The 140145-nt window shown below is 49.7% G+C and overlaps 6 protein-coding genes across 12 annotated transcripts in view; 4 read left to right on the plus strand and 2 right to left on the minus strand.

Moving 5' to 3' along the window:
* Positions 1-2309: 2309 nt before the first annotated feature.
* On the minus strand, positions 2310-18045 carry PES1 (pescadillo ribosomal biogenesis factor 1). 2 transcript variants are annotated; one of them, XM_024768010.1, is made up of 15 exons: positions 17943-18045; positions 15260-15339; positions 12590-12743; positions 11328-11437; positions 9745-9916; positions 9571-9660; positions 6973-7089; positions 6780-6854; positions 6490-6579; positions 6210-6337; positions 5693-5818; positions 5377-5561; positions 4694-4857; positions 4392-4553; positions 2310-2837 (listed from the first exon to the last, which is right to left on the minus strand). In XM_024768010.1, the coding sequence occupies exons 1-15, from the start codon at positions 17964-17966 to the stop codon at positions 2754-2756; spliced, it is 1761 nt and encodes a 586-aa protein (XP_024623778.1). In that variant the 5' UTR covers positions 17967-18045; the 3' UTR covers positions 2310-2753. The 2 variants fall into 2 exon arrangements, with proteins under 2 accessions (XP_024623778.1, XP_024623777.1); XM_024768009.1 differs by having other exon boundaries at positions 6210-6340.
* Positions 18046-18326: 281 nt separating this feature from the next.
* TCN2 (transcobalamin 2) lies at positions 18327-55631 on the plus strand. 4 transcript variants are annotated; one of them, XM_024767941.1, is made up of 13 exons: positions 18327-18411; positions 28429-28537; positions 36318-36440; positions 38038-38254; positions 38614-38768; positions 45468-45660; positions 46400-46557; positions 47553-47714; positions 48948-49120; positions 49246-49432; positions 50268-50439; positions 52818-52933; positions 55059-55631. In XM_024767941.1, exons 5-13 carry the CDS (start codon positions 38705-38707, stop codon positions 55118-55120), a joined length of 1287 nt encoding a protein of 428 aa, XP_024623709.1. In that variant the 5' UTR covers positions 18327-18411; positions 28429-28537; positions 36318-36440; positions 38038-38254; positions 38614-38704; the 3' UTR covers positions 55121-55631. The 4 variants fall into 4 exon arrangements, with proteins under 4 accessions (XP_024623709.1, XP_024623711.1, XP_024623708.1 ...); XM_024767943.1 differs by lacking the exons at positions 36318-36440; positions 38038-38254; positions 38614-38768 and having other exon boundaries at positions 18335-18411; XM_024767940.1 differs by lacking the exons at positions 18327-18411; positions 28429-28537; positions 36318-36440; positions 38038-38254; positions 38614-38768 and adding exons at positions 41738-41944; positions 42304-42458.
* Positions 55632-59821: 4190 nt separating this feature from the next.
* SLC35E4 (solute carrier family 35 member E4) lies at positions 59822-67089 on the plus strand. Its single transcript, XM_024768020.1, has 2 exons — positions 59822-61534; positions 66088-67089. Exons 1-2 carry the CDS (start codon positions 60916-60918, stop codon positions 66519-66521), a joined length of 1053 nt encoding a protein of 350 aa, XP_024623788.1. The 5' UTR covers positions 59822-60915; the 3' UTR covers positions 66522-67089.
* An 11432-nt stretch (positions 67090-78521) lies between these two features.
* DUSP18 (dual specificity phosphatase 18) lies at positions 78522-83688 on the minus strand. 2 transcript variants are annotated; one of them, XR_003006278.1, is made up of 3 exons: positions 83377-83688; positions 79989-81516; positions 78522-79300 (listed from the first exon to the last, which is right to left on the minus strand). XR_003006278.1 is itself a non-coding variant. In XM_024767903.1 (2 exons), the coding sequence occupies exon 2, from the start codon at positions 81444-81446 to the stop codon at positions 80880-80882; it is 567 nt and encodes a 188-aa protein (XP_024623671.1). In that variant the 5' UTR covers positions 81447-81516; positions 83377-83688; the 3' UTR covers positions 78522-80879. The 2 variants fall into 2 exon arrangements, 1 of the variants encoding a protein (XP_024623671.1); XM_024767903.1 differs by having other exon boundaries at positions 78522-81516.
* Positions 83689-89340, plus strand: CUNH5orf52 (chromosome unknown C5orf52 homolog). The gene is given in 4 exon segments (XM_024767949.1): positions 83689-84161; positions 86266-86379; positions 89162-89252; positions 89254-89340. Coding segments are annotated over 4 exon segments (765 nt in total).
* Positions 89341-97550: 8210 nt separating this feature from the next.
* OSBP2 (oxysterol binding protein 2) overlaps positions 97551-140145 on the plus strand; it is a 145254-nt gene continuing 102659 nt past the window's right edge. For both annotated transcript variants that reach the window (XM_024767995.1, XM_024767994.1), the window contains exons 1-2: positions 97551-98206; positions 127676-127884. In XM_024767995.1, coding sequence (XP_024623763.1) covers positions 97551-98206; positions 127676-127884 — 865 coding nt within the window. The remainder of the gene's footprint in view (positions 98207-127675; positions 127885-140145) is intronic.

The following is a 140145-nucleotide window of genomic DNA, read 5'->3' on the forward strand; positions in this document are numbered from 1 at the left end:
GGGTTCCCCTGCTCGGCCGGGCCTGGACCATGTTCCCGCCCCCGCCGCCGCCGCAACCTCTCCGGCCAGGTGCTGCCGCCAGCCTGGCCCGGCCCTCCCGGCGCCGCGGCCAATGGGCGCCCCGGGCCCTGGCCCCCTCCCCTCCCCTCTGCGCCTGCCCGGGTCGCACAGAAGCCGCATTCAGCGCGCCGGGGCGCAACGTCGCGCCCCCGCCGCTGGCCCAACAAGGCGCGTTTGTCTCGGATGTGCCAACGGGGCCATTGTCCTGCCGCCGGACCCTGAGGCTCGGCTGAGCTCCCAGCTCCGTAGAGGATTCGAGGGTGCCTGGGAAACGGGGTGGCGTGGTGATGGTGAGGGCAGCCCAGCTCTGGGAAAAAGGAGGAGGCTACACTAGCTGCTTAACTTTATTCACTGGAAGATATGGCCTGTGGCTCTAAAGTCAGTGCAAACTGGGGACACATTTTTAGCATCTGAAATGTGGATGAGAGGAGTAGGGCTGGTCATACCACCGGGAGGTCTCAGCGGACGCCCCCCTCTCCAAGGTGCCCATCACTGAGCACAGCGCCATCAGGATGCAGGTGCTGCATTCAGGATCTCTTTCCAGTCCCAGGCTTCCCTCCTTCACCCCAGAGGAGCAGGCCCAAGGATGGGGATTAGTGCCTGCCTGGAGCTGAGAATGCTCAGCTCCAGCTGTGGGCAGTGCAAAACCAGCTGGCCACCCAGTGGGGCATAAGCCACGTCAGAGCCCCACTGCCCCTGCCATTACTGGGCGACTCCGGAATGGGGAAAATTCCACATTAGCATGACTGCCAGGGACTTTTCCATATCTTTTTTTTTTCCTATTTATTTTTGGCTGCGTTGGGTTTTCATTGCTGCGCGCAGGCTTTCTCTAGTTGCGGTGAGCAGGGGCTACTCTTCATTGCAGTGGGCGGACTTCTTATTGCGGTGGCTTCTAACGGAGCACGGGCTCTAGGCACGCGGGCTTCAGTAGTTGTGGTATGAGGGCTCAATAGTTGTGGCTCGTGGGCTCTAGAGCGCAGGCTCAGTAGTTGTGGCACACAGGCTCAGTTGCTCCACAGCATGTGGGATCTTACTGGACCAGGGCTCGAACCCGTGTCCCCTGCATTGGCAGGCAGATCCTTAACCACTGTGCCACCAGGGAAGTCCAGGATTTTTCCATATCTGATGGGCCCGCTCTCTGGCCTTGCCCTGGCACCCCTGCCGTGGCCCTGGGATGTACATGCACCCAGGCAGGACCAAGTTATCCCCTAGGGCTGCAGACTTTGGCTCCAGAGGCCCTGACCCTGTCCCTGACTCTAGAAGACCACCACCCCACACACACCATGAAGCATGTCAGAGTGGAACATAATCTCTCTCTGATACCCACAGCACACCCACGGCGAGGCCCAGTGAGACAGGAGCCCTAGGTTCTCCACTCCCTCAGCCAGAAAGGCTGCCCAAGCTCTTGCCTTCCCCCTGCACAGGCTGGGTCTGAAGACACTGCCCAAAAGAGTTCTATAGAGCCTGGGCACTTCTACAGAGTGAGGGGCAGAGGGCCAAGGCCCTCAAATGCCTAGATTTGGCAAAGGAGGAGCCCAGTTCCAAACCCATACTTCCCCATCCTGGGCCCTGCTCCTGAGAGCAGTCAGCCCACAGGAGCACCCTGGGGGGGCATTCAGAATCTCCCTGCCTGACCTGGGAGGGGTTGAGTGGCCCTGGCTCTGCCATGAGGCACCGGCAGTCCAGGCAAGGGCATGTCCCCTTGGGCCTCTGCAAGGGCACTGCCAGGGTCAAGTGGGAAGCTATAAGGATGGCCCAGCCAGGGTTACAAGTCCAGCTGCTGGCAAAGCCACATTGGGGGTCCTTGGCAGCTCTGCCCATAAGCCCACAAGGTAAAGTTAGGTACCCTCAACTCAGGCCCCATAGATCCTTCAGACACTGGCTTTTACCTCCCGAGCTGACTCCAGCAGGAAGTGATGACAATCACGGTTGGTGTTTGCTGAGTACTTTACCTACCAGACACCTGACACTAGTGACTCTCTGAAACATTATCACTGAACCCTTCACACATGCCTGGGAGGAAGGCTCCAGAATTTCTATGCTTAGCTTACTCGTGAGGAAGCAGGTTCACAGAGGAAAAGTCTCTGGGCTGGAATGTGCGCCTACCTTCTGGCACCTTTGGACCCCAAGGGATCCACAGGCAGCCAGAAAGCTCCGAGCAGTGACCGGCTCCTCTCAGAGAATACTGAGGGCTGGCCAACCTGGAGCACTAGGTGGCCCTTCTCCAACCCCAGAAAGGCTCATGAACACAGAATTCAACTGGCTGCAGAACTCCAGCCATTTAATAACAAATGCTTCCCCACCCTACCCCGCATCAGAGCACTGGGAAAATCGTGGGTACAACCGTACGTGTGGGGGAGGGGATGCAGAAAGCCAGGGTGAATGGGAACAGTCAGTGAGGGGCTGGTCGGGTCCCGCCCCCTGTGTCGCTTGACCCCCGGGAGCATCACGGGGTCAAGGAGAGGCAGAGGCCTCTCCTCTGCCCAGCCACCAGCAGGGAGCTCCATCCGAGCAAGGCTGGGGCTGTCCATGGGCCCAGCCAGAGATCTTGAGAGGAGGCCAGGGCCGGCAGAGGGAGGAGAAGGATGAAAACAGAAAAGACCCTGGTCTGTCACCAAGCCCAGGCCCTCTGGGTCCCTGTGCCAAGTCCAGCCTCCGGGAGCTGGCCTCACCCATGGCGAGGCTGCTGCCACTCACTCCGGCCTTGCCTTCTTGGCCTTCTTCTCAGACCTTACAGCCTCATCGTGGGCTTTCCGCTTCTCCACCAGTTTGTTGGCCTGTGAGGAAGAAGGGGAGGATTAAGCTGTGATGGGGAGAGGATGCTGGGGAAGGGGACTCCCCCTTCTGCCACTCAAGGCCACCCCTTAAAAGCAGAGCTTCCAGGAAAGCTAACAGGCAAATTACCAAGGGGAAAAAGCAAACCCCTCTGAAGAGCCTCAGGTGAGGAACCGTGCCTTCACCCCTGCCTTTATGACTCTGTGAAGTTATGGGCCCACAGCAAGTCAGGAGGATTGCAGGCTCCCAGGGCTGGAGGCAACTGCCCCACTGACCCCCTTCACCTGGGAAAGCTGGGGGCCATTCAAACCTTCACCAGGAGCTGCTAGGGTGGGGTCGACCTGGAACAGTCCTTCCCCGGGGCCATGTGGCACTATCTATTCCAAAACAGGTGGCCTTTCAACCTGGCAATTACACTCCTAAGAATTTACCCTGCAGAGATACTTGGAGGTAGGAAGAGAGGTGCTCAGGACTGTTCTCTGAGAATGACTATAAAAGGGAGACAACCTAATCCTGTCAGCAGGGAACAGGCCATGCGCTGTATGATGCCACGGACAGTTCATGCAGAACAACCTACAGGCAGACCTCGGAGATATTGTGGGTTGGATTCCACCCACCGCCCCAATAAAGCGAATACTGCAATAAAGGGAGTCACGTGAATTTTTTGGTTTCCCAGGGCATATAAAAGTTCTGTTTATGCTATGCTGTTGTCTGTTAAGTGGCAATAGCATTATGTCTAAAAACACCGTGCATATACGTTAATAAAAAATACGTTATTGCTAAAAAAACCTAACCATCGTTCTGAGCCTTCAGTGAATTATAGTCTTTTTGCAACAGTAACATCAAAGAACATTGATCACAAATCACCATGACAAATATAATAATAATGAAAAAGTCAGAAATATTGTGAGAATTACCATCACTGGTGACACAGAGACATGAAATGAGCAAATACTGGAAAAATGGTGCTAAACAGACTTGTTCAACAGAGTTGCCACAAACCTTCCATCTGTAACAAACTCGTTATCTGTGAAGTGCAATAAAGCTAAGTGCCATAAAACCAGCTCTGCCTGCATGTGTAGCACAATGCCCCCCAGATAACATCTGTGTTATTATATGCACGAAAGAAACCTGGGGGGCTATTCCTACAGATCACCCCAAGGGCAAGACTGTGAGCCACTTCTGCGTCCATTACAAAGTTCTGGTATGCACAGAACTCTCTTAAAATTTTTTTTCTTTTATATTGAGCATATGTGGCTCTGTGAATGAGAGGAAACAAAACAGAAGCTGAACCAAAACCTCCCACAGTCCCTCCAGCTTCATGCACTTCTGTGAAGTGCAGGCCCCGAGTCTGCTGCAGCAGCTCTGGCCCCCAATCCCAGCAGACTCAGAAACCACCAGATGCAGGAAGGAGACTGACACCAAGATGCCCAGGGCAGGCAGACAACGTCAGAAAAATGCTAGAAAAGGGCCCAGAGACTGCCCGGGAGAGCCAGCCGGCCTCGAAGCTCAGCTGTGCGGCCCCAGCTGGAGCCTCAGGCAGCGGGGAGACTCACCTCGCGGATTTTGCGCCTCTTGCCAAACATGATCTTGTTGTAAAGGTACTTCTCCCGCTTCTTCATCATCATGATGGCCAGGCGCTTGGCTTCACTGTCCTCCTCCTGGGCCAGCCGCTGCTTATCCTCCAGCTTCACTGTGCCCACCATCACCTTGGGCTTCTGGGGACACAGTGGGGACACTTGTGGATGCAGGTTGACCCCCACCCTCTACCTCCAGCCCCCTAGCTCCCATCCTTCTGGCACCAGGGTGGCCAGTGGGGCTGCTTCCCAGGCCGAGAACCCAATCAACTCCCTGGTACCTTCCCCTCCATCCTCGGCTCCTCCGGGGCCGTCAGTCGGGCTTCTTCCTCCCTTTCCGAACCAGCCTCCTTGTCTTCTTCCTCCTCCTCTTTTCCTCCCTCTTCATCACCATCACCTTCATCATCTTCCTCCTCATCCTCCTCTTCAGATTCATTCAAATTTCCTACAAACAGCCAAGGATTACGAACACCCGGGAGCCTGCTCTTCCCCTTGTGGCGAGAGAACTGGCGCCAGGCACCACCCTCTTTGGCACAGACGTTCCAAAGGCAGAGCAGGGCCATCCCGACCACAGGCCCTCTGGCACCTCCACCACAGGCCCAGCTGCCTTCAGAGCAAACTCCACGCCCCCAACCCCTCAGCTCTGCTGCCTCCCGTGGAACTTCCAGACCATACTCCACGCCCCCAACCCCTCAGCTCTGCTGCCTCCCGTGGAACTTCCAGACCATTCTGCTCAGTCACTCTGGACATCAAGTAACACTGGATTATAAGACACAAACGTTTCCTCCTCCTAAGCCACATTACTCCGATGAGAGTTTAAAGGGCTTTGTACCCCTGCTGCCCTGTTCTCTGGAGCTTGCCACCTTTGTAGCCAAGAAGGGAAACAGCCAGGTGAAGCCCCCGGAGCCGAGGCCAGCCTGGAGGAGCCTGCCCACCCCGCCCTGCCCAGCTCCCTTTCACTCACCTGGGTGCTCTCCCCGCTGCAGGGCCAGCAACTTCAGCTTCTCAGGGGGCACATAATCGCCTTCCTTCTCTGACACGAAGGGCGAGAGGTGTGGAGGCAGCTGCACCCCGGGAAAGTAGTCTGCCACAGGGAGGAGGAGCCGGGCGTTCACAGAGTCAAACACCCACTGGGGCTGCACGTAGTACCTGCGCAGGGTGAGGGCAGAGAAAGCCGTGGGGCCACCCGAGACCCCACTGCATCTGCAGGGGCCTGGAGACAGACCTCCGCCCCCAGAAACCCAAATAGGCGGAGGAAGACGAGGGCCTTGGGGGCCTACCTGCCGATGACGGGGGTCTGTTGCCCAGGCCGGTCGACAATCTGGTGGGTGATGCCAGAGTCTGTGACGTCGTATGTGGCCCCAATGCACAGAGATTTGTCCCAGGACACGTTCCCTCCAAAACTCCTACAGGCACAGGGGGAGCCCATGAGGGTACTGAGGCATGAGGTGCCCACCCTGGAACCCACTGGCCCACAAGCTCACGCTCCTAGGACACACCTGTCCCCTCCCCACCCCAGGAACCCCCCTTCCAATCGGCCGACGCCTCCAGTGCTGGCCCAGGGGAGACCTTCTGCCCTAAGCTGGTGAGGAAGTGATGCCAGCTGCCCTCTAATGGGTGCTTTCCACGTGCTTGGGGTGTGCTGAGTTTTCCACACCCATTTTGTTGAATCCTCACAACAGCCCTAAGCAGCAGATACTGACGCCAGCCCATTGTTACCGATGGGCGTCCAGGGCCGCGCTGTCTACGGCAGGACCCAGCCCAGTATGGCAGAGCCAGTGCTGTCAGGCTCCCCACCTGATGACAAAGGCCAGGGCCTCCCGGGGCACCTCACGGTTCAGGAAGAACTTCAGGCCCTCGAAGAGCTTCTTGTGCTTTTCCTGAGCCTCCAGCTCCTTCCTGCAGTCCTCCTGCGCCACCATCTCCTGCTGAGAAAAGGGGCTGCTCACACTATCAGGCCTGCTTGCACCCCACTGGAAGCAGAGGCTGGAGACGAACCTCTCCCCAGCTTCCTTCTAAACCCCTCAGTCCGCCCGCCTCCCCAACCCCCGCTTCCAGAGGGCAGCGCAGTCCTCACCCCATCAGCAGGAAACTCATCCACCTCAGCTTCCTCCTCCTCTGCAGGCACCACCACACGGGCCAGACTGGCACTGAGAGAGGCCAGTTTCTGTGGGAAAGTAGCAGGGTTTCAGGGATGCTGCTTGCGGGTGGGGAGGGGTAGCGCTGGCAGTTCTTGGCCGGGTATCAGTGGGTTTCAGTTCTGAGGCTAAGCCCTGAGACCACCTATCTAGCCATGACCGCCTCCACCCCCAGGCCAGGAACCACCCTTCTGGGGGATGCAGGGCCAACGCTGGAAGCCTCTCTCACCTCCATAGAGCTCTCGGAGTCCAAAGCATAGGTGTCCTCGCTGGCCTTCGCTTCTGCATGGGCCTGACCCTCAAGCTGGGAGGCAAGGGGAAGGTCAGAGGAAGAGGCTGCCCCAGCCCCCACCTCCACGTGGGGAGAGAGGCCGTGGCCTCTGCCCAGTGAGGAGAAGGGGCTGGGCTGGGCTGGGGCCTACCTTGGGAGGGTAGTGCAGGTTAAGCGACTGGTAGAGGCGGAAGTTGACGAACCCCAGCAGGGTAGTGTAGAACTCGGTGAAGGTGGCCATGACCCTGTAGTCCACGTCTGTTGGGTGCTGGGGACACAGAGATGCATCAGCAGTGTCAGTGCAAAGACGGCACTGACAACCCATGTGGGGTGGGGGCTCCGGGTGCCCAAGGACCAGGAGCTCCTCCAGGGTGGCCCCGCCTTCGGAGCTCTGCCCCAGGAGAAGAGGCTGTGTGGCATGGCCCTACCCAGGAGCATTCTGGGCACCAGTGAGGCTCTGGACAAGGGTCCCAAGGCTTGTCCTGGAGGCCAGTGCCAGATCCCCGTGCCATAAAGGGGATGCTAGGAGTGAGAAGAGGGAAGCCTTTGTCACGAGGTTCCCGGGACAGGCTGGTGCCCCCACTCCCTGCCCCAGCTCTCCCCTTCACCCTGCAAGGCAGACTTCTGTTCTTGCAGAGGCCGCCCACACCTGCTCCCTTAGCCATCCCGTAATTTCCATTTACCATCTTTTCTGGGGCCAGCCATGAGCACCTGGGGGCCTGGCTGGGAAAGGTGGCCCTGGATCAGCCCACCTGCCTGGGTGGGGGTAGTGGGCGGGCGGTACTCAGCACCTATGAGCCCTGGCAGGAGCCTTCGGACAGATACTCAGAATTCAGCAACCCTGCCTTGGGCCCGAGCCGGAGACAAAGGCACAACCCGAGGACCCAGGACAGGCTGGGCAGCTGCCTGGCGCAGCCCCAGGGAGCTCCTGAGAAATGCTGCCTGCTTGGGGCAAAAACACAGAGCAAGCGGAGGACACGGGAGGGCTCGTCTTAAACCTTGAGGAGTTGATAAAACAAAACAGGGCAAGGATCTGAGACCCAAACCAAAGTGTCGCGACCCTTGAGCAGCACTGCCTGGCATACCAGAGAGGCCAGGCCAGCCTGGCCAACTTCTGAGACCTGGACAGAGGGATATGCCAAGCAATGATGAAATCAGTAATGATCACAGCATCCCTTCTGTGCCTGTGTGCCTGTGACGCTGAGCTGTTTCTACATCCTGCCAACAGGCAGTGACTGGGCTGTGGGGGTAAAGGGGCCAAGAGGTGCCCCACCTGTCCCCCACTGATACCTCAGTCCTTCCATGAGCATCCACCAGGGCCTTCGACGTGCCTGGGAGCACGTGAGCAGTGACTGCCCCACAGCACAGCAGCCCCCTGGGCCCCGCTATCTGCCTGGGTCCTGCTGCCAGGAGCCCAGCACTGGCTGCACAGGTGCCCCAACTATGACCCAGGGCTGGTCCCCCATCCTCTTGCTGAGAGGAAGCAGCGGCAGTGACCTGGCCAGAGAGGAAGGAGGAAGGGGTGGCCCGTGCCCTCCCCCGTTCCTCCAGGGCCAGCTGTGTGGAGGCCGGCCTCTACAGGGCCCTATTCACCACTGGCAGTACAGACAAAGACCAGTCTGAGCAGTGAGGGGGTGGGACATCAGAGAGAAGGAAGGAGAGGGAGGGGCGGAGAGGAAGGAGGGAAGGCAGGGCAGAGAAGGCAGGAAGGACAGAGGAGAGGAAGGACAGAGAGGGGAAGAAGGAAGAGCACAGACTTGCACACACGCCTGCCCCCAGGGAGTGGGCACAGAGACTGCTGAGGGCCGAGCACCTCTCACCCACAAAGACCACAGGCTGCCACCAATTGTCACTGCTGCTCTGCACTCAGCGGGGGTTCCGGCCTGTGGTCCCCAGCCCAGAGTAATCAGCAGTGGCCCAGGGGACCCAGACCACCAGCTCATGCTGGAGCACCCGCTGCCTGGCCAGCAAACCTGCCATCCAGCTGAGTCTCCACTGAAGGCACCAGTTCTCACTCAAGGCACAAGCAGGAAGCAAGGCACCAGTTCTCACTCAAGGCACAAGCAGGAAGCAAGGCCAAATGCAGGTCCACAGCAGGATAAGTCAGGCGCCAAGCCTGAGACCCTGTGGGAGACTAGAGGCTAACAACCCCCATATGGAGGCCAAACCAAGATTTCTCTCAACGGATCCTGCCAAAAATTCTCACAGTCTTAAAAAGGAAGATGAGTAAGAAATAGTGCCAGTAATAAGTAGTACTCCTCTTGTGCTCATCCTCCCCAATCTCACCCAGTCCCCAGTTCTGGGTGGGGCACAGGAGTGGGGGTGGCAGAGCGGGGTGAGCACCCAGCAGGTTGGAGGGCAGGGCCGTGTATACAGGCAGTGCTCGGCCCCGGTGGCCGCTCACTGTTGGTTCTGCAACCCCCGAGGGCCAAGCACCAGTCACTTTTAAAGGTTTTTTCCCTCAAATCCTCACAACAAGGCTTAGAAGGTGGAAGCACGTTATTAACTGGGCACAGAGAGGTAAAGGAGCACGTCCAAGGTCAACCAGCTAGAAGGTACTGGAGTCAGGCTGGCTCGGGCTCTTGTTACAATTCTGTACCACACCCCCCCAACCACCCTGGCCGGCACTCAGGAACCCAGCTGGTTCTGCAGGACAGGAAGAGTCCCCCTTCACCCATACCATTATCTCTGTCTAGGAAGCAGAGAGGGAGCAACGGTCCCTGCACAACCCTTCCCTGTGGGCACTCACATCGTGGGAGAAGGTGTAGGGCGTGATCCACACGATGGGCTGGCCCAGCACCTCGGCCTGGTAGTAAATGCCTTTGATGGACAGGAAGACCTGCGGTGGAGAGGGGACAGCGTGGTGAGGACATGGGGGTGCGGGGCGGGGGGCTGGGCCCCAGTGGGTGGCCCCGGGGCTCACCTTGCGCAGGGCACGGGCGGCGATGACGTAGTGCATGAATTCCACGGCCAGCCGGTGGCACAGCTGGATGGTGTGCACGTGGCACTTGCCGGTCCGTGGGAAGGTGGAGAAGAGGAAGCACATGGAGAGGGCGTCGTCCAGGTCCCGCAGGGCATCTATGAACGTGGGGTACCTGCGTGGCCAGGAGGGTGGCGCTCACAGGGTCGCTCAGCCTGGGCTCTGAGGGGCCCCCGATCTCGTTGCCCCACCCCAGGCCCTGCCACTGCCACCTCCTGAACAGGGAGCTGGGCAACGCCCTGGGGCCTGCCAGCGCCAACCTCCCCACAGCTTCCGGAGAAACCACGGAACCAGGATGTGCCCACTTGGCTCTGAGGTCAGAGAAATCTGAGTCAGGAGGGGCCAGCCAGGTCTTCAGACACAGAGCAAAACAGAAGAAAGGTCCGCAGGGACCTCTCAGAACAAGAGAGGCACTTGGTTTCCTGGTTCAGAGGCCAAAGACTCAATCAGCCCCCTCTTGTGCCTCGAAGTTTCCTCGCTCTGCACCTCACAGACAAACCCAACAACCCGGGCCTTTCCTAGAAACAGCACTGGCCATTCTTTCTTAAGCAAGGGCTGAGGAGAAGGAGGTGACGCAGAATGGGAACGCCACCATACTGCCATCTAGCGTGCACATGAATCCAGACACTTGCTTTTTTCTTGCGCATTTTTTTTCCATTTGTTCCATAGGACAGCTGTGTCACACGCGTCGTCTCTCTGTTAGAGGAGGACCTGCTCGGAGCAGGAGCAGTTCGCGGACTGCCCAGCTCGTGGCCACGGGCTGGGGTGAGAACACCTGCTGTTGAGCTCCCAGGCCAAGGCTGTTGCCCTGCTAGCCCATGGCTGGCCCGACTCAACGAAGCAAAGTCATCCAGCCTGGAGCTAAGTGTTCCCAGGGCCAACAGCCACCAAGAGAAGGCAGACATTCAGTTAGCCCAGAGTTTCTGCACCTTACCACCACTGACATTGTGGGCCAGGTTGTCCCGTGTCGTGGGGGCTGTCCTGTGCACTACAGGGTGCTGAGCAGCATCCCTGGCCTCTACTAATTAAATACTAGTAGACCCCCTGCCATCCAAGTCAGGAGAAGCAGAAGTGCCTCCAGACATTGCCAAGTGTCCCCACTGATTTAGTCAACGAATGACGGGAACTGCTGAGAAGGATGGGCAAGAAACAGTTGAGATCAGAGGTGTCCAGTCACGGCTTCCAGGACTGACCATGCACCCCACGCATACCCCCAGGACTCTGGCTCTCTCTCACCACAGGGCATTTGCACATGCTGTTTGCTCTGCCTGAACCATGCCTCCCCTGGCTGGCTCAACTGTCTCCCCCGAGAGACCTCCTTTGACAAGCCTGTAACTAACGTGCGTCCTCCAGCTCCCTTCCTGGAGAGCATCCCTCGTGGCACTCGTGTGGACTTGCAACCATTAGAACAACTTGCCAGTTTGTTTTCTGGGCTGTCTCCTCCAACAGGACGCCAGCTCTGTGAGCAGGGTCTCGGCCCCGTTCCCCACCGTACCCCCAGCACCAGGTCAGAACCCCCGGCTCACCGCTCCTTGACGATGTGGTCGAGCTTGTAGTTGGGCTTGTTGTCCTTCAGCCGCTCCACCGTGTTCCACTCACTCTTCCCATAGGCCTTCCGCAGCTTCCGGACGAACACCTGGGAGAGAGGAGGAGACCGCTGATGTGGGGCCAACGGCTCCCGTACACCCCTTCCGTGGAGGAGGGATGCTCGGGGCAGGAGGGCTCTCTGACCACGGCTGTCTGCCGGCACGATCTGCCCCCTCAGCCCGGGGTTTGCACAACAGCCGCCTCCACGGAGCAGCGAACCTGACCCAGACTGACGACAGAGCCACCCCACTGCATCCCGCTGACAGATGAACAGGGATAAGCATTCAGACGGGCTGACTCCGCATGTTTACGTGAAAGTATAACGTTTTCAGCCCTATTTTCCAACTGAGAAGTGAGACAGACCAGGGCCAGGAGGCTGGGCCAGAAACACCAGTCCGCATGTGTGTGAAACGAGCCTTGGGCCTACGTGTGTGGCTGGGCCACACGAGAAAACGTAGTTGAGGCCAATGGTGGCCCCAGAAAGTCCTCTAAACTGACCAACTGCCTCCCCCAAGCACTTCTTCAGAGGGTCAGAGGCCACCTGCGCTGAGACTGTAAACAGCAGCTCTGAGACAGCCAGTCCCACAAGGGGCCCAGTTCCAGTGCAATGAGCTGAGGTGTCTGGAAAACCCAGCAGCAGGACAGGTCCAGCCACCCACCTCGGCCAGCTCTGGCGAGAGGGCTGCCAGCAGCTGTACCCCACAGCCTGGCCCTGCTGCTTGGCAAAGGCTACAGTAACAGCAGTCTACTTTCAATTATTTGCATTTGGTATAATTAAGTTTCTTCTTTCCCTGCAGTATTTAAGCATTTAATCGTTTCTATTTGAGGAATGAAAAGCTTGGTCTCCTGGGAACAATTCCAGAAAGAACCTGAATAGGAGTGGTTTATTTGGGCAGAAAACACACCAGAGAGCCCCTGAAAGACCACAATCTTTGCCTCAGAGGCAATACATTTACCCTTCTCCAAAAGAACCAGGGGAAAAGTATGACAGGTAACGCATTAATCATTGGTCAGGTTCTATGTAAATGATTTCCACACCTAAGATCTCAGTCAATCCCCCCGACACCCTTTTGAGGTAGAATTACCTCACCCTATGTACAGCCTTGCTCAGATAGATCAAACAATTTGCCCAAGGTCAGTGTTAGTGGGTCTGCATAGAGCTGGGAAGGGCCCCACCCAGTCCCTAGAGCCCAGGCCTCACCTTGTACTCCCGGAACTTGTTGACAATGGGTTCATGGAGGAGGAATCTGATGTCTTTGATAAGGTAAAAGGTTCGGGCTGCCGTGGAGCCCTTGTTGACCTTCTTCTTGTGTTTGGGTTCATGGGGATAAATGCCCTTCAGGATGCACAGCCGCCTGGAAGACAAAGGCCACTCCTTCTATCAGCAAACGTGCTGAGCACTGGGCACGCTGGGCCTGGAAAACTGCAGTGAACAGAGAACACAGGAGCCCTGCCCTTTGGAAAACTCACATTCTAGTGCAGGAGTCCGACAGTGACAAGTTCCCGACAAACATAGTGCAGACAGTCCCAAGCACCAGAAAGGAAACAATCAGGATACTGACAGGGGCCAACTGGTAGGTACCTCTTTTAGCAAGGAGAGTCAGGAAAGGCCTTGCTGACAAATCAACATTTCAGCCACACGGAGGTATACCTCATTTTATTGAATTTCACTTTATTGCACTTTGCAGGTAATTGCATTTTCTTTTTTTTTTTTTAAACAAATTGAAAGTTTGTGCAACCCTGCATTGAGCAAGTCTATCAGCGCCATTTTTCCAACATTTGCTCACCTTCATGTCTCTGTGTCACATTTTTGGAATTCTCTCAATATTTCCAAACTATTTCATCATTATTATATTTGTTATAGCGATCTGTGATCAGTGATCTTTGATGTTGCTATTGTAATCATTTTGGGGGCACCATGAATAGCACCCAGACAAGATGGTGAACTTCATCAATAAATGTTGTGTGTGTTCTGACTGCTCCACCCGATCTGCCATTCCCCAGTCTCTCTCCCTCTACTCAGGCCTCTCTACTCCCTGGGACACAATATTGATATGAGGTCAACAAATAACCCTACAGTGGCCTCTAAGTGTTCAAGTGAAAGGAAGAGTCCCACATCTCTCACTTTAAATCAAAAGCTAGAAATGATTAGGCTTAGTGAGGAAGGCATGGTGAAAGCCAAGACAGGTCGAAAACTAGGTTTCTTGCACTGCAGCCAGCCAAGTTGTGAATGCAAAGGAAAAGCCCTTGAAGGAAATTAAAAGAGCTATTCCCGTGAACACATAAACGATAAAAAAGCAAAACAGCCTTATTGTTGATATAAAGTTTTAGTGGTCTGGACAGAAGATCAAACCAGCCACAACATTCCCTTAAGCCAAAGCTTAATCCAGAGCAAGACTCTAACTCTCTTCAATTCTATGAAGGCTGACAGAAGTAAGGAAGCTGCAGGATGAAGTCTGAAGCTAGCAGAGGATGGTTCATGAGCTTTAAGGAAAGAAGCCATCTCCAGGACATGAAAGTACAAGGTGAGGCAGCAAGTGCTGATGTAGAAGCTGCAGCAAGTTATCCAGATCTAGCTAAGATAATTAACTAAACAACAGATTTTCAATGTTGATGAAACAGCCTTATATTAGAAGAAGATGCCTTCTAGGACTTTTCTAGCTAGAGAGAAGTCAATGCCTGGCTTCAAAATTTCAAAGGACAGGCTGACTCTCTTGTTATGGGATAACACAGCTGGTGACTTTAAGGTGAAGCCAATGCTCATTCACCATTCTGAAAATCCTGGGGCCCTTAAGAATTATGCTAAAATCTACTCTGCCTGTGCTCTATAAGTGGACAACAAAGCCTGGATAACAGCACATCTGTTTACAAAAAACAATGTCAGGGGCTTCCCTGGTGGTGCAGTGGTTAAGAATCCACCTGCCAATGCAGGGGACACGGGTTCGAGCCCTGGTCCAGGAAGATCCCACGTGCCGTGGAGTGGCTAGGCCCGTGAGCCATGGCTGCTGAGCCTGTGCATCTGGAGCCTGTGCTCCGCAATGGGAGGGGTCACAACAGTGAGAGGCCTGCGTAGCACAAAAAAAAAAAAAAAGAAAAGAAACTGTCACAGCCAGCCCAGCCTTCAGCAACCACCTCCTTTATCAGTCGGCAGCCATCAACATCGAGGCAAGACCCTCCACCAGCAAAAAGATTACCACTCACTGAATGCTCAGATAATGATTAGCATTTTTTAGCAATGAAGTATTTTAAATTAATGCATGTTCATTTCTTTTAGACATAAAACTACTGCACACTTAATAGACTACAGTATAGTGTAAATGTAACTTTTATATGCACTGGGAAACCGCTTCATTGTGATATTCATTTTATTGCAATGGTGTGAAACTGAATCCACAACATCTCCAAGGTCTGCCTATAAAGGGCAGAGGGAAAAGAATCTTAAGAAGGACAGCGGCTGTAAGAGTGGGAAGTGCTGGGTGCGTTTGGAAGATGAAAAGTGAGCCAGGCAGCAGGACGCAGGCTGTGGAAGAGTCTGGACTGGACTCTCCAAGGAGCTGAGAACCACAAGCTGCAGGATCAGGGGTCACTACTGCCAGAAGGGAGAGGATGGGTGACAAAGACCCAGATAAGAGAGCAGCAGTGCATTGCACCAGTGGGCCCATTTTGATGACTCAGGGTGACATGACCCAGTTCTCCAGCTTCCCCGTGGACCACACCTGGCAAAGCACAGCTCACTAAAGCAAAGCCAGGTAAGAAAGAAAAGGAATAGCAGAATCCCAGACAGAGTTTGCAGCAGTGCAGTTAAGAGAGGGATGTGGCTGAGTTTTCACTGGCCAGGCACCCGAAGTCCCCCTCTCCTCTCCAACCTCACCTGAAGTCGGCCAGGCTCAGCTGCAGCTTCTTCCGGGCTTTGTTTCGGGTGATGTAGTTGGTAGCAGAGCCTCGTTCATACTTGGGGAGGATAAAATCAATTCTCCATTAGCAATGATTACAATGACGGAGAGCAACCTCTGGACATTGCTCATGCAAGAGGTGACTATCACTCTGGATAAATGGCCAAGAGGCTGTGGGGACGGAGCGCTCCTGCACTGTCCCTGCAGTTGTCAGCACAGAGGAGGACACATACATCTGCACGATGCAGGACCATGAGGTTGCTGTGGATCAGGTGCTATGCCAAGCACTTAGTAGTGGCTGTAAGTACTGACCATTATGATTACTGATTTGCACACATTATTCATTTAATCCCCACAACACTGTGAGGTGGGTGCCATTAAAATTCTCATTTCACAAGGGAGGAAAACAGGCTAAGTAAAATAATCTGCCCAGGTCACATAGCTTTTTAAGAGCTGGGGCTGGATTCAGACCTAGGTCCAAGTCCAGAACCTGAGTGTCTCATCCACTAAGCCAGTGTTCTCAACTTCTTTTTCATTATAACCACCCCTCCACCACCAGAGGCCTTTTTAGACCTTTTCTCCCCTAAAATCACCCTCTCTCACAGCCCCATAAAATGTTAATACCACAGGTACACTGTAGATGTTTCTGTAATGTGGTCCTTCTGAGGCTACACATCATTGTAATGTCTAAGATGTCCCCCAACCAATTTCTGTTCCCTTCGGGATGACACCATCCAGTTGAAAATGCACACTCTAAGCCACACAGCCTCTCTCCTTCCTCATTCATTCAACAGACAATCACAAGACCTCTACTATGTTCCAAGTGTTTAGCTAGATGCTAGGAGGTAATAAAGACAAAAGGCCTGGTCTCTACCGGCACCCAAAGGGCATGTTGTGTTGTGCAACCATCTGGACATCTGTGGTGCTAAGACGCTGCCTCACACTCACACGTCTGTATCCCTGATAGAGCAGCAGTGCACTGTACCAGCTCCCTGCAATGCTAACCAAGCACGTCCTTCCCAAACGAGGTCTTCCTCTGGATTAAGACAGCATAGGCCTCAATGGCCAGGTCCAGCTCTAAAGGGACAAACCTGTAGCCTTCTGAGGGGTATGTTTATGAATAATCCCACAGTCACGAAACATGCCCATCATTCATTCTTCCCTTTAGACGTTTATTGTCTACTGGGGATCAGGCCCGCGCCAAGTTCTGAGGGTACAAAGATGACTTTCAGACTGCCTTAGGGAAGTTGCTTTCATTCTTTCATTAAAATTGTTTTCTATTGCCCTACACTGTCACCATTCTTATTCTTTCAAACATTAAAGGGATAATTAAAGTCAACTGGGGTGACTTTACTCCCTGGGTGTATGGCGGTGTATTCAGCATTTTGGGCTGTTAGACGCTATTGGCACCTAGGGGGTAAGAGGCCAGGAATGCTGCTAAACATCCCACAACACACAGGACAACCCTCCCCACAACAGTTATCTGGCTCAAAATGTCAAAACAGTTGTGAAACCCTGCTTTAAAAACTGTCATGATTTGTTGGGACTTCCCTGGTGGTCCAGTGGTTAGGACTCCGAGCTTCCATTGCATGGGGCCCGGGTTCCATCCCGCAAGACGCTGGGCGTGGCCAAAACAAAACAAACAAACAACAACGACAAAAACCGTCATGATTTGTTTACATATCTGCACCTGTACCTCAAAGTCAGGTTTTCAATGTTATATCTTTGTAGTTCCAATCACTAGCACTTAGCTCAATAGCTGGATTAAAAACAGATTGGCAGCAGGAACTTTCCAGCTGACAGAGACAATCGAGGCAACTACATCTTCCTCATCCTCATCCCCATCCCCTCTCTAATCTCTTCATGCCATCAAGGTGATTCTCCATACAGCAACAAAAACAACTCCTTGAAAAACGGATATTACTCTCCCTTCAGTTGATTCTTACTGCTTTTTGAATAAAATCAGTCTCACTGTGCCTGACAGGCCTTGCATGACCTGGTCCCTGTCCAACCGCAACTTCACCAGATGCCACTCTTCTCTTGGTTTACTATACCCCAGCCAAGCTGATATCCTTTAATTTCTTGCACACAGCCAGCCTTTTCCACCCGAAGGCCTTGGCACTTAGTTTCCGCTGCCAGGCTTGTTTGTGATCGTTTTATTTCGTTATTTACTTTAGTGTCCAACTTCCCCACTAGAAAGTGAGCTCCACGAATGCAGGGATCACAACTAGTTGTTTATGTCTCCCATCCCCAATGTCCAGGACAAGGCCTGATTCAGCAGAAAAGGGAGTCACAAGTTTTAGAGATGACGAGCTCGAAATAATGGTGAGCTCTACGTAATGTTCATCACTTTCAGTAAAGTTATCCTCCGGCTCGGCCTGTTTTGGGGTGCAGCTTTGCTTGGTAATCTCAACGCTCTTTCACAGCTCTACTCCAGGATTCTTTCCCCTATTTTACAGAACAAGTACTGCCGTCCTCGCCCATCCTCGAACCCCTTCTGCCTGCTGTCTCCTGTCGCGTTGATCCCAGCCGCTTCTGCACCCACGAGGATCCAAGGCCGGAGAAAGGCGCAGTCCCCGGGCCCCATCGCTCCCGTCTCCTATCCCCTGAGGCACCCCCGTCCCCCCTGCCCCAGACCCGCCCCGGCCTCTCGCCCATCACCTTCTTCTTCTCCAGGCCTCCCATGGCTCCACGCAGAAGGATCTACAAGCACCGCGTAGACACCACCAGTTCCTCTCGCACTTGCCCTGCCTAGGGCCCCGAGGCCCCCACGCCGCCGGCCTGCGCGTGCTGTCCAAGGAGGTGCCTGAGCGAGTCTACTGAAAGATGGAATTTTTATCCCAGAGATTAAAACTAAATCCTCTGAAAAAAAAATCGCTAAGACATATCTTTTGGGCTCTTTCTCATCGGTGAGCCTGTTACAGACATTTTTAATGTTTAAGCATGGGCGTGTATTCAGGCATTTCTATAATCATCCTGATGACGAGCGCTGGACGTTATAAGCCCCGTTGCCTGTTGGGATGGAAGGGGGCGGAAGACTTAGAGGTGACGCAGCGCCTTCTGGGATGCAGAGGGGAGAAGCACTCCGAGGTGAGGGAGTACGAGTCTCCCTTGAGAGGCCGCCTCGGCGGTAAGTGAAGCTGGGAGCGCTTCGCCGGTGGCTATTAGCTTTTGCTTTTGTCCATTCGCTGTTACCGGGATAAACAGAGCAAAAGCAGACTTTTTTCTTCACAGGGGTGGAGAGACTCGAGAGGCCACTTATATTTTCTGAGCCTTAGCGGAGGGTTGAAAAATGACGAAAGACCAAGCAGAATTACAGAACTCGTGGTATATTTAAAATAAACATTTAAGACGTTTTGAGCTTTTAATATGTATACACAAATTTCGTAGTGTGTTCCTCAAAGAATAATTACAAATTTATACAAATATTCACACCAAGTGGTGTGGTCTGGGAAGCAGGTACAATTTGTAAAATTTGGTGTTTTCTTCTTTCAGGCCTCTAAAGTCCATTTGGAGATTGCCTCAAATTTTTATTTATTTATTTATTATTTAAGTTATTTTTGACTGCTGCGGCACATGGGATCTTCACTGAGGCATGGGGGATCTTTCGTTGTAGCTCACAGGCTCCCGGTCGTGGTGCGTGGGCTTCTCGCTAGTTCCGGCATGAGGGTTTTTCTCTCTCTAGTTGTGGCGCTCTGGTTCCAGAGCGTGTAGGCTCTGTAGTTTGCGGTACTTGGGCTCTAGATGAGGCGCGAGAGCTCCGTAGTTGTGGCGCACTGGCTTAGTTGCCCCTCAGCGTGTGGGATCTTAGTTCCCTGACCAGGGATCGAACCTGTGTCCCCTGCATTGTAGGGTGGACTTTTTACCACTGGACCACCAGGGAAGTCACAAGTTTGCCTCATTTTTTTTTTTTGGTACGCGGGCCTCTCACATATGTGGCCTCTCCTATTGCTGAGCACAGGCTGCAGACGCGCAGGCTTAGCAGCCATGGCTCACGGGCCTAGCTGCTCCGTGGCACGTGGGATCTTCCCTGACCCGGGCACGAACCCGTGTCCCCTGCATTGGCAGGCGGACTCTCAACCACTGCGCCACCAGGGAAGCCCCTGCCTCAAAATTTTTAAATTGAGGCCCTGTGAATGTGACCTGACCCAAAGTTGTAGTGATAGAACTCACCCTTTAAAGGTAAATACAGACATTAAACACTGGCTAGTGCTTGTTTTGAACAATGTGCATTTTATTATGTACTTTCAATTAAAGCTAAAGTAAAGTAAAAACCGAGTGATTCTACAAACAGTGAAAAATGAAATGAAATGAAAACCAGCTAGGGGAAGGTGAGCTGGCAGAACATTGAATGAACTTGCCAGAGAGGTGTGAGGAAAACCAGGGTCATGTGGTGCTCCCAGCAGAAGACCAAGGAGTGTTCCAGAAGTGGGGCAGGAGAGAAGGAAGGATGGCAAAGATTGGTGCCACCATGAAAGTTATAAAAGGTGCAGAGGTGGTGGTCTCTATCACATCTCTGTTTAATTCATCAGTCTGGTACCTGTAGAAACTGGATTGATTCTGGAGAATGACTATAGATTACTGTGAACTCAAGCAAGTGATAGCCCTGATCACAATTGATGCGCTTGAAATTGTTTCATTGCTAGAGCAGATTAATAAGGCTTGAGGTATATGGTTTGTTTCCATTGATTTAGCAAGTTCATTCTTTTACATTCCACTTAGAAAAGAGGATCAGGACTTCCCTGGCGGTCCAGTGGTTAAGACTCCACGCTTCCAATGCAGGGGGCCTGGGTTCGATCCCTGGTCTGGTAACTAAGACCCCACATGCTGCGTGGTGTGGCCAAAAAATAAAGAGGATCAGAAACACTTCTCATTCTCATGGAACTGACAATAATATTCATTTAGTTTTACGTTGGGGCTATGTTAACTCTCCTGCCCTCTGTTATAATACTAGTCTGAAGAGATCTGGATCATTGGAACAGCCCACAGATGTGACACTGATCTGTTACACTGATATCATGCTGATCAGACAGGACATGTAGAGAGGGCTCTGAAGCAGGTCCTGGCTGCAGAGCAAACCGTGCCCCACTTGGACCATCGGATCCAGCAGACCCTATGGTGTTGGTGGAGTCAGCGGAGGGAAAGATTCAGTATAGAGCTTATGGCAAGCCCCAGTGGGAGAATCACAATGCAGAACTCTGGAATTCTTGGGCAAGGTCATGCCACCTACTGCAGAGAAGTGTACACCATTGAAGAAATACCTGCTGGCTTGTTACTGAGCCCTGGTATAAAACAGTTGGCCATTGGTCATCAAGTGACCAAGTTCAGAACTTCCAATTATGAGTTGGGTTATTTTGGACCCAGTGAGGAATAAAAGTAAATGGGCCCAGCAGAGGTCATTGTAAATATAATCAAGCCCTCCTGGGACCAGAGGACACAAGTAAGCTGCATGAGCGAGTAGCCTAGGACCCCTATTGCACACAACAGTTGCTCCAAAATCCCTTCCCTGTTTGCCCCTAAGCCTGTATGGAGGTCCCATATGACTAGCTGAAAACGAGGAGGAAAAGACTCAAGCTTGGTTTCTGGACAGTTTGGCTCAGTGCACAGGTGCAAAGCAAAAATAGACCACAGCTACATAGCAGCCACTTTCAGAGTTGGTCTTGAAAGACAGTGGAGATGGAAAATCTTCCCAATAGGTGGAGCTGCAAGCAGTCATCCGCTTTTTATGGAAGGAAAAGTGACCTAAGTGGAAAATACAGATAGGTTCCTGAGCAGTGGTCAGTGGTCTGGCTGTCTGGAAGGGGATCTGGAAGGAAAAGGACTAGAATGTAGAGATAAGGAGATCTGAGGTAGAGGCATATGGCTGGATGAGAGAAATAGAGAAAACACTGAGCTTCCAATATGCCACTATTCCTTGAGGAGACCAACTGGCCACTTGATAATTCAGCTACAGTGGGCCTTTCTGTCCTGGAAATGTCATCAGTTTGTCCTCAGAGAGAGATACCTAATCTGGGCAAGGGTCTGCCTTGTCTGCCTGCAGACTCAGCCAGAGCCACTATTCAGCAGCCTATGGAATGCCTGATCTACAAGCATGGAATCCCACGTATCATAGCCTTCAACCAGGGACCTGTTTTACATGCAGGGAGGTGTAGGAGTAGGCCCATGGCCTTGGGATCCCATGGATATACCACCTACTGCACCATCCAGAGACATCCAGCATCACAGAATGCTGGAACAGCCTTCTACAAGCATAGCTGAGGTACCAGCTTGGAGGAAATACTCTGTGATAAGCCAACCCGCTTACTCCCGATGACTCACTGGGAGAATATTGTGCTTCCCATTCCTGTAACTGAGCTCTGCAATGTTGGAGACCCTGATCCTCAAAGAGGACTTGCTTTTCCCAGGGGACACAGAAAGGGTTCCATTGAATTATAAGTTGTGGCTACCACATGAGTACTTTGACCTTGTGCACAGGGACCAGCAGGTTTGAAGAAGAGTCACTGTACTGGCAGGAGTAGTTGACCTTGAGCAACTGGAAGAGGTCACACTGCTCTACACAATGGGGATGGGACAACACATGCAGAACCCAGGTGAGCTGCTTGGGAGCCTCCTGGCACTCCATTGCCCACTGCAACTGAGAATGGACACATGAATTACCCCTGGCATGAAAAGAGTTAACATACCAAGGGTTCACGACCCTCAGCAATAAAGTTTGGATTATGCTATCAAGACCTGCTGAGGTAAGAGCTGAGACTCAGGTGAGTTTAGGATGGATGGTGGAAGAAGATGAATACCAGCTGCAGCCCTGAGTCACGGATCAACCAAAGCAATGGAGGTTATGGTTTATTCTAGTAGCATCCCTTTTCTTAGGTTCCACTCAGGAAGCGAGGCCCATGGAACTATCCCTGAACCTGTGTGGAGAAGTAAAGGTATGTGGTGCAAGGGGTAGACTGTAGTGGCTTCAAAACATGTCTCTCAGGCCTCCTACTGTGGGGAGCACAATTGCCCAATCGCCCCAGCTGTGCTCTGAAACCCATCGAGTGCTAGTGCAAAGGCTGTGCTTCCTATGGGCTCCCAGCCAATGACTGAGCACAGCAAGAATACTAAGGGAGGCCTGGTCCTTGGAGTCACAGAACTCCTCTGCTGGGTCACTGTTTTATGGCAGTCTCAGCCTATTATAGATAGTGATGCTATTGGCTAGGAGTGCCTGGGGGGCCTGTACTACCAGTGGGAGCCCCCCGCACCCCAGACATTTCCCCAACTGGAGCCAGCGTCATGGATGCACTAGTCCTTGTGGTTCTCACTGTGATTGCAAGATACACCTCAGCAACAACCATTAGGGAACTTTGGGGGGAAAAGAAAAGGTTTATTACAAGTCCTGGAGGGTACCTGGCACGTCTGGGGCCACACAGCAAGGTCACAGGTAGAGAGAGAGCATGCACCTGGGGTTTTGCCTTTATTGGGGTTGAGGATGAGGTGCCTAGGGTTTCACAGGTTCACTCTTTATTGGCAAATTTAAAACAGAAGAGCCAGAATTAGGACACAGGAAGGGAAAAGTGGGGTCACTCAAGCAGTCAGTTATGTAGGTTACCCAGGACTTTCTAAAAGGGGAATTTTGGGGAATTCCCTGGAGGTCTAGCAGTTAGGACTCTGCACTTTCACTGCCCAAGAGGCAGGTTCAATCCCTGGTCAGGGAACTAAGATCTCACAAGCCGCTGGGGTAAAAGAAAAAGGTGGGGGAGGGACGTCATGGGTGGGGGCAGCCTGTCTCCTTATCTATTTGTTTAACTAGTAACTGTGTCCCGCAAAATGTTTGAGGTGCGTGTCTTTGAAATGAATGCCTCAGCAATCGAAAGCTTAATGTCAGGCACTTAAAATTAAAAAAAAAAAAAGCTTACTGTCAGGCACTTACACTACAGTAACTTTTTTTTTTTTTATTTATTTTTATTTTTGGCTGCATTGGGTCTTTGTTGCTGCGCTCGGGCTTTTCTGTAGTTGCGGTGAGCAGGGGCTACTCTTCGTTGTGGTGTGCAGGCTTCTCATTGGGTGGCTTCTCTTGTTGCAGCGCACAGGCTCTAGGCACGTGGGCTCAGTAGTTGTGGCTCGCAGGCTCTAGACCGCAGGCTCAGTAGTTGTGGTGCACGGGCTTAGTTGCTCCGCGGCATGTGGGATCTTCCCAGACCAGGGCTCGAACGCATGTCCTCTGCATTGGCAGGCAGATTCTTAACCACTGAGCTGCCAGGGAAGCCCCACTACAGTAACTTTGATCCCAGGGCTTGCCGTAGGCCTTGCTGAAAGTTTCTTAAATCTCTACAGCATTAATTATTAGAGAAATGCAAATCAAAACTACAATGAGGTATCACCCTACACCGTTCAGAATGGCCATTATCAAAAAACCTAGAAACATAACTAATAAGAACCTGCTATATAAAAAATAAATACAAGAAAATTCAAAAACAAAAAAAATCTAGAAACAATAAATGCCGGAAAGGGTGTGGTGAAAAGGGAACCCTCCTGCACTGTTGGTGGGAATGTAAATTGATACAGCCACTGTGGAGAACAGTATGGAGTTTCCTTAAAAAACTAGAAATAGAACTACCATATGACCCAGCAATCCCACTACTGGGCATATACCCAGAGAAAACCATAATTCAAAAAGACACATGTGGGCTTCCCTGGTGGCGCAGTGGTTGAGAGTCCACCTGCTGATGCAGGGGACAGGGGTTCGTGCCCCGGTCTGGGAAGATCCCACATGATGCGGAGCGGCTGGGCCTGTGAGCCATGGCCGCTGAGCCTGTGCGTCTGGAGCCTGTGCTCCACAGCGGGAGAGGCCACAACAGTGAGAGGCCCGCGTACCACAACAACAACAACAAAAAGACACATGCACCCCAATGTTCATGCAGCACTATTTACAATAGCCAGGACATGGAAGCAACCTAAATGCCCATCAACAGACGAATGGATAAAGAAGATGTGGTACATATATACAATGGAATATTACTCAGCCATAAAAAGGAACGAAATTGGGTCATTTGTAGAGATGTGGATGGATCTAGAGACTGTCATACAGTGAAGTAAGTCAGAAATAGAAAGCAAATATCGTACATTAACGCATATATGTGGAACCTAGAAAAATGGTACAGATGAACCTGTTTGCAGGGCAGAAATAGAGACACAGATGTTGAGAACAAACGTATGGACACCAAGGGGGGAAGTGGCAGGGGTGGTGGTGGTGGTGTGATGAATTGGGAGATTGACATATATACACTAATATGTATAAAATAGATAAGTAATAAGAACCTTCTGTATAAAAAATAAATTCAAAAATTCAAAAAACAAAAAGACACGTACCACAATGTTCATTGCAGCACTATTTACAATAACCAGGACATGGAACCAACCTAAATGTCCATCAACAGATGAATGGATAAAGAAGATGTGGCACATATATACAGTGGAATATTACTCGCCGTAAAAAGAAACAAAATTGAGTTACTTGTAGTGAGGTGGATGGACCTAGAGTCTGTCATACAGAGTGAAGCAAGTCAGAAAGAGAAAAACAAACACCGTATGCTAACGCATATATGTGGAATCTAAAAACAAAAACAGAAAAAATGGTACTGATGAACCTATTTGCAGGGCAGGAATAAAGAGGTAGGCATAGAGAATGAACTTGAGGACATGGGGTGGGAGGGCGAAGCTGGGGTGAAGTGAGAGTAGCATCGACATATATACACTACCGAATGTAAAATAGCTAGTGGGAAGCAGCAACATAGCACAGGGAGATCGGCTTGGTGATTTGCGATGACCTAGAGAGCTGGGATAGGGAGGGTGTGAGGGAGGCTCAAGAGGGAGGGGATGTGGGGATATATGTATGCATATGGCTGATTCATTTTGTTGTACAACAGAAAGTAACACAGTATTGTGAAGCAATTATACTCCAGTAAAGATCTATTAAAAAAAAAAAATCTCTACAGCAGTCTCAGACCTCCCTTACCTATTTCCTTCCTTCCCTCTCTCCTTCACAGGGGTCAGACCTGCACCATAGTCTGACAGGTCCACTGGCTTCCTCTGGTTCCCTTTCCCTTTATACTCATAGAATTTTCCCCGATCAATCCTATGCACATCTAATACCATCTTGGCATCTGCTCTTGGAGGACCAGGACTAACACAACCAGTCATAGATTTATAGCTTGATTTTTCACAAACCAAATACACCCATATAAGCAGTACCCAGCTCAGGAAACAGAACATGACCAGCGCCCAGGAGCCCTCCCTGCAGTGCCCCCTTCCAGTTCCTATCCCTCAAAGAGAATCACTAATCAAATTCCCACATCATACCTTAGTTTTGCCTATTTTTCAACTCTCTGTGGACAAAAAAAAAGTCACCTGCTGTATCAGTAAATAAAAAAGGATGTTCCTGCCATCAGGCCATCAGCCACTGCAGCAGCCTCACTGGGCATCCTTGCTACGAAGTCCAAGCTCATACTACTCACTGCACGACAGGCCAATAAATTGAGAGATGAGTTGTTGGGGCAAGGAATAGCGACTTTATTCAGAAAGCCAGCAGACCGAGAAGATGGTGGACTCATGTCACAAAGAACCATCTTGCCTGAGTTAGAATTCAGGCTTCATTTATACTAAAAGGAGAGGGAGTAAAGTCAAACATTTCCTGGTTCCGGTCAGCCTCAGGAGGAGATGTGTTAGTTTCCTCCTTCCTGTAGTCATTCACAGGTGGGCCTGGTCAGGATGTGAGCTAAACAAAGGGAGTTTAGCTTAGTGCTCATCACCTGGGACGCAGGGGTCCCAGAGGTGGGTCATTATAATTCAAGCTTATAGGCAACATCCCTTTAGTGATTAACTTGTAATAGAATTCCCTATTACACCCTGAAGGGATTCAGATGGAGAAAAACAGGATACTAGCCCTAGATAGCTAAGGTGCATATCAAAGGAATGATTTCAATGAGCCCAGACTCTTGCATCTTCCCATACATAGAAAAGCACTAAATTCATTAACTTGAGATGTCTGTTTTCTCTTTAATTAACAGTAATCTTTTGATGTTCCAACTACCTGGGCTTTTTGTTGTTTTTCGTTTGTTTGTTGTTTCTTTGTGTGTTTTTTGTTTATTTTTTTGCAAAAACTCCTCTATGTATCCTGGCTCCTCCCTTACCTCTTCAGAACAGTCCCTTAGAGTTATCTGAGAGGCTGTATCCTGGGCTTAAGTCCTCAGCAAGTCTGCTGAATAAAACATAATTCTAGGGCTTCCCTGGTGGCGCAGTGGTTGAGAGTCCGCCTGCCGATGCAGGGTACACGGGGTCGTGCCCCGGTCTGGGAAGATCCCACATGGCGCAGAACGCCTAGGCCCGTGAGCCACAACAGTGAGAGGCCCGTGTACCGCAAAAAAAAAAAAAAAATTCTGCATGGGGGAATTCCCTGGCAGTCCAATGGTTAGGACCCTGTGCTTCCACTGCAGGGGGCACAGGTTCAATCCCTGGTCAGGGAACTAAGATCCCTGTGTGGCACAGCCATAAAATAAATAAATAAATAGAAATTGGGGATGGGGTCAGTTGACTGTTTCTGTCTATAAGTCTTGTTGAAATCATGAAAGCTGGAATAGTCTGAGGGCTGGAGAAGCTGGGGGCTGGCTGGACATGCTTCTGTCTCTTCAGGTAATCACAGGGCTTCTTCAGGTAATCATGTGGGTTATTTTCCTGGGCCAATTTAGGCTTCCACCCAGGATAGCAGCCTCAGGGTGGTTGGACTGTTTACACAACAGCTCTCAAGTGTTGCCAAGAGCAAGGTGGCAGTGCATTATCTTTTCTGACTTGAAGTCATATATTATCACTTCTTGTATATTCTGCGACTTACAAGCAAGTCACAAATCTGCCCAGATTCAAAGGAAGAGGACTTAGACTTTGTGAATGAATGACAAAATTATAGAAGACCACAGTGGGATGGGGTATTGTTGCAGCCATCTTTGCAAAATACAATCTGATATATGCTCTTTGTCTCTATTAATGCTTTTTGCCTAAGACTATTTGATCTGATAATAATATAGCTAAGTCAGCTTTATTTTGGTTGATATTTTTCTGGTATATCTTTTTCTAACCTTTCACTTTTATTCTTTTTGCATTTTTATGTTATAGGAATTTCTCTTGAAAACAGAATATAGCTGGGTATTTTAAAAACCAACCTGATAGTCTTCGCCCTTGAACTGTTTAGTTTAATCCATTTACATGGATTGTGATGGCTGATATATTTGGGTTTCTGTCTTCTTATTTTTGTTCTACCTATTCAGTTTTTCTGGGTTTCTTTTTTCTCCCCCTCCTTTTTGTTTTCTTTTAGATTAAATTCTCCCCACAATAATTCTGTTTGTCCTTCTACTAGTTTACATACTGTTTCTGTTCTTTAAATGATTATCCAAAATTTTTAACTTACACTTAAAATCAATAGACCCTCCAGAACATAGGATTATTTATTTAAGGACACCAGCAAAATACCTTCAGAGTCCACAGAAATGATGAGATGATGATTTTAAGGACTCCTCCTTTTTTTTTAAAAGAAGTAGACCTTATTTTGGGGACTTCCCTGGTGGTCCAGTGCTTAAGAATCTGCCTTCCAATGCAGGGGACGTGGCTTCGATCCCTGGTTGGGGAGCTAAGATCCCACATGCCACGGGGCAACTAAGCCCACGTGCCACAATTACTGAGCCCACGTGCCACAACTAGAGAGAAGCCTGCGAGCCGCAACTAAGACCCAATGCAGCCAAATACATAAATAGATAGATAGATTTTATTTTTAATTTTTCCCCCCCGCCACACCACACAGCATGTGGGATCTTAGTTCCCCGACAAGGAATCGAACCCACACTCCCTGCATTGGAAGCGTGGAGTCTTAACCACTGAACTGCCAGGAAAGTCGCCAGGACTTTATTTTTTAGAACAGCTTTAGCTTTACATAAAAATTGCATAGGTAGTGCAGAGAATTCCCATATATCCCACAGTCAGTTTTTCTTATTATTAACATCTAACATTAGTATGGTACATTTGTTACAGTTAATGAACCAGTATTGATACTTTGTTATTAATATACATTATTCAGATTTCCTTAGTTTTAAACCTAATATCTTTTTTTTTTCTGTTCCAGGACACCACGTTACATTTGTCATGTCTCCTTAGGCTCCTCTTGGCTGTGACAGTTTCTCAGACCTTCCTTATTTGTGATGACCTTGACGGTTTTGAGGAGTCCTGGTCAGGTATTTTGCAGGATGTTTGGAATTTGTTTTTTTACTCATGGTTAAACTGGGGGTTGGAGGGACTTCCCTGGTGGTCCAGTGGGTAAGACTCCGCACTCCCAATACAGGGGGCCCAGGTTGGGTCCCTTGTTGGAGAACTAGATCCCAGATGCATGCTGCAACTAAGACCCAGCATAGCCAAAATAAATAAATGAAATAAATAATAAATAAATTTTTTAAAAACTGTGGGTTGGAGGAAGAAGACCACAGAGGCGAAGTGCCATTTTCATCCCATCCTATCAAGGGTGTACGCTGTCGACATGATTGTTCACCTTGGCTTTGGTCATTTGGTTGATGAATTGCTTGTTGGGCTTCTCGATTATAAAGATGCTCTTCCTCCCACCCACTTTCCGTACTGTATTTTTTGGAAGGAAGTCACTCTGCACAGCCCACACTTAGGGAGTGGGGAGTTATGCTCCCCCTCCTTGAAGGCAGAGTATCTACATACATTATTGGGAATTTTTCTGCATGAGAGATTTGTCTCTTATCCATTTGTCTTAGTCTGTCTGGGCTGCTATAACAAAATACCATAGACTTGCTATAACAAAATACCATACCATAAGTATCTTGCAAAGAACAGAAATTTGTTTCTCACAATTCTGGAGGCTGGAAAGTCCACTACCAAGGCGCCGACAGATTGGGTGTCTGGTGAGGGCTTGCTTTCTGGTTCATAGACAGCCAAAATTTCACTGTGTCTTCACATGGCTGAAAGAGTGAGGGCTCTTTCCGGGGTCTCTCTTTTTTAAAAAATTTTATTGAAATATGGTTGTTTTACAGTGTGTTAGTTTCAGGTGTATAATAAAGTGATTCAGTTATTTTATTTATATAGATATATTTATATATATATTCTTTTTTTTAACATTCTCTTCCATTATAGGTTATTACAAGATATTAAGTAGTTCCCTGTGCTATACAGTAGGTCCTTGTTAGTTATCTACTGGGGTATCTTTTATAAGGAGTCTAATCCCATGCATGACGGCTCCTAATTACCTCCCAAAGGCCCCACCTCCAGAGAAAACATGGCATGGGGATTAGGTTTCAACACATGAATCTGGGGGGACACAAACATTCAGTGTATGTCAGTGTTTATTTATTTGTTGAATCATTTATTTATATCAGTATGTAAGCATGGATATTTATTTTTTATTTTGGGTTATAGTCTAATATCACTTTTGTTGCTCAAATCAGCTTTGGCCACTAGGGGCCCCCCTTCAGTTTGCTCATGTATCCCTTTGACATGATCAGTGTGGGTCCACGTGTGCATGTGTGTACTTCCTTACCTTCTGGACCTATAAGATGCTCCAGGCTCATCTTGCATATTTCTTGTCCCAGTCCTAGTATCAGTCATATTAGGGGAACCTGGTTCCTTTTATTGGAGAATGGTTATTATAAATCAAAATCTGGGCACTCAGTAATCTTATTGCTACTGTGCTGTCTTTGCTTCTAGACCCTCTCAGCTGACAGCAAAAAGTATGTTTGTGTATACTGTTCTGTTGTGTACACACATACCTATAACTATTTCTGGATGTAACCATCTTTGTCTGTATTTAGCTAAACATGAATTCATGCTGATGTCTCCACCACTACCGTCACCACACAGATCATTCTAGCCTCCTCCCCTTGCTTGTCTGTAAACCCTGACTCCAACAGTGAGAAACCTGACTTCTGTAACCTGCCATCCATTTGCTTAATTGTTCAATTCCAATACTCATGTCTGCTAGCATCAGAATTATTAACTCTCACCCTCATGATATAGTGCTTATGTGCAGATCTTCTTGCCTTTATTCTACAGACCCGACTCATCATCACAGTTTCTTAGGCCAGCCCTCTTTCCCCCACTCTTTTTTTTTTTTTTAACAAATTTATTTATTTTTGGCTGTGTTGGGTCTTCTTTGCTGTGTGCGGGCTTTTCTCTAGTTGCGGTGAGTGGGGGCTACTCTGTTGCGGTGTGCGGGCTTCTCGTCACGGTGGCTTCTCTTGTTGCAGAGCACGGACTCTAGGCGTGCGGCCTTCAGTAGTTGTGGCTCGTGGGCTCTAGAGCACAGGCTCAGTAGTTGTAGCACACAGGCTTAGTTGCTCCACAGCATGTGGGATCTTCCCGGACCAGGGCTCGAACCTGTGTCCCCTGCATTGGCAGGCGGATTCTTAACCACTGTGCCACCGGGGAAGTCCTCCCCCACTCTTTTGGTGAGGTTGCTTCATACATTTGTAATACAATTAGATTGTTTGTCACATTCTGCATTCTATCCTGGGATTCCGTCGTCTCCTGAATAATATTTTTTTAATTTGCATGTGTTAGGTTCACTGTATGTGCTGTAAAGTTCTATAGGTTTTGACAAATATGTAGTATTATATATCCACCATTATACTCTCATACAGTTTTGCCATACTTGCTTCACCTATTCAACCATCCCTTCCCCTACTCTTTCCCCCCAGCCTCTGGCAACTACTGATCTTCTTACTATTTACCATAGTTTTGCCTTTTCCACAATGCTGTGTAATAGGAATAATCGGAGACCTTTCAGTCTTGCCCCTTTCTTCCCTCGGCAATATGAATTTAAGTTTCACCCCTGTCTTTTTGTGGCTTAATAGCTCATTTATTTTACTTTTTTTACTTAAAAATTTTTTTTGGCTGTGCCACTCAGCATGTGGGATCTTAGTTCCCTGACCAGGGATCAAACCCGTGTGTCCCCTGCATTGGAAGTGTGGAGTCTTAACCACTGGACAGCCAAGGAAGTCCAATAGCTCATTTCTTTTAATTGCTATTTTCAGTTATATAATATTTCATAGTATATATGTACCAGAATATGTTTATGCATTCACCTATGGAAAGACACCTTGGTTGCTCCCAGTTTTTGGCAATTATGTATGAAGTTGTTATAAACTCTCACATGCAGATTTTTGTGTGGACATAAGTATTCATATCTGTTGGGTAAACAGCTAGGAGCACGATTGTGGAATCTGATAGTGAAACTATGTTTTGCTTTGTAAGTAACTGCCAACTGTCTTCCAAAGTGGCTGTACCATGTTGCATTCCCACCAGCAGTGAGTGACAATTCCTGTTGTTCCACATCCTTGCCAACATTTGGTGATGTCAGTGTTTTGGATTTGAGCTATTCTAATAGGTATATAGTGGTATCGTTGTTTTAATTTGCAGTTACCTGGTGACATATGAAATGGAGCATCTTTTCATATGCTTATTTGCCATCTATATATCATCTCTGGTGAGATGTCTGTTCAGGTCTTTGGTCTTTTTTTAAATTGGGTTGTTTGTTTTCTTATTGTTGAGTTTTAAGGGGTCTTTGGATAACCATCTTTTTTTTTTTTTGCGGTATGCGGGCCCCTCACTGTTGTGGCCTCTCCTGTTGAGAGCACAGGCACCGGACACACAGGCTGAGCAGCCATGGCTCACGGGCCTAGACGCTCCGCGGCATGTGGGATCTTCCCGGACCGGGACATGAACCTGTGTCCCCTGCATTGGCAGGCAGACTCTCAACCACTGCGCCACTAGGGAAGCCCCTGGATAACCATCTTTTATCAGATATATCATTTGCAAATATTTTCTCCCACACTGTGGCTTGTCTTCTCATTCTCTTGACAGTGTCCTTAGCAGAGCAGAAGTGTTTTTTTTTTTTAAATGAAGTCCAGCTTAGCAATCATTTCTTTTATAGACCATGCCTTTGATGTTATATCTTTTTTTTTTTTTTTTTTTTTGCGGTACGCGGGCCTCTCACTGTTGTGGCCTCTCCTGTTGCAGAGCACAGGCTCCGGACGCACAGGCTCAGTGGCCATGGCTCACGGGCCTAGCCTCTCCGCGGCACGTGGGATCTTCCCGGACCAGGGCACGAACCCGTGTCCCCTGCATCGGCACGCGGACTCTCAACCACTGCACCACCAGGGAAGCCCTGATGTTATATCTTAAAAGTCATCACCTCTTCCAGAAGTTTTTTAGTTTTGTCTCTTACATTTAGGTCCACTTTGAATTAGTTTTTTGTGAAAGGTAAAAGGTATATGCCTAGGATTAATTCTTTTTTTTTGATATATCTGATTGCTCCAGCACCTTTTGTTGAAATTACTGTCCTTTCTCTATTGTCAGTTGCCTTTGCTCCTTTGTCAAAATACTGGTTGACTATTTTTGAGGTAGTCTGTATATGGGCTCTCTATTCTGTTCTGTTGGTCAGTCTGTTGATTTTTTGACCAATAGTACACCATTTTGACTACTGCAGCTTTATTGTAAATCTGGAAATCAGGTAGTGTCAGTCCTCCAACTTTGTTCTTCTTCAGTGTTTTGCTGGTTATTCTGGTTTTTCTTTGCCTTTCCACATGACCTTTAGGATCAATTTGTCAATATACACAAAATACCTTACTCGGATTTTGATTGGGATTATTCAAAACTATAGATCATGTTGGGAAGAATTGACATTTAATAAAATTGAGTCTTCCAATCCATGAACACAGAATGCCTCTCCATTTATTTAGAACAGTTTTGATTTTTAAAAAAAATTTTTTTTCCAGGGTTCTTTTTTTATTAAAGGATAGTTGATTTACAATGTTGTGTCAGTTTCAGGCATACAGCACAGATTCAGTTATATATATATAACTGAATATATATATATATTCTTTCTCAAACTCTTTTCCCTTATAGGTTATTACAAAGTATTGAGTATAGTTCCCTGTGCTATACAGTAGTTTCTTGTTGGTTATCTATTTTATATATAATAGTGTGTATCTGTTAATCCCATACTCTTGATCTATCCCTCCCCTTCCTTTGGGATTCTTTGAGGTATAGGTTTGAAGTACATTATGAAAGAGATATCATTTTTTTCTGCCATGTACCAGGCTGATTTTTAAAATATTATTTATAATAATAATAATAAATCACTTTAGTCTTCATTATCATTTATTTATTTATTTATTTTCTTTTGCGGTACGCGGGCCTCTCACTCTTGTGGCCTCTCCCGTTGCAGAGCACAGGCCATGGCTTACGGGCCCAGCCACTCCGCGGCATGTGGGATCTTCCCGGACCGGGTCACGAACCCGTGTCCCCTGCATCGGCAGGCAGACTCTCAACCACTGCGCCACCAGGGAAGCCCATAGTCTTCATTATTATTGAAGGTCTTAACAGTGGGAATGGAAGCGCTCCCAGAAAGGCAGGAGCAACAGCAGAGGAAGGTCCCTTGGCCACTGCTTGCCATGACCTCAGTCAGTTGTCTCCTCAGAGCCTCAGTTTCTTCATTCACAAACTGGAGGATGATGGAGCTGTTCTGAGGGCTAATTGAAAAAGATGTATGTCCGCTGGTACAGGGGCCACTCAGTTTTTATATCTTGAGTCAGAATCTGTTTCATGAACACAGACTGCGGGCCAGTTTCTTGACCTACTTGAATCTTCATAAAAACTCTCCCACATGTGGGTATTGTTATGACCCCTTTAGAGATTAAAAAAACGGAGGCTGAGAAATTAACACGCCCAAGTCCACACAGAAGTAAAGGGCATATTCTGCATCTGAGCTCAGTTGGTCAGATGCCAGGTGTCCTTCTAGCTCAGCCATTGCTGGCCGCACCGTGCAGCATACGGAATCTTAGTTCCCGCGACTGGGAATCGAACCTTCGCCTCCTGCAATGGAAGCACGGAGTCCTAACCACTGGACCACCAGGGAAGTCCCTAGCTCTGCCATTTCTGATCACCAGGACCTGGAGGCATTGCCTCTTCCACTGTTTCCCTGCCGATCCTCTTTCCTCAGCTACCTCCAGCCTTTACACATGCTGTTCCCTCTGCCTGGAATACTCTCCTTGGCTGGATAAGTGGCCAAAGGAAAGGAAGATGAGCCCTATATTTACTTTGAAGCTGGACCCAGACCTCTGCAAGAGTCGCCTGTAAATTCAGAACAGTTCCAAGGATCTGTCTGAGCAGCTCTCCTGGGACCTGCAAGTAGGAATCCAGTGTGTCCCCTCCTGAGGTCCTGTCAAGACTGCTAGCCTTTGAAGAGGGAGGGGGAATGCAGGGGAAAGAGGGGAAGACTGTCGGACAGGATTACTCCAATCCTGCCACAGCATCATTTGATATTTCCCAGCCTTATGTTGGGGAGAAAGAATTTTCCTCTACCCTTCAAAGGTTCTTTTGGCTGGTCTGATTATCAAATTGACATGAGACAGAGTAACAGAAAATCACATTTAATTTTGTAAGTACGAGAACCCCACATACGTGAGAGGTTCAAAGATAGAAAGGTAAAATGAGGTATTTATGCCATCCTGAGCTAAGGAATGGGATAGGGACCTGGGGCTTCAACAGGAAGGAGGGCCATTCACAGGAACAAGAAGCAAAAGAGCAAACATTTGGTAATTAGATATTTGCCCTGCCACACAGATGGGTCACTCAGATAAGATTCATCTCTGGTAATAATTCTCATTTTGGGAGAGACTTCCAATGTAAGTGCTTCCAGGTAGTTAAGGGAGGGACAGATGTTTCTCTTGAGCCCACAGGGTCTTGATTTCCTTTAGCTCAAAAGAATCCATATGCCATGGCATGTTTGGGGGAGGCTGGAGCTGAACCTCTTCAGTTGCATGGCTTAAGATGGTCCAACAGTCTTGTGTTACATGCAAGGCTGTTTTCTCTTACTTAGCTGGAATCCAGATCCTTAGAATTTGGAAACTTGCTAAGTGGACACTGACTGTTCCCTGTAACATTCTTTCCTGGATTTTGACAGATAGTTATTGATAAGAGCTGAAAGTGTTATGAGCTCGAACCACACACTACGCACCGGTGGTAAGCATTTTATAAGCGTTCTCATTTGATCCTCATGAGAAACCTGTGAGCACAGTGCCACACGCCCATTTTATAAGAAACAGGCTTAGAAAGGGTGTCTCTTGCCAAAGGTCACAGAGGCAAAACTAGAGTCCAGGTCTGTGGGATGACCCCTTTTTTGGTGTTGCTGTTGAGATTTAATAATTTTTTTTTTGCCTTATCAAGGACATTCTTAAGTGAAACCAGCTTTTCCCCACCCTGGAGTGCACGGGGGTAAAGAATACAGTAACTACTAGTACAGTTTGGTGTCACTGCCTTGATTCCTGCTAAGACACTAGCAGTTTTAGATGCCACTGCTTTATACCATGAGTGCAGATACCCAAAAAGCAAACAAGACAGATAATGTTTTAGTATTTTCTAAAGTAATTTTGAACTCACAGACCCCCTAAAAGGGTCTTGGAGGCCTCCAGGGATCCACAGACCACACTTTGAGAACAATCCTCTGGGATATGGGACTATCAGTGATTTTCTGGTTTTTCTTTCCCTCTTCTTCCTCTACCTCCTTCTTCTCCCTTAACACATTTTCTGATTTTTCATGCAATCCACATATCTTACTTATATAATTTTTAAAATTTAAGATTAATTATGAACATCTTTCCACATTAAATGGACTCTAAAATTTTAATATATTTACATTTTTAATTAAGAAAATGGATATTCCATATGTAACGATACAGCCATGTATTTATTATATTCTTCTCATGCCACCTTCACACATACAATTTTTTTTCACTTCACCTTTTTTTTTTTTAAAAATTGAAGTATGCTTGATGTACAATGTTATATAAGTTTCAGGTGTACAACATAGGGGTTCAAATATTTTCAAGGTTATACTCCATTTATAGTTCTTATAAAATATTGGCTATATTCCCTGTTTTGTACGATATATCCTTGTTCATGCATAAAATTTAATTTTTTTCCTGTTGGATTCTTTCTTAGGCTGTATCCTAGTCCAGTCGTCCTGAGACCACCAAGCACAAACCTTTAGTCTGACAGTCAGCTCAGTTGATCCACTGCAATGAGGGAGAGGAACTGAGGGCATCTGACTACACAGAAGGCAAGGTGATTACAGGATTTGGGTGAAGAGTGGGGTTAGGTTAGGTGAAATGTAAACCAAGCAGTGCTTTTCTTTTTTTTTTTGGCCGTGGCACGTAGCATGTGGGATCTTAGTTCCCTGACCAGGGATCGAAACTGTGCCCCCTGCAGTGGAAATGTGGAGTCTTAACCACTGGACTGCCAGGGAAGTCCCAACCAAGCAGTATTTTGATAGACTCAACACAGCACAGGGCTGTGTGAGAAGTGTCAGCTTCAGGTTTGGACAGCAAAGTATCCTGTGTAAGTGGAAACTACAAAGTTGAGACAGGCATGGAACGTTGAGTCCAGGAATTCCATACTGGGGCAACTTCTCTGTGTCAAAGTGACTTGGCGCCTCTGGGGTTGTTTCTTTCTTACTAACATAATTTCAGACAGCAAATTCCTGATAGTTTGTGATTGTAGGGGAAAAAAGAAATCCCAGTAAAAAAGTACAAGTAATAGTCACTCACACAGCATGGTTATCGGGACACTTTACAGTTGTTGTAACGTGACCTTGGGAGAAATAATGTTTCCTTTTTACATTGCAGCTGGCTTTGTCCGTGCCTGTCTGGACAGGCAAACTTTTACCTGCTCATTCCAAGCTAATCTTTACTTTCTAGCTATAGACCCCCAAACAGAAGTCCTGAACCAAATGATTTAGTCGTTTTTCTTTTTCACTTCCCCTGACTGCATTACCTGAAACAGTCCAGTTCCACCCCCAATCAGTCACTCTGTTTCTGATAGCTATGGAAATGCACCTCGTCCCCACTGGTCACTGTGGTACATTCGAGTCCTCAGGGATCAGAGGTGACTCTCCCAAGGAAGCTGCTTCTCACCAGAGGCTGCTGTCCTGGAGATGGCAGGAAACAGAATCATTGCCACTGGCCACAGGCAGAGGGTTGGGGAGCGGGGCAGTCCCATCCCAAACCAAGGCAGCTCCATTGCCCACAAATTTCCAAGGCCCCCGTGGAAGTCTGAACCCAAGAACCTGCAGAAGTTGGGCCTCTAGCTGGCATCCCTCCTTCTCTGGAACTTCACCCTGATGGGCCATGCCCAGCCTCCTTGCACTAGACGATCTAATTTTATATTTATAAGGTACTTCCGTAAACAGATGCAGTCTCTATTTATTTATGTCTGTATTTATTGGCTTGTGATAAGTCAGGCACAAAACTGGATTATCTTGAAAGACTGAACTGTGGCAATTTGCCATAAAATTATTTCAATAAAAATTTTATTTAGAAGTGATTAGAGATGTTTTAAGGTCATAACATCTTCACAAGTTGAGCTGGAAGGGAGCTTAATTAGAATGATCTTCTCCAACCCTTTCAGCTCACACAGGAGAAACTCTTTCAAACTCAGAGAGGTTAAGTCACCTGGCCAAGGTAACACAGCACCTCCAGAGCTAACTCTTGGACATAGATTCTCCTGTGGGCCTAGGCAGGTGGGGAATCCTTTGTTCTCTCTCCTCCTTGAAGAGAGTTTTTTTAGGTTACTTTCCTAGTCCTGACAAGTGGCCCTGCTAACCATGGCTTTGTGTCTCAGATGATTAAGTCTTGTTTGTTAAATGGCTTTGTTTTGTCTCCAGGAGGCTCCCAGCTTTCTGGTCGGCTGAGAAAACTGGCCTGTCTGGTCCGGTTTGGCTGCACTCCACACACCCCCACCCCCACCCCACCGCCGGGGCGGGCCGGCAGAGAACAGCTGACTCCAGCCGCTGCTCATGTGACCGTCACAGCTCCCTGTCCTGCTCCCTGTCCCAGGCCAGGGTGGACACTTTCAGGGGCTCCTTCTGGGAGGGGTACCAGGTAGGCACCCCAGCCCTGCCCGTCCACCGCTGGAACAGCCAAGGGGATACAGGACAGGAGTGGTCGGACAGACTTGGGCAGATCAGAAGTCAGACCTCCTGCACGGGTCCAGGGCTCTTTGGGCAGCAGGGACAGAATGTGGTTGGCTTCGCAATGTCGCACACCACCGCTGCTTGCCCTCCCCCTCCCCCTGTCCCCGACCTCCAGGAAGGCCTGCTCTGCCCTGCCCTTGCTTCCTCTGTTCTTTGGCCTTCCTTTCCCCTCAGCTACAGACCTCTTCCCCTTTCTCTCTGCTGACGTAGCAGCGTGCCGCCAGGGCGTGGAGGGATTAATCAGTGACAGGAGGCTGCCTCTTTCAGAGCAGTGACTGCTGTGGTCAGGAGAGCCTCTGCCAGGCCAGCCCTAGGAATCTGTCCTGCTCCCCGCCTGCTGCTTACCCCTGCTCCTGCCATGGGGTGCCTTGGGGCCCTCCTCTTCCTGCTTGGGGGCCTGGGAGCTCTCGCCCAGATCTGCGGTGAGTACCTGGATCTACGTGCCTCTTGCCTGCTGGGTCCTTAGGAGAGAGGACCATCTTGTCCAAGCCCCTCATTATATAGCTGGAGAAACAGGCTCAGATGTGTGTGTGTGGCAGGGATGACTTAGCTGCCCCTCTGGGCTCCCACAGCAGTTTGGACTTAGCTGGACCTCAGTGTTGTAGCACATTGTATTGAGATGAATTGTATGTCTGACTCTCCGCCAGACAAGATCACTTCCATTAATTCAGTCATTTGTTCATTTATTCATTCAATACACATTGCTTGAGCCTTCTCTGTGCCAGGCACCATGTTAGGCTTTGGGGAAAGAACAAAGAGCAAGACAGGTCTCCCCCGCTCCCTCCTAGAGCTTCCATTCTAGTGAAGGGGATGGTGGTCAAGAGGCAAGTCAGTGCTGTGTTGGGGGCTGTGATGAGTGCCAAAGGAAGCCCAAGGCCTGGAGAGGGTGGGGGAATGCCAATTCAGGGAGAAGGGGTGGGAAGGATTTCCAAGGACCAGGGAGTGATGCAGGAACTAAGACCTAAAAGAGGAAAAGGAGCTGGCAAGGAAAGGAGTGAGGGGCGGGCACCCTGGCAGAGGGAAAGCTAGCGTGTGGAGACCCTGGCGGGTCACGGTGGCGGCAAGGCGTTTGCTTTACATTCCATACAGGGGCCTGCCTGCTCCGGTGCTCCTGGGAGTATCTCGGGAACTCTTGGGACCTGTCTGGGAGTTGGAGCGCATAGGCTCAGGGCTGCTTGTGCCCCGGAGCCCCACGGGAAGCAGAGGCAGGAAGGGAAGGTGGGCCGCCCGCCTCTCTTCATTCCTGGTCGTTCTCTGCCCACAGCGTTTTGCTCTGCCTACACCAGCAGGGTCTCCTGTGACCCTTGCAGAAACCGAGAGGCAGGTTCAGTCGTGTGTAGATGACTCATGAAGCAGTCAAGGGTTGAAGGGGCCAGGTGACCTGCCCAAGGCGCCCCAGCTTTCCAGGACTTTGCTGGACTCAGTTCTCAGAACTCCAGGTCACGGTCTTCCCTGGGCACCAGGAGCCTCCCGCCTGGCGTGTTCCACAAGTGCCACCAGACCACTCAGCGCTTGGCTCTTGGTTCCTGTCCAGGCAGTCCCCAGGGGAGACCCAGCACCCTCAGCGGGTATGAACCTTTCAACAATTGGTCCATAGGCCTGACCCCAAAAGAGCCCTGGACTGGGTTCGGGGGTGCAGCCCACTGCTGCTGGGCCATTTAGTCACTCCCAGTCTCATTCACTCACTTGTAAAATGGGCTAAGAATGCTCCCCTGCCTTCCTCCTTGGTGTGATGCAAGGATCCCACCACCTGCTTTACCAGGTTTAAGCCCTGTGTGGCTGTGAAACTGACACAGATCTGCACTAGTGCCCATGCAGGGTGAGCTTCCGTGCTTCCTCTTGTCAAAGCCAGTCCTCAGCTGGCAGAGCTGGGCGGCCCTGTGAGCTGGAGACCCTGAGGGGAGGGAGCTCGCCCAGGCTCAATTTTATTACCCCGGGTGAATCTTAGCAGCTCCTTCCTGCTAAGGAAGCCGAACTGTGTTTACCTACCTCTCTTTACAGCACCAGCTCCTCTTCCTATCCTGCTAATCCCAGGGCTGACTCACCTGCTGGAGGTCAGAGCCCAAGGTGGGAGCGGGGCTCCCTCTCCAGTTTGAAGAAAAGGGAGAGGAAAAGAGAACTGTGGAGGGAGAGATAAGGAGAGAGACAGGCTGAGAGATGGAGAGAATAAGATAGATCCAGAGAGAGAGAGAGAGAGAGAGAGAGAGAGAGAGAAGTAGGGGAAAAAAGAAATCCCAGTAAAAAAGTACAAGTAATAGTCACTCACACAGCATGGTTATCGGGACACTTTACAGTTGTTGTAACGTGACCTTGGGAGAAATAATGTTTCCTTTTTACATTGCAGCTGGCTTTGTCCGTGCCTGTCTGGACAGGCAAACTTTTACCTGCTCATTCCAAGCTAATCTTTACTTTCTAGCTATAGACCCCCAAACAGAAGTCCTGAACCAAATGATTTAGTCGTTTTTCTTTTTCACTTCCCCTGACTGCATTACCTGAAACAGTCCAGTTCCACCCCCAATCAGTCACTCTGTTTCTGATAGCTATGGAAATGCACCTCGTCCCCACTGGTCACTGTGGTACATTCGAGTCCTCAGGGATCAGAGGTGACTCTCCCAAGGAAGCTGCTTCTCACCAGAGGCTGCTGTCCTGGAGATGGCAGGAAACAGAATCATTGCCACTGGCCACAGGCAGAGGGTTGGGGAGCGGGGCAGTCCCATCCCAAACCAAGGCAGCTCCATTGCCCACAAATTTCCAAGGCCCCCGTGGAAGTCTGAACCCAAGAACCTGCAGAAGTTGGGCCTCTAGCTGGCATCCCTCCTTCTCTGGAACTTCACCCTGATGGGCCATGCCCAGCCTCCTTGCACTAGACGATCTAATTTTATATTTATAAGGTACTTCCGTAAACAGATGCAGTCTCTATTTATTTATGTCTGTATTTATTGGCTTGTGATAAGTCAGGCACAAAACTGGATTATCTTGAAAGACTGAACTGTGGCAATTTGCCATAAAATTATTTCAATAAAAATTTTATTTAGAAGTGATTAGAGATGTTTTAAGGTCATAACATCTTCACAAGTTGAGCTGGAAGGGAGCTTAATTAGAATGATCTTCTCCAACCCTTTCAGCTCACACAGGAGAAACTCTTTCAAACTCAGAGAGGTTAAGTCACCTGGCCAAGGTAACACAGCACCTCCAGAGCTAACTCTTGGACATAGATTCTCCTGTGGGCCTAGGCAGGTGGGGAATCCTTTGTTCTCTCTCCTCCTTGAAGAGAGTTTTTTTAGGTTACTTTCCTAGTCCTGACAAGTGGCCCTGCTAACCATGGCTTTGTGTCTCAGATGATTAAGTCTTGTTTGTTAAATGGCTTTGTTTTGTCTCCAGGAGGCTCCCAGCTTTCTGGTCGGCTGAGAAAACTGGCCTGTCTGGTCCGGTTTGGCTGCACTCCACACACCCCCACCCCCACCCCACCGCCGGGGCGGGCCGGCAGAGAACAGCTGACTCCAGCCGCTGCTCATGTGACCGTCACAGCTCCCTGTCCTGCTCCCTGTCCCAGGCCAGGGTGGACACTTTCAGGGGCTCCTTCTGGGAGGGGTACCAGGTAGGCACCCCAGCCCTGCCCGTCCACCGCTGGAACAGCCAAGGGGATACAGGACAGGAGTGGTCGGACAGACTTGGGCAGATCAGAAGTCAGACCTCCTGCACGGGTCCAGGGCTCTTTGGGCAGCAGGGACAGAATGTGGTTGGCTTCGCAATGTCGCACACCACCGCTGCTTGCCCTCCCCCTCCCCCTGTCCCCGACCTCCAGGAAGGCCTGCTCTGCCCTGCCCTTGCTTCCTCTGTTCTTTGGCCTTCCTTTCCCCTCAGCTACAGACCTCTTCCCCTTTCTCTCTGCTGACGTAGCAGCGTGCCGCCAGGGCGTGGAGGGATTAATCAGTGACAGGAGGCTGCCTCTTTCAGAGCAGTGACTGCTGTGGTCAGGAGAGCCTCTGCCAGGCCAGCCCTAGGAATCTGTCCTGCTCCCCGCCTGCTGCTTACCCCTGCTCCTGCCATGGGGTGCCTTGGGGCCCTCCTCTTCCTGCTTGGGGGCCTGGGAGCTCTCGCCCAGATCTGCGGTGAGTACCTGGATCTACGTGCCTCTTGCCTGCTGGGTCCTTAGGAGAGAGGACCATCTTGTCCAAGCCCCTCATTATATAGCTGGAGAAACAGGCTCAGATGTGTGTGTGTGGCAGGGATGACTTAGCTGCCCCTCTGGGCTCCCACAGCAGTTTGGACTTAGCTGGACCTCAGTGTTGTAGCACATTGTATTGAGATGAATTGTATGTCTGACTCTCCGCCAGACAAGATCACTTCCATTAATTCAGTCATTTGTTCATTTATTCATTCAATACACATTGCTTGAGCCTTCTCTGTGCCAGGCACCATGTTAGGCTTTGGGGAAAGAACAAAGAGCAAGACAGGTCTCCCCCGCTCCCTCCTAGAGCTTCCATTCTAGTGAAGGGGATGGTGGTCAAGAGGCAAGTCAGTGCTGTGTTGGGGGCTGTGATGAGTGCCAAAGGAAGCCCAAGGCCTGGAGAGGGTGGGGGAATGCCAATTCAGGGAGAAGGGGTGGGAAGGATTTCCAAGGACCAGGGAGTGATGCAGGAACTAAGACCTAAAAGAGGAAAAGGAGCTGGCAAGGAAAGGAGTGAGGGGCGGGCACCCTGGCAGAGGGAAAGCTAGCGTGTGGAGACCCTGGCGGGTCACGGTGGCGGCAAGGCGTTTGCTTTACATTCCATACAGGGGCCTGCCTGCTCCGGTGCTCCTGGGAGTATCTCGGGAACTCTTGGGACCTGTCTGGGAGTTGGAGCGCATAGGCTCAGGGCTGCTTGTGCCCCGGAGCCCCACGGGAAGCAGAGGCAGGAAGGGAAGGTGGGCCGCCCGCCTCTCTTCATTCCTGGTCGTTCTCTGCCCACAGCGTTTTGCTCTGCCTACACCAGCAGGGTCTCCTGTGACCCTTGCAGAAACCGAGAGGCAGGTTCAGTCGTGTGTAGATGACTCATGAAGCAGTCAAGGGTTGAAGGGGCCAGGTGACCTGCCCAAGGCGCCCCAGCTTTCCAGGACTTTGCTGGACTCAGTTCTCAGAACTCCAGGTCACGGTCTTCCCTGGGCACCAGGAGCCTCCCGCCTGGCGTGTTCCACAAGTGCCACCAGACCACTCAGCGCTTGGCTCTTGGTTCCTGTCCAGGCAGTCCCCAGGGGAGACCCAGCACCCTCAGCGGGTATGAACCTTTCAACAATTGGTCCATAGGCCTGACCCCAAAAGAGCCCTGGACTGGGTTCGGGGGTGCAGCCCACTGCTGCTGGGCCATTTAGTCACTCCCAGTCTCATTCACTCACTTGTAAAATGGGCTAAGAATGCTCCCCTGCCTTCCTCCTTGGTGTGATGCAAGGATCCCACCACCTGCTTTACCAGGTTTAAGCCCTGTGTGGCTGTGAAACTGACACAGATCTGCACTAGTGCCCATGCAGGGTGAGCTTCCGTGCTTCCTCTTGTCAAAGCCAGTCCTCAGCTGGCAGAGCTGGGCGGCCCTGTGAGCTGGAGACCCTGAGGGGAGGGAGCTCGCCCAGGCTCAATTTTATTACCCCGGGTGAATCTTAGCAGCTCCTTCCTGCTAAGGAAGCCGAACTGTGTTTACCTACCTCTCTTTACAGCACCAGCTCCTCTTCCTATCCTGCTAATCCCAGGGCTGACTCACCTGCTGGAGGTCAGAGCCCAAGGTGGGAGCGGGGCTCCCTCTCCAGTTTGAAGAAAAGGGAGAGGAAAAGAGAACTGTGGAGGGAGAGATAAGGAGAGAGACAGGCTGAGAGATGGAGAGAATAACAGAGAGAGAGAGAGAGAGAGAGAGAGAGAGAGAGAGAGAGAGAGATTCCTACAGAAATGGGGGCAGGCACACAGAAAAGCACTGAGAAAGAGAAAGGAAAAGAGAAACAGCCCCCTCCCCAGTTCCTTTGCTCCATCCCCTGGGGGGGGCGACCTGCCCAGCAGCTGGAGCCCCACAGCAACTGGGAGGCAGTAAGTGGGGAAAAGTCTAAAGTGGCTCCAAGGCCACCTACTCAGCTCAGGTTCCCTCCCTGCGGGAGGAAAGCGCCAGTCAGCTGGAGCTGGGAAACACCCCTAAGGGCTTCTGCTTCCCTCGTGGGTAAATCCCGAAGCACACAGATAAATGGTCGCAAAGGATGATGGCTTTCTAACAATTCACCTCACAATCTCAGGTCCTTTTCACCTAAACTGAGGGGGCAGGAAAGTTATTCTGAGATCTGCCCAGAGGAAGTTCACCAGGCAGCCCCAGTTAGCCAGTGGGCAGGCTGCAGTGTTTTTGTTTTTTTTTTAATTGGAATATAGTTGATTTACAGTGCTGTGTTAGTTCCAGTTATACAGCAAAGTGAATCAGTTATACATATATATCCACGTTTTTTGAAGATTCTTTCCCCATATAGGTCATTACAGAGTATTGAGTAGAGCTCCCTGTGCTATACAGTAGGTCCTTATTACTTATCTATTCTATATATAGTAGTGTGTATATGTCAGTCCCAGTCTCCTAATTTATCCACCCCTCTTCACCCCTGGTAACCATAGGTTTGTTTTCTACATCTGTGACTCTATTTCTGTTTGAAAACTGGCTCTGTAACCTGCTCCCAGTGTGAGTTGAAGTTTTTGTAAATGGGTGGAACACTCCCACAACTTTGGACTTCTGTTTCCTCTTGTGTGCAATGCAGTGATGACGGTACCTACGTCACAGGGCTGGCCTGAGGACTGAGGGAGGTGGGGTGCAGTGCCTGCGGCACCCCATGCCGCTCGGCATCCAGTCTCTCTGTCACTCCTGATGGGCAGAGTGGCTGCCTGGCACCCGCTTCCTCTGCCCTGGGCCCACCAGCTCTCCCTGGCCCACTCCGGCCACTCTTTCAGGATACCGGCTTTTCCCGTTACCGCTGCCTCTCGTTACAGTCGGACTCCCGCATATGAGTAGGGTGTGTGCCAAGTGACAGTAAGGTGGGGATGTTTATTCCCTGGAGAAGACCCTGGTAAGGTGTCACTGTTGGCATGGCCCTGCGACCTCACTTGGCCTGTTCTCTTTCCTAAGAAATAACAGAGGTGGACAGCACGCTGGTGGAGAGGCTGGGCCAGCGCCTCTTGCCCTGGATGGACCGGCTCTCCCCGGAGCAGCTGAACCCCAGTATCTACGTGGGCCTGCGCCTCTCCAGCCTGCAGGCTGGGGCCAAGGAAGCCCACTACCTGCACAGCCTCAAGCTCAGCTACCAGCAGAGCCTCCTGAGGTCTGGCCATGCTCTCTCTCCTCTTTTCCCCATGGCGTACTCCACATCCTAAGAGACAGGAGATCTGTGTTCCAGTTTGGGCCTGTCACTGCTTTGTTGGGAGACCTTAGGGCAAGTTTCATCTCCTCTGGGCCTTTCTCCATCTGTGGAATGGGGTTGGTCCGACTAGACTGGAGATGCCAATCCGGGGCCCTTGGGTGGCTACTGTACCCTCCGGTACCTGAGGCAGACATTACTAATCCATGGCCACACTCTTTCATACTGAGCCCAACAGCAGTATTGGACTATCCGTGCTCCCTTTCCAGGGGGCATTAAGAGGAAGCCTGTTCTGAGGTCCAGCACAGGAGTCTGAATGAGAGGTGAAGGGTCAGGACCACCACGGAGCATCTCCTGCTTGGACTCCCTCTTGAGAAGTGGATGCAGGGCAGGGAGAGGAAAGAAAGGGGAGAGTGTATGGGTGAAGTGTGACCAAAATGGTGGGGCAAACAGGTCATTTGGATGCAAGAGCCCTCAGAGTTTATCCTTGAGTTTAATTTCTCATCTTTATGAAATAAGCGTGACATACACAACTTACATAACTGACTACATCTGCTTTTGGCAGGTCTTGGAAACGTTCCAACTGTTAGGATTTTTTTCCGCTTCGTAGTGGTGGTGGTGGGGCACCCCAAGCCAGGCTTACCAGGGTGGCACTTTCTCACTGAAGTGTTGTTAACTGGCGTTGTCCTATGTCTGCCTCCAGCAATGACAACAGTGACTCCGAGGCCAAGCCCTCCATGGGCCAGCTGGCCCTCTACCTGCTCGCTCTCCGGGCCAACTGCGAGTTTGTTGGAGGCCGCAAGGGGGACAGGCTGGTCTCACAGCTGAAGCGATTCCTGGAGGACGAGAAGGGGGCCATTGGTGAGGAGGCGAGGTCTGCCGGGCTGGGGGAGGGCACATCAGACAACATTGTCTGGTGAAACGTCTACATCAGAACTTTGGGTTTTCTCCCCAGGCCTCTTTCCTGCCCTCCATTCTGCCTGTCTCCATATCTGCTAGAGGCTTGGGCCTGTCCCGTAGCCATTCTTGATCAAGCCTTTCCTGCATTCCACATACACTCTGTTGGCAAGCCCTGCTGCTCACCCACCAAGACTGACCTGATTACCCCTCTCTGGGACAGCTGCACAGCCTCCCTACTACTCACTCCTTACCTCTCTCCACTAACTTTCCTGCCTCCTACCTCAATCTGGCACACACAGAGCGAGCCTTTAAATATAAATCTGATCTTGTTAGTGCTGCTTAAATCCTCCAGCAGCTGCTGCCTGCTGTGTTCACAGCCCTCAGGCCCAGCCCTGCCCACCCACCCTCTGGCTCACCCACTCACCCGCCCCTCCGTGGGCTCCGGCCACCGTGGCCTTCTCTCAGCTCACAAACCAGCGTCTTGACATATGTCCCCTCTATCTGGAAGGTTTCCTTCCCCTTCTAGCTCACTCCTACTCCACCTTTACCTCTCCCCCGCCCTTTCTCCCCAGCATCCCTGACTCAGAGAATCCTTCCCCGACTCCCCAGCTACTCAAAGACCTCTGTTATTTGGCCACGTGGACCTCGGTCCACAGTTCAGTTATAATCACGATCTCGTGAGCGTGGGTTGTGTTATTTCCAGAGGCCCTGGCTGCACTGTGCCTGGCCTGTCATCACTGTTCATACCTCCAAGCACAGCGCCTGACACTTAGTGGGGTTTCAGCAAGTATGAGTCAAGGGAATGAAGGAAAGATGGATCCCACGACCCAAAGGACGGTGTTGGGAAGTACAGGCAATGGGTCCAGTGCTGGCTGTGCTGGTTGCTGGGAGGGGACAGAAAGGTCACCCCTCAAGCCCAGCATGACAGCCCCACCCCGTGGTTTTCTCCCTCCCAGGGCATAATCACCAGGGCCACCCTCACACCAGCTACTACCAGTACGGCCTGGGCATCCTGGCCCTGTGTGTCCACCAGAAGCGGGTCCATGGCAGCGTGGTGGGCAAGCTCCTGTATGCTGTGGAACACGAACAGCATCTCCAGCAGGGCCACTTCCCTGTGGGTGAGTGGGCCAGACCCTGAAGGCCAGGCTGGCACTCCTCCAACCCCCCGGCCCCAAATGAAGGCCTCCACCCCTGGTCCCATGCTCACCTTTCCTTGGGACCCCTCCTATCGAGTCCACTAGGAGCGCAATGGTGAGGGTTTGTTGTGGTGCAAGGGCTGCGAGCCAGCGCTGGGGCTGGACTGGCTTCCTGATCCCATCCTCCATCACATACTTACTGTAGGTCACCCTGGACAGATCAGCTGGCCTTTCTGGCTCAGCTTCTCTGGTAAAATAACACCCCAGCAGCATCTCAGTAAAAGATGCTTTACATGTAAAGGGCATAGCATGGTGCCCAGCATGGAGAAAGTTCTGGATACACGGCTATGATGTTCTCATCAAATGAGCTGAGAGGCCTGACGCCTGGATACTGGATCTGCTTCCTCACTGTGTGACCTTGGGTTTCCAGTGCCCTTTCTTGTCATCATGATTGCAAGGTCTCTTCTAGGCCTGGCTGTGTTCTGTGAGTGTGTGTGCCTCGCATAGGGCGGGGTAGGATGGAGTAGGTTGGAGGTGGGGAGGGTAGGTACCCCGAGAGAAGAAGGCAGCAGGGCCCCTGCCAGCAGAGAGCTTGTTCTGCCTCAGAGGCTTATAGAAAACCCACTGTGGACACATTAAATCATCCCAGGGTGGGGAGCTTAAAACGCCCCAGGGCCCAAGCAGCTCCCTGGACCTAATAAACCAGACCACCTGGGGGTGGACCCAGGCACCTGCTCCTTTAATAATCTCCTGGTGAGGAATTCACTGGCGGTCCAGTGGTTGGGACTCTGTGCTTTCACTGCCGAGGGCCCAGGTTTGAGCCCTGGTTGGAGAACTAAGATCCCACAAGCTGTGTAGCACGGCCAGAAAAAAAAGAAAAAAAAAAAAAGAAAAATCAAACAAATTCCCCTGGTGATTCTAAAGTGCAGGCCTGTTTGGGAACAAGTGTGTAGGCTAAAGTCCTCTTGGCCCTCCCTCCTCCAGTCTCTCTCCCCAACCTCTAACCCCCAGGCAGCAGACAGGGATATGGTGACCACCCATCCCAGTTTGCCATCCTGGAAACTAGGAAGACTAGGCTGTTGGTCCCCCTAGCTGGTGGAAACTTTCTGAAATGCTGCTCTGACCATATTGTCCCCCTACCTCCAGCCCTCCTGTGGCTGCCCATTGCCCCAGGGTCCTGCCCGGGCTGACCCCACTTGGCTCTGTCCCTTGTAGACACACTGGCCATGGCAGGCTTGGCCTTCTCCTGTCTGAAGCTATCCAACCTCAACCCCAGTCAGAGAAACCGGATCACTGTGGCCCTCGGGAGAGTGCAAGAGAAGATCCTAAAGGCCCAGACCCTAGAGGGCCACTTTGGGAATGTCTACAGCACCCCTCTGGCACTGCAGGTGGGAAGGAGAGTCTGGGCTGGGCTCCACCCTGGTGGCTGGTGGGAGGTGGACTGGTGGGATGCTGGAAGACCTGGCCCCTCCCCGCTGGCTGACCCACCTCCTCTTTGCCATTCCATCACCAGTTGCTGATGGCCTCCCTTAGGCCCACGGTGGAGCTGGGCACAGCATGCCTCAAGGCCAAGGCTGCTCTGTTGGCCAGCCTACAGCACAAGGCCTTCCAGAACCCTCTCATGATTTCTCAGCTGCTGCCCATCCTGAACCAGAAGAGCTATGTGGATCTCATCTCTCCAGACTGTGAGGCACCAAGAGGTAGCCGGGCCTTTCATAGAAACCCTGCTCTTTTCAATCTGCAATGAGGTCTGCCTGTCCCAGGAAGGGAACTTGCTCCATCTTGATTTGCTGAGTCAACAGGGGTTTGCAGGTGTGCATGGGACACACGGGCAGCTAAAATGCAGTCACAGATGCTAGAAGCTCACAGTGTGGGGAGGGAGATATAAAATGGTGAGCTCTGGGCAGGCCATGAATCTCCAGCCCCTTGTGTGATACCCAGTACAGAAGTGTTCGAACGAGTGAATGGCAAGAGACACATTTTTGTTAGCTCTGATACATCATAATGAGTCCCAGTTAGCTGCTTGAATCAGGGCTTCATCTGGGGGAGGGACTGGGGTGGGTGGGTGAGATTTGCCAGTGGAGAAGAGGGGAGGAAAGGCAGAGCAGGGAGGGGGCAGCAAGGGCAAAGGCTCAGAGGTGTACAAGACTGGAGTTGGGCGGAAGGGTCTCACTAAAGAGTGGGGTTTGAGAGAATGTGCTGGAGTGGCAGGCAGGAGGGTGAAAAGGAGGGGAGGCCCTCAGAGATAACATGTATGTTCTAGAAAGAACCCTGGGTGGGGGGTGCTTGTGGCAGAGAGGTGGGAGGGGGGTACTAGAGGCAGAAAAACCAGTGAGGGGCCTGACCTTGGGTGGCGAGGGTGGTGGGAGCTGAGGGACAGGGGAGGCTGGGAAGGCAGCCAGGTGGTGGTGGTGTTGACCGGAATGGGACCGAGGGGAAGGAGGAGGTCTCAAGTGTCTTCCAGAGAAGAAAGGAGGACTAAGGCCTGGCCCGCTGCCCTCAGATCAGCTGCCCCTTCCCCTCTCCCTGGCACAGTCCTGTTGGAGCCAGCTACGGAGACCCCTTCACAGACCCAAGTCCCAGAGTTCATCCATGTCACGCTGAAGGTCTCCAGCATCTTTCCTTCGTATAGACACTCCGTCTCTGTCCCTGTCAGCTCCTCTTTGGAAGATGTCCTGAAGAAGGCCCAGGAGCACAGCAGATTCAGGTGAGACTGCCCCCCCCACCCCCCACATCTCCCAGCCCTCACCCGACTCGACCCCACATCCCCAAAATGGGACATGGATGGGGCAAGGGATGGAGAGAGGGTTCCCTTGGGAGAGGCCCGGGCTCTCTTCCACCTTCTCCGCTGCTGACTCACCCACGCTGTGGCGGAAACAGGCATCATGATTAGGAGAGCAGGCTCCCGAGGCAAACCCTCCACATCTGGAATCCCAGCTCCGCCGCTGTCCAGCTAGGGACCAGGCCAGTTATTTTCCTGCAGCTCATGAGGATGGCAGTTGTGCTCCCCGCATCCACCAGAGACCATGCAGGAGTCCAGGAATTAGTGCACAGAGAGGACATGGTACATGCTTTTTGTGTGCAGGGTCCCGCACTTAGAAATGCTCGATACATGTTAGCTTTCAGAAGAATAAGAATTTTTATTATCAAACGATCTTGGTCTAATCCCTGTGATTATTTAATTACCTGGGCAACAAGCCCTCTGCAGAATGTGGAGGTGGGACAACAGCCTTAAACTTGCTTCTCACCCTGAGATTTGACCGATCTGAGGACAAGCATTTCCAGAGCACTGCTCTGTGCCAGCTGTGTCTGTGCCTAAATGAGATGGGAGGGATCACCAATGGGGATCTGGCCCAGAGAATGAGTACCTTCACCAGACCCCACTAGACCCCAGACTTCTCTTCTAGAAAAATGTGCCTCAGTTTGAGAGGGTCCCAATTTCCGTCCCCAACTGGAGCCCCCAAAGGACAGCATCCTGCTGCCAGGGAGGACCCACAGCTGGCACCTTGGGGTCATCTGGGGCAGGGAATTTCAGGCCAGAGATATGCAAAAGCCCCTATAAAGGCTGAAAATTTTCCCAGACCCCCGGTTATTTCTGTAATAATATGACTTAGATGTGTACTAATGTTTACTATTTAAAGTCCTTTCTCTTTTTGGCTCTTAGACGGCTATAAATCCTAAACAGCTTTGCAAATTAAGTACAAAGAAAACTGTGAAACCAATAACATTCAAATAGGGACTGTCTGCCGAGGAGCAGGTGTACACACCAGTGCCAGTGAGCCTGACGTGCTCAGCACTTTCTTGGGTTTGAGCTGCTGTCAGGCGGAGTTTGCACAGGCAGCTGCAGCTTGTACACTCTTCCCTGGCCCCGAACATGCCACTTATTACCAAGCCGACCTCAGTCCTCTGGGGGCCACACACCCTTGGGCACCCTTGGGAGACCTTAGTCCGGCAGGCCCTGGGATTACCTAGAACCTGTTGGTATTCGTGTTTGGATATTGTCATCAAAATGGAAAAAAATTTGAACTTAACATTTTTATTCAGAACTCCAGGACCTCTGAGAAAACGTCAGGGATACCAATCTGAGAAATGATTCTCTTGGTGGTGGAGGGGGTGTGGAGGCGCATTTGAGGCATGTAAGTGCACAGCAGAGAAAGCTGGATTCTAGAAGGAGAGAGAGGAAAAGAGACAGAGAGAGACGGAGAGAAAGAGACAGAAAGAGGAGAGAGAGAAACGGAGAGAGGCCGGTCCAGAGCGGTTCTCCGGGCAGCCATGTGGCCCCGCACTTAAGGGAGGACTGGGGACGGGCTGCTCCCTAAAACCTTCCCTTTGACCAGGTCACCCTGAGGGTATTTCTGTTTCTTAAAACTATGAAAACCCTCCCTCTCTAAGAACAACACCATTGATAAGGAGACAGGAAGGACAGGGCCACAGTGTTTTAAGAGGATCCCTTTGGGGACTTCCCTGGCGGTCCAGTAGTTCAGACTCCAGGCTTCCACTGCAGGGGGTGCGGGTTTGATCCCTGGTCCGGGAACTAGGATCCGGGATCCCTTTGTGTTTGTGGCAGTGGTGTCAGGGAGGGGTGGCGTGAAGAAGGAGTCTCTTGGTTGCAAAAGCCAGGAATCTAATCCAAGCCTCTCTGGTAGTGGGGAGCATGGGGTGTGTACAGTCAGAGAGAAGACTGAGCAACCCAGCCATAAGGATGGGGGTGCCCCTGAGCCACAGAAACTTATGGAACCAGAGACCCAGAGCCACCACTGGGCGTCTCTGCCTCTGTCGTGCCTGTTCCTGCTTCTTTCTCACACTGGCCTCCCTGTCTGTCGTGGGCCGTTGTCAGCTTCTGATTCCCACCCCCTGCAATGTCAGCCCCCAGAGGGGATGCAGTCCCCCGAGTGGGTGGTGTCCTTTGGGCTGGAGAGGAGGTGTGGAGGAGACACCCATGGTGAGGTGGCCCAGGAAGGGTTTGGCTAGCGCTGCCCTGAGAGCGAGGGCAGGACTTGCCTTGTGTGGGTGGTTCTACTTCTGCCCTTGGGTCGAGGGGAGCAAAAGTCACCTTTCCTCCCTCTTTGCCTGTCGCTTTGGTAGGTATGGAACACAGGCCTCCTTGTCAGGCCCCTACCTGACCTCTGTGATGGGGAAGAAAGCTGGGGAACGTGAGTTCTGGCAACTCCTCCGAGCCCCCGACACCCCCCTGCTGCAAGGTGAGTCTGGTGGCCAGCCCCCTCCGGACGTGTCCCCCAGCCCAGCCCTGTCCCAGCACTGAGGCTTTGTCGACTCACGCCAGCTTTCCCCTGAACCTTCCTGGGCCTCAGCCTCAGATAACCACTGATGCTCAAGTTTGCATATAATATATTTAACTGTATTCTGAAGAATTTTTATATACGTTATTGTGGCAACTCTAGGAAAGCAGATAGGCAAAAAAGAAGAAAATTTAAATTGCTCGTAATCCACTACCCAGAAATAACTTCTTTTAACTTTTGGTGTATTTTCTTCCAGATAATTTTTAAAATATGTACGTTTGTTTTTTCATAGAAATGAAGCCATACTCTATAGCAGTGCTCTCTGATAGAAATAAAATGTGAGCCACATGTGTCATTCTAAATTCTGAAGTTGGTGAAACTAACATTAATAATATATCTTATTTAGTCCAATACATCCAAAATATAATTCCAAGATGTAATCAATGCAAAATTATTAATGACATATTTTGCATGCCTGTTTTTTGTACTTTTCAAGTACTCAGTAGCCACATGTGGCTGATGGCTGGCATATCGAATGGCACAGCTCTATATACTGTTTTGCAATTTATTTTTTTCAGCCGTAACATATTGTAGCCATCTTTCTATGTTGCTATATGTAGGTCTTCCCCTTTCTTTGTAATAGCCACATAGGATATCTCATCCAGCAGGGTGCTTTGGGCTGCAAGTAACAGAAATGTAATACAAACTAGCTTCCACGACATCCATTGGCTCATCCATTGGCTCATGTGACCAGATTCCAGTGGGAGCAAGGACTTCAGCCTCAGCCCCACCTTCCTGTGACTCTCCTCCTCTCTTTGCTGGCTTCCTACCTCCAGAGAGGCTACTCTGTGTCTTCCTGGGGCTGCTCCCTTTTATGACTTGGGAAACTTGTCTCTGAATCCCCCTGCAAATGTCTCCTGGCATCCTGAAGGCGGACTTGGGACACAGGCACATTCCTGGACCCATCCCTGTTGCTAGGAGATGGCCCAGGTTCTGCACCCATCATTGGCTAGAGAGAAGGGACCATGGCAAGACTGGCTTAGGCCAATTAGGGCCCAGCCCTGGCATGGAGTGGGATGGGTGGACCACAGCTTATCAACTCCTGCTGGACCTTTAGGGTGTCTCCAGTTTTAACTCTTATGCCCCAAGCTGTCATAAGCATCCCTGAGCATCAGACCAGTTACCAGACAGACTCTTAAGGGTCATCTGTCCCCACTCCTGCTACCTGAAACTTCTAGTGGGCATTTGCCATGGGCCGGGCATTGGGCCAAGTGCTTTACAGAAGGTGGGACTTGCTGAGGGAGCCCAGTAAAAAGCATTCTCTTTTCCTGCCTGGCTTCTGGACAAATGGAGAAATAAAACCAAAAGGTGACAGATGGAGAGACCAGATCTGGCCTCTATTACTGATAAAGGCTGGACAGAGGAGGTAGCCGAGGGGGAGAGCCCAATGGACTCAGCCATGAGGCAGACGTGGGTGGTCGTGTCTTCTACCTACTCCCTTCGACTCCCACTCCAGCAGGAAGCCCACTCCCATGGGCAAAAAGGAGGGCCCGGTTGTTGATATCACTATTATCCTCATTTTAGAAATGGGAACACCAGCATTCAGGTTAAATAACCTGCCCAGAGTCACACCCCTAGTGAGTGCAGAGCTGGGGCTTGACCAAGGTGTCATGCTGGAGCCTGGATTGTCCCTAGTAAGCAAAGGCTCACTTCACTCATGGTCCCCAGACCACACCGAGCAGGTCCCTCTTCCTGATGGCCCTTTGGGGGACTATGAAGACAGTGACCCTGCCGGTCAGGTGTTGTCAGGGTCTCTGGTTCTTTTGGCCCTATGTTGGTTATCTGGCATGCTGTCCCATACCCTCTGGGGGTCCCCCACTGCAAAATGAGCCTGTGGGTCTCAGCGATCCTGAGGTCACAACTGAGTTCAGAGTCTCCAGACTGGCTCTGGACAGGCCCCCAGTCTCCCTCCACCAAGCCCTGAGCCCATCTTACAGACCGTGGCCTCAGGGCAGGGGTCCAGAAGGTGAGGTTGGTGGGGGGAACACTCCGCCCTGTTAACTCCCAGCCCACAATATTTCTGCAGGTATTGCTGACTACAGACCCAGGGATGGAGAAGCCATCGAGCTGAGGCTGGTTGGCTGGTAGACCCCAGGCTCACCACCCCAGCTGCCTCCCACACTTCCTGGGCTTCTGCCCTCCCTCCAGACATCCCTGTAACAGGCACACGCCTGACCCTGCTGCCTCCTCTTGTGCACTTGTCCCCGGATCGCCACAGCCACCACCCCTGCGCGGGTCCTAAACTACCACCCACCCTGGAGCAGGGAGCCCAGCGCCTTCTGCAGCAGGTCTGTCTGCCCACGTCTGGCCCCACCTGGCCCCGCAGGTGTCCCGTGAAGGCCACTCATAGGCTGGAGGGCGTGAGCATCTCAGACTCCTTGGCAGGAGGAGGCCACCGGCCGCTGGCGTTGTGAGTACCGCTTGCTCTGGGATGGGGGTCCCGCAAGGAGAGCTCTGTGGCCCTGACCCTAGCTTTCCACTCTTCACTCCATCGGGGCTGCTGCCCCAGAGCCGACTGCGGCATAGCAGCTGGCGAGGGCTCTGCAGCGCTGCTGTCAGCCCACTTCCAAAGTGATTAAAGAGTTGATAGTGCACATGCCCCAGGGTCCTGATGTCTCATGCTTGGAGCCGGTGCGGGGGCTGGGAGCAGAGGAGGAGGAGAGAGGCCCGTGGGGAGCAGAGGAGGGGAGTGAGCATTCTCCTGGGTACGGGTGGGGGGTGCACGGGAACGGTGCTGGCAGTGGTGACGCTGATTACTGTTCAGGGAGCGTGTACTTGCTGGACGCTCTCTTGCACAACTCTGAGGTTGTTGATGTTTCTGTTTTCCTCTCTGCTTTACAGAGGGAGAGTGTCTGGTGCGGGGGGGGGGGACGTGGCTTAGGAGACGACAGACCTGGCCTGGGGAGGCCTCCTGGTTCCTCCACTCAAACACTGAAAATCAGGGGCTTTCATGATTGTGTCGACTTAAAAAAACAAACAAAAAAAAGCATAACATGAGAGTAGCAAGTTAAGTTTTCTTTGGGGCAAAATGAGGACTATAGCCCAGGAGACAGCATTTCAGATAGCTCGGAGAAACTGCTCTGAAGAGGTAGGGGAAGGGTCAGCACTATATATGATCTTAGCGAAGTGGGTACATGTGGTCAAACACACATTTTGGCAGAGACCTGCTGCTCGTCTCGTGAAGGTTACTGCTAGTCACCAGGAGCAGATGGCTCCATTAATAATTTTAGTCCTTTTCTAGAGAAGAGAAGATGCAAGAATTGGGCTCATAAAATCTTCTCCTAAAAATATCTGCCTGTTCTGCCTGTTTTTCCCAGAGCACAGAGTGCCTCATTCCTGATCTCCACCCTGAACTCCTTTCAGGGTGTGTTGAAGGTCAGCGGCTACAGGAGCTAGTGACCTAATCCTTGTAGAGGCAGATGGCGGGTGACAAGTTTTAGTTGGCAAGTGTTAGGATTACATGGCAGAGTCCAAATGCAACTGGAGGCCCAGGACCCTAGAGCTTTTCCCCAAGGCACAGTCAGGCGCCACCCCAGGCCTCAGCGGCCAGTGGGGTGGGGACCCTGCCTCTCTGTGGGAGGGCCTGGGCTCTGGGCTGCCCTCTGGGAAGTAGGGTTCAGGCCAGGCAGGCACCCCACAAGCCCCACCCCACCGAGGTTAGGAAAGGGGTCTGCCCTTGGAGGGGCCCTCTGGCAGCATGTCAGGTTTCAGAGTGACTCTCACAGGGCCGTCTGCGCTATGGATTAAACATGTGCTTCTTCCTCCGATATTTAGGGTCTGGGCAAGTAGGGGGAAGTAAGCGATTTAAAAAGTGCTTTACAGGGCTTCCCTGGTGGCGTAGTGGTTGAGAGTCTGCCTGCCGATGCCGGGGACACGGGTTTGCGCCCCGGTCCGGGAAGATCCCACATGCCGCGGGGCAGCCTCCGTTTTGAAGGTGAAATGTCTGCTCAGATTCCCAGAGTGCTTGTTCGCCTGTCCTTTCTTAATCTCGGCCAAGGGCACTTTAGAGAGGATTCAGGGCCTGCCCTGGGACCCTCTCCTCACAGAAGGGTGGAGGCTCAGAGAGACCTGCAGCTTCCCTCAGGTCACACAGCCTGTGGGTGTCAGAGCCAAGGTCCCTACCCATTGACCCCAGCCCTTTCCCCTGCACCGCCTTGCTGCCTCCCCACCTCCCGAGGAAGCCAGGGCCCTCCCATATAGGGGAGGCCAGCTGTGGCAGGTCCCAGGCCAGGCTAGGGGGAGGGTGGACTTAACTGAAGGGAGCACCCCTGCACTGGGCTTTCAGCGTCCATGGTCTGGATGTGAGCCTCCCTCTGAAGGAACTGTCTTAGTCGGGGTGTGTTTGGCTCTGAGCAACAGGGAGCTACTGAATCCTGCTCAAATCAAAGGATATTTGCTGATGGACTTCCCTGGCGGTACAGTGGTTAGGACTCCATGCTTCCACTGCAGGGGGCATGGGTTTGATCCCTGGTCAGGGAACTAAGATCCCACATGCTGCTCAGGGTGGCAAAAAAAATAAAAATAAAAAAGGATATTTGCTGAAAAGACTCAGCGCACCAATTTAAGGGCAGCCAAGGGCAGTAGGGAAATGGAAGTTGGGGCTCAGGGCTCCATCCCTCCACTACCCTCAGGCTCTCTCCTCTCCGTGTCCTCCCCCTCCGTCAGCTTCCTCTGAACGTGGCCCCAGCAGTGACTCTGCTGACTTCCAGTTTAATTCCCCAGGCCCTCTTATCTTCTTAGCCTGTGTCCCAAAGCCTGGAGAGGGGTCTGACCGGCACAGCCCGCTTCTGGGCCCTGGGTCATGTGTCTAGTCTGGCTCCATCAGCAGGGACCCCGAGAAGGGGCATGGGTGGGAGGACAGTCATGTGCACAGTAAGAGTTTGACAAGCAGTGGCCGCTCTGGAATGGGGGCCCAGGTTTGCGTCTGGCCTGCATTTAGAGCTGTGTGACTCCAGACAAGCCCCGTCCCCTCACGCAGCCTGTTCCTAACTCACAACTGTGGGGTGGCGCCTTGGTTTACATTCATGCCTGTGAGCTCATCGTAGATCACAGGTGGGGAGACTGAGGCCCCGCAGTGAAGTGACTAGTCTAGAGACATGCAGCGACAAGAGAAGAGACCCATCCCAAGCCTCTGCAGCTCAGTTGCTGGAAATGGGTTCTTCTTCCCTCCTGGTGCCTCTCAGGGTCCCGCCCCGAATCACCTGCTTCCAGCAGCAGCGGTGGGGGGTGGCAGGTGAAGGGCCGCACTCAGACCGGAGGGATATGAGAGCCTGTGGGCAGGGGCAGGCTGCTAGGGGCTGCTCTGGGCATTCAGGTGGACCCCAACGGGTGTGAAGGAGCCCCTGCTGCCCTGCCCTCTGTGAAGCTGGGTGCCCACCCCCACCATTCTCCCACAAGGGAACATCCTATGGAGAGTCTTGCTGCCTGCAGGTCAAGGCAGGTTAAAAACTGGGGCTCGGGAGCCAGGTAAATGTGGTCTGAATCCCCCACCACCACTCAAGCTGCACGATCCCTGCTTTGGGCTCTGCCCTCAGCCTCCCCCTCGCCCCCCCTCCTTCACAAGGGTGTACAGCTCTCTCCCTCCCACCAAGGCCAACACAGGCCTCATCTTGGTTAATCCTCGTTCCTCATAGCTCACCCCTCACCAGGCCGGGCAGGTGGGAGTGCTTTTTGGCAGTCTTGGAGGAGGTGTAGACACTGCCTACCACTCCGCAGTAGCTCAGCTCTTAGAAGATTGGGGGGTGTTTATTTACTATTTTTTAATTCATTGCTGTTTTTTTAATTAAAGGAAGCTTAACTGGAAAACTGACAAAATCTCAAAAAGAATCTAACCCTTAGGGGCCCTGATTCCTCCTCTTCAGGAAATGTGGTGCTAGGGGGCTTCCCCCTTGGCTGGCTCAGTTTCCCTCCCACAACCACTCCTGGAAAAACGCCATCTAAATACCTGCATATTTTGGTCTTTCACCTGGAAATCTCCTGCCCTACAGTTTGGACTATTCAGCAGTGATTTGCAGGCTTGTGCGGGTGTCAGAATCACCAGAGGCAAATGAAAAAAATTCACATCCCTGGGCTCACCAGAGGGTATCTGAATTCAGCAGGTCTGAAACAGTAGTGAGGCTGGGGAATTTTAATCCCAGTCCAAGGATTGTGATGGGGATTAGGGGACACTTGCAGCCATTCTGTGTTCTGACCACCAGAGGGCGCCGTGGACCGAGATGAGCGGTCTCCCTTTGCGGTCTTGTTCCTCCAGACAGGTTGCTGGTTCCTCCATCAAGGACTTGCTGGTCAGACGACAGGCTAGGGGTGAACCGTGTCCCAGTGGGAAGGAGCTTCCACAGAGAAGGAAGCTGGACGTCAGGAAGGAGGCTCACAGTGGGCAGTGATTCTTGCACACTTGGACTCCTGAGCTCAGAGAGGCCAGGGCCCAGCCTGGAATCCCTATCAGCCTGTCCTGCTCTGGGGTGTGCTGTTTACCCAACACCGATGCAGGGGCAAAGGCTTAGTGGCAGCTGCTCTGGCTCCCAGCCCACCTAGGGCTCTTTGTCCTGTCAGGGATGGGGGCAGAGGGTGGACCCCAGGAATTTCAGCTGTGAGTCAGCTCTGAGTGCCCAGGGGATGGGACAGGGGCTGCTGGCCAGGGATAGATGCTGGCCGGCGGGACCCTGCTTCCGCAGCTGTGGGTGGCCTTGGTGATTCAGCTTCCCTCTGCCTGCCTAGAGGGGGCCCGCCCTGAGCTGGGAGAGGGAGGAGGTGTTCGGGTTAGGGAGGGGCGAGGGAGGGGTATTAAGGGGCCCCGTGGTCCAACTCTTCCGGATGCAGAGGCCCCATGGGATAACTGTGGCCAGAGATTGGGTAGTTCCGAGACTGGTCCTAGGATGAGGTCTCCTGGGGGGAGGGTGTCCTTGAAAATGAAATCTCCTGAGAGGCTAGGGCTTTTTATTAGGCTCCCTCAGAAAGATACCCCAGGGTCTCCCGCCCTGTGTTCATGTCTATGGGGGGCCTGCCTTGGCGCTGCGTGGGGAGGGGCCTGATCCCCCACCGGTGTGGGGAGGGGGGACAGACAGGCTGACCACTCCAGCTAGGAGGAGGTCTGCTGACGGAGGTAAAGCTAGGCTGATGGAGGAGGAGCTGCGAGCGGGCGGCGTGGGGGAGGGGCGAGACATCCCTCTCGGCTTCGGGGGCGGAGCCTGGACGGAGGTGGCGCCTGGGGCTCAGCCCAATTTTCCGGGTGAGGCTCGAGGGGCGGCCGCTGAGGCGGGGCCTAGAGCTCGGAGCCTCGCTCTCCGCCCGAACCTGGCGAGAGACCCCACAGCAGCCTGACCCGCCGGGAGCTGGAGCTGGCGCGGAGGCCCTGCCGGAGCCGAGCTGAGTCGAGCTCGCCGCCTGACACCGGCCGCAGCGCAGGCCGGCGCGTCAGCCCGCCGCAGGGTCTGGGCACTGTCGGCGGTAGCGAGCCCGACCACCGGGACCACCGGCACCACCGGGCGCGGGAGCCCGGATCGCCCTTACAGGCCTGGCCTGAGCACGCTGGAGGACCTGGGGTTTGGACTGAAGAGAAGAGGGATGGAGGATTCCATGTAAGCATAGCGTGGGCACTAGGAGGGGAGAAGAGTGGAGACTTCGCCTGTCACGGGGCAGAGGTGTCCGGCGCTTACTAGGCCAGGCTTGAACACCAGGGAGCCTGGCATCCCAGCAGAAGCGACCTAGGCTCTGCCCTGCCTGAGCCGGGGACACAGCATAGCTTTTGGACCTCGGCTGCCGCAGGCCGGGCACAAGAAGCAGTGTCCTCACCTGAGACCGAGCGGGATCTACAGTGGGGCTCTCTGGTGGCCCAGAGCTGGTCGCTGGGGAGCCGGCCTCCTGACCCGGCCCCACTGGTACGGATGTGCCGCTGCCCGCGGGAGCGCCATGACGGCAGGATGACCTCAGCTGAGGCAGTGGCGGTGGCTGGCGGTGCTCGGTGGGCCGGGATCCCCACCGAGCACCCTGACACCCCGCAGGCGCTGCGGCGGCCTGGCCGGGCCTGGGTGGCCGTGGCAGCGCTGGTGTGGCTACTGGCGGGAGCCAGCATGTCGAGCCTCAACAAATGGATTTTCACGGTGCACGGCTTCGGGCGGCCCCTGCTGCTCTCGGCACTGCACATGCTGGCAGCTGCGCTGGCATGCCACCCGGGGGCACGGCGCCCCATGCCCGGCCGCACCCGCCGCCAAGTGCTGCTGCTCAGCCTCACTTTGGGCGCCTCGATGGCCTGTGGCAACGTGGGCCTGAGCGCTGTGCCCCTGGACCTGGCGCAGCTGGCCACCACCACCACGCCACTGATCACGCTGGCCCTGTCCGCGCTGCTGCTCGGCCGCCGCCACCACCCACTGCAGTTCGCCGCCATGGGCCCGCTCTGCCTGGGGGCCGCCTGCAGCCTGGCTGGAGAGCTCCGGACACCCCCAGCTGGCTGTGGTTTCCTGCTGGCGGCCACCTGCCTCCGTGGGCTCAAGTCCATTCAGCAGAGTGAGTACCCAGGACACTGGTCGAGGAGTTGGGGATTGGGGTGGGAGTGTGGCCTGGGTGGCCCTGTGAGGGGCTATGGCCATTATCCAGTTTTACAGATAAAGAAACTGAGGCGCATGGCTTGGGAAGAGTCAGGAACTGAGGCTCAGAAAGGGCCAACCGCTCAGTGAGTTCCAGGCCCCAGACTTAGGCTCTAGAGTCCCAACCAGCGTTTCATCCAGCTGGCTGCCATAAATCTGTGGTCCATGTTTTGTCAAGCCTGGATCTCCATACCTGATTGAGGAAGTCACTGTATTGTCCCCATTTGACAGGTAGAGGGGCTTGCCCTGGGCCATGTGAGCAGCAGAGGCAAGATTTGAACCCAGGCAGGCAGACTTCATGCCGTCCGAGTGATGTGGCATAAGGCTGTGGACCCGAGGGAGGCCTGATAGTGGAGACTAGGGAAAGAGAAAGAGGGCAAGGCCATGAGCTGGGATTTGGAAGTCGAGGGCTTTTGCTAAGTCTGGGAAGGGCTGGTGTTTACTGGGAGCTGCAGCGTAACTGGTCCCATGCTAGGTGTTGACCTTGAGTCTTCATGGCAACCACCACCTTCATCCCCATTTTACAAGATACTGGAACTGAGACCCAGAGAGGTTCATGATTTGCCCACAGTCACACAGCTCCTAAGGACTGGAATCCTAGTCCATGTGACTCTGGACCTCAGCTCTGATGAAAGGGGGTTGGGGGCTCTGAACAGAGGGTAAGATGGAGGCTCCAGGCCTAGACCCTGCTAAATCACTCTGCCTGAGGGTGGAGACCACCTTCCTGCCTGTCCTACTGAGGGTCCTTTGAGTCACAGCCTCCACCATCTCTCTGCCTCAACCCAAGGGTGCCCACTCAGGTTGGGGAGGCCTGGGTTCCAGCCACACCTGGGCTCGTGCTTCCTGGGCAACCTTGGGCAGAAGGGGAGATCTGGATCTTGTCTGGGCCTCAGTCTCCCCATCTGTTTGGTGGAGGAGGCCAGAGTTGATAGTCCCAGGGCTTTCTTGGTCTCCCTCCGTTTCAGCTCTGAGATCCTGTGACCCAGGCCTGGGAGAGAGAAGGGGCTGCTCCAAGGGCCCTGGGCTGGGGTTAGGGCAGCCTGCAGCCAGAGAAGGTTGAAGTCAGAGCTCAGCCCTGCCTTACAGTCATCGGAGCCAGGACCCAGAGTCCCTGTACCCATCCTCCAGGGCCCTGAGGTGGGGCCAGAGCCCAGTTCTATTTTTGCCTTCAGGTTACATGAGAGCTGGGACCTGAGCTCTGGGCATGAGTCAGTGGGAAACTTGACCTTGTACCCTGCCCTGGGCAGGGCCAGAAGGCTGGGAAGGCCCCAGCCTCAAGGTTCACATCACGCCTGCTAAGGCCCAGTGCTTCTCACACAGGAGGAGCCCCAGCCTGCAGGACAGGCTATGGCCGGCCAGGCCTCGGGCACATGGACATGGGGTGGCAGGTGCCTGGCATCAGGCTGCTCCTTGGCTCTGCCAGCTCTCTCCTTGTCTCCTGCCTGTCCCTGAGGCAGGTTGGTTGCTTGCTCCAGGTGCCCACAGCATCCTCTGCTTCCTCCATCAGGACTCCACATGCCTTGTATTATAGCCTCTTGTTTACCTGTCTGCCTCCCACCAGACAGGAGCTCTGAGAGGGCATGGCCTGGTTTTGAGGCAGCTCCATGTCCCCAGCACATAGCCTGGGGCCTGGCCCAGGTAAGGTACCCCTTAAATGGTGGGTTTATTAATGGTCTGATGGCAGAATTGGCAGGCTGGTTAAACTCCTTGGCTCAGGGTGCTAAGGAGGGAGCTTAGGAGGCTGGAGGCCCCACCAACAGAGATGGGAGCCCAGCAGAGGTGGGGAGGAACAGACTAGAGATAAGGGGTGAGATGGGTTTTGGACAAGAGGAGGTTTCTACTGCCAGACTTTCCAGGAAAGTCATCAGGGCCAAATTTAGACTAGAGTGTGAATGGCTGACACCAGCTCCTTCCCTGAGGGCAGACTCCATGGGAGCAGGGGATGAAGGTCCAAAAAGAGGAGTGCCCAGCAGCCACAGGCAGGTCCAGCAGTTTCTCTCCTTCCTGGGCCAGTTGTGGACCTGGGGGGCTACACGGGGAGAGGAGTGATGCCACCTTCCCACTCACAGAAAGGCTGGGAAGTGGGGTGCCAGTGTGCTGAGACTTGTCCTCAGCTACATCCACCTGCATGAGGGAACAGCCTGACCCTGCCCACTGAGCTCTCAGGCTGGTGAGGAGAAGTAGAGATCACAAGGCAGGGGAGAAGTGCTAGAGCCAAGGTGGGCATAGCTGTGGTTGGGTGGCTACTTCTAGGGGAAACCAAAGAAGGCTGCCTGGGGGAGGAGGCAGGCAGTGCTGGTGACAATAATGTAATATATAGTGGTGAACACTTGCTGAGCCCTCACTGTGTGCCCACACCATGCCCAGCTCTTCATACAGTCAGAGTAGGAAAGGGCGTTCTGGGAGGGGGAAGCAGGGCTTGCCAGGGCACGGGTGTCAGCCAGCCGGGGCAGCATGTGGGGGATGGTGACAGCTGCCATGGCCAGCAGTTGCTGCTGGGCTCCAGGCCCTACACTCAGCACCTCACAGGCCCCCGTGAGGGGCATGTTGTCACCTTGCCCATGCTCCCACAAGAGGACAGGCATAGAGGGAGGGCGGCTTGTGTCATATCACACAGCTCGTGACGGAGCAGAGACGGGATAAGCCAGAAGCCAGCGGAATGGGGTCTAGAGAACATTTGTCCACAGGTGACTGAAGCTTGGCGTGTTCAGATGCTGAAACAAAAGTGTCTTTGGAGGAAGAGAAGTTGTTTGTTTTTTGTTTGTTTTTGGCCACACGTGTGGCATGTGGGATCTTAGTTCCCCAACCTCACACCCCCTGCATTGGGAGCACAGAGGCTTAACTGCTGGACCGCCAGGGAAGTCCCAGGAGAGGTTGAAATGCAGGGTTTGGTGGGAGCTGGCAGAGGAGGGGTCGCTGAGGAGGCAGTATGACAGGCTGGCATTTTGGGGCCCCGGGTGGGTGGCCTCTGGCAGAGGATCCCTGCTCTTTCCCTGGACTGCAGCAGAGGGAGGCAGAGGGCTGGGTGGGATGCAGAACAGGAGCAAGTGGCAGGGGGAGGAAGTTAGGACCTTCCTGCCTGGCTGCCTCTCAGAGGGTGAAATTTGCCAAAGGTGAAGTTCACCTGAAATCCTAAACACCTTCCAGTGATCGCACCTTTAACAGGCAGGCCGCAGGCAGCTCGTAATGGTGCTAAATTTGGAGCGGACGAACAGGAGGCATTCCAGTTATCTGTTCATTTCTAGAAATGCTTGACAGAAGGACTGTTGCCTAGAGAACAAAGCCAAAACATCAGAATGAAATGGAGAGAGAAATAAGATTTCCTATTCTAAGCATAGCCTATGAGTAAGCACCTCTGTGGTTCTTTGGAAAGTGTGTGTCAGAAAATGCATAGAGGCTCAGAGAGCCCTGGGAGGGGATGGGGAGCCATGAATCATCTCTCGCCACGAAAACTGTCTCGTTGCCTTCATGCAAGTACTATCATTTCATCTGAGCTGGGTGTGATTTTATGATGGGCACCACTGGTTTTGTGAACCAGCTGGGTGGTAATATGAATACACATACACAGGCACACATGCGCAAGGTGGTAGGATCCTCTCTTTCCTTGCAAAGACTAAGGTTTCTTCTGTGTCCTGGATTCATCTTGACAAGCCCCAGCGTTGGTAGCAAAAGATGCTGATTATCAGTGATAAACAGTGAGTGACAGCCGGGAGCAAACAATGACCTTGTTGTTCCCTGTCATCCCAATGGTCATAAGTGATCGAACATTTGATTCAAATGGTTTTTAGTATTTCAAACTCTCTATCTTTTTTAAGCTAAAGGCCACATAGCTAGTAAGTGGCAGAACTGGCCTGTTGGTGGCCTGTACCTGCTCTGGCATGGGAGCTGCACTGTGGGGCTGAGGGTGCGAGAAGGGCTGAAGCCAAGAAAGCTGGGTCGGGGCTGCTTGGTTCAGGGCCTTCAAAGTTGGTTAAGAGCCCAGGATGTTTTTCTCCAGGGCCTGGGGAGCCCCTGAAGAATTTTTTTTTCACGTTTATTGATCAGGGGGACATCACAAGCAGATTATTGTTTCAGCCTGTGGGAGGAGTAGGTGATAACGCTTATTTGTTTTATCTGTTTACATTTACTGAGCACTTACCTTCTAAGGGCTTTGTGTACATTATCTATTTTAATCTTTACAACAACCCTGCATGTTTAAGGTTTTATTATCCTCCGATTTTGCAGGTGAGGAAACCTAGGCCTATAGAGGTTAAGTGCCTGGTCACAGGTAGTCAGCAGCGGACCGGGTCACCACTCAGGCAGTCTGACTCTGGATTCTTGACCTTCTTGTTACAAAGCGGGAGCCACTAATTCCGCCTGAGGGGTTGGGGCAGGCAGGCTTCCTGGAGGATGGGCCGAGGAGGAGGTTGTGCCGGGTTGGCCTCGTGGGGGTTGTCTCGCGCCGGGTGCTGATGGCTGCTGTCCTGGTTGCAGGTGCCCTGCTGCAGGAGGAGAGGCTGGATGCGGTGACCCTGCTGTATGCCACCTCGCTACCCAGCTTCTGCCTGCTGGCAGGCGCGGCCCTGGTGCTGGAGGCTGGCGTGGCACCGCCGCCCGCCCCCACCGACTCCCGCCTCTGGGCCTGTATCCTGCTCAGCTGCCTCCTGTCTGTGCTCTACAACCTGGCCAGCTTCTCCCTGCTGGCCCTCACCTCGGCCCTCACTGTCCACGTCCTGGGAAACCTCACTGTCGTGGGCAACCTCATCCTTTCCCGGCTCCTGTTTGGCAGCCGCCTCAGCACCCTCAGCTATGTGGGCATTGCGCTCACCCTTTCAGGAATGTTCCTTTACCACAACTGCGAGCTCGTGGCTTCTTGGGCTGCCCGCCGGGGCTTCTGGCGGAGAGACCAGCCTGGCAAGGGTCTCTGAGACCTGAGGGAGCACAGGGACCACGCGGGACTGCCTCAGCCTGAATCCAGCCTTGGCCCATGGCCACGGGAAAACGGGGAGAGTGGGCAGCCTCTGGGGCTGTCGGGGGAGATGGGTCTTCCTGCAGGGCCACCTTGGAGGCTGGAATGGGGACTCCCAGAGAGACCCACCTCCTGTCCCTGCCTGCCTCTCCTCATCACAGACCCCACTCAGCACTGGATGGTGGGTCCAAGTCCGGCACAGTCCCTGTGCTTGTCAGAGTAATTATTACGATTAGTATCAACTACTACGCCGAAAATTGCTGGCCAAACTTTGAAAACCTCACCGTGTTCTAATGATGAAGATGATGATGATGGTGACGATGATGATGATGATTCTTGGGGGTCGCACAATCCTTCCTCCAAGAAATTGGGAGGCAGCTAGGAGGCCCAGGGAAGGGCTTCTTTGCTGCTGGGCTTCCCTAGGGAGTTGGGGTCGTCTGTGCCAACTCCAGGCAGCTGCTGTGGCCTCAGCCCTGGGCCCCCCAATTTTGGGTCTTCCGTCCTCAAATAAACTATTTTTGCTTGTACACCTGTGTCATTCCTCGGGGTGGCAGCCAAGGGCCGATAGCTGCCAGCTGCCCACAAGGAAACGAGGACCCCCTCCCTTACCAACCGGGGCCTGGCCAGGCCCCCACCCCAGCCCTCTGCTCCGGACCCTGCACGCCATCTTCCCGCAGCCCCGGGGGCATCTCCTAAAACACACTCTTTGTGTGGCTCCACACTGCTCTTGGGACAAGGTCAGAGCTTCCTACCCCAGACCATAGGGCCCTCAGGGCCTGGCCCCACAGCTTCACCAGGCTCCTCTCCCCTCTCCCCTCTCCCCTCCTTGGGCTCCACCTTCCATCTGCACCCGCTTCCTTCAGGTCCACCCGCCTCAACCCCCGACCCCAAGCCTCCCCACCGGAGCCTCTGCACGTGCTGGTCCCCTGTCTGCTGTCCACTTCCTACATCTGCTTCTCCCTTTCTCATGGCGAAACCCTTGCCTGGGGGTGAAAACCCAAACATGCAACCCTCCTCTAAAAGAAAAACCAAAAAAGAAGCCTGAGGAAGGAAGGGCCTGGACGAGGGGCCGTGCCCAGGGCTGTGGGCGCAGAGGGCAAGGAATCGAGTGGCTCCATGGAAGGAGGAGCACTGGGGGGCGGGGGCATCTGGAGGGCTGGCCCAACTCAGCTGCATCACGTCTCACATCCTTCCCTTGGCTGTAAGCACTTAACTCCCGTCACCTACCTGCCCCTGCTGGGGGCTGCCTGTTAAAAACCATAAGGTCCCTGCCTGGGTTAGAGAGACCTGGGGCCTAATCCTGCTCTGCCTGCCTCACTGTGTACCTGGGGTATGTATCTCCCCTCCCTGAGCCTCAGTTTCCATATCTACAAAATGGGCTGATGATCCCCATGGAGAGGATTCCAGTGAGGAGCCTGGTAGGCGGGGCCCGGGGAGGAGAGAGAACGATGGGGCCAGTGGGCTTGGTCCCTATCTTGGGCTAGTCATCCACTCTCTCTGAGGCTCTAGGCTCATCTGGAAAATGGGAGGATGGGAGCTAGACCAGGCCGGGGTTGGGGTCTCGGGGGCCTGGGACTCAGGGAGGAATCATGCATTCCTTCACGTGGCCAGAATTCGTGGAGGACTGCTGTGCCAGCCAGTGGTAGACAGGGCTGCATGGAGGGTCAGCCCCAGGCTGTGGGTGGGGGCAGTGAGGGCCTGGGAGGCACCCGGCCCAGGCAGGACAGGCGCAGGGTTTCCTGGCTCTGGCCTCAGCGCAGGCCAGTCTTGCGGAGGGGAAGTGGTCCTAGGCTGAGTCACTCACCACCCACCCTCCCTGTGACTCAGAGATGCTACCGGCCCAGTCCCGTCCTGGTGCAGCCTGGATACCTCCGGGCTCCGCACTGAGGCTTGGCCAGACAGGACAGAGGATAAATGGCTTCAGGTGGGTAGGGCCTCCTTGGTCCTCAGGACCCTTCCCCATTCAAGGAGGCCCCTGCCATAGTAGGAGCCTCCTGCAGCGCCCTGGCCCTGGCTCCTGGGCCCCAGGGAATGCTTGGCTTTAGAGTGAGCCTCCCATCAGATCAGAGCCAGCCCCTGGCGGTTGTGGGGGCAGAGTGGGGGGAATTGGAGCTGTGCTTGACCTGGGGGCCACCCAGCATTGAGGTGATTCCCTCAGGGTCAGAGTTAAAGCCCTCCCTACCACCCCTGCCAGCAGTGGGCACAGTGAGCACTGGCCTGGCAGTCAGAAAGCCTGGGTTTGTGTCCTGGCCCCCTTTCTCACCTGTCTGACCTGTCTGGTCTCTGCCGGCTTCAAAGGGATACTCACAGGGAAGAGCTTATCAGGTGATTCCCATTGACGGCTCTCTGGACTCTGCTGCTTACTTGTTCTGTTTCCTTGTGCGAGACACTTCACCTCCCCAGCCTCCCTCCTTGTGCCCAGTCCCTGCTGGGAAGCGATCTCTGGATAACAGATGTCACCTTCCTTTGGGGGCGGGGGGTGGGGGGTGTGTGTGTGTCTCTTCCCTACCCTCACCCCTCCCCCGCCCCATGCCAGGCTGGGTTGAAAGCCACAAAGCTCACGCCAGCTCCCTGCACCACTCCAGGCAGGGCCCTGAGCACATCCCACTCTCAGAACTGCCTGCTCACCGCTGTCTTCCCAGCACCAGCACAGAGCCTGGTGTGGATGGAGTAGGCGGGAGAGAATACCAGTCAAGAGCAGGGGTTGGACCCAGGTTCAAACCCCAGCCCTGGTGTGTCTGAGCTGTATGACTTTGGGTGGGAGTCTTCCCCTCCTGTGGCTCTGCGTGTTAAGTGGGGGCAGCGGCAGAGCCTCACCCGTCTGGTTCTGGGAGGCGGCAGGAGCTAACATACATGCCCAGTGCTTAGCGACAGTGCCTTAAACTTGTGGATGAAAAATTAACCAGTCGATCTAAGAAAGAAACGGAAATTTTATTAGAGCCAATTTGAGGATGATAACCCAGGATGAGCATCTCAGAAAGCTCTGAGAAACGTTCCGCCTGTTAGCAGACCAGGCACAGTTATGTAAGGTTTTTTTTAAGACAGAGGGCTGTACATCAAATGACATATTATTGACAGTTTACATAATCCAGATCTAAGCATCATCGCGGTGGGTCATGTGACCCCTTACAAGATCAGGAAGGGGTGTTATCTTTTAAGGAGTTGCCTGGATGCTGGAAGAACGTTGCTCTTTATGGTTGAGCAGGTATTCCTGCCGATGGGGGAGGTTTGGTCGATGCATAAATGCAGATACACAATGCACAGTGTGGGGAGAGAGGAGGCCAAAAGGCAGAGAAGAATTTTATATGTTTAGGTTTATCCTGTCTTGCCATTAGATATGAATTTTATTTCACAAACCTAACAGGTCCTCGAGCCACTACAAACGCCTCCCAGTTCCTCTCCCAAGATTTCTCTTGCTGCCCCCACCCCCAGGCTTCCCTTGCACATCGAGGGCCCCAGGGCATGCTCTTGCCCCAGCTCCCACCCCCTCATCCGCCTTGGAGGAAGCTGGGTCTGTGCTGGGCATCCTGCCATTGTGGATTCAGAACAAAGCTTCTGCCTTGTCTCAGCCCCAGCTGCCAGGGGGCCCCGCCCACCCTCCCCAGGGGGGCCTTGAATTGTCATTCCAGGGGGCCAGGGTAAACAAGGACTCTTGCTCCCAAATCAGCTCAGGGATGCCAGGGACTCCACCATCACACTGTTCCTGCTCAGTTGTAAATACTTCTGAGAAATAACACAAAATACAGTGGAGAGCCATGGAAGGTTTTGAGCAGGCAAGGACTGTGATGGAACAACAAATGTTTTTTGATAATGGCCCTTCAGTTTGGTCTGGATCCTACGTGGAGGAGAAATTGAAGGGGCTTGGGACAGGAGGCAGGGAGACAAGGGAAGAACTGTTGTTGTGGCCCATTGAGCAGATGACAGTGGGGCCCGTGTCTTGGGCGTGGTGCAGAGTAGCATCACTTGTACTGATTTGGGGTAACAAGTTATCCCCAAACATTATGGCTTAGAGCAATGAATATAAATTATCTCAGTTTCTGTGGATCAGGCATTTGGGAGTGGTTGAGTGGAATAGTTCTGACTCAGGGTCTCTCATGAGGTTGCAATCAAATGTCAGCCAGGGCTGCAGTCATATAAAGGCTTGACTGTGGCTGGCAGGTCCACTTCTAAGATGAGTCATTCACGTGGCTGTCGGCAGGAGACCTCAGTTCCTTTGCCATGTGGGCCCTTCCACAGGGCTCCTTGAGTGTACTTATGGCATGGTAGTTGGTTTCCACCAGAGTGAGTGATTCAAGAGAGCAAGAAGCCACAATGTCCTTTTTGATCCAATTTCAAAAGTCACATTCATTTCTCTAATATCTTCATTTATTAATTCAAAATTATTGTCATTTTTCTGATGTCTTATTGGTTACAAGTCAACCCTATTCAATGTGGGCCCTCCCACCTTGACTACATAAGGGCAGGCACCAGGAGGAGGGGATCATGGAGGTCAGTTGAGATCATTGAGGTCACCTCTGAGGCTGGCTACCACATCAGCTTGTTCAGTGAGTGAGTGAGGACACAGCCTGGGGCCATGCAGAATGAGTCTGGGAGCTTCCTGCTCCAGGCTGGATCTCTTCAGCTACACTTCTGAATCCTTCCTGACACAGTACTATACAATCCTGGCCCACAGCAGGCACTTGGCAAATGCTTGTCTCTGTGACAGCTGGAGGCTTCTTCCTCTGGTCCCCACTGCAGACAAGGAGAAGGCCTGGGCTCCTGGGTCTGGTAGGTAAAGCTCTGGTTCTCTGATGTTTCCAAGCCCACTCCCCATGACCTCTCCAGCTATATGAGGCCACCCCTGCTCCCTGTGCCTGATGGAGCCTTCCAGTACCTAGGCCTCCTTCTGCCCCCTCCTGACTGCCACAACCCTCATGTGCCCCCTCTCTCCCTCTCCAAACACTGCCAGCATCCCAGTGGGTAGATTCTGGCTCGGCAGTACCTGTTGCCTGGGCTGGGCACTTCTCTTTATATGTTTAAACTTTGTTTGGTGGAAGAACCCTTGTCCATGCTTCTTATGCTGGAGCCCGATATCAAATAAGCCAAAGCAGAGTTGCCCTAGATGAACCAGGAACCCCGCACACCTCTGCCAAGTCTCCCAGGTGAAAACCACAGATCTTGTTCAACCCTTATACACATAGAAAACTAAAGCCCAAAGAGATGGCCTTAGTCCACTAGGCTGCTATAACAAAATGCCATAGACTGGGTGGCTTATAAACAATGGAAATTTATTGCTCACAGTTCTGGAGGCTGGAAGCCTGAGATCAGGGTGCAGGCATGGTCGGGTGAGGGCCCTCTTCTGGGTCACAGGCTTCATTTATAAGGGCTTCATTTATAAGAGCATTAATCCTATTCTTGAAGGCTCCACTCTCACGACCTCTTCACCTAATTACCTCCCAAAGGCCCCACCTCCCAATACTATCACCTTGGGCATTAGGTCTCAACATATGAATTTTAGGGAGACACCAATGTTCGGACCATAGCAGCGATCTTGCACAAAGAGGGAGCAGCAGGGCGAGGTCTTCATCTCCTAATTCTTGCGATTCTGCTGTTCCTTGCTCCCCACTCTGTTGTGAAGAACAGAGCCAGAGTGTGAGGTTATAGGGGTGTGTGGGGTCCGGCCCAGGTTCACAGAGGGTGTCTGCCGGATTTTCCCCAGCTCAGTCAGCAAAACATTTTTTTCTTCAGGGGAAAGGCATTATAGATTTTTCGCCAAGGGAAGTCTAGAAAGATCTGTGGTAAGAGGCTTTTATGTGTGTTTAAAGCTTTCTGCTTTTGAGTGTCTCTTGGCACCTGTGAGAGGGGGAGTAGGATGGTGTATTAGTCCAGGTCCTCTGAGAAGCAAGCACCAAGATGGGATTAAAAGTGCAAGGATTTTATGAGGGCAAACATTTGTGAGAGAAAATGGGAAGGGGGCTAGGAAGGCTAGGAGAGCCCATCAGACTGTGATGCAAGTGGAGGAGAGAGGGAAGGAAGTTTGGCGGGAAACATTCTTGACCACACAGCTGACAGCAAGGAAGCCAATCAGAAGAGTCCATGTCTCCCAGGACTGGGCCTGCCTTGGTATCCCTGCTATACTGGGGAATTGGCTAGGAGGAGCCTGAGGGAAGTCTAGTCTCAGCATAAACATGGCGATGGATTTCAGAGTGTCACGGCGGGGCCCTTGTTCGGTATTGCATCCTGTAATCGGAGGCCTGTGGGACATGTTCTATGGCCACCCCAGATGGCATGGTGACTCCCATTTTACAGGCAGAATTCCAGAAAAATTCCAGGGTCTGCCTGAAGTCACAAAGCAGGATGAGAGTCTTCACCGCTCGACTCTCATCCCGAGCTCCTTCCTGTGTGACATAAGTCCGCAGTCCAGAGGTGGTTGATGGATTCTTAGTGCATCTGGACTTAGCATCCCAGTAGGTAAGCAGGGCTGTGTGCTTCAGGGTCAAGAGCTACCTGTCCCTAGATTTGTAATGAGATCACCACCTCAGCAGAGGTTGTTCAGGAAAATCCTCAGGGCCACCGTTTATCTGGCAGGGTATTATGGACTTCACAGAAACGTCTCACACCGAATTTAATTGACTTTAATTCATCATAAAGAAAGAAAGTGATTCTGTACTTTTGAAGTAGGAAAGTTAAAAGTTCATGAAATCAGAGGCTTGGAATCTCTGCTCCAAGCCAGGCTGTTGGGCTGTGAGGGACATTTCATTCTCCCCTCTTACAGGATTGCGTTAAAACTCCAACATGACAGGAATTCCAATGGTCAGGACTCTGCGCTTCCACTGCAGGGGGGCACAGGTTTGATCCCTGGTCAGGGAACTAAGATCCAGCCTCTCTACTCTGAATCCAGAGGAACAGAGTAGACTGTTTGCAAAAAAGGACTTGGACCCTCTCAAGAGGTCTCAACCTCAACTTCTTCCACTTGGGATGTGAAATGCTGGTCCTGCCATATCCAAATCTGAATATTGAAAGAATAATTTTAAAAGGAGGATCCAAAATTATATTTCCTCAACTATGAACAAAAAAAAATGCATAGAAAGAAGGAAATATACCACAATACCTAAGTGTTGACTTGATTACTGCTTGAGGATAGTATTGTAGATGGACCGTATTTATTTTCCTTTTTCCACAAATGAGTATGTAGTTTTAAAAATACATTTCTTAGGGTGCCAGTTCTGACTAAGATAGAGTAAACATAGTCTGTCCTTCCCACTGAATGCAAATAAAAACTCTGGGCAGAATGCAGGAAGCAGCTCTCTGAGGACTCTGAAAAAGAAATGGTAGCATGTGGACTGGGAAAGGGAACCAGAACTTGGAGTATAAACAATCTGGTGGCGAGTCTCCTGTTTTGCTTTTTGCTCCTGTATCTGCTGGCCTGGTCTCAGAGGCAGCGTGACTCCTGGAACTGTGCAGTGGACATGGAAAGAAAGAATTCCAAGAGCAGCCCTGTCTTTCTGGTCTAAGGAGTAGGAAGGAAGGCCTCTTCAGGACAGAAAGAGTGAGGGAAATCTCTTTTTTTGTTGTTCTTTTCTCATATAGTCCTGTCCCCGGGCAAGCCTCTTACTGAGGTTGAAACTGGGCAGCAGAAGTAGCAGTAGCAGTGGAAGCTGGGAAAGCCCCTAAAACTCGGAGGGGAATCCTTTTGTCTGACCAAAAGAACTGTGGCTTGAAAGGTGTGTGTGCTGGGGAGGAATCCCCTTGCTTTTTTCTCTCTGTTCGTCCTGTCACCTGGTCCTAAAGCAGAACCGGTCACAGAATGTATGCAGGAGAGCAGGGAGACTAAAAGCCCTGATTTCTAGCTGGAGGACCAGGGAAAGGGTGGTCTTGAAAACTGGGGAGTGTGGGAGAAACTGTGGAGAGGAGGAAGCTTGAGAAATGGATACCATAGGCTCACGTGTATGGATCTGACCCTAAACATTACTCCAATGACTTTGAGAATGAAACTACTATGCAGACCACCCAGATTTCAGACTGGGACCTGGGTGGCACAAGCTTAGGGCAGATTTGACTTACGTTGCAAAAGTTTCGAAAACTGATAATTGAACTATGGCCCTGTTAAAAAAAATTCAACTGCGTAAACTTAAAAAATCTTATTGGCTTTATTCAGTGATTCATGAATTGAGAAGTATCCAATCTAGCAAACATAAAGAGCTCTGAGGAGCTGTACAAAGTGAAAGACTTTTATAGGCAAAAGGGAGCAGAAACAAGGAAGTTATTCTAGGCAGAAAATAGCATTGGTTATTGCAAGGTTACTTTCCTTTAGGGGATGTCAGGGGTCTATCAGGCAGATTACCTAGCTAGTGCTGATCAGGTGATTCCTGTTTGACTGGTTTAATATTCCATTTCTGGGTTAGCTGAAACTAGTTAAGTCTCAGTTTGGTGATGTGGCGCTTAGCATAAGTGACTCCATTTGGGGCCTGTTGTCTTGTTTTTAACAGACCACAGGAGGCAGACCAGAACTGATCCTAAATGGATCAAATGCCTCCTAAAACAAAGACTCAACATTTTCCATAGGATTTAACCAAGACCTAGAGTCTCACAATATAATATTCAAAATGCCCAGGATACAATCCAAAATTACTCTGCATACAAAGAACCAAGAAAGTCTAAACACTGAGATGACCCAAATGTTGGACTTATCAGAAAAAGACCTTAGAAATGAAAAGATAGAAAGTCTCAACAGAGAAATAGAAGATATAGAAAATAACCAAATTAAAAATTTTAAACTAAGAAACTACATTAATGAAAATTTGAAAATATATTGGATGGCCTTAGTAGCAGAATGGCAGAGGAAATTCAGCGAACTTGGAGTCAGATCCGTAGAAATTATCTGTAGTGAGCAGAACGTCCACCTCTGCCAAATGCCCTGTTCCCTGGAACATGTGACCGTTACTTTACATGATAAAAGAGAGTCTGCAGATGTAACTGACGTTATGGACTTTAAAATCCAGACTATCTAGATTATTGGGTGGGCCTAGTCTAATCACATGAATCCTTAAAAGCAGAGATTTTTCTCTGGCTGGATTCGGAGGTGCAGCAGAAGGAAAAGTCAGAGGTATTCAAAGCTTGAGAGGGACTCAACCCACTTTTTTTGGAGGGGCCACATGGAAGGCATTAAAAGGAATGTGGGCAGCTTCTAGGAGAACAGACTAGACCCCAGCTGATAGTAAGGAAGTGAGGTCTTTTTCAACTACAAGGAACTGAATTCAGTCAACAATCTCAATAAGCTTGGAAGCAGAATCTTCCCCAGAGCCTCCAGTAAAAAACACACATGATTTCAGCCTTAGGAAATGCCTTGATTTTGGCCTTGTGAGACCCTAAGCAGAAGACTCAGTCAAGCCCAGCCAGACTTCTGACCTATAGAAATTGTGAAGTAATAAATAGGTGCTGTTTTAAGCCACTAAGTTTGTGGTAATTTGTCATAGCAGCAAGAGAAAACTAATACATTTCCCAATATGAATAGCAGTGAGAAGTAGTAAGATATTAATTTAAGTGGATTATGAAAAGTTATATGTATATTATAATCTCTAGTGCAACCTCTAACAGAAACTATACAGAATTAAAGTGGAATACTTAAAAATATTAATAATTCAAAAGAAGGCAGGAAAAGGGAAATAAAGGAATGAAAAACAGAAAGGACAAATAGAAAACAATAAAATGGTAGACTTAAATCCAAATATCAATATTTTGGGCATAAACACACCAATTAAGAGACAAATTGGATGTATTAAAAAAGACCCAACTACATGCTGTCTACAGGAAACACACTTTAGGTTAAAAACAAATGGATATAAAAAGATGTATCACGTAAACACTACTTAAAACAAAGCTGGAGTGGTTATATTAATGTCAGACAAAATAGACTTCAAAAAATTAAGAAGGATAAAGAGACAGTGCATATTGATAAAAGGGTCAATTCACCATGAAGACATAACAATCCTAGGTATGTATGCACCTAAAAACAAGGCTTCAAAATACATGAAACAAAAAATAATAGAATTGAAAGGAGATGTACACAAATCCACAATTTTCGTTGGATACTTCAACATTCCTCTCTTAGTAATCAATAGAACAAGGAAAAAGAAAACCAGGAAGAGTGTAAAAGAATTGAAACCACCATCAATCAACTGGTCCTAATTGACATTTATTGAACACTCTATCCAAAATAACCTTTTTTTCCCCCAAGTGCATATGAAACATTCACCAAGACAGACCATATCCTACATCATTAAGTAAACATTAACAAATTTAGAAGAAATGAAATCATATAACATATGTTCTCTGACCTTGATGGAATTAAACTAGAAACCAATAACAGAGAGATGGTTGTAAAATTTCCAAATACTTAGAAGTTAAACTATACATTTCTAACTAATACATGGATTAAGGAGGACATTACAAGGGAAATTAGAAAATGTTTTGAAATGGACAAAAATGAAAATGCAGTATATAAAACTTTGTGGGATGCAGGTCTCAAATCAATAATCTAAGTTTCCACCTTAGGAAATTAGAAAAAAGAGCAAAATAAACTCAAAGCAAGCAGAACTATGGAAATAATAAAGAGCAGAAATCAATGAAATAGAAAAGGGAAGAACAGTAGAGAAAATTAAAGACACAAGGTAGGTAATTCTTTAAAAAGATTTTTTAAATTGATAAACCTCTAGCCAGACTAACAAAGAAATAGAGAAGACAAATAATCAGTGTGGAGAATGGAAATGTGATGTCACTATAGACCCTGAAGTTAATAAGGATATTAAGGGAATACTATAAACAATTCCACATGCATAAATTTGACAATTAGATGAAATGGACCTATTCCTCGAAAATTACAAACTACCAAAACTCACCAAAGATGAAATAGATAATTTGATTAATCCTTTAACTATTAATGGAATTGAATTCTTTGTTAAATCCTTCTGAAAAAGAAATCTCCAGACCCAAATAGTTTCACTGCTGAAGTCCAGCAAACATTCAAAGAAGAAATAACACCAATTCACATATCTCTTCCAGAAAATAGGAGAATACTTTCCAACTCTTCCTTAACCTAACAAAGGGCAACTACAAAAAGGCCTATAGCTAACATCATAGTTAATGGTAAAAGACTGAACACCTTCTAAGATTAGGTATAAGGTAAGACTTACTATAAAAGCTACAGTAATCAAGATAGTGTGGTATCGGTAAAGAGAAAGACACGTATCAAACAGAATGAAGAGTACGCAAAGGTGCAAAGGCAGCTCAATGCACAAAGGACAGCCTTCAACAAATGGAGTTGAAACCATTAGACATCCACATGAAAAAATATGAACCTCAAACTAAACCTCACACCTTATACAAAAGGATCATGGAAATAAGTGAAAATTTTAAACTCTCAAACATTAGAGAAAATCTTTGTGATATTAGGTTAGGCAAAGTGTTCTCAGACGTGACACCAAAACAACTATCCATAAAAGGAAAAACTGGTAAGTAGCACTTCATCAAAATTTAAAACTTTTGCTCTGAAAAATACACTTTTAAGAGAAATGAAAAGACAAGCTAGACTGGGGAAAAATATTTACAAATCCGTATCTAATAAAGGACTTGTATCCAGAATATACAAAGAATTCTCAATATTCAATAGTGAGAAAACAACTCAATTTAAAAATGGGTAAAAAAGTTGAATAGATGGGGCTTCCCTGGTGGCGCAGTGGTTGAGAGTCCGCCTGCCGATGCAGGGGACGCGGGTTCGCGCCCCGGTCCGGGAAGATCCCACATGCTGCGGAGCGGCTGCGCCCGTGAGCCATGGCCGCTGAGCCTGCGCGTCCGGAGCCTGTGCTCCGCAACGGGAGAGGCCACAACAGTGAGAGGGCCGTGTACCGCAAAAAAAAAAAAAAAAAAAAAAAAGATGCTTAACATCATGAGAGAAATGCAAATTAAAACTGCAATAAGCTAATACCACACACCTATCAGAATGGCTGAAATAAAAAATATTGGCAGTTCCAAATACTGGCGAGAAATTGGATCTCTCATAGTGGAAGGCAAAATGATATTGCCACTCTGGAAATCTGGTAGTTTCTAAAAGTTAAACATAACCTTTACCATACGACTGAGCAATCCCACTCATAAACTTATGTTCACATAAAAACCTATACACAAATATTTGTAGCAGTTTTATTCAAAATCACCCAAAACTGGAAACAACCCAAATATCCTTCAACGGGTGAAGGTAAAACAAACTGTAGCACATCCAACAATGGAATACCACTTAGCCATAAAAAGCAACATGTGTGAATCTCAAAGACAGACAGAAAGTAGCCAGTCTCTAGATGTGACATCCTCTATGATTCTATGTATGTGGCAATGTGGAAAAGGCAAATTTATAGGGGATGGAGAAGAGATAGGTGTTTGCCAGAGGTTGGTGTGGGGCAAAGGTGTGACTGCCAAGGGGCAGCGTAAGGGAATTCTTTGGTTGATGGAACTGCTCTGTGTCCTGATTGTGGAGGTAGTTACACGAATGTGTTAAAACACAGAGAACTTTACACAGGAGAAAGTTAATTTTATGGTATGTTAATTAAAATTTTTTAAAAACTGAAAAAAAAGATATTCAAATAAATTTCTCTTTAAAAATGTTTTCAAAGAAATTTTCCACCTGGGTTTCTTCCTGATGGGTTTCTTCTGCTTTGGGGGGGCTCTGCCATACCAGCCCTGGTGTTTGTGGTTCTGTTTATTCATCTGTAAAATGAGATCAGTCTTGAGTAGCGATTTTCCTTCTCCCCCAACCCTAAAATTACACCCCTGGGCAGGCCCTTTGTGGAAGTGAGGGTGGGGCAGGTTTGGAGAAAAGGAGCATTTGGCCTCCAGTGGGCTCTGACCCACGAGCAGTTGTGCTCTTGACTGGCCCATGTACTGTTTGTCTGAAAATCTCTAGATTAGAATAGCTGCTCTTGACCCAGATCCACACATACCTCGGGGGTTTGAACAATCCTGGATTTCAGGGCCTACTGGTAGGGCCCACTCATTTATCCCTTTGGCACATACCCCACTGGACCCCAGCGGTCAGCCAGACCAGGGCACTGGCTCTAATGATCAGCAATCTAAACAAGGCCCTTTGGGGAAGCTGGAAGTGTGCTCCTTGTTCTAGGAGTCCCAGATTGCACATGGATTAAACATTGTCCTTAATCCAATGGGAAGTCTGAAAAGGCTTTGAGGTCTAGGCCTCCTTAAAGGCAGGGTCTGAAAGGACCGAAACCATTTTTCTCCCACACAGGATGACTTTTTGGAAGAGCACTTTCTAAGCAATAAAGGGCTGTGCGCAGGCGGGGAGCTGCTGTTGTGAAGACGACTTGCTGACCCGGGGCAGCAGGGCCAGAGTATCATTCGTGATGAGAGCTGCCAGTTACACCAAGCACCAAGCACCTACCATGTGCCAGGCACCGTGCTAAGGAAGCACTGAATCTTCACGACAACCTTGTGAGGAAAGGGCTGTCATCGCCTGGACGAGGAAACTGAGGCTCCAAGAGGCCCCACATCACACAGGCAGGAGGTGACAAGGCTGGGTTCCGGTCCACAGCTCCAGCCTTCTGAGCTGAGGCCTGTGAGAGAAACCTCTGAGCCTGATGTCAAGCCTGCTCTCCACACATGCCCCGAGATGGAGACTAATACCAGCTTTCATCAAAGGCTGGTAGGGGATCTTGCCACGTACAACAGCGCTCAAAAAGAAATGTTTTTTAAGAAATTTTATACAATGGAATGGTTCCTTTGAAAACTATCTTATGCGTAAGTCCAATCTAGAAGACCAGGGTTGAAGGTGGAAGCAGGGTTGGCTTGGGGCCCCCAGGGCTCCTGGAGTACCGCTTGAAGGCTACTCATCCAGTAGGTTGGCACTTACTGTGAGAAGCATGGGAGGTGCCATGATGCTTAAGGCTGGCTTTGTGTTCAAAAGAATGAGGCGGGATTGTGGCAGACCCATTCCTGGGTTGGTCGGTCGTGGGGAGGGCTGCAGAATACCAAACTTGCCATATGCGCAGGGTGCTGGTCCATTTGGTTCACTCTTCCCTCTGGTCAGCAGCCATGAGCTGTCACTCACAGGGTAGGAAACTTATCTTCACCATCTTACATTTAATAAGCTGAATCTTTAAAGTTATGAATTATAAGATTAAGAGCTGCAGTACCCTTCCTTTTTACTTGCCCTTAAAAAAGGCATCATCTGGTTTTTCTGTATCAGTGAAAGTAGAATGTTTTAAGTACAGATCTTGGTGTAGGATCAATGGCAGATCTGTACTGACCCTGGGGCAGGGGCTGGTGGAATGGCTCACAGTGGAATCATCAGACGGACCTCCTTCTCATAGATGTCAGGGATCACTCCCATAGGGGAGCTGACCATGTGCACAGTGTTCTTGCCAAACAGCTGGAACTCATAGTGGATGAGCTGCTCCCAAAAGCCATTGTTGGGCCGGATGATGGGCCGGCATGACTTGGTCCATGTGTGGGCATCCAGCAGGGACATGGCGTGGTATTTCATGAGATAGGCAAGGCAGAGGGCGGCCGAGCGGCTCACGCCGGCGGCACAGTGCAACAGGGTGCGGCCCTGCTTCAACTCCACGCTGTGGATGTGGTCTGCAATGGGGTCGAAGAAGTCACAGAGACGTGACGTGGGTGTGTCAGCCACAGGCACCTGCACATAGTGGATGTCCTCATATAAGGTGTTCACCACCTCCACTGAGACGTTGATGACTGTGGTGATGTGGTTGCTGGAGAGCATGAGCTTGTTGTTGGCTGCTACCCCGTTGCTGATATACAGGCTGCTGGTGATCTGTGAGAGGCCGCTGACCGAGGGCTGCCGGAACTGAACCGGGAAGGCACACGGAGATGCTGTCATCGGGCTGGTGGCTCAGCGGCCAGTGAGACGTAGATGCTGCATCTTCCTGCTAGGCTGTGTCTGTAGAAAACTGCAAGGAGGGAGAAGGGACAAATGAGGAGCCAAAGTTCTGTCCCCCCACTTAACATAATTCAGTGGCTGCCCACTGTCACAATGAGATGGAGCCCCTAAGCTTGGCTGTCAAGGCCATTTGTGGCCCAGCTCTTGTCCACCTCTTCAGCCTCCTGTTAACCTTTCCTGCGTCCTGAAGGGCCTTGGCTGGGCTGAGCCACTTACAGTTCCGTATGGAGGGTGGTCCTCTCTGGCCCAGGGCCTTTCCTGCTCTCATCCTAGAACCCCCTTTCCTTACAAGCCTGTCAGGTCCTAATCTGTTCCATTCAGCTGTTGAGCACTGGGATCTTAGCCAAGGGTCACTTCCTCAGGGAAACCTTCCAGAACTACTCCCCTCCCCCATATTTGATCAAGTTCCAGCTCCAGGCAGGCCCTATGTGCCCTGCTTCCTAACATTTCCTGAAGAAGTGCTTTTGCCGTGATCTGTCTGTGAGTTCTCTTGGGATATCACTGTATCTATCTTCACTCCTACTATGTCACCAGTGCCCAGCTGCGTGTCCACACAAGTAGGTGCTTAAAAATATTTGCTGAGTGAAGAAATGACTCCAACAACCACAACTCTGCCTCCTGAGAGGTTTTCTGGAAAAGATGAGGTCTCTGGCCGTGTTTCTCTAGAACTTTGGGGAGGAGCTGGGTGGAGGTGCGGGTGGTTCTTAGGCTGCTGGAGAGGAAGGCCAAAGGCTGCATCGACAAATCCTACCTGCCAGTACCCCAGAGTCCAATGCAATAGGCTCACCCCAGGTAGGGCAGATGGGGTTGGTTTGTTCTAGAAGTCTTGTGAGGGTAGGGGAAAAGCCCCACCCCCAACTTCACCCAGTTGGAAGCCTAAATGCTAAGGAATGTTCCAGATCCTCATCATCTGAAAACCCAGAGAGAAGTGGACTGAGGGCCCCCAAAACTAGTACCTAGTGGGCAACAGGAATAGGAGAGACTGCTGTTCATCACAGGGACAAAAACTGTGCAGAGGAGATACTGCTCTGCAAGGTGAGGGTAGTAATGAGAGGAAAGTCATTTTCATGCTAGTCAAGAAATATTTATCAGGCACTGTAGTGGGTGCTGGGGATACTGAAATGTACAAGTCAGCCATGCCCCCCCCCCTCAGAGCTCAAAGTCTAGTGGGAGAGACAGACATTAAATAGGCGATTATGGGTGCAACAGAGTTGGAAAATAGGGATAACAGTGCCTCCTTATAAAAATCTTCTGAGGATTAAATGAGGTAACCAGGGTAAAGTGTTTAACAACAGGGCCTGGCACATTTATCTACAAATGATAACTACTGTTGCTGTTGTTAGGAAAGTTAAAATGCAGGGCATTATGGGAATGAAGAATAATGGTATTTATTTCAGGCTGGGGCTACGGAGTTGCGAAGATCGCCTGAAGAAATGACACAAAGATCTGAAGAACGTTTAGCGTGAGGGAGAGGGAGAAGGAGAAAGAGCGACTCGGCAGCATCTCAGTTTCACCATTTTATAGCGTACAAAGCCTTTGGTTCGATCTCCAAAACAGCATAACGAGCCGGTGTCTGGAGTTAATATCTCCATTTTACACGCGGGGAAGGTGAGGCGGAGTGGGGAAAAGGACTTGTCTAGGGGTCACAAAGCAAGGTTCAAAAGCCGGTCTTTCTGGTCTCATTATGTGTGGGGAAAGTGGGTAAAAACCGCGGAGTTTTCGTTAATACTGGGTTATAAACGTGGAACAAAGTCCAAGGGTTGACGGGAGAAAGGGGCCGCTTCCAGGGGTGAGTCAGGTAGGTTTCCTGGGGAGTTGGCGTTGGAATGGGCTTCTTCGCCCGCTCAGTGTCAAGACCTCGGTGTCTTACCTCTCTCTCGAGGGCGGGAGGGCAGGTTAGTTCAGGAAACAACCTTGGGCGAGGGTCTCCAGGTGAGAGAAGACCGGTCACGACCCAGGAGCCACAATCCCCGCCGGCCCGGTGCTCCAGTTTCCATAGCAATGGTCCCTCGTCCCGGGGAGGAATGGGCCGTGCTGGGTCTCCGGAGAAACCCAGGCCTCGTCTCCCTGTCCCGGAGCTGCCCCGCCCGGATTCACCCGGTTACCCGCCCTGCGATCACGCGGGGACTACAGCAGTCCTAGTCAAGAAGTAGGGTCTGCTCTGTGCGCTGCACCCGGCAGCATGTCCCCAGCCAGTTTCCATGGCAACGCTCCGGGCCGCACCACGGCAGCCGCCGAGGGACAATCCTGCCGCGTCCGCAGCCTTCGGGGCTTTGCGCACAAGGCCCGCCCCCTACCCCCCACCCCGGTCCCGCCTTCCTCTCGCGTCTCCCGGGCAACGCGCGGTGTTCAGCTCCTCGCGTCTGCGCAGAGGCTCGCTCCGCGTCTGCGCCCCTCACAGATCTTGGTTACGGACAGGGTTCCCGTTCCCGAGTCGCTCCCTAAGGTGGAAGGAGAGAATCCTGCAGTTAGCCAGCAGCCCAGGCCCTCCGTCACATGGAACCCATTGCTTGTGCGGTGGCATCCCCGGGCGACCACCAGTTCTGGCACCAGCCCGGCCTCGGCCTTCTTCCGGCGCAGCCGGAAGGCTCGGTAGCCGCGCCGACAGATCTGCTTCCTGCGGCCGCGGACCGCTCAGTCGCCGGTGCTCTTCAGGTGCGGCCCGGGGACCCAGAGCGTTAGTCAGAGCTCGGGCCCCCGGGGGGAGCCGAACTCCCTCAGACCCCTGCTCCCTAAGCCGGCCGCGGGGACCTTGGCCCTGGCTCTTCAGAGCCTCGGACCCCTCAGAGCCCAGCCCTTTCTTAGACCCCGGGAGAGTCTGAATTTCCCGGCACAGCGCCTCGCCCGCCGTGGAGCTCGAACGCCCTCAGTCCAGACTCCAAAGGAGTCTGGAATTCCCACCTCCAACCCACGTATCCTCCGAAGCGCCGCGGGCCCGGCTCTCGAAACGCCGCGGGCCCGGCTCTCTAGTGTCCCAGGTTTGACGTCGTGTATCTCGAGGGTCCCTAGCGCCCTCTGGGCCGAGCCTTGAACTTCCTTAGAGCCTGATGAGGCACAGGTCCCCTCAGGCCTGACACCCCCTCCTCAGCCTCTACTTTCCGCAGTGGCCCAGGGAAAGCCCCCAGTTCCCTCAGCCGGGCCCCAATCCCCACAGACCCCAGTTTCCCCTCCCCTCCTCCATTTCACAGCCCCCTCACAGCATCCTCCAGGCTCCCACAGAGACCTTGCTTTGGAAAGCAATTTGGTTCAAAATGATCATTACTTATTACTTGAAAGGGAATATTTCCATAAAACTGCCTTTTCCCCCCTTCCCAGGAATTAATGGTAAATTTGGTGCACCACTGAGTGGGTGAAGACTGTTTCATGTGTCTTTAAGTATTTTAGGTCTTTTTTGTTTGTTTTTATAACGGAATTTGGGAGACTTTTGTGAGCGTCTTGATCTCTAAACTAACCTTTTCCAACACCTCATGTCTTTGCTTTTAGAAAAAACGTAAATGGGAGATAAGGGGTGTTTATTTCTACTAGTTTGTAAATGTAAAAACATTCATAAAACCACAGTTCCAAACTGGCTGAAAATGAATTAGGAAAAATTTTAATCCTTCAAAATGTTTTATCCTTTAAAAATTGTCCTATCAAAATAATATACACTTATAGAAAAATCAGGCAAGCAAAATGAATGGCTAGAGACAATCACTATTACCGTGTTGGTGTATATTGTTCCAGATCTATTCATATATATGTACTGCAACATGCTTACACATTTTTTTTGCGGGGGCTTGGGGAGGTATATGTCACAAAACAGTTTACTATTTTGTAATCTTTTTTCCCCCACCCAATACACTTTGGATGTCTGTTTTACTCATAACTGCATAATATTTTATTGTATGACCTAACCACAATTTATTCATTTGCTTCCCTATTGTATATATAGGTAGTTTCCAAATTTTAGGAAGAAAATATTATGAATAATTATTTTTAAGTGGGAAAAGATATGTAGTTGCAAAACCACTTCACAGTGTCACCAAATTATCAAAAAGTGAAAACTTAAGGCCTGGTATTATCCATTTTTGACCAATTCCTCATTTTGACCAAATTGTTATCTCTAGTTTGGCCTGGAGCACCTGGCTCCATTCCATCACACTCCATCCCATCCCAACTTGACCTCTCACCCTCCAGAGTCTCCTCAAGTCCTTGTCCACCCCAAACTTCCTTCACTTTTCCAGACTTTTCCCAAACCCTTTTCCCTTAGAATTCCCCCATCAACCAACCTAACCTCTGTCCAAACACTTTATTCTTTTTTCCTGTTTCCCCTGACCTCCCCCACCCAGATCCCCCTTATACCTAGGCTTGAGCAGTGCCCCCCCACCTCAACCCCCCTCAGATTCATCCCTCTGACTTTGCTTCTTTCATCTAAGATCCTCGCCTCCCATTTCAAACTGTGTTTTCTTAAGATGACTGCTCCTGTGAACAGTTCTGAATCCCTGTTGACACTTCTCTTGTGGATTACTTTGACCTTTCTACATCCTTCTCAGGATGGTTTTTCCCTCTCAGCATCCAAGAAACACCCATTTAGCGCACATTTCCTACAAGAAGAAACCTAGGCCTACTCCCTTGCTCCTCTGACAACTATGACAGGGTGGTGCCTCTCCCAAGAAACTTGGGGAAGCCTCAGCCACTACCCCAGGATCCCATCAGATCAGGTCCTGTCCTAGCCCTGGCCTAGCCATCAAGCCTGTACCACCTTGTCCTCCCTCTCCAGCTTAATGAATTCCAGTGAAGCAGCAGTGAAAAAATTTTTACCCAAGAGCCACTTATCTCGGGTGATTATTCGTGACAACCTCAGTGCACAACGAATCTATGAGATGGAGGTAAAGTTGTCACAAGCTTTTGCATTAGAGGGTGTTAGTGGCTTGATCCATGTTCATTTCACTCTCCCCAAAACCTTGCGGGGAGATCACAGATCTTAGAGGTTATAGGAAGCCATCAAAGTACTCTAATACAAGCCCATTTTACAGAGGAGGCAGTTGAGACTCAGGGTTACTGATTTGCCCAAGGTGTCACAGCTGTTCCTGAGCTGAGGGAACCAAGGAAGACTCCATGTCTCTTGGCTCTGGTGGCATTTTTTTTCCCTCAAAGTACATTAGCTTTCTATTTAGGGACTCCCTGAATGGATTCCTACTATCTCCCATAAAAAGAAGTCTTGGCTCTTAGAGCTTGAAGTGGCATTGACACCATTTGGTCATTTTTTTCCTTCAGGGATTATCCCTCACTTTCCACATGAGAACTGAGGCTCTTCTACTTTTTGTTTATGGACAAGAAGGGTTTGACCTGCTTACCCAGAAGCCCTCAGAAGAAGAGGGAAACCGCAGCAGCATCATCCCACAGACTCTGATTAATTCATTAAATACATCTTTGGGGCCTGCTTGGGACAGGCACTGTTTTGGGCACTAGGAAGAGGCTAGTGAACATGATGGACTCTGAGAATGTACTCGTTTCTTCCAGCGGAGCAGGCAGCCCAGAGTTGAGCTGCTGTCCCCTTCTTGACTCTGTTGAACCTCCCTCCATGTTCCAGGACCAAATCTGGATGGCGCATGGGATTCTGATATTGAAAACAGTGGGAAAGATGTAAGAGATGGTGTCAGATCCTCTTAAGGGTCACAGAGACCAAAAGAAGACTGGAGGCCTGGGTGTTTCTCCCTCTGCTAAATTTCCAGTGGCGTGGTGTAGTGGAAATAGGGTGGACTTGGACATGGGCAGGCCAGCTTTGTGTGAACTTGGGGAGTCACTTTTCCTCCAGGACTCTTCTCATTTGTAAAACAGGATCTATTGGGATCCTCTCAGTTGCAGGTGACACAGACTGAACTTGAACTCGTTCAAGCAAAATAGAGAATGATGATTTTACATAATCAAGGGTAGATAGGGCAGGGTCACCAATGTTTGGGATGAGTGATGTCAGGGACTCCAATGCCATTGGATGTGTCTTCCACTCTCCCTATCAGCTCCCCTTCTGCTTCTTTCTGCATGTTGGCATCGTTTTCAGGCTGGCTGTCCCTGGGGAGCATGGCCACAGGAAACCCTGGCCTGTAGCCCAGAAAGGAAATGGAGTGCTTCCATTGTTGGTCAAGTTAGACAAATCCTGGAGAAGGACTCCAGTTGGCTCAAGTTGGGTCACGGGCCCATCCATGCCCCAGTCACTGTGGTCAGGTAGTGTAGGCTACTCTGACTGGCCCAGGATGGGTTGGGGGCCAACCCCTATAACCAGTGGGTTTGGAGATATTGCACCTCTGGTAAGTGGGGTGAGGATCTGTGAGATATAACTGGAAACTCTCTTGAGTTGGCTTTATATGTGCCATCCTCCAGCCACCCAGAAGGTCTCCTTTTGAAGCTGTATTGAACCCTTACATGTTTTGGGTACACAATGTCCATTATGTATTATTACCCCATTTAATAGTTCACCAAACCGAGGCTCAGAGATGGAGTAACTTCACTAAGGGGTGTCATTGTGGACTTGCAAACCCAGGTCTGACTGACCATGGTGCAGGATGTTCTCCCTAAGGACAGGGACTGTCTTCTCTGTAGACCCAGTGACTTGCTGCGGGCCCAGCTTGTAGGAACTCAGTAGATTTGAGAGGCTTGAGTGGCAGCGTGACAGTCTTTCTCTCTCCCCCGCAAAGTGCTCCCAGCTTTGGCTAGCCACTGGCTTCTCAGGGCCTCCAGGAGGGCAGCTGAGATCTAGTGTCTTGGGAATCCTCTGAGCAATGCTCTGAGAACAGTGCATGATGGCCGGTATCCCTTTATCTATGGCCACAGTTCTCAACCAGGATGGCTTTGCTCCTCAGGGACTCTGGCACTGTCTGGAGGCCTTTTTGGTAGCACAAGTGAGAGTGGGATGGTGCTACTGGCATTTAGTAGGTGGAGGCCAGGGACGCTAATGCTGCTAAATATCTTACAATGCACAGGCCAGCCCCCTGCCACAAAGAATTACCTGACCCCATGTCAGTAGTACCAAGGTCAAGAGACCCTGATCCATAGTAAAAGTGCTATCACTCTGTGCCTTGCTTAGAAATATCTGGGCATGTGTCCCATCTTCCTGACTAATGTTGTAGTTGCTGTGAAGACCTGCAGCTGATTTTTCATAGTATCCTCTCCACAGCTACCTCATTGGAATAAGTAAATGAATAAGACAAAGGATATGCCTTCCAAAAGCTAGCAGTCTTGTTGGGGACAGGATAGAAATGGTAGAATAGAATAAATAAGTAGAGTTCAGTGTGACATAGGGGGTGTCACCAACAATATGTGGGGGGCACCAAGTGAGTAATAGGGACTGGGTGATAGGAGTTAAGGAAGGGGGTTTACAAGATGCACCCTTTCTCCTCCTCCCCTCCCCTCTCTTTCTCACCACTCTTCAAATAGAGATGTTAGGTCAAAATCAGGCTCTGAGGCTGCAGACTGTCAGAAGGTACCATGAGTACCAGAAGGTACTCAATGCCCTCACTTTAAAATAGGGAAACAGAGGCTCCCTGTGAGCCAAGTTATTGATGAAATATTGGGTTCAGCTGGCTCCTTTTCCACCCTCCTATCAGGAGCACAGATGCCTCTCTTACTGTGAAGTAGCTTCTTCATCCTAAACTCACCTTTGTTTTTTGTAAGACAAGAGCTTCAGACAAGACCAAGAAAAAGATGGGCCACTTGTATGACAACCTGAAAAAAAAATTCATGACAGACCAGCTCAGAAAGCTGGGGCACTTGGCGACGGGAATCCATGAACGTCTGGCAGTACCTGGATAGCATCCGAGTGTACAAGGAGCCTAACAAGAAAGACCAACCACCCTAGTCAAGGCAGAGTGATCTGCCCTGGGGCCATGACGACACTAGGCTGATGGGAGAAGAGCTGGAAGGGAGCCAGTCTATACCACTGTAGAACAACAATAAATGAGACTAGTGGACAGTGGAGCACAAAACCCCTCAGCAATTCTAATATTTCTTGCCCTGTCCCATCCCCTCTTTTCTGGTGAAGGTGATTCTCATAGTCCTGTAGCTGCCCAAGTGGAAATGGCTGAATCGAACCAGCTTCCAAGGTTAAGGTATGACCTTTGGTACCCACATGTCTGGTACAATGCCAGGCCAGGTGCACTGGGACAGTGGTACCTTGGATGAGAAGGGCTCGGTAATGCCGCTGCCTGGCATTCCAGTGGTAAGGAGTCAGGGTGGGGCATCAGGCAGACCCGGGTTAAAGGCTATTTCTGCCATCCATCAGCTGTGTGACTTTGTAACCTCTCTGAGCCTCTGTTTCCTTATCCTAAAGAATGGGGAAGTAGTGCGGGAACCTACCTCCAAGAACTGGCATGAGGATGTGGAGCGCCTGTCCCGGGGCAGTGGCTCTCATCACGATGCCTGCAGTTAGCTTCCAGCCTTGTCAGTCCCCACTTCCTGGCCTGCCTGCTGTCCCAGCTGTGCCCCGACAGCCCACGACATGCCTTTACTTGCTCAGGCTCCTCATCTAGAATGCCTCTTCAGCCCCTCAGGTCTCTCAGGAAGCTCTCTGCATCCTTCAAGCCTTATCTCAATGCCATCACCCCCACCCCACAAGCTTCTCTGACTGTCTTCTGCCTCCTGCCTGCCCCTCCCCCACCCTGCCCAAGCCACATGGGTTCCCCTCCACTCTGAACTTGGCTTACCTGTGGTGGCTTCACTCTGCCTTCCGTAGTAGATGTTTGGGTATTTGTCCCAGCCCTTGATTAGACTGTACATTCTTTGACAGCGGGGGCCAAGGATCCCCCAAGATTTAGTTCAGGCCTCTTCTGTGCCATTTCCCCTACCCAGCCCCACCAGAAAAGGCTGCTCCTTCCTGTGCCAACACATCTGTCTGCACTGAGCATGCAGTTGGCCATTTCTTGTTGCTCCCTGTCTCCCTGACCACATTGTGAATGTCTCGATGGCCAGGATGCTGACTCGTTCATCTCTGCAACCACAATGCCCAGTAACATTGAATAGTTACTCTATGTTTTTTGAATAAATGTTCATTCCTTTGTTTAATTACAGCTTCAGCACAGTGCACAGAGTAAGGGCCTGGTACATATTTTTTTTAGTTAACCAAGTCCTCTCACTTTACAGATGAGGAAACTGAGGCCCAGAGAGGTGACCTGACTTGCCTAAGGTCATGCAGCAAGTTAGTGGCAGAGAACTAGAAGCAGGTTTCCCGACTGCCGAGGAGTGGTCATTCTGCATCACCACAGTTGCTAGGTAAGGACCTCAGTCCTCTTGGTGGCTTTCAGAAGCCCTCTTCATTCGTCCTCGTCCTCATCCTCATCCAGGTGTGGGGAACCGGATGTCAATGATGCTTTTATTTTCCCTTTTTTTTTTTTGGCCCACTGCATGGCATGTGGGATCTTATTAGTTCCCCAACCAGGGATCAAACCCACATCCCCCTGCACTGGAAGTGCCAGATTCTTAACCACTGGACCGCCGGGGAAGTCCCCTATTTTCTCTTTTAATGGTCTTCTTTTGAAAACATGATACTTTTCAGTGGGAGCCCAAATAGTCTTTTTCTAGGTTTTTGTCTGTTTTCTTGGCTGAACACAACTGATTAGAATAATTGACTTTAAATATTTAAATTTTATTATACAAGCAATATGACCACATTTGCCCAAAACAAAAATTCTTCTATTAGATCAACCATTGCTAGCATTTTGATGTGTTTCTTATATTTTGTGTATTCATTTCATTTCAACAACAGTCTTTTTCCTTGGCACTGTACCTAGAGAAGGGGAAAGGAAGGCTTTGGGGATCCTGGTGTCTTCAGAAGGCCCACAGAGCAGCCCTAGCCCCTCTTTTCTCCAGAGTGTCCCCAGGAATTCTCCACCTACTAGATCTTCCCTAATGCAGCCTCTCTGAGACTCACCCCAGTCTAGCCTCTGGCCACATGCACCCTTCTCCCCTGGATGGCTGGCCTTGGCAGAGGGTCTTTGCATCCTCATGCTGTGGCCCAACGGACTGGGGGACCCCTGGGAGTGGGGCAGGTGGGGGAGTTGGCATGTCAACCTAATAAGTCACTTTATAAGCCACTAACTCATCTCAGACTGTGTGGACTTAGTCTTCCCATTTTTGCATGAAAAAAACCAGAGGATGTTGTATTTAAGTAAGGAACAAGAAGTGATGAAATTCTGGAGAAACCGCCTAATTGTTGAGAGAAAAAAAAATAAAAGGGAAGGAAAATCAGTGAAGGAAGAATGGAGGAGTATTGGATGGGAAGATATTATCTGAGAAATAGAATCCTGAAGCTAAGGAGGGCCTTAGGGATTCTTTAGTCCAGAGGACACACACACACACACACACACACACACACACACCCACACACACACACACCCACACACACACACACCCACACACACACACACCCACACACACACACACACACACACACACACACACGGAACTCTTAGTTCAAATGAAGTCTCACCTGGAAGCCCATTCCAGTAAAACCACTGACATAGTCACATTTATTGAGCACTCATATTCCAGGCACAAGGCTCAGCTCTTTTCAGACATGAGTCATTGATTCCTCCCAACAACAAAGTAAGTAATTTTCTTAGCCCCATTTTATAGATGAGAAACTGAGGCTCAGAGAGCAAGAATTCCACCTAAGATTGGGCAGCTAGTAAGTGACAAAGCCCACCTCAAGCCTGTCTCATCCAAAGACCATCTCCTAAGTGCCATGTGATAAGCTCCCAATCTTTATCACTCTAGTTGGAAGTAGAGGCTAGGGACCCTGAGCCCTCGGGAGCATGAGTTCACAGATGGTGATGTGGAGCCTCAGCTGTGTTGTCAGCTACCTGAGGTTAGGTGTTTCACAGAGAGCTGGACTAAACTCCAGGTCCCCCTTCTACCGGGTAGCTAAGGGGAACTTGTCACCCATTCTGTGATGGACAGTCTGTTAGGGAGAGTTAGGCTGCGTTAGCTGTGGATGAGGCACATGCCCACCCAGGAAGTGGAAGAACAGAACACAGGAGTCCTGACCATTGCCCATTAGCTATGTAAAGATGTTTTCAGTTTTGTCCTCAGGAAACCTTTGTGGAATATCCTTTGTGTCTGAAGAACCGTGCTGATGGCAGGGGGCAGATGAATGATGCTCTTTTAATGGGATTGAGTGTTTTGGGTGTACCTTTAATTCTTGATGAAGACACATTTCCTTCCCTCCTCCCCTTTCACCACATGCACGTCACTCCTTTAGGGTACTTGAAAAGCCTTCCCAGTTTAAAAATCTTGCTAGGTGCACAGTGGACCTAGTTCCTTCTCCAGAGTTCTCCATGACCTGGAACAAAGGGAGGGAACTTCTGTTTACCGAGCACCTGTTACACGCAAGGCATTTTATATCCTACCTCATTCAGTCCTCACAATTGTACTCTTCAGGTATCACGCCCACTTTTAAGGTGAGGAAACCGAGGCACAGAGAGGCTAAGGAACTTACTTGGAGTCTCTAGGTTTGAACCAGGGTGTGAGATGCATAAGGCGTACTCTTTCCACACCACCCGGCCCCAGTGATGCTTGGCTTCATTGCAAGCACCGCCCTCAATTTCAGCCATTGTCGGCTGCAGGAACTGCTCTGTGAGGGATGCCCATTCATGGCCCTGGGCCCTAACTTTCCTCCTAGGCTACCACTGTTGGCCATGTGGTCAGTGACATGGCAGGGAGGAATTCTTGGGTGAGGAGTCGTTCCCCGCATGGCACATCCCAGCTCCAGGCTGTCAGGCAGGGGCAGTGGCTTCAGATCCCAGCAGGTGGATGTGGAGCAGCCTACCAAGGGGCTAGGCAGCTAGAATTATAGGGGCAGTTAGTCAGGGAGCAGGGGAGGCAGTTGCAACTAAGAGTGATCCCAAAGTTCTTACATATCCACCCCATCCATCTATCCACATACCCATCCACCTATCCACTCACTTATCCATCTGTCCATGTGGCACTTCACCCCACAATCAGAACACAAAGGTGGAGAAACTGATTTTCTTGTTTGCTGTGCCACCTCTCACTTCTCCCAATCATTGTGGGGAAGTGGGGTGACCTGCTGACTGGGAGTGCCTCTGCCCTGATTCACTCCAACCTTGGGCAAGTCACATCTCCGCGCTGAGAGTCTGGGGAGCTGGAAAAACCTCAGAGCTGCCTCACGCAGGCCCTTCCTCTTATTTCATCAACGGGTGACAGAGGCAGAGAGTGGGGAACTGTCTTGCCAAGGTCAGATAAGGAATTAGTGTTGGATTTGGGACTGGATGCCAGGGCGCTGCCACTCATTTGTAAAGTGGGAATGGGAATCCTGGCTCTCCTCACTTCCTGGGATTGTAGGGAGGACCCCACGAGATAAGTGGTGGCAAAGTGCTTTGAGAAGTGAGGTCACCAGGGCAGAAAGTCCCAGAGGTGCAACCAAGGCCCCAACTGCTGGGCCAGCACAGATCCCACAATGACCACAAGGGGTCAGCAGACGCATGTGCACTCAGCTGGGATCTGCTGGAAGGCGCATACCTGTGAGCCAGGGCCTGGCAGGGAGACCAAATCATTTAATTCCTGGAGACCCCTAGCACAAACAAGAGGATGGATGCATCCCAGCCCAGCCCATTGTTGAATCGGGAAGTGTTATTCGGGTATTACAATTCAGAGCCTGGTCCAGCCGCTGACTCAGGAACTCTGCAGGGCTTTGAGGGCTCAGGGGGCTGGGCCAGGAGCAGGCCTTGACTGGGACCCCCTGTCTCCCCCAGTAACCTTTCTCTGGGCTTCAGCTCTCTAACCTGCAACTGTTCCAAGGAGGGTGGTGCTGGTGGCTGATGTCTGCACTTCCTTCTGTTCTCAAGCCTGGGATGTGGCACGGAGCTTTGCACACAAAATGCTCCATAAATGTCTGCTGAGTAAATGGGAGCAACTCCTGCCCCGAACAAAGCCAGAAAAATCCAGGTCAGCTTGTGGCCACAGATACAAATGTAGATGCTGGTTTTTGTCTCCTTTACCCAGGAAAAGAGATGCACAAGCTAAGAGGGAGGCAGGGCAGCATGTAGCTAAGAGCACAAATTTGGAAGGAAGGCCTCAGTTCAAATCCCAGGTCAGCTGCTTTCCAGCTCTATGCCCCTTAGCAAGTGCCCTGTAAAATAAGCCGGTGTAGATTTCCTCTGCTGTTATGCAATTAGATCTGGCTTACCTCTTGTCCCTTTGCCGAATGAGAATATCTGGCTGGAAGCTCTGCGTGGGGCAGAATGAGAAATAGCAGAGTCAGGAGGGCTGTGTTCTGTGGTGCCAGCATCCACTATGCATGCCCTTGCTGACCTCAGGTGTTTCATTCAGTTTCTTTAGAGAAGAGACATGTTTTCTGCCTGGGAAAATGTTACCTGCACTTTGCAAACTTCAGTGTAGAGAGGGGTAGGGCAGTGGGTTGGAGCAGTTATCCTCCCACCTCCCCAAGTCTGTTTATTATGCACTGAGCAGATATGAAAGGATATTGGGAAATATGTGTACGGCATACAAATAATACAAGAGACCCATGGGCTCACAAACCTGTTTGAGGAATAAAATTCCCCATTTTAGTTCCCTGTTCTCACTCCTACCCTCTGCCATAACCTGTTGACTTTGAGCCCAAAGCTTCCCTGGATTCTCTCAAGCCAGCTGGCTCCTACCTCCTCTTTAGCTGGCTTAGACAGTGTTCTCAGCTGCTGCTTCCACCTGTTTTGCTCATAAGAGTTCTCATCCTCTTTCCATATTCTAAGCACTTGTTGAAATCTCTCATTCATCAGTGATCCGTCTTTCTTTCTTTCTTTTTTTGGCCATGCCGCACGGCGTGCGGGATCTTAGTTCCCCGATCAGGAATCAAACCCGTGCTCCCTGCAGTGGAAGCTCGGAGTCCTAACCACCGGGCTGCCAGGGAATTCCCTCAGTGATCCATCTTTATTTAAAATTGAAACGCTCCCAACATGGCCTTCCCAAGCCCTCTTAACTGTTTTTCTCCATGGCATGTCACCTTCTAAATGATTTATTTGGTATATTTCTGTCTCTTCTTACTAGAATGTAAGCACCAGGATGGCAGGAATTTTTGTCAGATTTCTTTCACTGCTCAATCATCAGGGCCTAGAAGAAGACTTGGCATATGATATGAATTCAATGAACATTTGTTAAATAAAGTCTTCTTTCTATTTCTATTGCTGTTGAATGCTTAGTACTTTTGGAATTTTTAATACTTTTGTTTCAGTGGGGTCTCTTTGGGTCTCAAGAAAGATGGAAGGCAAACATGGGTTCTTGTCAGATACCCTGAGCTAAAAGTCTCAGTGTCAGTGGTCCTTAATGTGGAGGGATCATGGACCCCTTTAAGATTATGATGAAACCTACCACAAATCGGCACTTACACTTAAAATTTACGTATAATTTATGAAAACCATACACTTCATCTTAAGGACCTGTTCTCTTAGAACATTTCTGGAAAGATGTGTAGAAACTATCAACACACTAGCCCCAGAGAGGAGGAAGAGGGGAGTTCTTCTTTCATTATATATCCTGTATACTTCAGTTCTATATAGTGCAAACATTACAATTTCAAAGTTTTAGAAACCAGTTAAATATTTTAAAGAAACCTATGTTCTAACCCTTTGGGGTGATCACAAGCTCACATGTGTTCAGGGGCTAGGGAGGTCAGTGCACGTGGCTTTAGGACAATAGGCAGAGGTGGGAGATGTGGCTAAACGGAGCTTGCACACCCCACCCCAAGATGCTTAAATGCAAATGGCATGAAAAACATGGTGTTGATCAAACTTTTCTGGACTGTTTTTTTAAAAATATATTTATTTATATTTATTTTTGCCTGTGTTGGGTCTTCATTGCTGCCCGTGGGCCTTCTCTAGTTGCGGAGAGCGGGGGCTACTCTTTGTAGCGGTGCACGGGCTTCTTATTGCGGTGGCTTCTCTTGTTGCAGAGCACCGGCTCTAGGCGTGCGGGCTTCAGTAGTTGTGGCACACAGGCTCCAGAGTAGTTGTGGCGCACAGGCTTAGTTGTTCTGCAACATGTGGGATCTTCCCACACCAGGGCTCTAACCCGTGTTCCCTGCATTGGCAGGCGGATCCTTAACCACTGTGCCACCAGGGAAGCCCGGGATAGATTCTTTAAAATCAGTGATGTTTAACCTTTCTGGGATCACAGACTCCTTTGGGAATCCCATGGAAACTAGGGACCTTCCCCCAGGAAAATGCACAGACAGGTAAAACTCCACAGGCTACTGCAGCATCTTCACAGACCGCCAGCTAAGGTTACCCAGGCATGTCCAGGAGCTCCAAGAACTTCGCTTTTGGATGCGTTCCTTGTACTAAAACGCTCGGCTTACTAAACTCTTTCTCTATTCCTTTAGAGAGCCTGAACTATGTTGCCACTTGCGGCGAAGTGCCCTGGCCAAAGCAGAGGCCAGCTGGCCCAGGTGGTGGGGCGGTGGCTTCGGGCCCCTGAGCCTGGTGGCAGCGGGAGGGACCCATAGACAGGTAATGGCTGCCATGGGGGGCGGTGGGCGTCCTCCTCAGCTTTTAGCGTCATCCGGCTGGGCCGCTGCGCTTCGGGCGCATGTTCTGGGTTTTGGGGAGCGAACCTGCCTGGGTCAGAGGCGGGGAGCTCCGGCGCGGGGCCCGCGAACAGAGCTGCGCTGGGAGCCGGCGGGCTCCGCATTCATCATTGTTCCCACAGCGCCTGGCACGGGTTGGGGCGCAGGCAGGGATGGTGGTTCGAAGCGCGCCGTCCCTTCCGCGTCGCCCGCTCGCCGAGCTCTCGCCCCACAAGCTTTTACTGGGCGCCTTCCAAGCGCCAGCCCCGGAGCCGGGAGCTGGCGACGCAAGGGAGGGACGAGGGTCCAAGTCCAGCCCGCTGCACGCCTGGGTGCAGGAGCATGCTGGCGAAGGCGGCGCGGGGCGCACTGGCAGCGGAGAGACCCGCGCGCGTCCCCGCCGCGCGCTCGTGACGGTGCCCCCGGCCCCGCCCCAGGCCTCCGCCTCTCGCTTCCCCCCTCCCCCCGGCTCGGCCGCGCTCCGGTCGACGGGCTCCATGGGGAAAGCGGCCGCTCTGTGCCGAGGCGGTGGCTGTGGCGGCCGCTCCCGCGGGCTCTCGTCGTTCTTCACGGTTGTTCCCTGCCTGTCCTGCCACACGGCGGCGCCGAGCATGAGCGCTTCCACGCCCGGCTCCGAGCCGGAGCCCAAGCCTCAGCACCAGGCGGTGCCCCAGCCCAAACGGGATCTGGTGTCAGAACAGGTGTCGGAGCCAGTTTCTGAGCCGGTGCCAGGATCGGAGCCTGAGTCCAGGAAGATGTCTGAGCCAAGGCCAGGGTTCAAACAGGAATTGGAACTGCTGCAGGGGTTGGGGACGGGCTCAGGTCCCCTGGAAGAGTTGGGCTCAAGCCTGGGGGCTGGGCCCTTCCCCAAGGCCCCATCCGAGCAGGTGCTGGCGCTGGGGCCAGTAGTGGGGAGCGTGCCCTTGACCAAACTCGAGTCCGGGTTGTTGCCGGCATCAAAGGCCCCGCGACCAGGGCAGGTGAAGACACATCTTGGGGCTCCAGTGCCAGGGAGTGGCACGCCCTCCGCTCTCCCGATGGTCTCACTTCCTCTGGACAGCTTCAAGGGCTGGCTTCTCAAGTGGACCAACTACCTGAAGGGCTACCAGCGCCGCTGGTTCGTGCTCAGCAACGGCCTCCTGTCTTACTACAGGTATGGAAGTGTCAGGGTGGGTTGGCTGAGTTTGGAGGGTGGTGATGCTGCAGCCATGGTGACAGAGGGCATCCAGAGTTGGAGGGCACTGCCACTGGCCTGGAGATGTTTGGGAACTCGCACTCCAGCAGGAGAAATAATGCCTCTGGCCAGCCTTCAAGGGCTGGGGCCCTGACCTCAGGCAGGGGAACCCCTGTGGACATGACCTCTGGCAAGCTTGGGTCTAGGGAGTGAGCAGTGACGTTGGAGTGAGGGAGTGATTTGGGACCTCGGGACCCCTCTGGTCCTGGTAGTTGTGGGACCTGGAGCAGCCAGCCAGAGTCAGCCCCCAAAGTCCTTGATTCAGGAGCTTTCTGGTTCAGGAGCTAAGATCACTGTATAAGGACTGAGGGGGACAGTAACCTTGTTCAGTCCTTGGGACCCACTCATGGGAAGGGCTCCTGCTCCCTCCTCAGTTGGTCAGACTATTTCCCACTTTTCCTGGTGCTTGCTGGTTGCTGGGCCTTGGCCTGGGGGCACAGCAGGCTCACAGACGCATCAGACATGGCTTCTGCCCTTCAGGAGCCCATCTTGGCATTCAGCGGAGAACCAGGAAGCATCCCACCGTGGCCTTTCTTATTCTAGAAGCAGTGTGGGATTCAACAGTGAAGTCCAGTGGTGAGATAGCTAACACTGTGTTCCACTGAAATGGATTGAAAGGGGGAAAGATCCTGAAGGCCGTCTAGGTATGTTTCCTGGGGATGGTTTAAACTTTGAGATCTCTGATCACTCTATACTATCAATTCTCAAACCTGAGTGAGCACTGGAATTCCCTGAAGGGCTTATTGAAACATCAAGTGCTCAGCTCCCCTGCTGAGTTTCTGCTGCAGTGGGTGTAGGAGGGGCCTGAGATTCAGCTTTTCTAACAAGTTCCCAGGTGATGCTGCTCTGAACCACAGTTTGAGAAGCACAGCTCCATTGTCATTGCAAACAGGAGGGCCCTGCCATTCTGTTTGCTGAAGCTCGGGTCACTTTGCTCACTTCACTCTGCTGGGCAGTATCTCTTCAGGTCAACCACCAGAGCATTTATATGGTCCTTCCTCGCCTTTTTGGAGCACAGCTTCTAGAGGATAGTTGAATCTGTGATGCCACTGAGAATTTGGGAGCTCCACTGAACTTAAGTGATGGTTCCCACTCAAAGTGGGGATGACTGTCTTTAATTCCTGGCAGGGGAGAAAGCTGACCTGTGTTTCTATAAATTTATTTATTTTATTTATTTTATTTTTGTGTTGGGTCTTCATTGCTGCGCGCAGGCTTTCCCTAGTTGCGGTGAGCGGGGGCAACTCTTTGTTGCAGTGTGCGGGCTTCTCACTGCGGTGGCTTCTCTTGTTTTGGAGCACAGACTCTAGGCGCGAGGGCTTTAGTAGTTGCAGCACGAGGGCTCAGTAGTTGTGGCTCGCAGACTCTAGAGCACAGGCTCAGTAGTTGTGCCTCGCAGACTCTAGAGCACAGGCTCCGTAGTTGTGGCTCACGGGCTTAGTTGCTCCACGGCATGTGGGATCTTCCCGGACCAGGGCTCGAACCCGTGTCTGGTGGATTCCTAACCACTGCACCACCAGGGAAGCCCTGACCTGTGTTTCTAATGTGTTTCATCTCATGTGGTGTTGTTGGTGCCCCTCAGCCCACTTGGTTGCACCATACAGATCACAGGACAGAGTGTTCTTAGAATTTGGCAACTGAGCAAAAAGAGATCCTTTTCCAAATGGTGTTTTTATCCCACTTCCCATACTCCGTCAGGTGTGTAAACATTTCACCAAGGCATACAATGATAGGGATCATCATGATTTGCTATAAATAAGTGTCACTCTGTCTCATAGGCAAGGGACATAACACATAGGGCATGTCGACTGTGGACCACACTCTGCTTTATGTTATGTTCATTTATTTCATCCTTGAAATCACACTGTGAGGTGGGTTCCAGGATTGTACAAATGAGGAGTTCTGAGCTTTGCCAGAAGGATGTGGCTTGTCCAAAGTCACTGGGCAGGGTAGGCAGTAGAGAGAGATTCTGACCTAGGCCCTTTGTACTCCAAAGTCTGTGCCTGTCCCAGATGTGTGTCCTAATGCCTGTTCATCCTTGAGTTCAGCATTTCTGAGTTATCTGCATTTTACCAGGTACTACTAGGGGTCAGTAGGTGAGGTCAAGGTAATGTTTATGAGTCTAGGGTCCCACAGTGGCAGGAAGGCCTAGTTCTAGTGGAAGTAAAATCTGACCTTATGTATTTTTGTTTTATTTTAATTGGAAGAGCAAAAAAGTCCCTCTTTTTTTCTTAAGATAACTATGTATAGACAGCTAGCTTTTCAAGATTATCTCAAAAGTACAGATTCTCTGGGTAATTAAGAAAAATTCTTCTTGCTTGCTGATAAGGTTGTGGGGACAAATACTGGTTTTGGGGGGAGAAGGGGTTGGGGACAAGTTTTCTTGTTGTGTGCTTTCACAGTCCAGCTCTGTAGTTTCATTTGTGGACATTTCTAGATTCCAGGGTGGGCAGAATTGTTGCTCGACTCACTTGGGTAGGATGAATGATCCCTGACATTTGTACAGCCCTCTCCCTCCTTTAGCCCCATGTGAGGCCGGCCACGAAGATGTCTTCATTCCCATTTTAGAGGAAGGGAAACTGAGGCCGAAGGAGCAAACTTTAGTGGTGTATCCTGAGGCACCCAGCTTGCGGACTGGGCCTCCAGTGCCACAGGAGATGAGTCAGTCTCCAAGTGTAGAAAAGGCCCTTCTGAGATGGAGCTGGAATCACCACTTCTCCCTGCACTCCAGTTCTGCCTTCTAGAAGACGGCTTTGGTCTGCTCTTTCTCGGGCCTCGCAACACTTCAGATGTTTGACACCACTCTCCTGTCCCTGCTTCTGGTCTGAATCCTGCCTTCCAGACCAGGCCTGGCTGTCCTGCCTGCTGGGCTCAAGGACTGAGCTCCCTTTGGGCCTGCCACTCCCAGTCCTGACAGCGCAGGTTATCCTGGGTTCCATTTGCACCCAGCGCTGGGCATGGGTCACCTCCTCCAACCTGCCCCAGACCCCCAGTTCTCAGCAGTTCTACAAGTGTGTGTGCTTGGAATAGAGGCAAATTCAGGTGCTCGGAGCTGCAAACAGAATGAGAGAACTTTTATTCATGATCTCCTTTCCTTAGGGGTCAGGTAGAGTCAGCTTTAGTCCTGGGATGACAGCTGGGGAAGGAATCAGAGCTGCTTCTCTTGCTAGCTTCCCTTTTGGAAAGACCACTCTCTAATTTTTTTCTTTTAATTAAGCGAAGTCTGGTGTTTGGAGAAAATGCGGGCATGTGTCTTGTGCTCCCTCCCTGATCCCATCTTCCAGCCTTCCCCGCTCCAAGATAACCATCATCCCAAATCCTGGTCACTGTCCACTTTCTTTTCTTTTTATTTAGTTTTAGCTAACCTATATGCAATTTTAAAAAAAAAACACATTGTTCATTTCAACCATTTGAAACTTTATAAAAAAGCATATTGTACAGCATACGATTTGGGGGGACTAATTTTGACTGCTTTATAACAGCCCAGGACGTGAATGCAGTTTTTACTTATTCATGCTCCTCTTGATGGGTGACTACAAAAATGCTTGTACACGTGCAGGCGTTCCCCTTGGGTGAAATCACTGGGTTGTGGAGAATGTGAAGGCCAAACTCTTTTCCAAGGCAGTTGTGTCAATTTATAGTCCCACTGGCACGAAATAAAGAGATTTTTGTGGATCTCTATCCTTTGCAGAACTTGGTATTGTCAACATTGATTTTGCCAATTAAATGGTTATTGCACTGTAGTCTTGAGCTGCATTTCAATCCCCATTATTTTTACTTTGATAGATAATCAGTGGGGGTTTGGATTAGAATTTCTCCATTAAGTATCACTTCCTCGAGTGCTTCTGCCCTAGATTTTGCTGGAAAAGCTCATTCGATTGCTCAAGTTTATTCTAAGGGAGAAAGTACATAGTGCCAACAGCTGGGCTTAGTAAATTTATATTATCAAGAATAAAAAGATGCTCTTTGTAAATACTGTCACATATAGAAAGTATTTCTGGGAGGTATGGGTAATTGTTGGTAGGTTTTTACTTCTTTCCAACAATGTGCTAGGAATATAAATACAGGAGACGAGGTTCTTATTCCATTGCCTGGCACTCTTAATCCCATACCTATTTGAATATTTGAATACCAATAAGGGGAATATGGTTTTGTGGGAATATGGTCTTTTTTGTTTTTTCTTTTTTGGTTGTTAGTTCCCATTTAAAAAATTTAATCCCCAGTTCTCATCTCCCAGGGAACATGGAAGAATTCATAAATGATGCAGAAATTTCAAAGGTATTAGCCCCAGCAAGTCCTTACAGAAAGAGTGTTTCAAACATAAGTTTTATCCACATTAATGACAAGATTGATTTGATTAAACAAAATTCTGTTTTGTTGTATACAAGTTGCCTGTTTGGCGACATTATAAATGACATCTATTTCCCAGGAAATGATTTCAAACAAAATATGAAACAAAAATGTTTTGTTTTAATTTATTATTGTTCAGACTGATATATGGGTAGGAATGGCAAAGCCAGTTAGCAAGGAAGGGCTCAAAGAAATTAGTCTGGGTCTATAAGAAAGAAGAAGTGAAAGTAAGTTTTGAAAGTCCTCTGGCTGAGGAAGCCCACTGAACATATGGTGAGCTGGGCCCATTTTGGGGTGGTGGCCAAGACATCTTTGCCTCTAGAATGGATCAAGTACTCCTTCCTCCAGTGGGGCCAACTGTCAAAGTCAAACTGTCATGGAGACAGTATTTTTTTTTAAATAAAGTTTTATTGGAACACAGTCATGCCCATTCATTTTGTCTGTGGCTGCTTTTTTTTTTTTTGCCGCATGGCTTGTGGGATCTTAGTTCCCTGACCAGGTATCGAACCTGGACCCCCAGCAGTGAAAGCACAGCGTCTTAACCAGTGGACCACCAGGGAGTATTTTTAATATCAGTTTAGGTGGTGCTTGAAGGATGGAGATGGAAAAGACTATCCAGTTGCAAAGTGTCCCTGAAAACATGAAGTTGAAGGTGCAAATCTTCAGGTTAAGCCACTGGGGTTTCCACCTCAGAAGGCGGCCTTATTATATTGGATTCAGCTTTAATTTGAAACATCATCCAGTGTTTCATACTGTGAGGCCAGACAGGAGGCTGAAAAGGAATGCCCAAGTTGATAATGTGTAAACATTGGTTTGAAGTCCGTTTCTTTAACGTTTAACACGAGGGTGTTGCAAAGAGCCTGCGAGTGGACTGGCAGAGTGTTTTGGAGAAGCACAGTGCATTCTTAGCAAGGTCTAGTGACATGAATTATGATTTTCCCCCACAACCCGCTCCTCTTCCTGACCTTCTTCTTTCTATGAATAGCTGAAAACCTCTGAGTCATGCTTGCTGCCTCCTACCTGCTTCACCCCACATCAGGTGGAACTGCTGAGCTCTGCCTGTCTCCTTCCTTTCATCCATCCTTCCTCCCCATTCCTAGCGCCACATCCTGGCTCAGATCTGCCTTCTGCTGAGCTGGTGCCCCAGCCTCCAGCTGTTGCCCTGGACAGGGTCCCCGGTGTGGTGCCACCTCCCGCCCTGAGGGCCCTGGATTTGCCTGTCTTCTCCAGGCATCTCTTTCATCAGTTCCATCCCCTGTGTTAGCAGTCCCCCACTTTGGGTTTTTCCCATTTGAAATATCCATAGTAGCCCCAGACTGACCTAAGGACCACACCTTCCTCCTTTGGGAGTTTACAGGGTTTGTGTATGGGCATCTCTGCAGACAGCTTTGTGCCAAAGGGACACCGTGGCCAAGTTTGGTATCTTCTTCGTGTTCTACATGAAGCCTAGCACGGTGCTTTGCCACTGATATGCCCTCAGTAGCTTGGTTAGTCTGAATGGATGAGTGAGTGAATGAATGAGAATTGCCTGCAATTTTATGGGGTTTCAGAAAGCAAGTATGTTAGTGCCAAACTCGGACTTTTATTAATTTGTTTTCAGTTTTGAAAACTTGTTTGCCGAAATAAGATTGGGAAGATGAGCTGGAGGTTGCCGGCTTAGCCAGGAGTGCTGGAAAAGTGATAGTTATGAAATGCAGATTATTTGGGTATGTTATGTTGACAGATTTGAGTGTGTTGAAATAGGCCCCTCCATGAACCAACAGCCTTGTATCTGTGGTCCTCATTTGTATTTCCATAGGGTTACAAGGGTTTGTGCATGTTGTCTCTGTGTTCCTAAGATGATTTGTCACTTCGTAAAGTGTGGCAGTGACTGGATGAGTGGGGAGTAAAGATAAAGCTTTTAAAAGGGCTTTTCACAATCCCAGAGCTCTTTAAACTAGTTTCATGTGCACCCGACAGTTTGCTTTGCATGTGTTATATGTGCAGGACCCTGTGGGAAGCAGGCTGTGTGTCAGAGGTGAGGCCTCTGCCCTAAAATGTTAGATCTAACTGGATAACAGGCCCTCACAAACATGGGGTTCTCTGTGATGTCAGAGCGATTTCCAGTTCACGCTTGCGGTGAGGAGTGCAGCCTCTTCCTTGTTGTCCTATTACATGGGGGAAGAAGTGGGAACTCGTGGGCAGCACCAACCTGCTGACTCAGCTGGTGCTAAGGCGCCCACCCACCTCACATCGGGGAGACTCCTTGCTGGGGTGCCACGTTGGGGTCTCCAAGACTAACCCAGATTCAATGACCCCCTGAGAGGACTCCCAGTGCTCGGCTCGATGTGTGCTCGCAGCCTGCTTTATTACAGTGAAGGGAAGCAAAGCACAAGCAGAAAGGGAAGAGGGGCAATGGATGAAATCTGGGGAAGTGAGGCACAGGCTTCCAGGGCTCCTTTCCCAGTGGAGTCATGCAGGACATGCTAATTCCTCCAGCAGATGGTTGTGACACACATGTGAAAGATTGCCAAGCAGGGATGTTCGGTAGAGACTCAGCGCTCAGGGATTTTATTGGGGGTCTTGTCACGTGGGTACCCTCTGCCTGACACGGTCCCAGAGTCCAGGCTCCCAGAAGGAAAGCAGGTGTGCAGCATGGACCACACATTGTTTGCACAAGCAGTTTGGGTGTAGTCAGTCACGCTTACCAGTTAGGGGAACCCCGAGGTGTTGCAGGAGCTTGCCAAATCCAGACTCTTAGGGCCAGCTTTGGATGCAGGCCTTTCAAAGGATGAGCAGTCTCCGGCTCACCTCCTTCCTCCCTGCAGACTTCAGTGACGTCAGTCAGGTCAGGGCCGGCGCTCACTCTGGTTCAAGGAGAGCAAGTGCTTACACTTGGCTCTGAGTGGAGAGGGGCTTCTTGTTTCCTGCCAGGCTTGCAGAGCGTCTCACACAACTCATGGTCCGCTGCTCTGTGTGCTGAGGACCTTCTCTTTGGGGCCTCCGCCCACGTGGTTGGCCCTTGATTGCTTCTCAGGCACTTTTCTTACCTAGACCTCCCCTGAGGCCCTTTGGTGGCCTCAGGTTTGCAAGTGACAAGGGTACACTCGCCACATGGACCTCCTTCCTCCGCAGGACCTTCCCTTTTGTGCCTTTGGTGGAGTGTCTGGTGTGAGTTTTTCAACTCCTGCTGACCCTTTTACCTTCTTCAGGGAGGGTCTGTTATTCTAAGATTGGGGCCGGCGAGCAGTCTAGAACATTGTGTCAGCAAGCGTACAGCAGCTTTGGTTGTATCAGTCATTGAGGGCCAACAATGTACAAGGCAGCTTGGGAGACAAGCACATGTACTGTCATCAGCCCACTGGGTGGAGGAGGAGGAGGAGGAGGGAGGCCTGCATCCATCTTGGCCCATCAGTAAGAGCCAGCGGGTTCAGGTGCAGTGCCGTGGGGCCGCCCAGGGGCTGGGTATTCAAGCCTGCGGCTTTTACACCTCCTGTAATCTTCTGGGATGCAGTTGGCAAATGATGTCAATAAAGAAAGACAGGCCTGTGAAAAGGATGTGAGGTTCCTTAAACCAAAATCAGTATCTCCTTATCCCAGGGAGGAAAGAGATACGGAGGAAATGGGCCTGTTTCCTGGAAGACTACTCTGGATACTGACACGTGGAGAGGAGGAGATGGTAGGAAACATCCCTGAACTAATTTGAAATTGGCAGCTTCATGTGTGGTGAGTCATGTGCCAGGTGTCACCCACAGATGTGGCTTTAGGAGGCTCATCACACACACGAAGCAAACTGTCAGTGAGTTTTAGGGTCATGCTGAGAGCTGTATGCTTTTCTTCTTTGACGAATGACTCTTCCCCACGTATGTTTCCGTTTTTAAGTGTTCTCCGAGTCCTGATCACTTAGCTTCACTCCTCTTAGCACCTCGTCATGTGCTCAGCCACAGCTCTGCACCTCAAATGCTGATTTAACAATCTCGACTCACACCATTTGATCTGCATTGCTGGGCCGTTGCCTAAACCAAGAAGAGGGCAGGTGGCATTGCTGTGCTTGCATCGGAACCTGCCAGATTGTGTGGTCCTTTGAAGCAGCAGTAGGTGCTGTCTTCCTAAAGTATAAATTATAGTTTGTGGCTTCCCTGGGCTCACCACTCACTGCCCTTCCCAGTCGGGTCTCCCCACCCTCCTTCCTCTAGCCTTGACTCTTCTTCTGCCCAACTCGCCTTATTCCCCCTCTGCAAACCACATGCCTTTCACTCTCTCCTCCAGATCCCTGCACCTGCCACCCCCTGCAGCAAGGAGAACCCTCCTCATTGCTGCAGACATCCTGGCCGAGCAGTCTAATTCCAGGTCATCTCAGCCTAGACCTGCCTGGATTCCCCTGCCATTAGCTGGACTGGAAGAACCATCCTTCCTCTGATGCCCCTTTGTGTGTTGTGTCATTTGGCCGTGTACCCCTGTTAGCTGGATGTTGGTCTGTCTCCTCCCCACCAGAGCATGGGGCTGTGTCTTCCCACTGTAGTGTCCCCTGAGGGGCTGGGCATAGCCCCTTGCACTTGTAGATTCTCAAATTTCAGTGAGGTTTTTTTTTTTTTTCCCATAGAAGACACTTTGTAATTTTAATCTTTCTGCATGTTTTAAAGACCATGAACATGCAGTAGCTCAGGGGGAGTCACTGAATTGCCAGGAAAATGGAGTGACCACGGTGGGCTACACATGGCCCAGCTTTTCAGCTCCTTTTCTGAGGCTTATCCTGATGTGATGACATTGAGAGCTCACTGTTTTCATTTACCTTTAAAACTCTGTGTTATAAAGAATTTAAAACATATATAAGAGTAGCCAATAGTATAATGAGCCCCCGTGCACCCGTTATCCAGTTTCAACAATTATTAACTTCCTGGCCAATCTTGCTTCATCTCAGTGCCCCCATCCCACACCATTTTGAAATGAACCACAAATATCACACATCACCTGTAAATATTTCAGTATGTATCTCTAAAGGATGAGGATTTTAAAAAACACATCCACAACACCATTGTTACAACTAAAACAAATTAGCAATAATTCCTTGTTATCATCAAATATCCAGTTAGTGTTCAAAGTTTCAATGGTCTCAAATGTCATAAATTTAAAAAAAATGTTTTATTTTATATCGGAGTACAGTTGATGTTATGTTAGTTTCAGGTGTACAGCAAAGTGATTCAGTTATACATATACAAGTATCTATTCTTTTTCAGATTCTTTTCCCATTTAGGTTATTACAGAATATTGAGCAGAGTTCCCTGTGCTATACAGTAGGTCCTTGTTGGTTATCTATTTTAGATATAGCAGTGTGTACAGTACATGTCAATCTCAAACTCCCAATCTATCCCTCCCTCCACCATAAATGGTTTTTTGATACATTTGTTTGTATCAGGACCTAAATAAGGTCTACCTATAGAATGTCCCACAGTCTAGGTTTTGCTGATTGCATCCTCCTGGTGTAGGTTAACATGTTCCTATGTCCTCTGTAGTTCCTTAATTTGGTAGATAGATCTAGAAACTTGATCAGGTGGTGATGTATTCTTCCATCAGGAGCTCATAATGTCTGGTGACTTCTAGGTCTATGACATTAGCAGGTGGTAACAATCAGTCTTAGATTAACGTAATTCTATCATTCTTCCTCATTTATTAGAAGGAATACTTCTATAAAGAGAAACTTACCCTCATCTACTACTCATTGGTTACTCAGGGATACAGTTCACACAGGAAAGGCAGGATAAATGCCATGTAGCCCTTAATGATGCTCGTATCATCCTGCCTTAACTTTGCTTAGTGGAGGCGTCTTCAGTTGGCTCTGGAGTCCTCTGAAAAGGACCCTGATGGTATTGATAGCTTCCCACGTCCCGCTTGAAAAGATGTTCTAGGCTCTTCTTGAACTTGTCTTGGCTCAGCCCTGGAGTCAGCCATTTCTGACTATACTCTGACTGGGAGGCTGCCTGGTGCTAGGATGAAGCATATGGAAACAGGAATTGGCCTTGACACCAGCCTACTTTGACTTGCAGGAATCTTTGAAAAGAAGGGAGACAGAGGTATGAAACCTCGCTGTTCTATTTGCCACATGTCCTCTTGAGCTGGGCAGAGGCTGTCCTATCTATATTTAAGGTCTTTGGTTCATCAAAGAAAAATTCAATGCATGAGATGAAAATGGTGATGGAGACCATACCCTGTATTTTTTCTCTGTTCTATCTTAGATTCTAATAATGACCACATTTGAACAGTGCTTAATGGTGTATAAGGTGCTTATGCGTGTGTCATCCCACTTGATAACCATCCAGGGAGAAAGGTAGTTATTATGTCCTGATGACAATTGAGAAAGCCAGGGTTTGTCCCACTGCAGTGGCATCGCTTAGTGGGTGGCCTAGCTGAGATCTGAATCCAGCACTTTCTGGAGTTCCACACCACCGGAGCCTGTCCTTTTAGTGTCAGAAGCTCTGACTGTCTTCCCACTCAAACAAGCCACCCCTCCTGCTCCCCCTGGGGTAGATATGTCCCTGGTCCACTTGGAGACCTGTGAGTGGGCAGCCTCCCTCAAGAAGGGATGGTTGGGGGGCCTTTGCCCCCTCTTGATTCCCCACCTGTTACCTTCATTCAGCAGATACCCTGTCTGGCTCGCCTGTCTTCAGGATTGGGCCCTGCATGTGACCACACAGCAGGAGTGCTGGCTCTGGAGGCCTCATGAAAAGCTAGTCTCGTCCCATTGTGATCAGGTACTTGCTAAACAGTGAAACTGTTGGCAAGGACAGCTACCCCTGTGCACTAGGCTTATCCGTTATCTATTGCTGCATAACTTGGAGGCTTAAAACAACAACAATGGTTTTATCATCACTCACAGTTTCTCTCAGTTGGGAATTCAGAAAGGGCTTGGCTGTACAATTCTGGCTTGGGCCCTCTCATGGGGCTACAGTCAGCTGGTGGCTGGGGTCGGAATGGCAGGTTCTGGAGCATCTGGAGACTGGCCGGGCTTCTCTCTCAATCCACAGAGTCTCAGGGCTTCTCCTTGTGCTCTGTCCACATGGCTGGTTTGGGCTTCCTTACTGCATGGTGACTTCTGGAGGCTGGCGTGCCTCAGAGGGAGTGTCCCAAGGAAGTGGGGCAGACATGCACAGACCTGACCTAATCCAGAGACTACATTTTCAGCAGTACCGCTTTGATCACTGGACCCACAATTGAGGTCAAAGTGGCTTCCTAGTAATTTTTACCCTTCAAATCAATAACATGGGACATATTGAGCCCAGGAATTAAGTCTACAATTGTCTTGATTTCTTAGGCTTTTTGATTGCAAGTAGCAAAAGCTTTCCAGAGCAACTAGAGCGATGTGTGTGTGTGTCTAAAAAAGGCTTTCTTGTGAGACCACAGAATGGTTTTACAAAGCCTGCCTGGCAGTTTGCACACTTTTCTCACTTTCATCACTTCTGATGTCTGCTTTACTTCTTTTTTTTTTTTTTTTCAGTACGCGGGCCTCTCACTGTTGTGGCCTCTCCCGTTGCGGAGCACAGGCTCCGGATGCGCAGGCTCCGGATGTGCAGGCACAGCGGCCATGGCTCACGGTCCCAGCCGCTCCGCGGCATGTGGGATCTTCTCAGACCTGGGCACGAACCCGTGTCCCCTGCATCGACAGGCAGACTCTCAACCACTGTGCCACCAGGGAAGCCCTGCTTTACTTCTTATTTTCCTCCCTGTAGTCCAGTCTGTTTTGTTTTTTTGCTCCTTGGGCCATGTGGCAGAAGATGGCTGCTGCCTACAGCGCCTGAGTTCATGAGTTACAGGTATAACCATCAATACAGCAGAGGCTGTCAAACTACCTTAACCCAATTTCTATGAAGGAAAACTGGATTGGTTCCATTTTGGTCAAGTTTAATCAACTGGAGTCTGGGAACAGGTCTGGGTCAAAAATCACTGCTCAGGCCACCTGGGAGTGGGACTGGGGCAAAGTTCCAAGTAGGTTTGTCAGATTTAGCAAATAAAAATATAGAATACTCAGTTAAATATGAATTTCAGATAAATATCAAATTTCAGAATAAATAAATAAAATTTCAGTATAGGTATATTCCATGCAATATTTGGGGTATACTAAAAATTATTTGTTGTTTATTTAAAATTCAAATTTAACCGGGCCTCCCATGGTTTTGTTTTTTTTTTAAATAAATTTATTTATTTTATTTATTTATTTTTGGCTGTGTTGGGTCTTTGTTGCTGGGTGTGGGCTTTCTCTAGTTGTGGTGAGCGGGGGCTACTCTCTGTTGCGGTGCACGGGCTTCTCATTGCGGTGGCTTCTCTTGTTGCAGAGCACAGGCTCTAGGCGCACAGGCTTCAGTAGTTGTGGCACGTGGGCTCAGTAGTTGTGGCACGCAGGCTCTAGAGTGCAGGCTCAGTAGTTGTGGTGCACAGGTTTAGTTGCTCCGCGGCATGTGGGATCTTCCCAGAGCAGGGCTCGAACCCGTGTCCCCTGCATTGGCAGGCGGATTCTTAACTACTGCGCCACCAAGGAAGCCCCTCCCATGTTTTTTTAATTGTACTATGTATTTTAGCTTAGGACTTTGTTTTTTTCATCCTGTATTTTATCTGGCAACCCTATTCTTTCTTTTTTTAAAAAATTAATTAATTTATTTTTGGTTACGTTGGGTCTTCGTTGCTCCGTGTGGGCTGTCTCTAGTTGCGGCGAGCGGGGGCTACTCTTCGTTGCGGTGTGCGGGCTTCTCATTGCAGTGGCTTCTCTTGTTGCAGAGCATGGACTCTAGGCGCCTGGGCTTCAGTAGTTGTGGCGCACAGGCTTAGTTGCTTCGCGGCATGTGGGATCTTCATGGACGAGGGCTCGAACCGATGTCCCCTGCATTGGCAGGCGGATTCTTACCCACAGCGCCACCAGGGAAGTCCCTGGCAACACTATTCTAAGAGGAGGACAAGGGAAATGCCACATAGTGTCTGCTACAGCCCTTCCTTGCCTGTTCAGAAGCTGTCAACAGTATGATCTTAAATATGTATCCTTAGAGGGCTTTATTTCTCATAATAACATTTGTCATATTTAATATGTGTCAGGCCCTGTGCTAAGCACTCTGTATGGGTTATTTCATTTTATCCTTTGAACGAGCCTAGGGGTTGTTGGTTCTATTATTATTGTCCCTGTTTTACAGATGGAGAAATGGGTCTAGAGAAGTTGAAAAGACTTGAAGATTTCACGACTAGTAAGTTGCATAGCCAGATTCAAGTCCAGGCCAAGCTAAGTCCAGAGCAATTGTTCTTAGTTACTTCACTGTCCTGATCCCCTTTTTCCCCAAAAGTTTTGAAAATAGATGTGTTTGAATTAGAGGTCCATGTAGTTTACCCTTTGTCTGTTCTAAGGATCCAGTTGTCTAGCTGCTGGATAGAAAGTGAGAGGAAACACATGAAAATATCTACTAGGACTCCTCTTGGGTCCCAGGAGTTCTCTCAGTCCCAAATTATCCAATTCTTAAGTATTAAAATATTTCCATCAGATCATGTATGAAACCACATCTTTCATAATCAGGGTCTAGCCACTGTTAGATTTGATAATCTATAGGCTATAAAATCTATAGGCTATCAAGCTCACCCCCAGCCCTGCTGCCTTTTTTGGTCATTAATTAGCAGTGTAATTTTTAAAATTATGGTAAAAACACATAACATAAAATTTACTATCTTCACCAATTTTAAGTATACAGTTCAATAGTGTTAAGTATATTCACATTGTTGTGAAACAGATCATCAGAGCTTTTTCATCTTGTAAAAATGAAACTCTTTACCTGTTAAACAACTCCCCTTTCCCCTTCTCCCCAGCCCCTGGTAACCACTATTCTACTTTCTGTTTCTATGAATTTGACTACTTTAGATTCCTCATAAAAGTGGAATAATCACAGTATTTGTCATTTTGTGACTGGGTTAATTCACTTAGCATAATTTCCTCAAGGTTCATCTATGCTGTAGTATGTGACAGGATTTCCTTGCTTTTTAAGGCTGAATAATATTCCGTTGTATGTGTAGACCACATTTTGCTTATCCATTCATCTGTCAATGCAATTTGGGTTGCTTCTACCTCTTGGCTATTGTGAATAGAACATGGGTGTGCATCTCTTTGAGACCCTGCTTTCAAGTCTTTTGGATATATCCCCAGAAGTGGGATTGCTGGATCATATGACAGTTCTATTTTTAATTTTTGAGGAACCTCCATACTGTTTTCCATCATGGTTGCACCATTTTACAGTCCTACCAACAATGCACAAAAGTTCCAGTGTCTTCATATCCTTGCCAACACTTTGTGTTTTCTTAATATTTATTTATTTAATTTATTTCTTGGCTGCGTTGGGTCTTCATTGTGGTGCGTGGGCTTTTCTCTAGTTGTGGTGTGCAGGCTCCAGAGCGCGTGGGCTCTCTTGTTGAGGCACTGGAGCTCAGTAGTTGGGGCATGTGGGCTTAGTTGCCCCGTGGCATGTGGGATCTTAGTTCCCCAACCAAGGATCGAGCCCAGGTCCCCTGCATTAGAAGGCGGATTCTTTCCCACTGGACTACCAGGGAAGTCCCTGTTTTTCGTTGTTTGTTTTTTTTTTTAATAATGGCCATCCTAATGGGTGTGAAATGATATCTCCTTGTGGTTTTGATTTGCATTTCTATGATGATTAGTGATGTTGAGCACATTTTCATGTGCTTTTTGGCCATTTGTATATTATCTTTGGAGAAATGTCTAGTCAAGTCACTTGTCCATTTTTTAATCTACTTGATTTTTTTGTTGTTGATTGTAGGAGTTCTCCATATATTCTCATTATTAATCCTTTATCAAGTATATGATTTAGAAATATTTTTCTCTTATTCCATAGGTTGCCTTTTGATTCTTTTGATTGTGTCATTTTATGTACAAACATTTAAAATTTGACGTAGTCCCAATTGCCAAGTCCAGAGTCATGAAGCTTTTCCCCTGTTTTCTTCTAGGAGTTGTATACTTTTAGGTCTTAACATTGAGGTCTTTAATCTATTTTGAGTTAATTTTTGTATACAGTGTAAGTTAAGGGTCCGATTTCATTCATTTGCACGCAGATATCGAGTTTTCCCAGCACCATTTGTTGAAGAGAACTGTCCTTTCCCCATTGAGTGGTCTTGGCACCCCTCTCAGAGATCATTTGACCATATATGTGAAGGTGAAAACCAAACCCTTTTGAAAAACACGGACACTCATTGAATATGACAGCATGTCATCTTCAAGGTCCAGCTACAACTCTGTCATCTGGGACCATGGGAAGTTAAATCTAAGAAGGCAGACCGCTAAGGCCCCTTCTCACATCTCTAGGCTTCTGTGACTAGCTACAGAGTCCTCTACTCACAGAAAGAGTGTTTGCCATAGCCTAAGAGGAGGTGGGTGGAGATCAAGAGCAGACACTTAGGTTGCCAACAAGACTGCTGACAGCCCTCTGCGTTTTGATACTGGAGCCTCCTTTTCCACCTTCCCTTCATCCCATACCTGTACAACCCACCCACCCTCAGGACCAGCCTTATCTCTGCCTCTCCAGGATCATCTCACCTCTTCCTCCACGGTCACACTCTGATGACAGTGGGCTCTGTAACCATCCTGACAGGAGAGGGAGTTAGAACTGGGTCCTCAGCTCACTCTCCTCCTGGATCAGGCAGCTCCAAAACAAATCACCCCCAAACCCAGAGGGTTAAAGCAAGGGGGGATTTATTCTTGCTTGCATATCCGCAGGTGGCCGGGACAGCTCTGCCTCAGGCAGCGGCACCTGGGACCCTCTTCCACCTTGAACAAGTGGGCTGAGTGATATGTCATCTGTGGGCATGTGCAGCTGCTTGAGGGCAGGACCAGTAGATTATATTTCAGTTGTTTCCTCCTAGAAGGCCCATGGCATGTTAGATCAGTGTTCAGTAACTCTTAGCTGGCCACACACTGGACAGACCTGTCATCGGTACCTGGGAAGCTAGTGGTGGGAGAATGTCTAGGTAGGAACGGAACTTAAAGGTCATCTGATCCAACCATCTGTCTGTTCATTGACTTCTTCCTATAGCATTTCTGGCCCCTCAGCACGAGCCTTGGGCAAACCTCTCAGGTGACAGAGAATAAACCTTTATCTCCAAGACAAAATGGTATTCCTGAGATAATTCTGAAAGTTAGAAAATTCTTCCTCTGTTGAGCTGAGGTGGGTTTCCAGGCAGCATTTGTCCTGATTAGGGTGTTTTTCTGTTCTGCACAGCTGGACTTATCCCTTCCATGTGACCATACTCTTCATCTTCAGAGAGGCTGGCTCGGTGTCCCTGTGTATTATCTATTGCTGCATGACAAATCACCCCATATTTAGTGGCGTTAAGAATTCATGAGTGAGGGACTTCCCTGGTGGTCCAGTGGTTATGACTCCATGCTCCCAATTCAGGGGGCCCAGGTTCGTTCCCTGGTCAGGAAACTAGGTCCGCGTGCTGCAACTAAAGATCCCGCATGTTGCAACAAAGATCCTGTGTGCCGCAACTAGACCCAGCACAGCCAAATAAATAAGTATTAATTAAAAAAAAAAGAATTCTTGAGCAGGAGTTGGAGGGATTCTGGCTGGGGATGATTTCATGAGGGTGACACTCATCTGAAGGCTTCACTGGGCCTGGAGGCTCCACTTCTAAGGCAGCTCCCTCACTTGCCTGGCCAAGTGGTGCTGGCTGTTGACAGGAGGGCTCCGTTCCTAGCTCTGTGGACCTGTCCAAAGTGTCCTCACAATATGGCAGCTGGCTTTCCCCAGGGGGAGTGATCCAAGAGAGAGCACGCAGGAACCACAATGCCTTTTCTGACCTACCCTCGAAGTCACACTCTGTCATTTCCACTGTGTCCTCTTAGTTATACAAGTCAGCCCTGCCCAGTGGGGGAGGAAGGCTCCAAACCTTTGTGACCTTCACTTTCCTCATCTGTAAATGGACCTACTTGGCTGTCTGAAATAAACCGTGAAGAAGCATTTGGTAAACTCTTTCGTAAGTGAAGGGGATGTTCTGAATGTCAGGATTTTTCTAACAGTGAATGCGTAATGAGTGAAAACCTCCTGTTGAACCCCACACTCCTGTTTAACCAGTCCAGTCAAGGAAGCAGGGCTGGATTTGCCAGAGGATGAAGAAGACATACTTGAGGTCTCTTCAGGCGTAGTCACGCCGGGGACTATCTTTCTAGAGTTGAGGAACCGTGTCGGGGGGAGACCCCTCTCTGCTGACAGGGCCCTTCCCTTGTTCAGTCCAAATGTTGGAGAGGAGACAGAAGGCACACTCTTGCTGGATGCTGTGAGGGCCCAGGAGATAGACTATGCCACAGAGGCCCCGACCTCATCTGTCTTGCTCACTGATCTGACCCCAAGGCCTGCCCTGCCACGTTGACTGAACGAAAGAATGAACGTGCCCCGCAGGGGTGATGGTTGTTTTAAACTCAGCCTCCGTTTGGGAGTCTGTGACTGTGCTGTCGGGACTTTGGTTTTGCAGGCTGCTGTCACGGTTTGACAGGAGCTGAGCTGCTGTTTCTGCTTCCGTTGAAGCTTGGTGGGAGTCACTTTTACGTAAGATTATTTCATCTAATATTAACGTCAGTGCCTATAATACCGGAGCCCATGAAGGGAAGTAGAATTCCTGAATAAATTATGTCTCACCATCAGCTCTGTAAACTCGTATAGTAATATGTGCATTTAAATTTGTAATTGTCCTTAGTGTGTTAAATTTCGACTTCAGTGTCTCCTTAATTGACCTCTAATCCCTGGCATTTTAGTCTTTCTCTTGTCTTGGTAACTGATTTTCTTTTTTAGAGCCTCCTTTGCTTGGTGTAACATTTTTAGGGGGTATGTTTTAGTGCTGCTGAACATTTAAGCTCACAGATCACTTGTAAAAGGAAGAATCTAGGTTGCTGGGACACCCTGTAGATTGTGGCTGCAGCTACAGAGATTGTGTGCTGATTTAAAAAAATCAAATCCGTTCAAGTATCCTGAATGTGTAGGCGCAGGACAGTGCTCAAAATAGATCCTGCCCTGTGCCCTAGGGACCCGTCATCTCCTTTCTTGATTCCTGAGACACTCAGCACATAGCCTTGTGCGCTGGCTCGCAGGGGCTCGTCACCAAAGTCCTTCATCGCTGCTGTTGGCTGTCGCTGTACACAGGGAAGAATTTAAAATGAGATAGATTTTAAATGGATTTTATTTTTTATTGTGGAAATTTTCAAACGCATAAAAGTAGATGATGGTCCATCACCCAGTTAGCAAGTCTCACTGTAAGGTCAGTCTATGGTCTCCCCACCCTCAGTTAACTTGAAGTAAGTCACAGACATCTTTTACTTAATTCTAAGAAATAAGTTAAAAAATAAGGTAGGGCTTCCCTGGTGGCGCAGTGGTTGAGAGTCCGCCTGCCGATGCAGGGGACACGGGTTTGTGCCCCGGTCCGGGAGGAACCCGCGTGCTGCGGAGTGGCTGGGCCCGTGAGCCATGGCCGCTGAGCCTGTGCGTCTGGAGCCTGTTCTCTGCAACGGGAGAGGCCACAACGCTGAGAGGCCCGCGTACCGCAAAAAAAAAAGAAAAAAGTTAAAATAAATTTTAATAATAAAGAATATTTGTAAATATTTCATTATGTATCTCTTTAGAGATGAAAGTTTCTTAAAAATTAACCTAAATGGCATTAAAATGCCAAAATATTTAACAATAATCCCTTAATATTATCAAATATCCAGTCAATATTAAAATTTCTCCATTGATTTCTCTTTAATAAAAAAAATTTTATAGGCATTCAATAGATATTTATTGAATGAAAGTTTCTTTAAATTCTATAGTGCTTTACAATTTTCAAAATTTTTACATGCATGATTTCATATAATCCCGTAATAAAATTTCCCCATTAATTTAAAATTTTTTTAGAGTTTCCAGAAATCAGGATCCAAATAGAGTCCACTCATTGCAATTGTTGATATTTCTCCTCAGTTTTTTTTTTTTTTTTTTTTTTGGTACGCTGGAAACACTGATACAAAGCTACCATCCAATCCGTGGACCCTGTTCATATTTTGCCAGTTGTCCCAATAATGTCCTTTCGAGGATCATAGATTGCATTTGGTTGTTGTGTCTTGTCACTTTAGTTTCAGTCTGGAACAGTCTTCCATTTTCCCTTGTCTTTCATGACCTAAACGTTTTTGATAAATTCAGGCCAGTTACTTTGTAGAATCTGCCTCAATTTGGGATTGCCTGATGTTCCCTTATGTTTAGATTCAAGTCCTGCATTTGTGGCAGATATACCACAGGATGCATACTGTGTCCTTCACAGTGCATCGTATCAGGAGGCACATGATGTTGATTTGTCCTACCACTAGTGATCATCATTTGGTTAAGATGGTGTTTGCCAGGTTTCGCCACTGTAAAGTTAATTGTATAATTACTAATTAATGACTAATTAGAAAGTATTTTTATGGGGAGACACCTTAAGGCTATGTAAAACCCTGTTCGTCAACAAATCTCCCCACTGATTTTTAAAAAAATATTTATTTATTTATTTATTTGCTTGCACTGGGTCTTAGTTGTGGTAGGCAGGCTCCTTAGTTGTGGCATGCATGTGGGATCTAGTTCCCTGACCAGGGATCAAACCTGGGCCCCCTGCATTGGGAGCTCAGAGTCTTATCTACTGCACCACCAGGGAAGTCCCTTCCAACTGATTTTTACCACCCTTTGGTGATTCTTGCCTGAATCTATTATTACTTTGATGGTTGCCAATTGGTGATTTTCTAATAACATCATTCCTTCTATATTTATTAATAGGCATTGTATTATAAAGAAGAGCTTTTAATTTATCCATTTATTTATATAAGTGTGAACCCATGGATTTCTAGATTATCCAATGGGTTGTTATCTGTAATTATCATTTATTTTGACACTCAAATTGTCCTGGTTTTGGGTAAGAGGAGTCCTTTTAAACTGGCTCCTGTGTCCTTTTGACATTCCCTATTTGAACCCTCCTTCCTTTTTTTGTACAACAGAATGATCCTGGTTCTTCTGTACTGGAATCTGCCATTTCTCCAATGAGCCCTGGTTCCTTTTAGTGTAAAATGGTATCTAGAAGCCAAACACTGAGTGCTAGATGGGCTCATTGTCATTGGGACGTTATTGCTTCTAGACTCTCTTTGTGGATAGAGGTAGTTTTTTCTTGCCTTTCTCTTCCATGTTTCCAACTTCAGACTCTGACAGTAAGAGATCTGGCTCCCATTATCCTCAATATATTTACTTATTTGCTCAGTCCCTTGTATGAAAACACCCTCCTGGTCACACTGGACAAATCTCCTCTGTTCCTGTGCAACCAGTCGTGCTGGCTGAGTTATCTCGACGTTGGTATTGCTGATCTTGGTGGCGGTCTTGGCCAAACCCCTCTGCCACAGGGCCTAGCTGCACTGTCTGAATCCCCACAGCTTAGTTTCTCCTGGGAAAGGGGAAGGGGCTCCCCAGTATCTCTTGATTTATGGGTTCTTCTTCTCTCTTTCTCTTCTTCCCCTTGCAATTTATTTGTTGAAGAAACGGGGTCATTTGTTCTGTAGTTTCACACAAACTGGATTTTGCTGATTGCATCTCCATAATGTTATTTATCATACTCTTCTATCTTCTTTATTTCCTGTAAACTGATAGCTAGGGATTCCATCAGAGTAAGATTAAATTATACTGGCAGGATGGTTCATGGATATATTGAAGAGGGGCATGTATTGGCTGGTTCTTTCTTTCCTCCCTTCCTTCCTTCCTCCTTTCCTTCCTTCCTTCCTTCCTTCCTGCCTTCCTTCCTTCCTTCCTTCCTTCCTCCCTCCCTCCCTCCCTTCCTTCATTTCTTTCCCTCCCCTTCCCCCTCTCCCTCCTTCTCTCTCTGTCTCTTTCACACACACATATGCGCACAAATATCAGAGGCCATTGTTGACAATTTTCTAGACCCATTAGTTTATTACAGTTTGCAAAATGCTGATATTCTATTATTGCCTTTTTCAGTTATTAGAGGGAATAATTCTATAAAGAGAAACTTCCCCTCATCAACCATTAGGTTACCCAATGGTTTAGTTAATATGGAAATGGTAGGAAAATGCCCCATGCTTTCTTTTTTTTTTCTTTGCGGTACACGGGCCTGTCACTGCTGTGGCCTCTCCCATTGTGGAGCACAGGCTCTGGATGCACAGGCTCAGTGGCCATGGCTCACAGGCCCAGCTGCTCCGTGGCATGTGGGATCTTCCCGGACCGGGGCACAAACCCGTGTCCCCTGCATCGGCAGGCGGACTCTCAACCACTGCTCCACCAGGGAAGCGCCCCCATGCTTTCTTTTATTCACCAATTATCAAACAAATAAATGGGTCCCTAGCATCCCTCCAAGGTTACTGATGACTTACTTTTTCAGCTTTATTATGAACTCCTTGACTTGATGTCTTTTAATGTATTACAGCTATTATTCTTGTTCTAATCTTTGAGAGATAATTCACATACCATGCAAATAATCCATTTAAAGTGTACAACTTAATGGTTTTTAATATATTCACAGATATGTACAACCATCACTAAAGTCAATTTTAGAACGTCTTCATCATCTTCAAAAGAAACCCCATACCCTTTAGCTACCACTCCCGTGCGCTCCCAGCCGTGTGCTCCCAGTCCTAAACAACCACTCCAGTCCTTTCTGTCTCTCTGTATTTCCCTATTCTGGACATTAATATGGATGGAATTATACAATATGTGGAATTTTGTGCCTGGCTTCTTTCACTTAGCATAATGTTCAAGGTTCAACCAAGTTGAACCCCATTGTATGAATCTTTTTTTTGTCCATTCATTCATTGATGGTATTGTTTCTACCTTTTAGCTGTTATGCATAATGCTATTATAAATGTTCGTGTACAAGTTTTTGTGTGGGCATATGTTTTCACTTCTCTTGGGTGTATACCTCAGAGTGGAATTGTTGGGTCATGTGGTCACCCTATGTTTAATTATTCTTTAGTGTTTTTGAGTATGTCTCTTTGGATAACTTTTTTAGTGGTTCTTCTAAATATTACATTACATATACATGACTTATCACAGTCTGCTGATGTCATTTTACCAGTTTTAGTGAAGTATAGAAACCCTACCTCCTTGTAAGTTCCTTTACACTCCCCCATTTACAGCATAATTGTCTTAAATATTTCCTCTACACACATGTAGAACCACATCAGACAGTGTTTTAATTTTTGCTTCAGCCATTAAAACATTCATCCATTTTCTACTTGACAAGACCTTTTTAGTCTAAATTTGAGATCTAAAGCATTTGTGCAATATTCTGTGACAGGCTTTCCACTTAATAATCTGAAGAACCACCTTAGGTGTCACTGAGTAGTTCATGATATTCTGATATTTTGATGGAACCGCAAAAAGCGTCTAATGGATTTTCAGTCAGTGATGTTGATGGAGTGGGGTGGTGTTACCCCCATTACTCCACCTTTAGCATGTGAGGTTGGCAGAACTTCCGGTGTGGGCCGAGCCTGGATCATCTCCTTGGGTTTGTTCCTCTGCATGTAACACACATGCGTTAATTCACTCTGCCAGCCCAACAACTCTGAGCTCCCACCGTGTGTCACGTGTGTGGGGACAAGACAGGCCAGGTCTGTGGCTCATGGAACTTATGTTCTAGCTTGTTAGCGGCAAGTACAAACAATGACCGGGTAAAGCAGAACATTTTTTCTGGATGGAAGCCTCAGTTTTCTCCTTGAGAAGAGCCCTGTGCTGGTGGCAGAGAAACTGAGTTCTGGTGCTGGCTTTGTTGTTTACCAGCTCTATGGATGGGGGCACATGATTTACCTTTTTCTGGCCTCCTCTCTTTTCCTGGATATAAAATGAGGCTAATTTCCTCCTACAGGTGACTGCCATATAGAATATACTTGCTAAATATTTGCTGAACAAATCAATGTCTGCTTTGCCCACTTTCTGGACCCTTGCAAGGATCAAAAGACTCATGTTTGTGACAGACTCTTACAGAAAGTGAGGTACTACCTGGATATAAGTTGTCTTGTAAGTGTGCTGTCTTTTATAAATTACTGTCATCCTCCATTTGTGTAAAAATGTAGCCTTGTGAATTTCAGTAACTGGAGGATGGATCCTGAGTCTCCTTTTTAGTTTTTATTCTAAAAATTACACTAGAAATATCCTTCCTGTAGAACTTGTAGCAGCATTTATTTAACATTTCTCAAGGGAAACTCTAAATGGCGAAGAATGAGGCCAGAAGCAAAATGAAATGGGGTCAGGTCTCGTAGTGATAGTCTCATCTCTGGAAGCAAACACTGCACTGTAGATGCTTCTGTTTGATGGGCCACGTCTGACACTTGCCATGTCGAGCATTTTCTAAATAGAGCCACCAGCTTTGGTGACTTTTGAGAGCACACGTGAAGCCTGGCGGACAAGTCTGTGCGGCCCTGTGGGTAAGAGGCAGGGCTGTGGGTGGGTGGGGCTCGCTCTAGTGGTGCGGTCCCCTTTGGGAGCTCCACTGAGCTGCCCACATCTCCGAGGCTCACCCTCCGCATCTGGAACAGAGAGGTGACATTCCTGCCTTTCTTGTCACATCTTAAATGGCTAGCCTGTGTGAGACACTTCTAAGGTAAGCCCTCGGGATGGGGTAGTTAGAACAAACAGCTGAGCTTCATTACTTAGACCTGGAAGGGTCCTAACAGCATCCCCTTGGCCCAAGAGACAGAAGAACCGAACTCTGCTGTTTTCTCCTGCCCACGTCTCTTACAACCTTCCTCACTGCCCTCCCCACCTTCCGACATCCCTTCTGTGGCTGCTGCTCACGTGTACCAGCAGGTTCTTAGTTGAGAATAACAGTAAACCAGCTCTGGATATGTTAAACCAAAAAAAAAAAAAAAAAAGGTATTTACTGGAAGGATCTTCATTTGCTCACAGAATCCCTGGAAAGGCAGAACAGAGATCTCAGAGGAGAGGTGAGAAGAAGGCAGGCTGGGCAGCCAGATCCAGGCTCAAAGTCGTGTCACAGAACCATCCCGGCAAGGACATTGCCACTGGGGCCCTGCTACCTCTACTGCCGCTGAGAAACAATTGTTGCTGCTGCCACCACTGCCAGCAAAGAATTCTCCCCATTCCTGTTCTTTTCTTTTGGCCATAAGACTTGCAGGATCTTAGTTCCTAGACCACAGACTGAACCCGGGCCTTCAGCAGTGAGAGCACGGAGTCCTAACCACTGGACTGCCAGGGAATTCCCCCCATTCCTGTACTTTTAAATGTAAACTTTTAATAAAGTACAATATACAGAGAGGAAAGTGGGCAAATCACAGAATGAACACACTGAATAAGCTCTGCCCCGCTGAAGAAATAAAACATGACCAGCCCTCCAGGAGTCCCCCCATGTCCCCTTCCAGTCACTGCTCCCCCAAGGGTAACTGCTGTCTGGACTTCTCACCCCAGAGCTTTCTTTTGCCTGTTACTGTACTTTTTATCAGTGGAATCACACAATACGTCCTCTTGGTGTCTGACTTCTGCTCAATATTATGTTTGTGAGGTTCTTGCAGGTTGTTATGTGCAGTTCTAATGCTTTTATTCTCATTGCTGTATAATAATACATTACCATTGGATAAACCACCAAACAAATATACCACCATTTGTTTATCTGGTCTAGTGTGGACAGATGTGTGTGTTGTTTTCAGTTCTCGGTTATTAGGAAGATGCTGTGGAAGTTCTGGAACATGTACACGTGTGCACATCCCGAGTGGGGAGTTCTGTAGGAGCAGAATTGCTGGATCGTGGGGCATGTGTATGTTTACTGATAACTGATGACATTGAGCACTGCTTTGTACGTTCATAAGCCATTTGGATATCCTCTTTTGGGAAGTGCCTGCTTAAATCTTTTGCCCATTTTTAAATTGGGTTGCTGGCCTCTTTATTACTGATTTTAGGAGTTCTTTGTATTTTCTTGACACAGGTTCTTTGTTGGGTACATTTATTGCGAATAACTCTCCCAATCAGTGGCTTGCATTTTCCGAGTGTATGTTTTGCATCTCTAGATCCAGATTTTAAAACCTCTGCAAACACACAGGATTTGCCTGGTTGCTAGGGAGCCCAGACAGCAAACATCACACCTTGTTTGCAGTCACAGGATGGCATTCCAAGATGATGTAGCCTCTGGGGAGGTGCCTGGGTCAGGACTCAGCCACGCACAGCAGACATGACTCTGGCTAGTGTGAGCAGAAGGCTGTGCGGCCAGGGACGGGGTCATTTCCCACTCGCTGGAAGGGCTGGAGGAGCAGGCTGGAAGGAGTCAGGAGCAGTCTGGGCCCGCAGACTCTCACCACCTCTGCTGTGATGGGGTGAACCGCTGATACCACTGCAGGGAGCCCTGGAATTGGGGGCTGCCAGAGCACACGCCCTCTGTTGCAGTTCCTGCCACCACGATGGGTGCCTTTCCTCTTGCTCACTTCCACATTTATGTTTTGTGTGAATGCATGTCGTCGCTGGAAACTGATTCCTTGGAATCTTTGATGCAGGTCGTTTTTGGCTGTCTAGCCACTATGGTGTCGGAAGAGGGGAAACCTCCGAGCAGGACGGGCAGCTTTGGGGCAGGGCTGCTCCAGTAAGGAGAGGAGCCGTGCGGGTACCGTGGTGCTGCGTATTCTAGGCGGGAACTGTGTGGAGGGTGAGGTGCAGCCCTGTGGTTGGTGTGCTCAGCTGATGAACAGGCTCAGCTGCATGTGAGGTTCCAGAAGGTCATTCCTCCACCCATCTGTTCAGCCATTGTGTTTAGTGTCCTAGGCTGCTGTGATAAAGCACGAAAAAGTGGATGGCTTAAAACAAAGGAAATGTATAGTCTCATACTTGTGGAGGCTAGAAGTCCAAAGTGAAGGTGTCAGCAGGTCTGTACTCTCTCTGAAGGCCCTGGAGGAGAGTCTATCCCAGGCCTGCCTGGCCTCTGATGTTGGCTGGTGATCCTTGGCATTCCCTGGCTTGTAGATGCATCATGCCCATCTCTGCCTCCCTCCTGTTTCTGTGTCTGTTCCTCTTCTTATAAGGACATCAGTCTTATTGGACTACGGCCCACCCTAATGACCTCATCTTAACTTGATTATATCTTCAAAAACCATATTTCCAAATAAGGCCACATTCACAGGTGCTGGGGGTTAGGACTTCAATAAATCTCCCTGGGGGACACAATTTAGTTCACTTTTATGCCCATCATCAACCCAGGCCTTGGCTGGACCCTCTCCTTTGGCTGCTCCGGATCCCTGGGCTTTCCCAGAGCCACAGCCCCCATGCCGCTGCTCTGGGTTAGCCTGACCCTCCTCCTAGTCTGTGCTTGGGCAGAGTCCCTCACTGTTTGAGACACTGCTCCAGTGTACGCCTTGAGCCCTCTAGGACAAGAAAGGGTCATTCTGTTTCTTGAGACCTAACCACCTTTCATTTTGATTTTAAAGCCAACTTTTAATTGACAACTGATATGTATGTAGCATACAATACATTGTATGTGTGTAACAGACACATAGAAAAGTAGGTAAATTACAAGAATGTAACTCAATGAATTTTTATAAAGCGAACACCCCCTTTGTTTTGAATTTATTTCCCTCTGCTTATTAAATAGTACCTTGCAGTTTATGGACCTGCCTCTTTCACAAAGCGGAATGTTCTTTGAGGCCAGAAAATGTGTCTTATTTACCTTTATATCTACCACCTCTCCAGTTTCTAGCACAATTCCTGTATATGGTAACCCATAGGAAGTACTTGCCAAATTAGAATTTAGAAGATCAGAGAGGAATTTACCAAGTGAATCAGAGTCAGCCTGAGCAGGCGTTGAACAGAAGTCTCATACAAGGCTGAGTGCTTTGCTCCAAATTAGTAGCCTTTGTCTTTCTATGTGTCTGAGTTAAAACTTGTTGCCTGTCAATTTTTTTTCTTGCCTGTGGACATTTTTGTGTGTGTGTGAAGGTCCTCCAGAACGCATAGCCCAAGGCAAGGATTAAAGAGTTGACACTTTCCATCGACAGTTGAATGGATAAAGATGTGGCACATATATACAATGGAATATTACTCAGCCATAAAAAGAAATGAAATTGAGTTATTTGTAGTGAGGTGGTTGGACCTAGAGTCTGTCATACAGAGTGAAGTAAGTCAGAAAGAGAAAAACAAATACTGTATGCTAACACATATATATGGAATCTAAAAAAAAAAAAAAAGTGGTTCTGAAGAACCTAGGGGCAGGACAGGAATAAGGACGCAGATGTAGAGAATGGACTTGAGGACACGGGGAGGGGGAAGGGTAAGCTGGAACGAAGTGAGAGCGTGGCATGGACATATATACACTACCAAATGTAAAATAGTTAGCTCGTGGGAAGCAGCCGCGTAGCATAGGAAGATCAGCTTGGTGCTTTGTGACCACCTAGAGGGGTGGGATAGGGAGGGTGTGAGGGAGACGAAAGAGGGAGGAGATATGGGGATATATGTATATGTATAGCGGATTCACTTTGTTATAAAGCAGAAACTAACACACCATTGTAAAGCAATTATACTCCAATAAAGATGTTAAAAAAAAAAAGAGTTGACACTTTGAGAGATGCAGTCGAAGGGCAGTGAAGCAGAAATGGGGAGTGGGAAGATGGAAGTGACAATGATACAGTGCGTTTCCTTTGCTGGATGTTGCTTCACAGCGAGCAGCAGAGACACAGCGGGCCTGGCGCACATACTCCTCCAGAAGACACACGAGGAGAAAACACACCACTCTGCAGTCCGCAGAGGCGCAAATGGAGGGAGGATGTATCTGCCCCATTCACTCCCATCTCCCGTTTCCCAGTGTCATTTTATGAGAGTCCAGAAGTGGAGGGACAGTTGGGCAAGGAGGAGGCATCGACTGACAGAGGAGGTGGTCGAGGGAATCTGGGGAGGTGCACAAGGTTTGTGTCCAGCACGCTCCACACCTTGCGCTACTCAGGTCCGCGCATGCCTTCATTGGTATCTGCTCTCCCACTGCAATGGGGGGACCACCACCCTCTGAGAGAACAAAGACACGTTGACCCCTTCCCTGGGAGGGGACGTGGCGAGTCTAGTCAGCGACAGGGTCCCCTTCCTGGTGGCCAGCTGGGGTCGCCTGGAAGACTGAAGCAAGAAGGTTGTGAAACAGGCTCCTTCGGTGCTGCTGTGGCTGGTCCTGATGCTGTGATCGACATTCATCCTCTTCTTCCTCCACCACCCCTTCTGAACCCTCTTCACTCTCTGCTAGCACCATGCAGATTTTCAACTGCACAGGGGGTTGGGTGCTTCTAACCCCTGATGTTGTTCAAGGGTCAACTGCATATCATCTTCCCTAAGGAATGTAACCAAAGCAGGAGAGAATCAGAAACAGTAGTTCAAATGAAAGATAAATGTCTTCCTGAGTGTCAAGTCATCTGACTTTGGAACTGGTAGAAGAGTCAAGGAAGTAATAACAGATGATGAACAGCCAGGGAGTGTAAGTGAGCATTAAAGAGCAGCAGAAGTGCCAAATGAGCTCCGGCACTGGCAGGGTTACGTGCTGACCAGTTGCTCTTCCTTTTCCCACATCCTCTGTGGAAAGAGCTTTGGTACGTCGTGGGGGAGGGTGGGGGAACAGTGGTGTCTGAATTTCCTTTGAGTGTCTAAAGGAGTGAGTTAAGTAGATCCAGTCATGATAGTTGGATCTCACTTTTCAGACACTGGTCACAGTTGGAAATGGCCCACACTTTAGTCACCTCCGCTTCCCCTTACCTTGGTACCATTAGCTCCATGACCTTGTAACCAGCCAAGGGTCAGTCCCTTGTCGCAAGGGGTACTGTGTCAGCCCAGCCATTGCCTTCATCTCCTGGGGCCAGAGGAGAATGGTGGCATCCTCTGCCACTCTCCCCACTGAGAACTGCCCCCCACAAGCCAAGCCCCTACCAATCAATCCCGAGAGGCCTTATTTCCCATCTCCCGTGCCAGCTCCAAGGGTCTGAGATTCCAAGGATGTGCCTTGAGGCTTTTATTCAGTCTAGGACTATTGAGTTTGGGAGCCTCACCCCATCCCTTCTCTTGCATCCCACAGAAATCAGGGTGAAATGGCCCACACCTGCCGCGGCACCATCAACCTGTTCACTGCGCACTTTGACACGGAGGACTCTTGCGGTATCGTGCTGACCAGTGGGGGCAGGACCTACCACCTCAAGGCCGGTTCAGAGGTGGAGCGGCAGCAGTGGATCACCGCCCTGGAGCTGGCCAAGGCCAAGGCTGTCCGCTTGATGAGCAGCCAGTCAGGTAGCGAGTGCTTGGTGCGGTGGGAGTACGTGCAGTGTCGTGGGTCTGGAGAGAGTGGGAACTGAAAGTGTTTGGAGGCCAGTGGTGACCAGGCTAGTTCAGACCAACCTCGGAAGGTCAGGGTGCGTGTTTGCCCTTCCCACTCAGCTCCGTGCGTCCTCAACAGTGGGATGTTAGGTGGTCAGGGTGGCTGGCAGTTCTCGGGATGGAAATGTTGAGGTGGGCAGGGCTGTGTGTGTCTTTCTTTGGACAAGTCTGGTTCCTGGGCTTCAGTAGAACTTTCGGTTGCTGCAGTGAGTCAGTTCCAGAAGCAGAGTCGAGGTGGGAGACCAGGATGGTGCACTTATGCCTCAGGCCAGACTTTTTTCGAGGTCCATTTGGAGATTGAAAACCATTTAGCCGGAGATGCTGTCTTTGCCAAGATGGAGGGTCAGCTCAGAAGTCCTGAGCAAGACATTTTATTTTTTACTTTAATATATTTTTAAAAATATGTATTGTCTTTATAAGATTCATAAACCAATGGTTTCAAAGCATATGCAGTGAAGTCTGCCCTTGACTCTTATCCCCAGCTACCCACCCTGTTCTCCCACCCAGGGGCAACCAGAGCTACCAGTATCTTATGTGTTTACATGTGTATTCAAATAAGTACTTATAGGAAATTCAGTCTCCCACCTTGCTTTTTTTCCATTTGGCAATAGTATATCTTGGAATTTTTTCCTATAAATACATAAAAAGCTTCCTCCTTGTTTTTACAATAGTACAGTACTTCATTGTACGAAAGTACCCTAGTTTATGTAACCTATAGCCTGTTGATGAACATTTAGGTTGTTTTTTTAATTTGCTATGACCTGCCACGCTGCAGTGAGTAACCTTGCATTTCATTTCAGGTGTGTACAAGAATAAATGAAACGTACGTCCCAGGAAGGGGGGTTGCTGGGTTGGTGGGACTGTGCATTTGTAATTCTGAGATACTGTCACTCTGCCTCCCACCTGGGTCGTACCAGTAGATGCCTCTGGCCCTGTGTAAGAATGCTGGCCTCCTTAGAGCCTTGCCTGCCCAGAGCAATAGCAGGTTTCTGATGGGTGAAAACTGGGTCCACACATATGGAGGGGAGGACTGGGAAGCTGTGATCCTTTTGAAGTTATAAGCACAAGGTGTGTGTTTATTATAGACCTGTGTGGGTTTTTTTTAATATAAATTTATTTATTTATTTTAGGCTGTGTTAGGTCTTCATTGCGCGCGGACTTTCTCTAGTTGCGGTGAGCGGGGGCTACTCTTTGTTGCGGTGTGCGGGCTTCTCATTGTGGTGGCTTCTCTCATTGTGGAGCACGGGCTCTAGGAGTGTGGGCTTCAGTAGTTGCGGCACACGGGATCAGTAGTTGTGGCACACGGGCTCTAGAGCACAGGCTCAGTAGTTGTGGTGCATGGGCTTAGTTGCTCCGCAGCATGTGGGATCTTCCCAGACCAGGGCTCGAACCCATATCCCCTGCATTGGCAGGTGGATTCTCAACCACTGTGCCACCAGGGAATCCTAGACCTGTGTGTTTTTTAAAGAGGCAGGGCTCCAGGTGAGAAGGAGTCACAGCCCCTGTTCTCCAGGATTGTCTCCAAGGCTGGTCCGGGAGATGGTGAGTCCTGTGGAAGGAGCTCTAGCACAAAGCAGGCGGAGGGGCTAGTGACATCAGTCATTGTGCCCCATACTCAGTCTCCCTGCATTGGGGTCTCTCCCCCAGCACTAGCTTCTCAGTGCACATGGAAGGTCATTGACTATCAGTCTGACCTTCTCTTTTAGTCTCACCCATTTGGATCATGGGTCCCTCCATGATGACTCTTTTTCTTGGGGTCAGCACTCTGTGGCTTGGGTGTGTCAGCAGTGATGCTGAGCTTGGCCAGGGGTCCCCAGGGTACCACTCCATTTCCCAGTGAAGGAGGGTGTTTGGGGGCATCTGAGGTATGGGCTGCATTGAGACCCCCAGCAGGACCTGTGGTCTCAGTTTGGATGCTTGTAGCAAATGATGTAGCTGGTGTTGTGGCTGGGGTCGGGACAACCCCATTGGCCAAGTGCAGGGACATTGCTGGTTGTGGAAGAACTAGCTTCCTCTTAGTAGCTTCTAAGTAAAATCAATCAATCAATCAATCATTGCCTCATTTTTAGGAACTTCTTGAAAATAATGTAGCAGGTAGCACCTACTGGATTCATCATTCTGGAACAATTTTCCTGGGACAGCCAGCAGCAGGGGTTTCTTTTGCAGCTGGTATGGAAGTACTGTTAACTCAGCTGACAGTGCTAGGGATTGCTAGCCTGCACTTCCTCTAGGAGAGTCTGGAACCCCTGAGGGAGCAGCCTCAGGCGCACATTCCTTCATTTCATGTCCTTTAGGCATGGTCAGAGGCTGGAGATGCACCACATGTCTTGTGTTCCCAAGAGGTTAGCCTTCTGGGTAAGGTCACAGGACAGACATTCAGGTACAACTCAAAGTAACACATGCTACGTGTCAGTGAGACATGGTAGGATTCCTCTCCTTTTGGTGTCTTGAAGCACAAATAATTTCACTGAAGAGAAGACACAGATGGCAAATAAGCACATGAAAAGGTGTTCATTATCATTAGCTGTTAGAGAAATACAAATTAAGATCACTGTGAGATATCACTACACATTATTAGAACAGCTAAAATAAAAAATAGCGATAATACTAAATGCTGGTGAGGATCCATCATAAGTTACTGGTGGGAATGTAGAATGGTACAGCCACTCTGGAAAACATTTTGGCAGTTTCTTAAAAAACTAAACATGCAATTACTATATGACCCAGGAACTACACCCTTGCATATTTATCCTAGAGAAATGGAAACTTATGTTCACGCAAAAACCTGTACACAAATGTTCATAGCAGCATTATTTTTTAATTAATTAATTAATTATTGTCTGTGTTGGGTCTTCGTTGCTGTGCTCAGGCTTTCTTTAGTTGCGGCGAGCGGGGGCTACTTTTCGTTGCGGTGCGCAGACTTCTCATTGCGGTGGCTTCTCTTGTTGCAGAGCAAGGGCTCTAGGTGCTCAGGCTTCAGTAGTTGTGGCACGTGGGCTCAGTAGTTGTGGCGCATGGGCTTAGTTGCTCCTTGGCATGTGGGATCTTCCTGGACCAGGGATTGAACCTGTGTCCCCTGCACTGGCAGGCAGACTCTTAAGCACTGTGCCACCAGGGAAGTCCCATAGCAGCATTATTTTTAATAGCAAAGTACTGGGAACTTCTCAGATGTCCTTCAGTGGATTGAACAAACCCTGGTACATCCATCGAGTGGAACGCTATTTGGCAGTCACAATGAATGAACTATTGATGTGTACAATAACTTGGATGGATCTCAGAGGCATTATGCTGAGTGAAAGAAGCCATTCTCAAAAAGTTGTATGATTCCATTTATATGACACTCTGGAAAAGGCAGAAACTAGAGATGTAGAGCAGGTCAGTGGTTGCCAAGGGTGAGGGGTGAAGGGAGGGAGTGATACAAAGTTGTAGTAGGAGGAAGTGTTTTGGGGGTGATGGAATTGTTCTGTGTCCTATGGTGAAGCTGTGTCATGAGTCTATACATGCGTTAAAATGCATAGAACTGGCGAATTCCCTGGCAGTCCAGTGGTTTGTACTCGGTGCTTTCACTGCCCTGGCCGGAGTTCAATCCCTGGTCGGAAAACTAAGATCCCACAAGATGAGAAAAAAAAAAAAAAAAAGCATAGAACTGTGCAGCAACAAAAAAATTGCTGTGTGTTCATTTGAAAATAAAATGCAGTTTTGACTTCTGTCCCTTCTTGGTTCTCCAGCTTTCCCTCTCCTCATTGGCACACCATCTTGCTGCCAGGCCGGCTTGCAAGCTGAGCCTCCTGCTTACAAACCCTCTTCGTTAGCACCCAGCCCCTTCCCACACCCTGCTTCCTCTTAGGTCTGCTTCCCCTTCAAGGAGAGGCCATTCTGGAAACCCTCCCTGAGCTGGCCCCCTGCCTGGGCTAGATGCTTGCTCTCTGCCACTGGGCTCAGCCCCTCATGCGTATGCACAGTGGTGTGCTGGTTAGTGTGAGCATGAGTTCCCGGAGCCTCAGATTCTCTGTCGGTCAGTCCACCAGAGGCTTTGACTGTGTGCCTCCCAACGTCCTTCCAATTCAAAGATTTCTAAGTCAGTGGGAGCCACCTTTCCTGCGTTCAAACCACGGCTTAGTAACTGTGTGACCCTGGGTGAGGTGCTTGCTGTCTGTTGCCTCTTTCTCTCCTCTGTAAAGCAGGCTTAATCGTAGAACCACCCCTTAGAGGTGCTGTGAGGACTATCTTAGACAGTGCATGAAACGAACTTAGCACATGGCTTGTCAAATGCTCAAGAAAAGTCAGCGATAGTTATTGATAATAGTCACCTTGGCAGCTTTAAAATAATACAGGTTCCCAGGTCCCCCTGCAGGGATAAATCTGAATGAATGAGAGCATTGGGGATGGGGGGGTGGCGGGGGGCGGGCACCTGCATTAAAAAAAAATCTTCCTGGATAGGATTGCCAGATTTAGCAAATAAAAGGTCAGGTCACCAACTTTCATTTGCACTTCAAACATACACAGATGTTTTAGTGTAAATGTGTCCCATGCCATAGTTGGGACATACTTACACTGAAATTTGTTTATTGTAATTCAGTGTAAACGGCGTCCTACATTTCATCTACCTGCATTTAGCCGCATCCTGGGGGACTTTGATGCTCAGCCCACTCGGGTGGGTGTGGTCCAAAGTGGAACTTCTCAGTCAGAAAATAGAGAGTATCCTTTCACTTGACACAGGGGGGAGCAAGAGGGTAGTTTGTTTGCTTTCCTTGCTCCTAAATGAGTGAGTAAGGAAGCACCAGAAGTTCAGCTGGCTTGCGAGCTACCTCTCAGAATCATTTTCATATCTTCAGGTCCGCCTCCCAGTGGGGGCTCCAGGAGGCTGTGAGCAGTGAACCCAGAGCCGGACACCTCTCTCTCTTGGGCCTTACCTCCAGGGGGGCTAATCCAGCTCCTCAGGGGCTCTCTCTCTCTCCTGCCCTGCTCCCCCAGGCTGACCTGCCCCCACCTTGAGGTCATAGCCCTATTCTGATATCACAGCCCAGCACTTGGAATTATCCCAGGCAGCCCAGATTCTTCCCTTAGGGCAACCAAGGCGGCGTTTGAGCAGGGGGTGAGGGGGCCGTTTGTGGCTGGTGGCCCTAGGGGCTGACCCTAAAGACCATCTGGGCACCCTGCCATCCTATTGCTTCAAGATGAAAATCCTCTAAAAGTTAGGACTTGGAAGGCTTTCCTGCTGTCCCTATTGGCCATGGTCCCCCAAGGTAGAAATAAGTCCCTGGGGAGTGGTGGGGGGTAATCTGGCTCTGGATCAGCTCGTGGAAAACCTGCTGCCTTTGTGCCTCAGCAGGCAAGTGGCCTGGAGAAATGGTGGTCTTGCCTTGGTCCACTCAGCACTCTTCCCATTCGAAGGAATGGCTTCCTAAACTGGGGGTTTCTGACTTGTTGGGGAGAACTGTTCCTTAGTGCTCAGAAAATCCCTGCAAGCACTGAGCCATGGCTTCTCCCGTGGTCACCCCCAGAGACTGGGTGGAGACAGGGGTGTGCTTGTCTCAGGACAAAGGGAAAACATAGCCACATTCAAGCTATTAACCCTTGGACCCCTTAGTCCCAAGGAGGAGGAACCCCATCCACTTAGCTGGTCAGAAGGTGTAATGAGGTCTCTTGTAAGCTCATTAAGTTAGTAAAATATTGAGTGGCATGGATTAAACAACACATACAAACCCTGGAAAACTTCTCTCTAACTTTGGTGGGCACAAAGGCTGCTGGGGTGAGTGCATTAAAATTCTTAGGGGAGGACCACCAAGATTCTGATGAGATGATCAGATGGTGCCCATTAAAAATGGTCCCAGGCTTCCCTGGTGGCGCAGTGGTTGAGAGTCCGCCTGCCGATGCAGGGGACGCGGGTTCGTGCTCCGGTCCGGGAAGATCCCACGTGCCGCGGAGCAGCTGGGCCCGTGAGCCATGGCTGCTGAGGCTGCGCGTCCGGAGCCTGTGCTCCGCAACGGGAGAGGCCACAACAGTGAGAGGCCCGCGTACCGCAAAAAAAAAAAAAAAAGGTCCCCATTTTTTTTTTAGGTCCCCATTTTTAATATGCATTCCATGCAGCGCTCCTGCTGGCCCCCCATGGATCTCATTTTGAGAAACATGGTCTGCTCAGACTCCTGGATGGCTTGCTGCAGCTGCCTTGCTTCCCCCATTTCCAAATTCTGTGTTTTCCATGGAGTGGGTTTAAAAAATTTTTTTTATTGAAATATAGTTGACATTTACAATGTTGTTTTAGTTGGAATGGGGGTTTAATTCTGTTTTACTACCATGTATTTTTTTGGCTGCTTTGGGTCTTCGTTGCTGCACGTGGGCTTTTTCTCTAGTTGCGGCAAGCGGGAGCTACTCTTTGTTACAATGCGTGAGCTTCTCATTGTGGTGGCTTCTCTTGTTGCGGAGCACGGTCTCTAGGCACGTAGGCTTCAGTAGTTGTGTCTCACGGGGTTTAGAGCACAGGCTCAGTAGTTGTGGCACATGGGCTTAGTTGCTCCTTGGCATGTGGGATCTTCCCGGACCAGGGATCGAACCCGTGTCCCCTGCATTAGCAGGCGGATTCTTAACCACTGCGCCACCAAGGAAGTCCCTACAACATATTTTTTTTAAATTCACTGGAACCACAGAGACAAAAGGGATAGTGTGGGGCGTTCACCAGGTGCACTTGTATCCGAATTCTTGTCCCCTTTCTTCTAGGTATAGGTGCAGCCTTTTTCTCCACCTAAGAAGAGGGATTATGTCCGTATTGGGAGTGCTATACCCTTCACTCATCAGAGACTCTCTCTTCATCGTCCTCACCTTGACTGAGAGAGTGGGACAGTGGGTGTGAACTGTTGGTCATTGAAACTGATAGTGGTGAAGGGTGTTGCTGACCAGAGGGGTTGGCTTTTGTTTCTGTGGTGGCCCCGGGATGAACATTTAACGGTACCCCAGGAGGGGAGCCATTGCTCTTTGATGGGTCAGCAGCTCAAGGTGGGAATTCCCTGCTTGCTTTGGCTGTGAATTCGGGGCTCCAAGAGCATGAATGCCACACAGCCCTCTGAACAGATAAACAGATCTATGTCTAGTTTGGAGGGGAAGTCGGTTTCTGGTTTTGAGTCCTTTGGATTAGGCAGTGTCCAGCCTTCAGGTGTTCAGGCCTGGAGCCCCTTGTGATCTCAGCACTTCCCTCCAAGCTTCTGGCCCAGGTGGGAGGCATGACGTGTCCTGGCCCTTGGTCCTTGGCTCTCAGGTTGCAGGACAGAGGGGTTGACCTCACCCTACCCCTCCAAAACATGGATGGGTCAGCCTCCCTTCTCCTCAGACTCTCCTCTGCCTTGACTCACACCTGGGCCACCTCATCCAGACCAAGGGAGGAATGAGGGGCAGTTAAGATTTCCCCTCAGCGATGCCAGGACAGGGAGCTGAGCTCACTCCATTCCACGTGCCCACCCTGGTGTCTGGAGAGAGAAAAACCTGTGCCCAATTTGAGAAATGAGGCCTTGAGGATTTTGTCAAAATAGAGGACCAGCCTCTGCATCCCGAGAGCTTGTTGCACACAGGCCAGTGGCTTTTACTTTGCAGCTTCAGCAGCACCTTGTGTGGAGTTGTTGCTCACTAAATGTGTCAGTTGAAAGAGGTCCAGGTAAAATCCTCACGTAGGACAGTTGGACTCAGGGATGCTGCAGAACCCCAAGGATGGGATTTTTTTAAATCCTTTTGTTGTTATGGAAAATTTATGACATAAACAGAAGCGGACAGAAGTCTCAGGAGCCGGCACATACTTGTCACCAGCTATCAACTCAGTCTTGTTTCTGTGCCTCTACCCTCTTCCCTAATCCTGTGTCATTTTGAATATTCGTCAGTATTTCAGGATGCATCTTTAAAAGATAAGGATTCCTTTTTTAAACATTTAATATTTAGTTCAAGGTACTGTTATCACATCTGCAAAATTAACAGTGCAGTGGACTGAAGTTTGTTTAAAGGAAACTTTACTCTCCCTGGTGACTTCGAGGGTGTGAGGGAACTAGAAAAGGGGGTGCAGTGCCTGAGAAAGGGGGACACACATGTGCTTCCAGTAGAGAAGACTGGGCTTTATTCAGAGTCTGAAGGAACCCAGGGGAAAGTTAGTGTCCCTCAGCTGGGAGAGAATTTTGGCCCTTCCTGAAGAAGCGGGGCTTGGCACAGAGGAGGAGGTCCTGGAAGGCTGGAGACCTCTGATGGCTCGGCCTTGCCAGGGAGCCTGCAGGGTGGGGTGGGGGGGTATGAGTTGGAGTCAATTTTTAAGAGTCCACATTAGCAAAGGTAAGAGCCACCAGAAAGGAACTTAGCAAAAGGATGGTATTTTGTTGTGCAAGAGGTGTTGACAGTTTGGACTTAGATGTGATCCTGTGACCCATACAGATGGCAGAGGCTACCCCTGAGGGACTCGTGTAAATTGGTGCTAGTTGAAGAGGCTCAGGGTAACTGGGTCACCAGCGAGTTCAAATGTATGTGCACAGTTCGAGCAGACTGACGCTCAGTTCTCAGAGAAACTGAGTTGGATTTTTGCAGCAAGGGCAGTGTTTGTTCTGACCTCGCCTCTTCCCACAGGGCCCTCTGCCAGCCATCCCAGAGGTGGCCCCCCTATTTCAGTAGAAAAATAAGCATTCTGAAATGTTTGTATTGGAGGTGGTCTTCATAAGAGGATTAGTAGGTCAGAGTCATTTGACCAAAAACGTAGATAAAAAAGTCACTTGTCTACATTTGGTACATTCTTACCATTAAGATGCTTTAAGCAAGAGGGAGGAGATATGGGGATATATGTATATGTATAGCTGATTCACTTTGTTATAAAGCAGAAACTAACATACCATTGTAAAGGAATTATACTCCAATAAAGATGTTAAAAAAAAATGCTTTAAGCATCATTTTCCTGCCAGGGCAATTACCCTGCTTCCTTTGTAACTATAGCACTTACCTTTGTAATTACCAGATTCAGAAGGCTTATGCTTTGTTGCCATTTAGATGTTAACCTGCTCGAGGATCTGTGGGCATGAGTGCCAAGCCTCTGATGCAGGTGGGGCTGGCAGCTCATTGTGTCACTGGTTCCAAAATACTGCATGTGTCCTGAACCCAAGGTGAGCAGGGCTAGAATATCTTCCTGGGATCCTCCTGCACTTAACTTCGCCAGCTTGAGCTTTGATTTGGAGGTAAACTTTGAAAGGTCAAGGCTAGGTATTCTGGGCTGTGGAACTGGAAGGTGGGGCTCTGTTCCCCTCCCCCCCACAACCCTGCCGCCCTGGGCAGTTGTTGAATCTCATTTGCATGATGGTGTGAAGGGGCATGGCTTAGTAAAAGCAGTGCAAAATTTGGGATCCTGGCTTTGCTTTGAGTCATTGTGTAACTTTTTAAAACAATGTTTTTATTGAAGTATAGTTGATTTACAATGTTGTGTTAGTTTCAGGTGTACAGCAAAGTGATTCAGTTATATATATGTATCTATCTATATATATCTGTATATATCTAGACATATATGTTCTATTTCAGATTCTTTTCCATTATATATTATTACAAGATATTGAATGTAGTTCCCTGTCCTGTACAGTAGGCCCTTATTATTTATTTTATATATAGTAGTGTGTATCCGCTAATCCCACACTCCTAATTTATCCTTCTCCCCCCCATTTGCCCTTTGGTAACCATAATATTGTTTTCTATGTCTGTTTCTGTTTTGTAAATAAATTCATTTATATCTTTTTTTTAGATTACACAAATAAGTGATATCATATGATATTTGTCTTTTTCCATCTGACTTACTTCACTTAGTGTGATAATCTCTAGGTCCATGCATGTTGCTGCAAATGGCATTCTTTCACTTCTTCATGGCTGAGTAATATTCCATTGCATATGTATTCCACATCTTCTTTATCCATTCCTCTGTCAGTGGACACTTAGGTTGCTTCCATGTCTTGGCTATTGTAAATAGTGCTGCTGTGAACATTGGGGTGCATGCATCTTTTTGAATTAGAGTTTTTGTCTTTTCCATTGTGTGACTTCGGAAGAGGCCCTCAACTGCTCTAAGCCTTAATTTTTTTGCTCCTCAAAGGGAGGAATAATGCCTATGTCCTGAGATGGTGGTGAGGGTAAATAATAACAGCAACAACAACAATAATAAAAAAACCTCAGACCCTGTCCCCACCCCCCACCCACACCTGAAGGGACCAGGGCAGGGCTGGCTATCTGCTCCAAGCTGCCCTGGGAGAGGAACTGTGTGGCACAGCTGAGCAATACCAGTCGTTATTACCACCCACCAACCCTGGCTCTTCAGCTGGCTCCTTAGTCCAGTACTGGTCCGTGGCCTGTTAGGAACCGGGCGGTGAGCGGCGGGCGGGTGAGCGAGAGAAGCTTCATCTGTATTTATAGGGCTCCCCATTGCTCGCATTACTGCCTGAGCTCTGCCTCCTGTCAGATCAGCGGTGGCATTAGATTCTAATAGGAGCGCAAACCCTACTGTGAACTACGCATGCGGGGGATCTAGCTTGCGTGCTCCTTGTGAGAATCTAATGCCTGATGACCTGAGGTGGAGCTGAGGCGGTGATGCTAGCGCTGGGGAGTGGCTGCAGATACAGATTATCATTAGCAGAGAGGTTTCACTGCACAGAGACCATAATAAATCAACTGCTTGCAGACTCACAAAACCCTATCAGTGAGTGGCAAGTGAAAACAAGCTCAGGGGTCCCACTGATTCCGCATTATGGTGAGCTGTATGATTATTTCACTATATATTACGATGTAATAATAATAGAAATAAAGTGCACAGTAAACAATGCACTTGAATCATCCCCAAACCACCCCCCCACCCCCACCCCGGCCCGTGGAAATACTGTCTTCCATGAAACCGGTCCCTGGTGCCAAAAAGGTTGGGGACTGCTGACTTAGTTGACAGTAGGTCTGCCTGCAGTGGTATCATGCCTGTGGGGATGTCTCCTCACTGCACTGGAAACGCCTTTATAGACAGGGACCTGTTTTCTAATTCTTTTCTTTTTTCATGGTCTTCTATTCAGGGTCAGTTGGTGGCAGGGAACAAAAACCCACTCAGGGTGTCCTCAGTAAAAGTAGAGCTTATGCAGCACCCTACAGGGACTCTCCCATGTCCCCTCTGTTACCTTTCCTTCTATGGACTGGCTTCTTTGTTCCTCTATATCTTCGTTCTCCCAGGAGCTCTGACCTGCCCTGGCTGAGCTCGGCCTCGTGGCTGCTGTCTCTGTGCCCCAGATTCAAATTCTTGGGCAAGGGAACCCGGAGCGGCTTGGAGCAGGTCTCCAGCCCTGCTCACATCAGGTGCAGCTTGGGGTGGGGGTCATGGCCACACCTGAGGGGCGACCTGAACGTGTTTAATGAGGGAGTGTGAAATCCTGCCCACTCTTCTGGGTCTCCCTGAGATGTGACCTCTTCTCTGAGCACCTCTAACCTCTGTGGAGTGGTCCCTCACTGCCACCCCCAGGAGTTGGCTCAGGAAAGAGAAGGTGAGGGCAAGCAGCAGCTGGATGGGCTGTTCGTGCTCCACATGCTCTGTGGCTGCTCTCTCCTGTGCCCAGCCCAGGCCAGGGGGCTGTGGAGAGCCAGGACCCAGCTCTGAGGGAGGCGAGGTGGGCAGGCTGGTGTAACAACCACAGATTGTGGAAGGGAATCCTTGGGGGATAAGACACGTCCCCTGGAGGCAGGGGCAGGAAGCACAGAAGCTTCAGAGGCCCCTCACAGGTAGGTGGGGTTGCCAGGGAGGCCCTGTGAGCATAGGAAGAGCTGGGCCCAATGGAGGCTGGTGCCCCATCCACACACAGCACACTGGGCACAGAGCACCAGCGACGCAGGGCCTTGATGTGATGCCTGCACCTGGGGCCAGGCGAGCTGCCACCCTGCTCAGGAGAGGGTGCCGGTGGGTGGGGCTCCGGGCTGTCCTCCTCCCACCGTGTCTGCCCCAGTAGCTTTCCTTGTCCTGTGTCTGCTGGTCTCTTTCAAATAGGTTTGTAGAGAAACCTGTACAAAAGATTTGAAAACCATTGGTGCAGAGCTTTCACCTGAGATCGGAATTGGCTTTGAAATGGAGGCTGACCTGAGGGTGGCAAGGGCTCGGGCCAAGGCAAGGGTCAGGGCCTGGCCCTTTTTACCATCTCCTCCCTCCCCCACCCCCAC

The sequence above is a fragment of the Neophocaena asiaeorientalis genome, unplaced genomic scaffold (genome assembly GCF_003031525.2).
Source record: "Neophocaena asiaeorientalis asiaeorientalis breed wild unplaced genomic scaffold, Neophocaena_asiaeorientalis_V1.1 scaffold828, whole genome shotgun sequence".
Taxonomy (NCBI): domain Eukaryota; kingdom Metazoa; phylum Chordata; class Mammalia; order Artiodactyla; family Phocoenidae; genus Neophocaena; species Neophocaena asiaeorientalis.

What these genes read in the sequence shown, in the direction of transcription:
- PES1 (XM_024768009.1), bottom strand. Translation starts at nt 17,966, where the DNA reads ATGGGAGGCCTGGAGAAGAAGAAG. An exon ending in GACCACATCGTCAAGGAGCG is followed by an intron (nt 9,917 to 11,327) that starts GTGAGCCGGGGG and finishes CTGGCCACGCAG; the next exon opens with GTACCCCACGTTCATAGATG. An exon ending in CCGCCCGTGCCCTGCGCAAG is followed by an intron (nt 9,661 to 9,744) that starts GTGAGCCCCGGG and finishes TCTCCACCGCAG; the next exon opens with GTCTTCCTGTCCATCAAAGG.
- TCN2 (XM_024767941.1), top strand. Translation starts at nt 38,705, where the DNA reads ATGGGGTGCCTTGGGGCCCTCCTCTTCCTGCTTGGGGGCCTGGGAGCT. An exon ending in GGACGAGAAGGGGGCCATTG is followed by an intron (nt 46,558 to 47,552) that starts GTGAGGAGGCGA and finishes TCTCCCTCCCAG; the next exon opens with GGCATAATCACCAGGGCCAC. An exon ending in AGACTGTGAGGCACCAAGAG is followed by an intron (nt 49,433 to 50,267) that starts GTAGCCGGGCCT and finishes TCCCTGGCACAG; the next exon opens with TCCTGTTGGAGCCAGCTACG.
- SLC35E4 (XM_024768020.1), top strand. Translation starts at nt 60,916, where the DNA reads ATGTGCCGCTGCCCGCGGGAGCGCCATGACGGCAGGATGACCTCAGCT. An exon ending in GCTCAAGTCCATTCAGCAGA is followed by an intron (nt 61,535 to 66,087) that starts GTGAGTACCCAG and finishes TCCTGGTTGCAG; the next exon opens with GTGCCCTGCTGCAGGAGGAG.
- DUSP18 (XM_024767903.1), bottom strand. Translation starts at nt 81,446, where the DNA reads ATGACAGCATCTCCGTGTGCCTTCCCGGTTCAGTTCCGGCAGCCCTCG.